Raw genomic sequence first — 144,179 nt, 5'->3', positions numbered from 1 at the left:
AATTAAAACAAAGGGCAGACTTAACTTAGTGTAAGAGATTTATTACTGAATAAATCTGTATATTCCGGCGTATAAGACGACCCGGCGTATAAGACGACCCCCCAACTTTTAAAGTTAAAATAAAGAGTTTGGCATATATTCGCTGTTTAAGACTACCCCTCTTCAGAACTTGCCTCCTCCATCCTCCTGGCCCACCCCTGTATACAGTTTTGCATAATACTAGGTGCCGCAGTCATCCAGGGGAGGGAAAAGAGATCAGGCTGTGATTCTTAAGAACTTGGTGTCAGGTGCGGGGTGTCAGTATTTGTGCCAGGCAGAGCTTACCATTTGAATCAGCCTTGGCGGAAAGGTCCGCTCGTGTCCTGGGTCCTTCTATGTCCTCCACTGTCCGCCTGCATCATTCATGTCCATGTCCCGTGTGTTTGAAAACTCAAAGCTGCAATACCATAGCGTCTTGCGAGCAGCAGCTCGCCTGGGTAACAGGGCAGCTTCCTTGTCCTGGGTCACCTGACTGGTGAGATGCGCTTCACAAATAAGTGTCTTCCTCCTCCTATGCACGTCACCAGTCAGGTGTCCCAGAACAAGGAAGCTGCCCTGTTACCCACGCGAGCGGCTGCTCGCAAGACGCTATGGTATTGCAGCTTTGATTTTTCAAACACACGGGACGTGGACATGAATGATGCTGGGGGACAGTGGAGGACATAGAAGGACCCAGAACACGAGCGGACCTTTCCGCCAAGGCTGCTGCAACTGGTAAGCTCTGCCTGGCACAATACTGACACCCTGCACCTGACACCCGGCGTATAAGACGACCCTCCACTTTGCAGAAGATTTTCAGGGTTCAAAAAGTCGTCTTATACGGCGGAATATACGGTAAGTGTTAGGGCTTTTTTCCACCGAGAGTGATTTGCTTCAAATCGCAGAACGCTAGTGATTTTTAAATTGCTAGGGTTGCTACTTTAACATGGGAATCGTGAAAAGTATTTTCCACTATCGCGATACGATTTTCTGCAAATCGTAATCTCTATTTGGAGCAATTTTACCTGCGATTGTGCTTTAATGTTAAATCGCAATTGCATAACAAAATTGATGGAAAATCGCAATCACTTGCATTTGTGATTTTCTTTTGCAAATGCTTAGTGGAAAAGGGCGCTTAAAGTAGATTTATTTATCCTGCAAGGCCAGAATTTTTTTTCTGGTTGCTTGAGACTTCTGGTTAACTGAGTTCTGGATAACCGGGGTTTTATAGTATATAGAACCCCCCTAGTTGCCTGCCTTGGCTAAAAATGTGAATGAAATAACTAAAAATATTGCTGATGAGAGACAGTCGTGGAAAGTATTCCATTGTTGCTGTTCATACGGTAGTAACCATTGACGCAGCACTGCTTTTCTCAATGCACATTGGATTTATGTAGAGAAAGATGGTGTGTTGCAACTAGAGACTGCTACACTTTATTATCTGTAGAGTCCATGAATGAAAATATGAAATATGTGGGGAAGACCAAGTGGGCATTGAAGGAACGTGTATTAGAACATTTTACTATTATTGCAGGAGAAAAAGGGCAGACTAATTTTGCTGAACATTATAGGGATTGGCATGCTAAAAGTTTAGTGAGAACTACTGTGCGATGTATGTATAGATTGAATATATCAAGTCGGAGGAGTGATTTTGATGAGGTGCTTCTTTGTAAAGAATCAATGAGGATATTTAAGTTAAACACTGTAAAACCCTATGGCGTCAATGCCAAATTGGATCTGTCCCCCTTTTTGAAGGTGTCAAAATATGGGTAATTTTGATTAGATATGCCAGTGTCTCTGTGTTGTTCTTTTAGCGGGGAGGTGTGAATGGATCCGCAGTGAATGCGCACTTGTAGAGCATCGTGCCTGCATTTCATAATTGCACTGTGTCTTTAAATGCTCTCTATGGATATGAAGTTGGATGGAAATTATGTTGGATATATTAGTTTTGTTCGCCCAGAATATACTTTAAACCCGAAGGACCTATCTGAGATATATATATGTTGGAACTGTTCTAAGCATTGCACAAGTATTGTGTGGTTTGAAGGATGGCCCTTTACTAGAGAAGAAGATTGGAGTGGTGTTCTTCTTGAATTGGGTACAAAAATGTTACGGATTTCTGACCTGTAATGAACTCTTTCAAGGATAACTGGCCTGCCTCCTTGAATGGTTTCCGCTGTTGTTATGGCTGGATGGGACTGGCCTATACACTTAGTGCTTCTCCCCTCCCTTGATTACATAGGAAATGAGGTAGTAGTGAGCACAGAGGGATGGGTGTGACATGGGAAGTGAAAAGGAGCAAACTTGCATCCCGAGGCCACACCATGAGGAAGAACCTGGACAGTTTGAAACGCATGTTTGGGCGGAGCCTCGGACCGCTATCAGCTCAGCAGCTTTGCCTACCATGTGCACTGGCGTGTTACTACGTCCCATATGAGCGGTCTGGTAGCTACCAACAAGCCATAGCCTTTACAGGAGGGAGAGAACAGGCTGAAAGGAGGCTATACTAAGTTAGACCTGGATGGGAAAAGCGGACTTGCAGCGCCTAAGTTTGGGTGAGATCTCTCCATATAATTTAGAAACCAGAAGGCAGTTATAATGTGCCCTGGCGGAATTTGTTACGGACAAACAGTGGATGCTGTGTCTTTGATCCTATGAAGGTTTACACCCTTTTTGGATGCTAATCTTACATAAGGGGGACCCAACCTTATATTGCTGCGAGTCACGGTGCACTTTGTGATATGAAAGCGCGGACGACTCTCTGGCCAGAGCAATTCTGCTCATATTCACTAAGCTGAGTATATATATGATGGACAGCTGGTTTATGAGGCAATCTGTCGGCCTTGTGTTTTTATTATGTATATGTATAGATTGGCACTATGTATGGTATGTATTTTTCATGAGAATTGATCATTAGTCATTAAACTAATAAATACATTGTGTCTTCCTTGTTGACATTAGCCCAAGCTTGATCCTTTCTTTATATGTTGGTTGGGGCGGTGTCACGCTCCATAATTTTTGTGAGCATACGGTACTTTTGAATTGATGAATTGACATTGATCTGTGCATACATCAAGCTATTTGTAATTATGTACGAGTCCATGAATGAGACCAAGAAACAGCAGAGAAACAGTGATGGTCTGTGTGAGGGAGGAATTGGATCTTGCAAGATTGCAGGAGATGGGGAGCTACCAAATGAGTGGGAGGGGGCAAATTCTCCTCCCCTCCCTAAAAATAAACAAAATAAAATAAAGGAAAAGAGATGGCAGGCAGTGTTAAACATTCAGGCCACTGGGGGTCTGGAGGTTATGGGAAAGAAGGAAGCTATCCCAGTAATCACTCCAGCACACACTTCCCCTGCTGAAACAAACCAAAGAGCTCCTTCTCAATCTGCTCAGTATTAACTCTGCAGTGGCCGCGTCAGCCTGTAATTGTATTGTCCATGCTGCTCACCTCCATTTGGCCTATGTGCTGCTGTTTGCAACCACACTTGTTTTATATCTGTCAGAATGTTGTCTGCTCCTGATCACGTTGCCTGAGCCCAATTACACCACACTCCTAGTCCTGCCCACTATGCCTGGGTCCACTTACATCTCTGTAATGGCATACCTCCCAACTTTTTGAGATGAGAAAGAGGGACACTTAAGCCACGCCCATGCCACACTCCTGATCACACCCCTAGTCACGCATACAAAAAAATTTCATGAGAAAAATATGTTGATTTATAATTCAAACCACACTGGTCCTTCCTATCCTGGTTCATTTCCCTTCATTTTAATATGTTAAAATTAGTAATATATCAATTTAAAGGATGGGAATAAAGTTTTGAGTCAATCAAACACACTTTTTAGTATATAAATATATATATTTACATAGAAAGAGGGACAAAGTCTTGAAAGAGCAACAAATGGGGAGGAAAGAGGGACAGAGGGACAGGGCTCCCAAAGAGGGACTGTCCCTCCGAAAAAGGGACAGTTGGGAGCTATGGTAATGGTTGTGTCTGCGTCTGACCTCTATGCCTGGGTCCTCTTACATCTCTGCAATGATTGCACCTGTTCCTGCCCACTGTGCCTGAGTCCGCTTACATCTCTGCAATGATTGTACCTGCTCCTGCCCACTATGCCTGGGTCCTCTTACATCTCTGCAATGATTGTACCTGCTTCTGCCCACTATGCCTGGGTCCTCTTACACCTCTGCAATGGTTGTACCTGCTTCTGCCAACTATGCCTGGGTCCTCTTACATTTCTGCAATGATTGTACCTGCTTCTGCCAACTATGCCTGGGTCCTCTTACTTCTCTGCAATGATTTTACCTTTTCCTGCCCACTATGCCTGGGTCCTCTTACATCTCTGCAATGATTTTACCTTTTCCTGCCCACTATGCCTGGGTCCTCTTACTTCTCTGCAATGATTTTACCTTTTCCTGCCCACTATGCCTGGGTCCTCTTACACCTCTGCAATGGTTGTGTCTGCTCCTGACCTCTATACCTGGGTCCTCTTATGCAGTGGTGTAGCAATAGGGGGTGCAGACGTTGCAACCGCACCAGGGCCCTTGGGCCAGTGGAGTACAGAGTCTAACACCAGTGGCATGTACGGAGAGTTGCCCAGAGGTTACGGACAACTCATTGAAGACTGACACAGGGCAGGTCATTTATAAATAATATATAATGTATGTATCATGCTGAAATTGGATGGGAATTGGCCTGCAGTAAATGGGCAGCTTCGAAGAACAGACAAATTTATTTCTAATCAGATATGATTAGAGATAAATTTCCTGCTCCTGACCACTATGCCTGGTTCCTCTTACACCTCTGTAATGTCAATGCCCGCTACTGACCTCTATGCCTGGGTCCTCTTACACTTCTGCAATGACAGTGCCTTTTCCTGACCTCTATGCCTGGGTCTTCTTACACATCTGCAATGACAGTGCCTGCTCCTGACCACTATGCCTGGGTCCTCTTACACCTCTGTAATGTCAATGCCCGCTACTGACCTCTATGCCTGGGTCCTCTTACACTTCTGCAATGACAGTGCCTGCTCCTAACCACTATGCCTGGGTCCTCTTACACCTCTGTAATGTCAATGCCCGCTACTGACCTCTATGCCTGGGTCCTCTTACACTTCTGCAATGACAGTGCCTTTTCCTGACCTCTATGCCTGGATTCTCTTACACCTCTGTAATGTCAATGCCCACTACTGACCTCTATGCCTGGGTCCTCTTACACCTCTGTAATGTCAATGCCCACTACTGACCTCTATGCCTGGGTCTTCTTACACTTCTGCAATGACAGTTACTGCTCCTGACCACTATGCCTGGGTTCTCTTACATCTCTGTAATGACAGTGCCTGCTCCTGACCTCTATGCCTGGGTCCTCTTACACCTCTGTAATGTCAATGCCCACTACTGACCTCTATGCCTGGGTCCTCTTACATCTCTGTAATGTCAATGCCCACTACTGACCTCTATGCCTGGGTCCTCTTACATCTCTGCAATGATTGTACCTGCTCTTGCCCACTATGCCTGGGTCCTCTTACTCCTCTGTAATGACAGTGCCTGCTGCTGACCACTAAGCTTGGGTTCTCTTATACCTCTATAATGATTGTGCCTATTACTGACCACTATGCCTGGGACCTCTTACCTCTGTAATGATTGTACCTGCTCCCAGGGCCGGATTTGTACTCTTTACCGCCCTAGGCCACTGTCACCAGCCGCCCCCCTTCAGTATAGGTAGCGAGATGACCCCTCCCCTTCCCTCTAGTATAGGTAGCCAGATGACTCCTCCCCCTTTCACTCCAGTATAGGTAGACAGCTGACTCTATTAATCCCTCCCCCCCTTTCAGTATGTACAGTATAGCCAGCTCGCCTTCACACCGCAGCAGCCATCAGTGTCACTCATTCCTCCGCTCGTCTCCAGTGCAGAAGCTTCCTCTTCCTTTCCATCTCCAATGCTGCCCAAGTCCAAAGCCAACAGCCACAATGCAAATGTGCACAGAGAGCAAGGTGGCTGCTGCACAGGCGGCTAGCAGTAGAGAACTGCAGTCAGGCGTTCGCCTGATCTCCCTGCATTGCAGTATTTACAAGCTGTTTAGCCTGCTGCTTTGGTAACCTTCATCCTGTGTTGCCCTAGGCCATGGCCTAGGCGGCCTTGTCCTAAATCCGGCCCTGCCTGCTCCTGACCTCTATGCCTGGGTCCTCTTACATCTCTGCAATGATTGTACCTGCCCCTGCCCACTATGCCTGGGTCCTCTTACATCTCTGCAATGACTGTGCCTGCTACTGACCACCATGCCTGGGTCTGCTTACACCTCTGTATTAATTGTGTCTGCTCATTAGGACTATGTCTGGCTCCTTTACACTTCTGTAATGATTGTGTCTGCTACTGACCACTATGTCTGGGTCATATTCCATCATTCATGATCATGATGTATCCTCCTCATCACTTTTTGTCTACACCTCAGCAATTTTTCGGAATTTTTTTTTCACTGCGAACAATATTTTTTGTTATATCAAGTAACATCGTTTAATGAAAATTTGTTAAACAATGTTTCAGGATGCAGGCCACCCACAGCGATCATTAGTTTTTTGGATCATGTCACAAAGGATTGTTCCGATCCCCATTAACTGGTTGTGGTAATTTGTAATGTAGTAATTTGCTGCGATCATATACATGATCGTTCGTTTCCGTGGTCGCCAATGACGCTTGCAGATTCAGCCAGATGGATTGGAGAATGATCCATAATTTATAATGTGTCTCTGGTATAGACAGATAGATGCTGTTGCTGGGATAATAAGCTTAGGTAGAAGCACCTGTAGAAATATTCAACAAAAATGTTTGTGGTGTAATATGTGATAAATCAAATATGCATTGAAAAGTTTTGTTTAATATTACAGCCCATGTTCCTGCGGAGTAGCTCTTTACATGTTCTACTGATGATGACACTGCTAGAAGTGGAAGTTACGGAAAGTTACGGAATTCCACTCTAATGTGTGTTACGTGCCAAGATGTATTTGGATGCCAGTGTTATATTTGTCCTTTGATATGAATGATATCTGCAGTCGATTACTGGCGGCTGGCCTAAGAAAATGTTGGATGACAAATGCTTTTGATATGTTAAGCTATGATTTTGAGTTTAATTTACTAGGTTTCTCTGAGTTGAAGATCACTGAAAAAACAAATGACGAATCAGTTAAATGTGCGTCAGTGAATTCTGGCACTCTAACTCTAAGTTTAAGAAAGACTGCGTCAGGGTCATCGGAAGCCTCATTTAGGTGTCGGTGTAGCTAAAGTGCTATTTTAGGACTTTTTGAATGTAGGGAACTTAATTTTGGCTCCAGCATTTTGGCTGTCCTGTGCCAGGACTTATTGGTTGTTGGGGTACTTAATTTTGCCGCTAGATTTAGACCAGTGGTCCTCAAACTAAGGCCCGCGGGCCGAATGTGGCCCCCTGAGGCTTTTTTACCGGCCCCCACACACATAGATGCGGTCAGCTACATCTTTAAATATTGGTGGTCCGCATATAGAATGGCGCCAGAAAGCAGTAATTCGCTGGTTTCCAATCAAATTCCACAGCAGGTGACACTGTTGTCCAATTGGACTGCAGGTTGTCACCTGGGTATGCTTCACTGTCTGGCCCGCAAAGACTTCTACATCAGATTATGTATACTCCAGCCCCCAGCAGTCTGAAATATGTTGACCCGGCCCTCGATCCAAAACGTTTGAGGACCCCTGATTTAGACTATTATATAGCCAAAACGTGTGCTGAATATGATGTAAGGTGTGTACTGGTTAGGGATGAAATAAAAGGGTTATGTTAGAGGAAATGGTAATGGATGGTTAGTTTATTGGTTAGGGCTATGTACTAAGAGAACTTCTAGCATATTTTTAAATGCTGTTAATGGTATCCTTACAGTACCCAAATGTATATTCGGCATTTGAATGGGAAAATAACTCACCCATTCACCAGAAAATGGGGATTATTGTTAGCTTGGTGCTGGCCACGGCAACACAGGCTTTGGGTTTGCGACGATGGGTTAATTATAATGGCTACTGAACTACTGTAAGAAAGTAATTACACACAGCCAGCGCACACTATATTATGTAAAAGAAACCTTATTGCAGCGTAGAACATTTTTTTGGTTTACTAAGTGAGAAAAAAACAAAACAAAATATGAACCTGCATTTTCCCACGAGTCGGTATGAGTAGTGGTGCCTTGCAAAGAAGAGTTGACATAGTACCCCCCTCCTCACAAAACACCATGCCCAGCACTCATGGGCAGAAAGGCTATATGGATCTAAAGGCCCACTGGCCCCAGGACTGCCAGGGACTGAGGTGTGGGAGTTTATTGTGCTTTTCAATTGCCCAATAATTGCAGCAATTAGGCAAGCATACTCAATCCTACAAATATGTATCAGAATAGAGTAAGAGCAGTTGTATAACTGCAGTCATGAGCCTCAAACCATAGCAAGAATGTAATAATGGATGTCCATTATTTTTTTAAGAAATGTTCTTTGTTTGCTTATACACTCACCTAAAGGATTATTAGGAACACCGTACTAATATGGTGTTTGACCCCCTTTCACTTTCAGAACTGCTTTAATTCTATGTGGCACTGATTCAACAAAGTGCTGAAAGCATTCTTTAGAAATGTTGGCCCATATTGATAGGATAGCATCTTGCAGTTGATGGGGATTTGTGGGATGCACATCCAGGGCATGAAGCTCCCCTTCCATCACATCCCAAAGATGCTCTATTGGGTTGAGATCTGGTGACTGTGGGGGCAATTTTAGTACAGTGAACTCATTGTCACATTCAAGAAACCAATTTGAAATGATCCCAGCTTTGTGACATGGTGCATTATCCTGCTGGAAGTAGCCATCAGAGGATGGGTACATGGTGGTCATGAAGGGATGGACATGGTCAAAAACAATGCTCAGGTAGCCCATGGCATTTAAACAATGACCAATTGGCATTGCAAAGTGTGCCAAAAAAACATCCCCCACACCATTACACCACCATCACCAGCCTGCAAAGTGGTAACAAGCCATGATGGATCTATTTTCTCATTCTGTTTACACCAAATTCTGACTCTATCGAGACTCATCAGACCAGGCAACATTTTTCCAGTCTTCAACTGTCCAATTTTGGTGAGCTTGTGCAAATTGTATCCTCTTTCTCCTATTTCTGTCAGTCAGTCTTCTGCTGTTGTAGCCCACCCGCCTCAAGGTTGTGCGTATTGTAACTTCATAAATGCTTTGCTGCATACCTCGGTTGTAACGAGTGGTTATTTCAGTCAACGTTGCTCTTCTATCAGCTTGAATCAGTCGGCCTATTCTCCTCTGACCTATAGCATCAACAAGCCATTTTCGCCCACAGGATTGCCGCATACTGGATGTTTTTCCCTTTTCACACCATTCTTTGTAAACCCTAGAAATGGTTGTGTGTGAAAATCCCAGTGACTGAGCAGATTGTGAAATACTCAGACCGGCCCATCTGGCACCAACAACCATGCCACACTCAAAATTGCTTAAATCACCTTTTTTCCCATTGTGACATTCAGTTTGGAGTTCAGGAGATTGTCTTGACCAGGACCACATCCCTAAATGCAATGAAGCAACTGCCATCTGATTGGTTGATTAGATAATTGTATTAATAAGAAATTGAACAGGTGTTCCTAAAAAGCCACACACACACACTCCGGTATATATTTAAAAAAAAAGGCAACACAAAAATAAGACATCCTAGATCTGAATGAATTAGTTATTCTTATTAAATGTTTAGTTCTTTACATAGTTGAATTTGCTAACAACAAAATCACACACAAATTATCACAAAGTTGGATCAGCCTGCAGTGTTTTTTTTTCCACTTTAATTCTGAGTGTGACTGTTATGACACTGGTTGCTGGTGCGGGGTAGTTGACCTTCCCACTAGGGAATGAGGTTTTACCCAGATGCGGATCTAAGTGACCACGGGTCTTCACCAACACCTTCCCTAATGGAGATGCTGGAACACCCCCGCCTGGCGGGGATGTCGGACTTAGCTGCCTAGTGCCCACCAGGTCGCAACTGGGATCGCCTCACTAGTGATTGGGAGAACTGACACCACAATGTAGAGATGAAGCTGGGTGTAGTAAACAAGCCGGAGTCAGGATAGGAGGTGCACAGAAGTATCCAGGTACAGACTGAGGTCAGTGCAGGCGGCAGGCAGAGAAGTATCCAGGAGCAGGCTGAGGTCAGGGCAGGCGGCAGGCAGAGAAGTATCCAGGAGCAGGCTGAGGTCAGGGCAGGCGGCAGGCAGAGTAGTATCCAGGAGAAGGCTAAGGTCAGGGCAGGCGGCAGACAGAGAAGTATCCAGGAGCAGGCTGAGGTCAGGGCAGGCGGCAGGCAGAGAAGTATCCAGGAACAGGCCAAGGTCAAAACCAGAGGAACGGAGATCAAGAGAGGTCAGGCAAGGCGGGTCGTCAACAGGAAAACAGATCAAGTAAGTTTCTTCCAGAGAGGCGTCCACACTAGCTGTCAGAACGAACAGCACAGAACACTGGCTGGGGGAGGCCTTTTATAGGAGAACTTGGCGCCAAAACTCCCACGCATGCGCGTACATGCTCGCGCCTGTGCGCGTCACTTCCGGTGCATACACGTACACGCCTGCGCCTGTACGCGTCACTTCCGGCGCATGCGCAAGGCCCTATGCACGTTGTGCACTGCGTTCCACGCACTGCGCAACCACGCACAGCCCCGCGCACACCATCACCCAGTGACAACATTCCAACACTGGCAGGGCGCGTGCGCACGGAGAGAACAGGATGCCGGGACCAAGCCAAAGCGTGAGTATTACAGTGACTCCCTATCCAGTCCTCCATGGGTTGATAAATTTGATTTCCACTAATAAATTGTGTGCGATTTTGTTGTCAGGACATTCAACTACAGTATGCATGTATGACTCTATATATATATATATATATATATATTTATATATATATATATATATATATATATATATATATATATATATATATATATATATATATATATATATATATAGTGTAATTGACTGGTTCACGTTCCACGGTTTTTACCCCTCAAGGTTCCTGCCATTTTTGACACTTAAGCTGTGTCATTTATATATAGCTGTAGCTTTTTAATTACTTATGCCATCTTAATGATGTATATCTTATTTTTTTCAGTACAATCTAGGCTTTCTTTAGATAATATTGTTCTCCCACATCTATTTTATTTCATATTTATTTTATGGTGAAAAATTAGGCATACATGCAGAAAATACCATTTTTCTTTTCATTTTTCACCCTTCCTAATTTTCACATGACATGTCCCACGGTAGCAAAACACATACAAATGAATTTTTTGGCCCTTCCTGATTAAAACAATACCCCATATGCTATATTTTACCTCTAACTGAGCATGTGGTGGACCGGTATCCCCAGCCTGTGTGTCTGTGGTGATCAAATGCGTTTGCTATGGCGACAGTTCAGGGGCCATAGAGCTGTACAGATGCATCGCTAGGCAACGGCAGAGCATTACATCTGTAGAGCATTGGGGCCTGAAACGTTCGCCCTAGTGATCACATTCGATCGCTACTGGCAGCAGTCATTAAAAGTTTATAAACAAGTATAGGTATTGCAGGGGTAAGTAATGGGTTAATAGGCTAAGCTGGGGTTAAAAATTAAAGGGGATTACACAAAAAAAAAAAAACTTTTTACTTTATTGAGACCATGACGCTTTAAATTTCTTTTTCAACTTTCACAACTTTTTTTTGCTAACTTTATTTCATGATCGTTGCTATTAGTTAGCAACAATCGTTCACAAGACGATCACGTGCATGTGCAGGAGAGCGTACATGCATGCGCGAGCACAGTCACATGTGCCAGCAGGCGGCAGTTTTTAATGCAGGACGTAGATTCTACATCATGGAATATACAGCAGCACTAACTAGGATGTAGAATCTACGTCCTGGAACAGCAACAGGTTAAAGTCGAAATTACAGCCGTAATTACGTATAATTCCGACTTGGAATCAGAATTGTAATTCATAATTTCGATTAGTGGGGGAAAGAAGTTCAGTTTTACTTACCTTGGGCTTCTTCCCGCCCCTCGTAGCCTTGCAGGTCCCTTGGTTTCCTCCTGTACCTCTGCGCTGTGCCCCTCCAAAAGTTCGCCAGCTAGACCAGTTGCAGGCTTCTGCAACTGCACATGCGTGGTCCCACCTGTGGGCATCAGGGAGCATTCTGTGCTCTCCCAGGGTGCGCTCCTGGCTACAGAAGCAAGATCGAGGAGATGCAGATGGGTCCACAAATGCGTAGTAGCCCAAGTCAGCAAGCTTTCATAGATGCACCGCAGAGATGAATGGGAGGAAACCGAGGGACCTGCAAGGCTACGATGGGATGTAGAAGCCCCAGGTAAGTAAAACTGAGCTTCCTCCCCCCACTCAAGGGTTACTTTAAGGTGTTTACAGATAGTACCGTAAGTTTGGAGCGATTGGAACACAGGACCCCGGGCCTGCCTGTCAAGAATGCTAACAGTTTTTTTGCCTTGCAGTCCTAAAGCATTCATAATTACTTTACACAGACAAGAGGTGAATGAGACATGCTGGGAGAGAGGTTTGTGGTGTGTGGACACCTCTCAGCACATATCTCCTTAGTTATGCAGACACAGCTTTAAGTCCCGTAAATGGGAAATAACATTTGAGGTTCCTGAACAAGCACAAAAAAGTCTTCATTCACCAAAAGCCAAAGTTCTGTTTTATGGAAAACTCTCAATGTATTTATAGGCATTCCACAAAGCTCTTGTGGCTTTATTGCAGCTCAGGCCTGCATAGTCATTCACAAGAGTTAATAGAGAGCAATGTGAGACATAATGTGGAGACTACAGTGCTGGGAAAGGGGGACTGTAGGACAGGGGATAGGAGGCTGTCATGTCATAGAGAAATGGGGCACTACATGACAGGAAATGGTGGGCTATTCTATCATAGAGAAATAAGGTACTACAGCACAGGGAATGGAAGGCTGTTCTGTCATAGAGAAATGGGGGACAGCAGGACAGGTAATTGGAGACTGTTCTTTAATAGAGGAATGGGGGACAGAATGGAGGGCTGTTCTGTCCTAGAGGAATATGGGAAAGGAACACTAGGGATGGAAGGCTGTTCTGTCATAGAGGAATAGGGAAGGGAGGGCAGGGAATGGAAGGCTGTTCGGTCATAGAGGAATGGGGGCAGGAGGGCAGGGAATTGGAAACTGTTCTGTGATAGAGGAATGGGGGACAGGAGGCTAGGAAATGGAAGGCTTTGCTGTCATACAGGAATATGGGAAAGCAACACTAGGGATGGAAGGTTGTTCTGTCATAGATGAATGGAATAGAAGGCTTTTTCGTCATAGAGGAATGGGGGCAGGAGGGCAGGGAATGGAAGGTTGTTAGGTCATAGAGGAATGGGGACAGGAGGACAGGGAATGGAAGGCTGCTCAGTGATAGGGGAATATGGGAAATGAGAATAGGGGGTGGAAGGCTGTTCTGTCATAGATGAATGGGGGAAGGGAGGACAGGGAATGGAAGGCTGTTCTGTCATAGAGGAATGGGGGAAGGGAGGACAGGGAATGGAAGGTTGTTCTGTCATAGTGGAATGGGGGAAGGAAGGACAGGGAATGGAAGGCTGTTCTGTCATAGAGGAATGGGGGAAGGGAGGACAGGGAATGGAAGGTTGTTCTGTCATAGTGGAATGGGGGAAGGAAGGACAGGGAATGGAAGGCTTTTCTGTCATAGAGGAATGGGGGGGGGCAGAAGGGCAGGGAATGGAAGGTTATCCTGTCATAGAGGAATATGAGAAAGGAACACTAGGGATGGAAGGGTGATCTGTCATAGAGGAATGGAATAGAAGGCTTTTTCTTCACAAAGGAATGGGGGGCAGGAGGGCAGGGAATGGAAGGCTGTTATGGCATAGAGGAATGGTGGACAGATGAACTAGAATGGAAGGATGTTCTGTCATAGAGGAATGGGGGGCAGAAGGGCAGGGAATGGAGGGCTGTTCTGTCATAAAGGAATATGGGAAAGGAACACTAGGGATGGAAGTCTGTTCTGTCATAGAGAAATAGAGGACAGAAGGACAGGTAAGGCTTTTCTGTCATAGTGGAATGGGGACAGGAGGAGAGGGAATGGAAGCCTGTTCTGTCATAGAGGAATGGAGGACAGGAAATGGAATGTTGTTAAGTTATAGAGGAATGGGATATGGGAGGACAGGGAATGGAAGGCTACTCTGTGATAGGGGAATATGGGAAAGGAGAACGAGGGTGGAAGGCTGTTCTGTCATAGAGGAATGGGGAGCATGGAATGGAAGGCAGTTCTGCCATAGAGGAACAGGGGAAGGGAGGACAGGGAATGGAATACTGTTCTGTCATAGAGGAATGAGGTACAGGAAGACATGGAATGGAATGTTGTTCTGTCATAGGGGAATGGGGTACCGGGGTACAGGGAATGGAATGCTGTTCTGTCATAGAGGAATGTGGGGCAGGAGGACAAGGAATGGAAGGCTGTTCTGTCATAAAGGAATGGAGTACAGGAGGACATGGAATGGAATACTGTTCTGTCATAGAGGAATGGGGGGCAGGAGGGCAGGGAATGGAAGGCTGTTCTGTCGTAGAGGAATGGGGAGCAGGAGGGCAGGGAATGGAAGGCTGTTCTGTCATAGAGGAATGTGGGGACAGGAGGGCAGGGAATGGAAGGCTGTTCTGTCATAGTGGAATGTGGGACAGGAGGACAGGGAATGGAAGGCTGTTCTGTCATAGAGGAATGTGGGGACAGGAGGGCAGGGAATGGAAGGCTGTTCTGTCGTAGAGGAATGGGGGGCAGGAGGGCAGGGAATGGAAGGCTGTTCTGTCATAGAGGAATGTGGGGACAGGAGGACGGGGAATGGAAGGCTGTTCTGTCATAGTGGAATGTGGGACAGGAGGACAGGGAATGGAAGGCTGTTCTGTCATAGAGGAATGTGGGGACAGGAGGGCAGGGAATGGAAGGCTGTTCTGTCGTAGAGGAATGGGGGGCAGGAGGGCAGGGAATGGAAGGCTGTTCTGTCGTAGAGGAATGGGGGACAGAAGGACAGGGAATGGAAGGTTGTATTGTCATAGTGGAATGTGGGACAGGAGGAACAGGAATGGAAGGCTGTTCTGTCGTAGAGGAATGGGGGACAGGAGGAACAGGAATGGAAGGCTGTGCTGTCATAGAGGACTTCCTCCCGCCCCATAAACACGTCTAAGTCCCACTCCGTCCTTCCGCGGTCTGCCGTTCACTGGCATCGACTGAGCCTAGTAACGGAGCTCACCACGGCTAAACGGCGAAGACATGTTTATGGGGCGGGAAGAAGCCCCGGGTAAGTATCAGAGCTGTAGTTTCTGTCATCTCTGAGTCTCTTTAAAGGGCATTTTATTGATAAGATGTGAAAATATCACTCAAGAGAAAACATGGAATTGAGAGATCATTTTTCATCTTCTCTTTAAAATAACTTTTCAACGCTTTCCAATTGAAAATATACCAAAAAGTAGGTGAAAAAGTACTGTCAAAATTATTTGGATTGTTTCTTGCTTGCTGGTGGTTTAAAATGCATTTTATTGACAAGGTGTAAAATTATCACTTAGCTTACTTAAAAAAAAAATCTGAGACAAAAAAAAAACCTGTAAAAACATATGCAGCATGGTTTGCCATAGTGCCTGACCCCCGGTGGCTGAAAACCACTGCTCCAATGGGGAAGTGCAAGACATGTAACTGGCCACTGCTGTATTGTAAAGAAATGGGGGGCAGTTTTGTTATAGGGGACTTAGATGAATGCAGGACAGGGAATGAGGGAACAACATTTATATGAGAATATAGGTGGATTGCTTTCTTGTGGTAGAATGGAAGTTGTCTCCATAGCAGTAGAACTGGATGACTGACACAACCATCACACCTTTTTGATACATCAATAGAGGGGCTGCTCATATAGGGCAGAATGGGAGACTGTGCTGTTATGGAAGAATGGATTGCTGTTATTTTTTATGTTGTATTGCTCTGTGTACAGAGGAAGGATGTCCGTTACACTTCTGAAATAGAGAACTGCTGTTAAAGATGCATGAAGACATAGCGTCAGATCAGACTGGGTGTCTGATCTGCTTTTGGTCACCCTATAAAGAAGACCTGCTCACCCCTCTCTATATTTATTTAATATACCCTGTCGCTTGGGATGGGGCACCCCCCATCTCTCTTTTTGAGGAATGTAGGACTCTCCAAGCCCTAACGGAAAGAGGACCCCTCACCCATCTCTTGCATGATGTTATCGGTATATTGAAGGCAGTGGCCCCCATCTCCCTGGCTGCCTCTGGTCTCATTAAGAGATGTTTATAAGCGAAGAGAGATATTTTTAGTTTGTGGCTCCCGGACGCTCGGGCAGATTCCTCTTAGGAACGCAGAGTAAGGGAGTAAGGGGAGGAGGGGTGCTGGGAAAAGGGGTTATATAAACTGTGGGAAATGTGTGCCTGATCTGAAGGGGGTAGGGCTGGGGTTAACCCTTTTAACCTAAATGGAGTGCTGTCAGGCCTAGATTTATGATCATTATAAACTAGGATTCATATTCAGCTGCTGGGATTTCTGTGCTCCAGCTGTATTGTGTTTCTGTCATTCATTTGCATGTCGCAGCAGAAAATGACCTAATGCTGGAAATTACTGTAGAAATGGCATAGCATGGTGATTTGTGGCATCACATCTCTATAGAAATACCACTCTAGCAAAAGTGTGCTTGTCGCCTCTGAATAGCTTACATATACAAAGGGAAGTAGTACAGCAAAGTCCCCAATATTCGACACCGGCAGGGATTGGCTGACGCTGGATAAGTGTGCTTTCTGGTTGCTTGAGACTGAATGTTAAAAATAGGCCTAATTAATACAGTACAATCCCTGACTCTGTATACGTATCATGAACTCTGTATTAAATATTAAAATACAGTAATTGAAAGTATAATAAACTTGTGAGGGCCATGGAATCCATTCTTTAACCTCTAGCCGACCACTCCACGCCAATTGGCATGAACGCGGCAGCTCCCCCAGGACCGCTCAACGCCAATTGGCGTGAAGTCCTGGGGGTGGAGATTGCTAACAGACTGTTAGAGGGCGAAACAGACGTCTATTTACATTGTACAGCGCTGCGATTTACAGGAGCGCTGTACTGGGGACAGCCGTGATGCCCGGGGGGTGGGGGTGGGGGTAATAAAATAAATAAAAATAATATGCATTTTTAGTTAAAAAAAAATAACAAATAAAAGTATTAAAAAAAAACAAAAAAATAGCCCGCAACAGCGATCAGAGCCCACCAACAACAAAACTCTGTTGGTGGGCAGGAAAAAGGGGGGGGGGGTTTCATTTGTGAGCTAAGTTGGATTGCTCTGGTGCGAGACATTAATGGCCCATACTCACGGGCTACAATTGTCACCGCAACACGCGGGGCGCGCGTGTTGTGGCGACAGGTCGCCCATGAGTATGCTCGTCGCTGCTGTCGCCAGGCGATTGGTGCAGTCAATTGCCTGGCGTCAGTTGCGGCCGCAACTTCGCCGCAACTGTCGCTAGTCCGCGTGAGTATGCGGACTAGCGACAGCAACCTCTACAGAGAACGCTCCCGTGTGCTAGCGACAGTGAAGAAAAGTTGCCCGTGAGTATGGGCCATAAGGCGCTAAAAGCTGCAGAGCATTATATTGTAAAAAATAGCCTGGTCACTAGCAGGGTGTAAGCCTACAGTCCTTAAGAGGTTAAGCACAGTAGAGCCCACAAACAGCCTAAGAAGTTGGCCCTCACCATTGTGATTACTGCCGAAGATTTGTGCTGGTTGGTTGAGACTGCTAGTTAGTTGAGTTCTGGATAACCGGGACTCTGCTGTACTGTTGTTACTGACTGAAAGAAATAATTATCTATTTGGATGGTCATCTTGCATTTTTAACTGTATGTGTAGTCTGTTACTTTTTTGATACGAAATAAAATTATATTTTATAATTGACTATATCAGTGGCTTGGCTTGTACTTCTCTACATTACCACTTTTTACTAATTAATTGAATAGATAAGGTGTGTACACATGCTACATTGAACTTGGCCAAGACCATTTGGGCTGCCTCATATGAGATTCGATCTAGTGTACCGGTGTTCGTTATGAGATTCGGAACCCCTAAGCACATTGTTTCCCTCATTAACCCTCACTTTAACCACTTGAGGACCACAGTGGTAAACCCCCCTAAAGACCAGGCTAATTTTTAATAAAATGGCAACTGCAGCTGGCCAAAATGGTCAAGCTGCAGGGCCACACAACACAGCACAGGAGTGATTTCCACCCCCCCCCCCCCCTTTTCAGGAGAGAGCTCTGTTGGTCTGTGTCACACGGCTGTCCCCAGTGCAGCGCTGCTGCAGATCGCAGCGCTGCACTATGTAAATAGACGGTGATCACACCGTCTAACAGTCTCCCGAGCGGCAATAGCCTGAAGAGGGGGCAGAGCTCGCCCCCGAGAAAGAGATGAGCGCACACCCTGCGCGCGATCTCCTTCAGTAGCCGGCTCCAGGATCTGACGCCAATTGGTCCTGGGGCTGCCGCCGCGGCCACGCCCATTGGCGTGGAGCGGTCTTAGAGTAGGTAAACAACAGAGACTCCTCAGAGAATAATTTTACTTCTTAACCCTCCAGCATGAAGCTGCTCCATAGTGCACTATGCCGGGATCTCTCTTCCCCTCCCTACAGCAAAAGAAACGTTGTATAGCAGAATGAGGTGTCTGTACAGCACTAAGGGCTGTTTCACACTAGAGCCCTTTTTCTGCGTTTTAAACGCAAAGTTGATCCTTTGCGTTAACCAAGGTAAAATGAAAGTCCATAGACTTTCATTTTACCTTTCACACCCGACGCTGCATTTCAATGTGTTGTGGTACGACGCACCCGGGAGCTTTTTATCACCGGGAGATTACAGTCGGGTTAATTAATTACTACCGCCACTGATTGCGTCGCACCGCAGATTCCTGACGACACGCCACAGGCTATTCAACGCGTGCAGGAAATGGCTCCTGCACCCGTTGTCTAATGTGAAAGAGGCCTGGGCTCTCAAACTGTTGTCTGAGGAAATGAGTTCGTTGGCCACTTGCCAAAGGATGAAACCTTATTATTAAGGTCTGAAGTCACACAGAGATCTCTTTTGCCAGCAAGTTTTGTCAGGGCACATCCTCTTTGTTTTCACCAGCAGTACTCCAAAAATACTTGTTTCCATGGATAAACATGAAAACATTTTGTACTGTTGCTGTTACTTTATTATGTAATGCTGAGTGTAATTTGCCTATTTAAAACAGAAGTTATTTGCGATAATTCAGCTTTATTCACTGATATAAGTACCAATAACATATACAGTAAAACTTTAGAACAACAAAGAACACTGTTGAAAAAAATAACTGAACCGGACAAGCCATATTTAGGGTATCAAGTCCCCCAACCCCCTCCCTCCACCGCACACAAGCAAAATAGCATCGTTCTGTAGAAATGTCCTCGTTCCAAAAAAACCCTAGGCAAAAGGACGTAACAATCATCAGTATCCGAGTATTCGGGATAGGAAGACCCAAAAGTTAGATCCAAGGATCATAGGGAACCTCCTTTTGAATAGTCTGATTAACCAATTAATGGACTGAGAGCCAAAAATTCTGGATTCTAGGACAATACCAAAAAATATGTTTCAGCGAACCTTTATGTCCACAGCCCCTCCAACACTGGTCAGATACCGATGGGAAAAAGCCATGAAGAAGCTCAGGGGTGCGGTACCACCTAAAGAGTACCATATATATATATATATATATATATATATATATATATATATATATATATATATTCTTTTACCACTATGCATATGGAAGTCCAACGGGCATTGTCCCAAATCTTCTGCCCTTTGGCCATATTCATAGACCCTGGAAGGACACTTTCCCACTTAACCATATATGAGTGAGGTTCAAACGATTCCACAGGAGTCAGAGTCAAAGCTTCATACAGTAGTGAGATCATTACCTTTTGTCTGTCTTGGGTTCTAGTTAAATGTTCAAAAAATGTTAGGGAAGGGAACGTTAAAGTACGGGAAAGAGTTAAAGCATAATGCCGAAATTGCAGGTAATCAAAAAGTTTATCTCCTGGGACCTTATAACGTTCTTGAAGTGCAGGAAATGATAAGAAATGATATAAGGGAGGAGGGCAAAAATCTATGAGATAATCTAGGCCTACGTTTTCCCAGAACCGTTGAGGTGCATTGGAGAGGAAACTGACAAAGGCTGGGGATCCTAACATAGGTGTAAGCAGAGAGGGTTTAGATAACCAATTTGAGTCAGACATGTTAGTCCGCCAGAGTTTAACAGTAAATTTTATAGACGATAGGGTAATTTGAGTGAGGGGATTTAGCACCGAAGGGTGCCTCCAAATAAGAGTTAAAAGAGATTGAGGATAGATCGCTGCTTTCTCCAGAAGTACCCACCTCGCATGTGAAGGCCGTTTAGCCTATTCCACCACTTGTCTATAATGGGAAGCCAAGTAATAGGCTTTTAAATCGGGAACCCCCAGCCCCCCCCCCTCTCCGCCATCATAACTTTACGAGATATCCTGGGTTTTTTAAGCCCCCAAATAAATCTAAGGAAATCAGCCTGTAGAGCACGGAGCATGTTTAAAGGGACCTGTACTGGTAGGGTCTGAAATAAGTAAAGTAATTTTGGAAGGGAGTTCTTTAAAGCGTAGATCCTTCCCATCCAAGAGATAGGGTAAGGAAGCCATTTAAGTAGGTCAGCTTTTATTTTCTTAAAAAGAGCGGTTATCATAGGTTGAGGCAATATATACTCCTAGGTATTTGATGCTCCAAGATTGCCATTTACATGGGACATTTGATTTAAGCAATGAAATCGACTCCTGCAGAATATTCACTGGTAAGGCCTCAGTTTTATCTGTATTCACTACCTGAAATCTCTTCAAATTGGCGTAAGACTTTCAAAAGGTTCGGCAGGGAGGTGCAAGGTTGGGACAAGGTAAGCAAGACATCATCTGCAAATAACGACAGTTTGTACTCTGAGTCTCCAACTCCGATTCCCCCGAATATCTGAGTTAGCACGTATGGCCTGGGCCAGGAGTTCAATACTCAGGGCAAATAATAACAGAGAGAGGGGACACCCTTGACGTGTCCCATTTCTAATTGTGAAAAAATGTGGGGGAGCAAACGGGAGCTTCAGAGCTGTCGAAGGGTTAGAGTACAAGGAATGTATCACTCAGCCATTCTAATGGCCTAATTTACTAGCTATACATTTGCAAATTTGGCTTAATCTGCTGGATCAATTCTGATTGCAGGACAGAAATAAATGAACAGTACAATTCTTTGGCTATACCTATCTGGTGTGATCAGTGCTAGTGCTACACATTATACTGTAGTAACCATACTGGCTGCTAATATTTTTGATATTTGTATGTACACTTGTGGCATTGCGGATGCACTCCATCCAGCTCATGCTGCTGAACAGCAATGCAGCCCATGCTGATCTCAGGGCCCTCTGCTTCCTCCTGCTATTGCTGCCACCTTTCAGTATCAGTACTTCATTGATTCAACTTGTATGTAGACTGCTGGGTGGCATTGTTGATGTCGTCTACCCAGCTCATGCTGCCAGCTACCGATGCTGTCCATTCCCTGTCTCAGGGCCCACTGCCTCTTTCAGCACTCCATTGACACAACTTGCATGTAGACTTCTGGGAGGCACTGTTAATGCAAACCACCCAGCTCACACTGCCAGCTAGACTCACGGCCTCCTTGGCAATAGCTGACCAGTGGCCAGACTGCAAATGCTCTTGCTGACTTACGCTCCATCTCAGGTCATCCATCCTTGGACTTTATGTCACAGCACTACATATAGACACCATTATGGATGATTCCATCCAGCTGGTGAAGTCAGATAGCAAAGCTAGTCTTCTCCTAGTGGGTTGAGTTGACTCGTATTGCCACCGTTTCTCAATCTCAGGTCCTGCCTCCATGGCCTAATGTCTATGCTGCCTTCTCTATGCTGTCCATTACCCAAAATTCCTATTTGCATGCTTTCACTTCAGCTGTGGTTTTCTGGAAAACCATGCACCAAGAGGGGTAATCTGCACTAGCTGCATGAGACAGTGTGCTAGGACCCACCTCAACATACAGTAACAATCCAATGCGCACACACACACACACACACACACACACACACACACACACACACACACACACACACACACACACACACACACACACACACACACACACACACACACACACACAAGAAAAGTCAAGGCAGCACCACTGAATATAAAAATGTAATGCTTTATTTCATTCCATTTATTTCATTCATTCATATAGCAAAGAAGGATTATTAAAAAAAACACTTGAAAAGCAAGTACCTGCCTGCATAATTGGTATTATTATTGAATTATAAAGTGCTAACATATTCTGTGGCGTTGTACAAAGTAAGAAACATGGGGTACAAAAGAATACAGACAATGGTATACTGCAATATAAGAAATACAGAGTTGGTACAAAATGCCGAATCCTTACAAAATACCCCAGGTATTGGAGGAGTGATGCTGGGGGAGACCATGGAGTAACTGTGTCTGCAGGATGCAGGGGTTGTATCTACCAGGTGTTTTGTCATGTGTCGCGGCATTCACCCTGTTTTCAGAGAGCCCATAGCCTAGGCAGGGTACCAATCAGGAACTGCTTGACTAATACAATTAGTTAATAAATTAATTAATAAAATAATCTATTGTTCTGTGGGATATTGGGTTCAATTTATTGTATGACTATTACATATACCAATTGCCAAGCAAGTTCACGGTGAACCAGAACTTCTCAGAGTGAGTAAGGGGCTAAAAAGGACCAAAAAGCCCAACCTGAATAAATCGCAAATACCATTTGTTTTAAGAAGGCAAATTTCTATTTTACAAATCATATCACTTACTGTCTCTCCTAGGGGCTCAACATTCAATATCCCTACACATTCTGGACCAGCTTTAGGGACGCTATTCAACCTAAACCCATACTAACACAAAGAGAGCATACAGATTTCTTGAAGATACTGTTCTGGCCAGGATTTGAATCAGGGGCCCTAGTGTTACTAGGTGGAGCCGTGTGCACAACAGAGTTGGCTGTCGCCTAGCCAAGCTGACCCGCTGGGCAGATCGCTTGCAGGGGCCGCTGTGCACATGCATGATTATGTGCATGTGTATGTACCTTTGAACATAAAGCAGCTGCAATTTGATCCAGTTCAGAATCAGAATCAGAATCTTTATTTCGCCAAACATGACAGGGTCATGCCTGGAATTGGGTTTGGCACATACAGAGCTCAGCAATTCCAAAGACAAAAACGATAATAGTGCAATATACAGGAGATATACATGGTAAAGCATTGACAAGATAATACAGGAGCATGTAGCAAGAAAGTAAGTTCAGATCGCGATATCAGACTATGAGAACTGTGCAGATGAGTGCAGCTAAGGCCGTTACAGTTCCAGGCAGACAGGATGTCTGTGACAGGGCCAGACTGTGAACCTAAAAAGGAGGTGGTGGAGGCGGAACATGAGATGAGTTCAGGAGGTTGACGGCAGAGGGAAAAAAGCAGTTCCGGTGCCTCGTAGTCCTGGTGGGGATGACCTGGAATCTCCGCCCTGAACGTAGGCGGCTGAAGTAGCCCTGGCCGGGATGGGAGGAGTCGTTGGCTATCTTCAGCGCTCTAGTGTGCAGTCTTGTGTTGTTAAGTAGATCAAGTGAAGGGAGGGGTTTCCCGATGATTCTCTCTGCTGATCTAATGACCCTCTGGAGTTTGTGCCTATCACTGGCAGAGGAACTAGCGTACCAGACCAGGATGGAAGAGCACAGTATAGACTCTGTGGTGGCAGAGTAGAATCTTGTGAGAATCTGGTGGGGCATTCCGAACTTTTTCAGCTGGCGGAGGAAGAAGAGTCTTTTCTGGGCTTTCGCCAGAGTTGAGCTGGTGTTAGCCCTCCATCTCAGGTCATTTGAGATGGTGGTGCCCAGGAGGCGAACACTGTTTACTCTTGCCACTTCAGTGCCGTCAATCTGGATTGGTAGTGGTAAGGGGGCATGCTTCCTGAAATCGATAATCATCTCCACGGTTTTTGCTGTGTTCAGGACCAGCCTATTCTGCCTGCACCAGTGACAGATTCTGTCTACCTGCTGAAGATAGGCCCTCTCGTCGTTATTGGTGACAAGGCCAACGATAGTGGTGTTGTCTGCAAATTTGATAACTTTGACCGAGTCTGCTGTGGATCTGCAATTGTTCGTGTAGAGGGAGAACAGCATCGGAGATAGGACGCAGCCTTGTGGAGTCCCCATATTAGTGGTCCGAGGTTGAGAGGAGATATCACCCAGTTTGACAGATTGTGATCTGTTGGATAGGAAGTCTGTGATCCAAAGGCATAGGGTGGAGTGGACCCCGAGTGCTGCTAGACCCTCATGAAGTGTGCGTGGGCAGATTGTACTGAAGGCCGAACTGAAGTCCAGGAGGAGTATTCTGGCATACGAGTCTGGCCTATCCAGGTGGTCACTGATGAGCTCCAGGCAGATATTGATGGCATCATCAGTGGACCTGTTTGCCCTGTACGCAAACTGGACAGGGTCAAGAAGGGCCATGGTGGAGGACTTCAGGAAGGACAGGACAACCCTTTTGAGGGTCTTCATGATAACCGATGTTAGTGCCACAGGCCTGAAGTTGTTGAGGTCAGTGACTCCCTGCTTTTTGGGGACAGGAATGATGGTGGACCCCTTTAGGCACACAGGGACTTTGCCCATCTGGAGTGACTTGTTGTAAACGGCGGTGAGGACGGGGACAAGTTGCTCTGAACAGGCCTTCAGGCAGGCAGGGGACACACTGTCAGTGCCCGAGGCTTTCCTGGGGTTCAGTGTTGACAGGTGGCGTCTGACAACGGATTCGCACACCTCCAGGGGGGGTGAATTTGGGCTCGAGGTGTGGACTGCTGGGGCCTGTGGGGTGACAGACGGTGACAGATGCCTCGCAGGTGAATCCTGGCACTCGAACCTGCAGTAGAAGCTACTGAGTTCCTCGGCAAGGTCGATGCTAGGGGTGGCATGTTGTGGGGGAGGCTTGTAATTGGTGGCAGCTTTAAGGCCTTTCCATACAGCACGTGTGTCATTTGAGCAGAGGTTTTGTTTCATACTTTCAGTGAACCCTCGTTTGGCCGCCCTCAGTTCGCGGTTAAGGTCGTTTCTCGCCCTTCTGTATTCCACAAGATTGCCCGACTTATGTGCAGCTTCCTTGCTCTTCCGTAGTTGCCGCAGCTTATTGGAGAACCATGGCTTATTGTTCGGGAAGACTTTGTAAGATTTGGTTGGTACACAGGAGTCCTGTGATGTACGAGGTAACGTTCTCTACCCACTCACCGAGGTTTGGTGCTTCTAGAGCTTTCCAGTCAGTACTGGAGGACATTTCCAGTCATCTGGTGGAATGTACACTCCGACAAGGACGTATGAGGAGAACTCCCTTGGTGAGTATACTGGCCTACAGTTGACAAGAAGGAGCTCAAGTTAACCTCCTTGTCGGTTATCCCGAGCTCAGCTCGGGGTAACCGGCGTAGGAGGATTTCTCAGGCCCCGCTAGGCCGATTTTCAAAATGTTTTTTCCCTACACGCAGCTAGCACTTTGCTAGCTGTATATGGTACGCGATCGCCGCCGCTACCCACCGATTCGCCGCAACCCGCCGCGCCGAACCGCCCCCCCAACTTCTGCGCAGCCTGGCCAATCAGTGCCAGGCAGCGCTGAGGGGTGGATCGGGATTCCCTCTGACGTCCCGACGTCCATGACGTCGGTGACGTCATCCTGCCCCATCGCCATGGCGACCGGGGAAGCCCAGCAGGAAATCCCGTTCTGTACGGGATTTCCTGCTTACTCTGATCGCCGGAGGCTGGGTGGGGCAATGCCGCTGCTCAGCGGCTATCATGTAGCGAGCCCTGGGCTTAATTTTTTTTTTTAAAAAGTGCTCTGCTGCCCCCTTGCTGTGGGAATTGGACCAGCAAGAGGGTTAAGATAGTTTGAATTGGAAGGCATTCAAATGTCTGTGAGTTATTATCAGCTTATACAGATATCCCTGGGCAATCTCAGGATGAAATATCATGCTACAGAATGGATTTTGCACAACTAATTATTATTATTTCCAGGCTTAGACTGGCAGTATCAGCAGAAAGTGTAACTGTGCGATTATGCTTCCTCTCCAGCTACCATTTGAACAATATTTTGTAGGTGTCACCTCATTTGCATTACAATGGTTCCCAGCAACCAAAAACAGACATGTTCTGTTGCATACTGGACATACTTGAAGTGGTTGTTAACTTAATTATTCTAGAATCTAGACACTGGATTAAGGATCTCTGGAATGGTGTTTGTAAATTTTGCACATATGCAGGGCCGGTTTAAGCAACAATGGGGCCCCAGGGCAAAATAAACCTGGGGGCCCCCCCAACATATACCCCGGAACAAAAATCGGCATTAGGGGACCTTTTTTGCAGCTGGTATAGTCAGGGTGTTAAGTCCCAATCGGTCGGAGCTCCACTTTCTGGCTATCCCAGCCTGCATGGGGGACAAGGGGTTAAAAAGTTTCAGGAGGGGGGACCCCACATAATTTTTTTTTTAAAAAATTCCCACACTCTAAACATAAAAAAAATGGGAAAATAGGAAAAAATGCCAGGGATATTCATACAGCCATATTGCGGCTGTATAGCGATCCCTGGCCAAAGCACTGCGGCTGCGTATGGACCCCCTGGAAACCCCGTCAGGAAATTTATTGTGCTTTCTTTTGATGCATGTAAAATTACACTACCGTTAGGTTTGCTACTAAAAGTGACATTCACTGCATTTAAAACTATACTTTTTTCCTTCTAAACTTTAAAATCGATCTTCTCAAAAACTATAAGGTCTTTTTGAAAAATTGTTTTTTCCTCTTATTCCTAATGATCTCCTTAACATATCCTGCAAATTTAGGGTTTCTAGCATTTAAGGTGGATTTGCTATTAACCATTAAAGTCAACAGGTTTTTAAATGTGTTTTTTTTTTCCTTTGAAACTTTAAAATCGATTTTCTCAAAAACTATAAGGCCGATTTGAAATTTTTTTTCCTCTTGTAGCCACTGGGGGCCCCTATAAGCTCCGGGGCCCTGGGGCAGCTGCCTCCTTTGCCTTAATGGTAGCGCCGACCCTGCACATATGCATCAATAAAATTTGCATTTGCACCTAATACCTTAAGCCCCCTTTTATACATGCAGGTTAAAACTGTGTTGCTTTACCCTATTTTGCCGCAAAAGCAATGAAAGGGCAACAGCGCTTTACCGCAAGCACAGTGCTTAATGCATGGTGCATGGAACAATTTAAGTCTATGGGCGACCCACGTAGCGTACACAATGATACACGGTGCATCGCAGTGAGCATGCACGGACCAACGGTAATCTCAGTGACGTACTTCCCGCCCAGCAGGGAGTATGTCACTGAGCAGGGGGCGGCACTATTCAAATGACCCTGTTGGTGCACTCTGCTGCAGGGTCATATGTTTGTCATTGTAATATGTCATTTTAATAAGTGTAAAAGATGTCCAATTTTTTTAAGTTTAAGGGTCCGTTTCCACTAGCGTGGAAAACGGGCCAAATGCGCAGAGTGTTCCCGCAGGCAAATTGCGTGGGGAAACTCTGCCATAGGGAAAAATTGTGCCGTCGGCCGAATCGCTTGCCAATCGATTCGGCCGACATTGCTATCAGTTTTTGTGCGAGTGGCAGCAAATCCCATAGCTATGCATGGCACAGTTTCCGGGCCGCGCACTCACAGAAGAGGAAGTGCCACTGCACGTCCTACAAGAAAGGCTAGTGGAAACCCAGCATTAGTCTGTTTCTAGAGGCTGAATGGAGTAATGGTTAAGGGCTCTGCCTCTGACACAGGAGACCAGAGTTGGAATCTCGGCTTTGCCTGTTCAGTAAGCCAGCACCTATTCAGTAGGAGACCTTGGGCAAGTCTCCCTAACACTGCTACTGCCTATAGAGCGCGCCCTAGTGGCTGCAGCTCTGGCGCTTTGAGTCCGCCAGGAGAAAAACGCGATATAAGTGTTCTGTGTTTGTTTGTTTGTTGTTTGTTTCGAGTATTGTGACTACCAAGGTACTACCTTGCTTCAGAAATTCAAGCATTTATTGATCAAACCAATGTCTGTATTGTCATGTATACCAACGTCCGCATATTATGTACTCTTGTTTGTTTCTTCCATTGTACAGGAAGATGATGGCACAATATAAATTATTATTAATAATAAAAAGACACATAGAGATGTTCACATTACCCCCAGGCCCGTCCATCCACCCACCAGCAGCACAGTTGATATTAACATTTATCTTGGGATTGAAACATTATAATTCTTGTATAGATAGGTCTGTATAAGTAGTGTTAATTAATTAAAAGCATAAAGGAAAGTTTGAAAAGTATTTATACACAAATATGGAGTACTTCCAGCAAACAATGTACTGTATGTGTGGGGTATTTGAGATGATATAATTCTGAATAGGTGGTACTCAGAAAATGCCATCCTTCATAACCGGGTGTGTGCTGTAATAGTGTTGAGAAACACTGCTTTATTCTATACTTTGTGTAATCCCCCAGCCCCACTACACCATTCAAGTTAAGTCTTCTTGTGTCTCCTGGCAGACTTTCAATAGAGCAACAAGAGCCTGGTGGTTAGACATGGTGGGGGGCTGTGAGGTAATTAGGCCAGCCATGTTATTTGATTAACTCCACAATGGAGTGCTGAGACACGTGCTGTCTCTGCTGACCACTAACAAATGTCCTTTTAGCTGCTGTAATTGTCTGGGTAGAGTAGATCTTTTATATGGTCCTGGTAGGGTGCCTGTGACCTGTGACTGGGAGATGGATGGGATTCATTGCCTGAATAAGAGGAGAAAGGGAGCAGAACAAGGCCAGATTTTTTTTCAGTGTCACCATGTGGAAATCATTAATGGGATCTGTCAATGACAGAACATTATTCAACTACTCTCTTTATTTAAGGAAAAAGTTAATAAGGACCATTGAGGATTACACCCAAAGATAACAGTCATGCTGGGCATACACGGTTAGATAGTTCTTATCAATCGAGCCGCTGATAGCTCAATTGATAAGATCCAACCTGTCCTATCATCGCGGCGGACCTATACCGCGCTCGAACCCCGCTGGCGGACAATAGAAAAAAACGAAGCGCCGCGGGGACGAGCGGGAATCGATCCGCGCGGACGAGCGGTGATGCGCCGGCATCGAGCCTGGGGCTCGGTTTTTTTTCTATTGTCCGCCCGCGGGGTTCGGCGCATAAACGCACTGTGTATGCCCTGCATAATGCTGGGAATACACCATACAATTTTCTGTTAGATTTACCTGCCAGATAGATAAAGTTCAACATGTTGGATATGTAACTATCTTACCATCTATCTGCCGAGCAATTAGGCATTGTTCTACTCAGCAGGAGATCAACAGAAGACAAGGCACCAGAGATAATGACCATTCTCTACAGAAAATAATCTAATTATGCTGCCTAACAGAAAATCTAACAGAAAAATCTAACAGAAGAATCTAACAGAAAATTGTATGGTGTATTCCCAGCATAATGGTGGGCATACACGGGTCGATAATTCTTATCAATCGAGCCTCGAGACACGCGGAGACGCAACGGGAGTCGATCCGGTGGCTAATTGAGCTGCCGGATCTAACCATGTATTCCCAGCATAAGGGCTATTTTCCAATGAGTGCGTGAATTTTGCAATTCGATTGCCATCAGATCTCAAAACACTAGGTAAACTTTAAAGTAATGGAAACCATACGGGGATGTTTTCATTAGTGTGTTGCCTTTGCGATGCCACCATACCCACGGTGTGAAACAGCCCTATGAACTCTTTTACACTGCAAATCGCAAAACTCAGTGTGAATTTGATGTGATTTTACAATGCGATTTTGCTGCAATTTTCCCTGGATTCTAGGAATGTAAGGAGAAAATGCAGAAAAAATGCAGCATGCAGGACTTTTGTGATCAGGCAAAATTGAATTACAATCCTATCTCAGTAGTATAGAAGGGTTCCTGTGATTTTCATTATTTTGCTGATTTCCTTGCGATTTGCATGTAATAGGAAAACGCAGCAAAATCCCGTGTAATATAAAACAGCGCAGAGGTCTGTGCTTACTAAGGTGCGGAATTGCGTATAAGCCCCAGTTTCTGAACACATGGAACGTGTACTCTAGGCTACTTTAATTGGTCTCAGAGGGCCTGTAACTTGTCATAGTCAATCCAGTATACAGTAGTGAGTTTTTTTTTTTTTAAATAACAGAACATAAGCAAATCGGAATATGTACTTGTAATTAATTAAAAGGATCAAGCAATGTTTGTAAAGTGTTCATACAAAATTATGGAGTACATAGAGTAAAAAATATAAAAATGTTGAGAAATACCTTTGTAGAGAGAGTACCTATGAATCACAGCGGTCTACTATCCACTAAAAGAATGGTAAAATTTACATGCGTAGGTGGCGCAGGTATATTTTACTGGCTGCTAAATAAACTATGTAGTAACACGTTAGCTTGTGTAAGTAGCATGCAGCAGAAAGCTAATACAGCGGTTGTGCTTTCATACTGCTGCACCAATGGCCAATTACCCACCCAACATTTATATTGCGCTTTTCTCCTGTCGGACTCAAAGTGCTTGAGAACTGCAGCCACTAAAGGCATGCTCACAGGCAGTAGCAGTGTTAGGGAGTCTTGCCCAAGGACTCCTCACTGAACTGGTTTACTGAATAGGGAGAGCCAAGATTCGAACACTGGTCTCCTATGTCAGAGCCAGTGTTCTTACCCAGTACACTAAAAGATATATATCGAATCTCGGCTCATCCTGGTCAGTAAACCAGCACCTATTCAGTAAGGAGTCCTTGGGCTAGGCTTCCTAACACACTACCACTGCCTACTGAGCCCGCCCTTGTGGCTGCAGCATAAGCTCTTTAAGTGCGCCAGCAGGAAAGCGCATTATAAATGTAATTTGTCTTGTCTATACTTACCAATAAGTTATATAGGCTATATTGACACCTCCAGGGTCCTTACTGTGTTCAGCCTCCTCATTTGGAACTCTGCTGAGCACATGCACAGTCCATCTGCGTGCAATTCATTCTGAACTACATATGCCCAGGATGTTCTGTTGCTGTTGTGGTTGCTGTGCACAGCCGTGTGGAAGTATGATACATGAGGGCGAGTGGAGTGGACTGTGCATGATCACATTTGGAGCTCCAAACGGGGGCTACAGTGCCTAGACTGATGGGAGACCAAACACAGTACGGCCCCTTTCACACTAAGACATTTTCATTGCATTGTGTTACCCTTTTTTACCACAGGGTAACACTACAGCAATGAAAACCTGTGAGCCACTTCATACCTGCCATGGTGCGATGCGCCGAAACTTTCGATTTGACGCTCCGACAACAGCGCATTATCGGTGACCACTCGTGGCGATGTGCGGCGTCTGGAAGTCATGTAAATCTATATTTTAAACAGGTTCACATTCCCGTCGTATTTTGTCTATACACTTCAGTGCACTTCGTATTTCCGCCACAGGAAGTGAGCGCTAGAAAGCCTCACTTCTTGCTTGGCTTAGAGGCAGAAGTGAGATTACCGTACATTGCCACGGTAATCTTCGAAGGCTGTTATTGGCGTTGCAATGCGAACGCATGATCACACAGCAACAAAACCGCTGGTTTCTGGTGTGAAGTCGGCCTAAGAAGCCTGGAGGTTGCAGGAGAGACATTACATTGTGCATAAGTATGTTTTAATCTTTGTTTCCCCTAAGACGCACAGTGTTTTTGTCAAACAGTATGAAATGTGCTGAAGCTGTATTAATGTACTATAATAATAAAAGTGTTTGACTATGGTGGGGAGTCGGGACATTAGAAATGTATGTTCCTCTGGTGGAGCAGAAAGCACTGTGAATGGTTCAGTTGAAAGGTCATACAAAGTACAAAGAGAAGACAGAAACAAACCTAACCACAGCTGCTGCTGTACCTCATCTCCTTATAATGGCAGTGCTGAACAGGAGGAAAATCCAAACGCTTGTGATCTATTTTAGTCCTTTGACTGCAAGTGAAGTGAGTGTGTGTGTGTCTCTGTGTACCACTGCTTCCCTCATACTCAGCATCTGGCTCGAAGACTTGGCATACAATGAAAGACGTTCTGATGTGCTCCTCCATTTGCCAAACTTCACAGAAGATTTTCCCTCATCTGCTTATTTAGTAGATTCTTTACAGAAGGAAAACAGTGACCCAAGCTTGGAGCTGCCTGGGTATAGCTGATCGTCTTTGCTGGAATTCTGCAAAGAACTTTGCCAAGACTGGCACTGATGCTTGATAGTCTGCTTCTCATGTACTGCATCTATGTCCAGCTCTTCCATAGGAGCAAACAGGGCAATTGGACAGGGTCCCTGAGCTGGCTAACAGCCCCCGAAGTGTATAGTGATCCCCAGGGCCCCTGCAGAGTAGTTAGCACAGTAGCAAACTCACCTGTCTGGCCGGCACACTCCTCCATCAGTCTGCATGCTCCCCATCTTTATCCCTGCTAGCCATATCTTCTGAGTGATGGGACAGCATGTTACGTGAGTCACATACGCCTGGTCACTAAGATAAGGCAGCGGCATGGATGAAGACATATGCACACAGACTGATGAAAGAGTGCGCTGGTGCTTCAACGAATTAACCTACATCATCGAGCTAACCTACTTATCATAGACTTTACTATCTCCTCCCCTTACCTTACCCTTAACCCTCCTGCTATGCGTTTGTCACTGGATGTAGGAAGATTCGACTGGTAGGTTATTTCTTTGGGGCACCGGCCAGACAGGTGAGTTCGCTACGCTGCTGAATACACCGCAGGGGATCCCAGCGACCACTATACACTGGGGGGGGGGGGGGAGACCAGGGGGTTCCGCAGGGGAACAATCTGACAGGGGGTTGTAAGGAACACATGAGCCTGATGCCAGTTACAGGAAGCGGTGTCAGAAAGAAAGGGGCCTAATTCTGCTTGGTGGGTCATGGGCCCAGAGCCCCATTATGCTTACAACCGGCCCTGACTTTATTGCACCAAGGCTGTCCTGTCCCAAGGCTTACCCATGCTCTTCTCATTCACTGCACAGATGTCTGCTTATATTGCTCAAAACTGCACTGAGGTCTGCCAGGTCTCATCTCAAAAACTGAGGCCAAATAATCCCCTTACCATATAATGCACCTAGATCTGACAATCAGCTTGGTGTTTGCTTTTTCTGTGGAGAAGAATTGGTAATTTTCCAAAATAGACAGGTAAGTATTATTTTGACTAAGTAATTCACAAGCAAATGTTCTACCCATTAGTACCAACAGGACTGGGGTGTTTCACTATTGCCAAGTAAATACCTCAACATTAAAAACTGGTGATCATGAAATCATTAAACAATAAACAGCTGCATTCCATATATTGGTTGAAGACTGTTTTAAAGATTAAAAAGTGGTTCCCAGTCATTGCTAAACTACTGTCTGTAAAACATCCTTGCTTTTTAACATTTGTTTTTTTTTTTCTGAAAAGAACCGCAGGGGTCCCCAACCACCGGGCCACGGCCCACTGCCGGTCCGTGGGCCGTTTCCTGCCGTGGGCCTCTCGCTCCCCCTCCCCCTGCGGCCTCCGCTAATGATACCTTAGCTGGCGGCCACTTCCTCTTTCATATTGCTCTGTCCGCCCCTCTCCTCCATGCCCGTCTTTTTATTAACAGCAGCTTGTCCCCCGGCTGCTGTGAACAAGCAGGAAGCAGGACAATGGTTCCCCTGGTAACGGCGATATACATTACCGCTACAGGAAGCCACTTCCTGCTTGTTCACAGCTGCTGTGAATGAAAAGAGGAAGCAGCCGCCAGCTAAGGTATCACAAGCGGCGGCCGCGGGGGGTAACTACCTATACTGGGGTTACTATACTCTCTATACTGGGGCAACTATACTCGATTAACTATACTCCCTATACTGGGGTAACTATACTACCTATACTGGGGCAACTATACTAACTATATTGGGGTAACTATACTAGCTATACTGGGGTAACTATACTACCTATACTGGGGCAACTATATTCCCTATACTCCAGCGCTGCGTAATATGTTGGCGCTTTATAAATACAATAAATAATAATAATAATACTGGGGCAACTATACGTAGATACCTTATACCTGTACCTGGCTACCTTTGCCGCACCCGACCAAAGCCCCCCCCCCCCATGAAACCCGCCACGCCCATAACCCCGGTAACCCAGTCTTCATGGAAAAGTTTGGTATGGATAGATGTCCCCGGGCCGAAAAAGTTTGGGGACTCCTGCTGTACAGAGTAAGAAACAAACATTGTTACATAGAAATGCACACATTGATATACATAAAAATACAGACATTGATACATAATACAGAGATGGTAGACTAGACAACACAATAAATTAATAAAAATGTACCGCAATTTATAGGACCCAAAAAAGAAAGAACCCTGCCCTTGTGAGTTTATAATCTAATGGATTAGGCAGGAAAGAAGAGGGGTAATACCTAAGCTGTGTATCCATAGGTGGTGCATTTGTAAATAAGTACTACGTAGTAATCAGAGGCGCCAGAAGGATAAAACCAAACCAAAGGGTTAAGAATGCTTGGAAGGCAGTGGTGGACTTACCTCCTATAAGCAGACACTAGAAACTGTCAATTTAAATAGACATCAATTTTATTGGCATACTCCAATAATTTTACTTGGCATACTCGTGGAGTATGCCAATAAAATGTATGTCTATTTAAATTGACAGTTTCTGGTGTCTGCTTATAGGAGGTAAGTCCACCACTGCCTCCCAAGCATGCTTAACCCTTTTAAAGTTTGGTTTTATCCTACTGGCACCTATTTACTACGTAGTTCTTATATCCACCCCTGGTGGAGGGGGATACCCCCTTTTTTCCTATCTACAGAGAGCGACTTCTTAATCCTGAGTGGGAATGGGACAATCTCCTCACCTGCTTATACAGTGGTTGCCTTGGAGGTAATCCTGGTTTGTGAGTATATATATTTTTTTACTCTTCTACATTCTCCAATTCTCGGTACATATTACACTATTTGGGCTCTTGGTGTCACTTTTTCTGCATTTTTATATAAGGTTCAAAAAGATGCACAGCTTGGCCAATAACTGAAAGGAAATGTCCTAGGTTAGATTATATGCTTGTCTGTGTGCGCATAAAGTAACCCCCCATATCCTGGCCTCCACCAATCCAGTGCTGGAACCTCTAAGCAAATCTGTCAAGAACTCTCACGGCCGCACTGCTGAGGTCCTGTTACGCCTGTGCAGTGGCACAGAGCCAATCATGCATGGCTTTATTCTCTGCGCACAAGTGGCTCCATGCTGCTGCACCAGCGCAGACAGGACTTGCACAGGTGCAGTGCAGCCATGTTTATATAAGGAAGATGCAAAATGGAAGAGGGTCCCAGCAAGCTTCGTTAGGGCCCAAGGGTCCAAGACAACATGGGAAGCCTCTGGATCATTCAAAGGCTTCCTTCTACCTTGGTAAGGTTTCAAGTGCTGGAGAGTTTTTGGAAGGGAATTCTAGACAGGGCTGCCAACCTAATTTCTAATTTTTCATGGACAAAAGTCCCAAAAAATCTGCACAGCCCAAATTTTGGATGGACGGGGAATGAAGTCAGAAGCACGTTTTTGGGGTGTTATGAGTGGAGCTAAATTTTGGCCGTGGTCACACATTTTTAAGTTTTTTAGGCTACATCGGGTTTCTTCACATGCCTCTATTAGCAGCAACCCAAGAAGCCTCAAATGCAAAATGGAAACGTTATTGTTATTCTTATTTTTTTTTAAATAAACAACCTATTTCAACAAGATGTGAGACAGACAAACTATTTCACAATCTCATCAAAAACCCTCACCCACTGCTATATATAGGCAATCATGCACATAAAGCAAACCTCTGAACATTGCACAACAGGCAGGTATTTCAGGGGGAGACTTCAGGGCACTTATAAGGAAAATGCTAATTACATACACAGCCTACACTACAGAGAGTAGTCTAAGATCTGTAGTCTGTGAACATACAAAACACAACAATGCAGTGAGAAATTCCTACTTTCAGGATGTATTGTATGGGCATCATGCAAGAGCAGCTGCTTTGTGCAGCTCTACTGATTTTTACTGTGCTCAGTGTGCTGCTTGCTTGTCTGCTGCACTTAATTACCTGGCTGCCTGGCAGAGCTGAAAGAGTTCTTTACGTATAAGGAATATCCAGAAACACCTGAAAGCACGCTAATCACGATCGCTCCAAAACCGCCGCAATGTCCAGTGATTTTTCCGCGTTAGTCGCGGAAAAATCACTCCCGCAAAATGTCGGCGGAAATCGCCGGTGTATTGCGATTCTAGGTGTGAACGGGCCCTCAAGCATTGCTTACGAGGTTCATCCTTTACACGTTCACAGCATCTGCAGTACGGGGCAGGCTAGTGTGACTCACGTTGTGACTGAGCTGTCACTGTCTTCAGGGCCGGTTTAAGCAACAATGGGGCCCCAGGGCAAAATAAACCTGGGGGCCCCCCCAACATATACCACGGAACAAAAATCGGCATTAGGGGACCTTTTTTGCAGCTGGTATAGTCAGGGTGTGTAGAGTCCCAATCGGTCGGAGCTCCACATTCTGGCTATCCCAGCTTGCATGGGGGACAAGGGGTTAAAAAGTTTTAGATCCCCTGGAAACCCCGTCAGGAAATTTATTGCGCTTTCGTTTGATGCATGTAAAATTACACTACCGTTAGGTTAGGTACTAAAAGTGACATTTACCGCATTTAAAAGTATACTTTTTTCTTTCGAAACTTTAAAATCGATTTTCTCAAAAACTATAAGGCCGATTTGAAAAAAATTGTTTTCCTCTTGTAGCCACTGGGGGCCCCTACAAGCTCTGGGGCCCTGGGGCAGCTGCCTCCCATGCCTCTATGGTAGCGCCGGCCCTGACTGTCTTCCATGTGTTCCTGTATTGCCACCGCCTGCCGCGTGTGTTGTGGGTGCCAACGCTCTCTCCTCCCTGGGTGCCAGCTGTTGACCTGGATGGGGTCGTAGGTTTGGGACTTGGCTGACTCTCTTATTTTCATTGGCTGGAGGGTGGCACCCGCCATTAACAGAGGTGTACTGACTGAAAGAAGCCTGATGTATTTTCCATGGCCGTCCAGAACCTAACCACGGTTCGTGCCTGTGCACTAAAGAACAAGGTGTAATCATGTCTTTATGACTCCTGTCTTAAAGAGACTGGTGTCACGAACACCTCAAATTTGCTGTTAGTAGTGTCCTGAGTGAGAAAGTGCCAGATATGGGATATGTTTTTGTGTAGGAGATAGCAGGTGGTGGTTTGAGAGTGAATGAGTGGAAGTGAGAGAACGGAATCAAATATTATCCCAAAGCAATGTGCCTGGGAAACTGAAGTTATAGGGATCTAATTGACATTTATTGTTACATAAGATAATTGGATAGAAAAGGTGGAATAATTATCAGTTCTGTTTTACTCCTGTTGGGTTTAGGAAGCGAGAGGTGAGGTCATGAAACAAGATACAGCAGACAGGAAATCAGGAACGTGTGATAGAAGGGAATTACAGTCTGGAGCTAAGAGCTATGGTTCTATGTCATCTGCATATTATTATTGCTTTTATTATTAATTATATAGCGCCAACACATCTTCTGCAGAGCTGCCTGTGCAGAGTATATTGTCTTGTTACTTATTAACTGTCCCACAGAGGGGCTCACAATCTAATCCCTACCAGAGTGATATGTACGTTTCGTGTAGTGTATGTATCGCAGTCTAGGGTCAATTTAGAGGGGAACCAATTAAATCATCTGTATGTTTTTGGGATGTGGGAGGAGACCGGAGTGCTTGAAACCATTATAAGTGGTATTTTATACGGCAGAAGGTAATGGCAGCGCTTCCAAACAGACGCTCCACCTGATTAACTTCCTGAATAAATGTGCAGAGCTCGAATAACGGGCAGATTACACACCTTGCATTCAAAACAGGTACAGTAAAAAGGATGTTAGCTTCAGCATAATATGAGCACAAATGATTTCCTACTAGACTCTCCCACGACGATGACGTGACCCCAACCTAACCACTAATCTAACAGTGAAGCATAATTCAATTACTAATCTAACAGTTAAAAGGATCCTGAGCAGTGGATTAAAATAAAATTGGTACTTACCTGGGGCTTCCTCTAGCCCAGAGTAGGCCGCGAGGTCCCCCAGCATCCTCCTGGCTCGTCTCCGGGTCCCACTGGCGGCTCCTTTACCGGCGACTTTCTGCCGGAGTGTCGGCCCAACACTACCTGGACCAGGACGCTCCGCTCCTCATGCACAGGACTGTCACGCTGGCCGCTGTGATGACGTGTAGCAGCCGGTGTGACAGTCCTGCACATCTTCAGTTCAGAGTTAGAAAATCGTGCATTCGCATGACTTTTACATCCACCGCAACAACGCGTAGTGACCAGCGTGATGACGCGGAGCGTCCCAGTCCAAGAAGTGTTGGGCCGACACTCTGGCGGAAAGTCACCAGTAAAGGAGCCACCAGCAAGACACGGAGAGGAGCCAGGAGGACGCCGGGGTACCTCGCGGCCTACGGTGGGCTGAAGGATGCCCCAGGTAAGTACCAATATAATTTTAATGCACTGCTCAGGGTCCCTTTAATAACATAATTCTTACCTGGGGCTGCTAGGCATAAATGGTATACACATTTGTTCAAAAGACAGCAAACGACTGGCAGCGCTCACAGGCTGCAAATGAAATGAAACCTACAGATATGTGCAGATTCCTCCTGAGGCTAAATACACATCTTGAATACAAATTATGCACTAATCACTATTCTAAGAATTTGAATGCAAACTGAAGCACAGGGATGTAGCTAGCCTGAAGTATACTTATGTTTTTTTATACGGCAGAAGGTAATGGCAGTGCTTCCATGGCTGGATTTCTAGCAAGGCCACATAGGCCATGGCCTAGGGCACCAGATAAACAAAGGGCTGCCTGCAGACAGTGGGCATTATTTGCAAGTGTCCAAACAAATTAAAGGGGTCAGGATAACTGCACTATTAGTAACAGCTGGCATCTGCCTGTGTTATGCTACAGGCAGCTGCAACCAAACGTTTGTGAACAGTGTGTGACTAGCAAAAAGCCAGACATTGGCTATCATTCATAAAAGTGAGTTCGGTAACAAAAATCTGTGCAGGAAAATACCGCTTTCGGCATTTTAGACTTCTGGGTGCTCATTCATAAAAATGTTGCCAGTTGCGATAGCAGTGCGGTGATTTCTCGAACTAGGCTGTCGGTAGGCTGGCGTAACAGGAGAAGCTGCTTGAGTCCTTACATGCACTGCTCTCACTGCTGCTGCTTGGGAGGTCTGGCTCCATTAACTTAAATGTATTCCGCATGCTTATCGCTACTTCCAAGGGAGCGGTATTCCCCGTCCGCATACCGCTTGCTCTAATCTTTATGAATTGACATTTTGTTACATTTGTTAAGATAATCACCGCATAAGGCGGTAATTTATTGCTCTGCTCAGGAATGTCAGCTTTTCATGCGGAAACAGCCTTTATGAATACACATTTTACTATGTGCTCGGTAAAGTAAGCTGTTTTCAGCATTTCCGCATGCGGGAATGCTTTATGAATGATTTCCCTTGTCCAATGACATAGCAGCAGCAGGCAGTTACAGAAGGCCGAGTTTCACGCACTTGGTGTGGGGGATGAAAGGACCAGGGGCAGCACCAGCAAATAGTACAGAATACAGAAGGCAGCCTCTCACAGTACCCATTTCTTAATTATTGATTGGCCAGCACTGTTACCCTGGAGACAGCAGTGGGTACAGGACTCACTTTTACGTGTTGCTGACCCCACCCAATGTCCAATTATCCTATGTGTGTGTGGTGGACGGCTCCCACCACACCATCATCTGTAGATCGCTTGATTGACCAGTTCCCCCGTGTGATGTGATTGATTCACTTCACGTTGCCATGGAGACCTCGGCACTAGCCGCAATAGTGGACACCAGCGGCCCAAAAATTTTTGAGTAGGTGTGTGTGTGGAAAGAGAGGTGGTATGATACGGTTTCGGTTGGGGCGGCTGGTAATAGTCGGCCTTGGGCGGTAAGAAGTACAAATCCGGCCCTGAGTGCTTCCAAACATATGCTGCACCTGATTGACTACCTGCATAAATGTGCAGAGCTCGAATAACGGTGTAAGTGGTATTGCTAACCAATTTAATTATTTTGCAGAGATTGTGCATATAAATGAGGTCACATTCACAGTGCCACATTGCGGAGCTGCGTTTTGCGGAGCTGCATTATAAAGTCTTATAACGCAGCTTACTGCACTGCAATGCTAATCCTATGGGCTGTTCACAGTGCGACGTTAACGTCACGTTGAAAAATGTAGCGTTGTGGTAACTCACTGCTTGCAGTGCATTACCTCTAAATGCAGATGCGTTGAGACTTTAACGTCGCATTAAAACACAACGTCCCACTGTGAATATGCCCTGAAAAAAAGAAGACCGAACCAGGGACCCAGGGCTGTAAGGCAAGAGTGCTGCAAATGGGGAGCAAAACATAAAAAGGGAAGCTAATGTCCAAGGGAGCTGTTCATAAAAGAAAAGAGTTGCAGTATATGGATGTTACACATGGAAGTGGGGGCTGCTCAAGGAAGGGGATTCCCAACACACTAATGGCCTAGGGGCAGAAAAATATGAATCTGGCCTTGTATATAAACTACTTTAGGTGCCTATATGTACCCTATTTTTTTTTTTACCAAGTCTGTGTGCCTTTGCTGAACTGGGCCTAATTGTGCAGTGCCAACAGGCTTTTGGGACTTTTTTTTTTAACTTAATAATAATCCTAACATTTGTATAGCGCTTTTCTCCTGTTGGACTCAAAGCACTCAAGAGCTGCAAGATGCTCAAGGGGCCATCCTGCAATGTGAGGAAGGCTTGCCCAATGACTTCTTACTAAATACCCCTAGCTTCAGTACCAAGCTTATTTCAAAATTCAAATAACAAAAACATCACATTTCAGATACGATCTCCTCATTGGGGTTCTCAGGGTTTTCTTTATTTTCAAAAGCACTTAGTGAATGGCAGTTGTTCCATCCAACTGCCAAAAAAGTGTACTGTGAACAGGCAGGCTGGTCAGCACCTTTGTATAAATATTTTTCAGGAAGTGTCTTTATAGAGAACTAGCGGACCTATGGCTGTTTAAAAACGGGCTCTAGGTCTTTTTTCTACTGCCGCCGCCCACAACTGCCACGTGCGCACGCGCGCTGCCCGCCTCGCCCGCCCACCCACCTCGCTCCCTGGTCCCGTCCAGCACAAAAACAGGGACAGCTGCTGGACGCAGCGACAGTAGGGTTTTATTATAGAGAATAAAGGCCATGCTGAGGATCCCCTATGGAGAGATGGACTAGCCCAAAACCCATCGGTAATGTCAGATTTCTGGCTCATTTTACTTTGGAAGCAAGAAGTTTTGAATCAGGGTGATACCATTTATTGGCTACCTTAGTACTCTGGAAAAAAGGTACTTCTTATATGTATGTGTTTACATATATTTTAAATTTTAAGATTTTCGTGACAGTAGTCTTTTAACAGTGACATGGGTTTAAAAAAGAAAAACAAAAAAAAAAAAAAAGAAAGAAAGAAAAGGGCAGAAGTGATGTCATTTTTGGCATCACAGAGATACAGTAAAAATGGAAACCAGTAGAAATATCAGTTGCTTGGATGACCTGTTGATCCACAGCACAGCCTCCAATACATTTAACCATATACTCTGAAAGAGCATGCAGATTAGTTGATGCTGACACAAATCTGACATGATTAGCTGCATACTTGTTTTAGGTATGTGATTCAGACACTTGATGACAAAGAGATCAGCAGGAGCATACATGCAAAATAGGCGCTGGGAAATTTGGGCGCAGGGCAAAGTATGTTGGGGCATGGTGCGCCCAAATTTCCTCCGCCGTTTTGCACTGTCTTGCAGAAACTGGTATGATTTAAATATGGCAGCCTCTATATTTCTTCCACTTCAAGTTCCCTTTAGGCTACTTACACACTAAGACGTTACAGGCGCACGTTAGTGCAGCCTGTAACTCTCCCCCCAACGCACAGCAATGTAACACAAGTGGGCTGTTCCCACAGCCCATGTTGCGTTACATGTAACGCTGCACGTTCTGCCGAAAGTGCAGCATGCTACGGCGTTACAGCGGCTTAAGCCGCGTTAGACTGTTTGCACATGCGCAGTCATGTTGGGGAGGAGCGGAGAGCGGCCAGGCACATGACATCGACATATAGGCGTCTCCAGTATATGATAGTATAGGTGCTCCTCATCCCTCGATCCCTAGCACTTTTACTTACTCTGCCTCACTCCAGCGATCGCAGAACTCCACCGCACAGCTCCGGTCTTCACCGTGCTAATGATCGGGACCTGGCGGGTGAGTCATGACTTCTCCAACGCCACGACGTCACCAGCCGTGTTCCGATCATCCACAGGAGAAGATCCAAACTGTGCGGCGGGGTTCTGCGATTAAGACACGGTAAGTAAAAGTGCTGGGGCTCGGGGGGGGGGGGGGGGGGATCTGGGGTGGGGGGCACCTATGATCCCCTACACTGGGGAACACCTAAATCTGGCTACCTATACTGGCCACACATGTACCTGGCTTCCTATACTGGCCACACCTGTACCTGGCTACCTATACTGGGGAACACCTAAACCCAATAATCCAGTCGGTTTAAAGTGAACTAAGCAGCTCCTGGCTTCAAATAGCTGCAGGGGCTGCCTTTGTTCAGAAGCTCAACCCCCGCTGTTTTACAACTAGCATTGTCCAGGCTAGGTGTGAAATTCTTCAACTGTAACTGATGTTTTCTGTTTGAAGTACAATGGGGGTTTGTATGTGGTAGTTAAGTCTAATGAGGTGATTTCTTATCTGTGTTCCACAATCTCCTGCTCAGGGACTGCAGGTCCATTGCGGACAGACAAAGTGGCTATTTTAACCCTTAGATGTAAAAAAATTAGGTAAATTGAAAGTTTTTTTTAATAATAAACCACATTTTTATAATGCATTTTTAATTTGCTATATAGCTGCCCTGGGTGTTAAAAATGATGCTCGGTTCACTTTAAACTCACCATTGGTGTGCTGATCCCTTGTCTTGTAATTCTGATAGTGACATGTTCCCCGGCGATCAGTGTTGATCAGAGCCGGGACAAGGTCCTCCAGCACCCAAGGCTGAGACACCAAAGTGCGCCCCTCCATCCCTCCCACCCCAGCTGTCACACACTGATTGCTATTAGGGCTCTTTCACATTAGGGCAGATTTTCTGCGTTTCAACGCAAAGGGTAAAGTTTGCGTTACCCAAGGTGAAATGAAAGTCCATAGACTTTCATTTTAGCTTTCACATGTAACGCAGCCTTTTAGTGCGTTGCGTTACACTGCACCCAGGCGCAGTTTTTCGGCCGACGCTAGCTTTATGCGTTACAATGTTGGTCAATGTAAAACGCACACTATGCGCGTTTTTAATCCGTTAACGCAGGCAATCAGTCCCAGAATGCAACAGAGGAACAATGTAGAAAGTTGAAAACTAAAAGAAAAAAAAATTACCTGCGTTTTTCTATGTGCAGTAACGCATTGAAAACGGATTAAAAACGACGCACACTCACTGCAGTGCAACGCATATCAAAACGCATTAAAACACATACAACAAAACGTATGCTTTGTGCTTTCTCCAACGCAAGCTCTGATGTGAAAGAGCCCTTAGACTAGAGGGCCACAGGGCCCACAACCTCCCAAACACCATAATATCTAGTTATCTGGCTTGCAGTCACTGCTATGTATCCCCTTTTCTTATTTATTTCTGCTTCAAACACAATTAGGATTGACAGCTGAATGAATTATGCACCCCCTCCTACACTGCGCCCTGAGGCTGGAGCCTCTCCAGCCTATGCCTCGGCCCGGCCCTGGTGTTGATGACACCAGGGTCACGCGGCAAACTATTTTATTTTTTTTTGCATTGAATTCAATAAAAGAACCTGCAGGGGATTCTGAAGACGGATGGGCACAGCATGGTGAGCCACACAGGACAGGTAATATATAAATGCACACAAGGGCGGTACATTTATACACTGGGGGGCAGCTGCGAGGCGGCAGGCTCTGCCGATCCCCAAGAGATTTCATGCTGAAATCAATCGGGAATCGGCCTGCAGTGTATGGGCAGCTGATAGATCTCGGAATGTTTATTCAGACTAGTGAAGAAACGGACCATTCTGCCAGCAAAATCCACTTTGGTGATAGGGGTCTGGGGTGGGGGGAAACGGAACGGAACGGAAGCCGCATAACGGCAATACAATGAAAACGGATCAGATTGACTGGTAATCAGATCCATTTGCACGGACTGGTTTGCCACTTAATTGCCAGTGTAAACGAGTCCTTAGTCCCCTATGCTTTCCTAGTGGTTCTAGGTCACCATGAGCTGCTTGGGTGGGTGTTCTACTACCGATATACAGTACTAAAAATGAAAGGAATGCTTTAGAATGTATACGTTTGACACTGTATGGTAGGGTAGTTGTCATACAAATTCCATCTGTTCAGGGAGTGATGTGTCTATGAGCTGTACAAGGAATATTATAAAATATTATATACAATATAATGAACATAGCATATGTTGTACGACTGGTAGGTATAGTGTATATGGTACATAAAGTATACAGTGTAGGGGGTAACACACTTCAGTATGTAGTGAATACCGTCCATGAATACACATTAGTGTCGAGAAGTAGATAGTTCATACAGTTTAGTTTATACTGTGGCATGGGCATGGCATGAACAATATGAAGCTCCGACTGCGTCAGCGCCGTTACTCCATTCCCATTGGCGGCTGTCAGTAATAGCCCGCCAGCGCTCATCTGCAATTGGCGGCTGTCATTGTTGACCTCGCCCCCATCTTGCTTCTCGGAGCTGATCAAGCTCACAGTAACAATAGCGGGTCGGGCGGGCGCTGCGCTTACATCCAGCCATGAAGGCGGCTCTGGACATCAAACCGACCCTGACCATTATCAAGACGGAGAAAGTGGAGTATGAATCCTATTCATGTTCCGGTAAGTGCTAGGAGTACCGAGTGAGGGCTGCAACACGACCACTGTACTAGGGCTGCGCTGTCTCACTGCATCTGTATGTCTTATCACACGTCTGTCTTCCTGCAGCACTCCATCAGCATCTTCCAGAACCCTACGGTCTCTATCGCACAACTGAATCTCCCAGCACGCTCCCGTCTCCCTACAGCACCACATCTGTATCTTACAGGCCAGCACCCACAAGTGCCCCTACAGCACCACATCTGTATCTTACAGGCCAGCACCCACAAGTGTCCCTACAGCACCACATCTGTATCTTCCAGGCCAGCACCCACACGTGTCCCTAAAGCAGCACATCAGTATCTTCCAGGTCAGCACCCACAAGTGTCCCTAAAGCAGCACATCAGCATCTTCCAGCACCCACAAGTGTCCCTAAAGCAGCACATCAGTATCTTCCAGCTCCCACAAGTGGACTACAGCAACACATCTGTATCTTCCAGTACCCTTCTGTTTGCCTACAGCAGCATATTCTGTCTCCTTGCAACACATCTGTATCTTCTAGCACCCACAAGTCTCCCTACAGCAGCACATCAGTATCTTCCAATACCTTTCTGTTTGCCTACAGCAGTACATTCTGTCTCTTTGCACCACATCTGCATCTTCCAGCACCCACAAGTGTCCCTACAGCAGCAAGTCAGTATCTTCCAATACCTTTCTGTTTGCCTACAGCAGTACATTCTGTCTCTTTGCACCACATCTGTATCTTCCAGCACCCACAAGTATCCCTACAGCAGCAAGTCGGTATCTCCCTGCACCCTTTTGTTTGCCTACAGCAGCACAGCCTGTTTCCTTGCACCACATCTGTATCTTCCAGCATCCACAAGTGTCCCTACAAAAGCACATAAATAAGTATCTTCCAACATCTTTCCAGCACCACATTATCATTTTCCTGGACCCTTCTATCTACAACACAACTATATTTTCTAGCACCCTCCTGTCTCCCTACTGCATATTGTTGTGTTCTAGCACCTTTCTGTCTTAGCACATCTGTTTATTCTAGCACCATCCCTTCCTCCTACAGCAGTACATCTGTATCTTCCAGCACTTTCAAATTCCATACACCAGTGCATCTGTATCCTCCAGCACACTACTGTCTCCCTGCAGCAGCAAATAGGGCTGTGGAGTCGGCACAAAAATCTTCTGACTTCTCAGTTTATGAAACCACGATTCCAACTCCGGGTACCCAAAACGGTTCTGATTCCGACTCCTCGACTCTGACTCCTTAGTCTAATACTTAACAGGGCTGTGGATTTTGTACAAAAATACTCCGACTCCTCAGTTTATGAAATCAATGACTCCGACTCCTGGTGCCCAAAATTGCTCCGACTCCTCGACTCCGACTCAACAGCCCTGGCAGCAAATCTGTATTTTCTAGCTAGCACCCTCTAGTTTACCTATAGCAATACATGTGTATCTTCTAGCACCCTTCCTGCAGCACAACATCTATATCTATCTCCCCTACTGTATCTGTATCTTCCAGAACCCTTCTCTCACCCTGCATCACATCTGTATCTTCCAGCACCCTTTAGTCTCCCTACTCCTGCACATCTGTATTGTCTAGCACTCTCTGGTTCCTTACAACAGCACATCTGTATCTTCCAGCACCCTTCTGTCTCCCTACTGCACCACATCAGTATCTTCCAGCACCCTCTTGTCCCCTACTGCTCCACATCTGTATCTTCCAGCACCTTTCTATATCTCTACTGCACCACATCTGTATCTTACAGCACCCTTTAATCTTCCTATAGCAGTACTTAAGTATCTTTCAGCACTCTGTATCTCACTGCAGTACATCTTTTTCTTCCAGCACCATTGTGTTTGTCTACCACATATGTATCTTACAGCACCCTCATGTTTCAATGCAGAAATGTTGTGCATTCTAGCACCCTTCTGTCTACCTGTACAATTCATTTCCATGTCAAAACTGCACCTTCCAGCAGCCTTCTGTCTCAGTGTAGAACCGTAGCTGTAGCTTCCAGAACCCCTTAGTCTCTCAAGCACCACATCTGTATCTTGTAGTACCCTTCATCTTCATAGCACCACTTCATCTCCCTGCAAGACCACACGTACATCTTCCAGCACTTTATGTCCCTCTGTCTAGTAACTCTAGTCTCATGTTTAGCACCCTCCAGTCATGCTTTAGCAACCCTCTATACTTTCCAGCAACATCTCTGGCTGCCCAACGTCATTCCAGTACACCTCTACACCCTGCAGCAGCCCACTCAGCATTTCAGCGCCCATCAATCCCCTTGGCAATTATTACATCTGTACCTTTAGGCTCTACGTTTCCTGAAGTACATCTCTATGTTGTCCAGCGTCCATTTTCACCCTGCAGTACTTCTACCCTGTAAAGTACCCCTTCTCCAGCGCCTCTGTTCACTTACAGCTCCTTTATGTGTCTTCCAGCACACATCCATCCATCCCGTCAGCATTATGATGAGTTTTCCAGCATGCTTTAGTTTTTTGGCCTCACCAGCACGTCCCCACAAGACCTTACTCTGCCTCTATATTTTATTCTGCACCCCCACCCCACTGCTTTACCAGCACCCATCTGCTTCCCTTCAACTCCCATCTGTTTCAGCAGCACCCCTCTGTCCCATTTAGGCCTGCAGTACCCCTTCCAGGCTGCTCTCCCTTTGATCTCTTGCATAAGCTGAGTAGAGATAAGAGGTGATTTATGGCTGTCAGTGTCACATCTGGGCATCAGGCAGGGGGTGTCTGCAGATTCTTATCTAGTTGGAGCACCCTACATGCCTGGCTGTACCCAGAGAGCCCTTATTAGTGAACTGGATCTCAGTTTTTCTCCTGAATTGGTGTACAAGACTGCGAGTGTGCTTGGTGGCTTCAGCATTTCACAGTTGTTGCTGGATAGAGCCTGGAGCAAGCCGCACCTTTGAAGGCCATTGTTCCTTGTCACTTTGTTCATTGTCTTTAATTGCACTGGATAGAGGGACTGACCCTCTGGCTATGGGGAACAGAGCTGGAAGTTTGCACAATTTTCCCCATATATGTAATTCTATGGGGAGGGCTGGAGAGTTGTGATTGTATCATAGCAGACAGGGTGTAAGTAATGTGCTTCCCAGCTGCTGTGTGATCTTGGCATGTCAGTGGATGCTGCCTTTAAGGGAGGGGGTGGAAGGCTGCCCTCCAGTGTCATGAATCACAGGCTGGAGATAAAGAGATTACTGTAATCTGATTAGTATCCTTCTAATAGCCTGAAATCCTTTATCTGATGGCTGGGTCTGTAATCAGAGTGGACCAGGGCAGCCTGGACCAGTGCTCTCTGCTGCAGGGGGATTGCTGTATCACAGTGCAGCTGCTGCAGTGCTTCTTGGGAGCAAAGTTCTGGGCCTGACTTCAAGAAGTACAGAAGAAGGCTCAGTTGGCCGCCTTTATTCTCGCACGTGAAACTTTCTGGAAAAATCACCATACAAATCCTGAGAGCCTGTTTACCTCTGTACACTGATAGATAAGATAGGCGCATACCAACATATTACAAAAAGTCAGTGGAAAAAATTAGACATCATCCCTTTACTGATAAAGTTTGGAGTAAGTCAGCAGCTATTAATAGCCCCCCTCCCCAGAAACTGTTAGTGCTTGTTGCAGCAGTTTACTGTGGTGTTGTTCATTGTGCACCCCATTGTAAATGCCATTGTTTTCCAAATAGCTATTGACATAGTTGATTTTACATAAGTATCTGTAAAGGCTTGTTCACACAAGGGCATTTTTGCTATTTTTTAAGTGTAGGCAATTTTGAAAATCGCCTTAAAAGCGCTTGTGCAATGAATCCTTATGGGAATGTTCATATCTTCGCGTTTCATAAGCTTTCCGATGACCAAAGCACTGCCTGCACCATTTTTTGGGCAATTTAGCTACAATAGAAGGTATAGGGAAAAACGCAAACCGGTCACAAAATCGCTTTTGTGGCTATTGCGTTCATGCTTTTAAGAATAAATACATTGTATTTATTCTTTTCCGGGTCAAAAAGTTCACTTCCTGACTTGTGTCAGGAAGTGAAAAAAGAAATTGCTCCGCAAAAGCACTTTACCCAAAATCGTAGAGTGCAGGTAAGCGCTGGGAGGGGGAAAAAATCACTCTCAAAATCGCAAAACGCAGCCGTCAGCGATTTCGATTTTAGATGTGAACAAAGCCTTAGCATATATTTAGCTGTTGACAGTACCTGCTGGTTGTGTGCTACTGATTTTTATTCTATATTTTTACAATAGCTAAGACTCAGGTGTGTTTAATATTTTACAAGGGTTATGATGAATGTACGTTCACAAGTAGAAGCAACCCTTAATGCAAAATAAGTAACCCTTGAGCTATGAGAAAAATTGATGAACCTTTACCTGACACAAAAGTCACACACACTTTTTCAACTACAATCGACCAAATAAACTTTAGTGATACAGAGGAGGGGCACCAAGAGCCAAATATAGTGTAGTATGTATTGGTAGTTGAAATGAAGTATGATAGAGTAATAGGCTATACTCACAAAGCAGGGTTACCTCAAAGGCAACCACTGTATAGGCAGGTGGGGAGATTAGACCTGACCCCTCTCAGGATTAAGAAGTTGATCTCCGTAGATGAGGAAAAAAGGGGGTAACACCCCTCCACCAGGGGTGAACTTAATATAGCATAGTATGGATACAGAGGCGCCAAAAGGATAAAAGAATCTAAAAAGTTTAAAACTTGAGGCAGTGGTGGACTTACCTCCTCCAAGCAGACTTGTGTGTTTGTAAAATACAAGTCCAGGGGACATTGCAACATGTTTAGCAGGTTTGATCCTGCTTCATCAGGCAATATCAACGGAGCAATAGCATATGGCAGTGATCCTCAAACTAAAGCCCATGGGCCGAATGCGGCCCCCCGAGGCTTTTTCACTGGCTCACAAAACCAAAATGTATAACTTATAGACATGGCTGTAGAGTTGGTCCAAAAATCCACCGACTCCGACTCCTCAGTTTAGGGTTCCACCGACTCCTCGACTCCGACTCCTCTAATTTGCATATTACAATTTTGTTGATTAAAAGTATGTAACATGAAATTTGTCTCTTAACTGCCAACGCTTAGGAATTTTACAAGACAACTGAAGTGAGAAGGATATGTAGACTACTATATTTATTCCCTTTAGACTAAAACTAGTCCTTGGTAAGAGTACTTGTAAAAGGTACAAACCGGAACAAAGAACATCTATCAGGCCCTAGGCAATGTAAGTGTGGGTACATGTAAGAATGATGTGCAGGTACTCTGCTGGGGAATGAGGAGATTCTTCCTCTATTACACATTCTTCATGCACAATCTGAACAAGGTTTATGGGTGACAGACAACACCTCTGTGTTCAATGTGCACAGCATTTTCAGTGGATTCCCTGCAGCTCTGTGGGGAGTGCATATGTAGAGTATAGTACTACTGTGTAGCAAAGTAAACCTGAGACAGATGAAATTAAAGTTTTATACATACCTGGGGCTTCCTCCAGGCGCCTTCAGGATAATCAGTCCCTCGTTGTCCTCCTCCACCACCTGGATCTTCTGCTTTGAGTCCAGGTACTTGAGCCAGTCGGGCGTAGTGCGCATGCACACACTCCGCCGCGAGGAGCATACTACACCTGTGCAGCACTATTGCGCAGGTGCAGAATGTTCCTGGCTGTGGGAGCGGCATGCGGCCGGACAGCGCTGACTGGCTGAATTACCAGGACTCATAGCAGAAGATCCGGGTGGTGGAGGACAGCGAGGGACTGATTAGCCTGAAGGGGGTTGGAGGAAGCCCCAGGTATGTATAAAACTTTACTTTTCATCCGTCTCAGGTACCCTTTAATTTGTAGTCACCAAACCAAATTTTAACAACAGATCAATTTATTTGATTTCATCAGCAAAGGGAGTGCATACATTTGCATAAATCAGCATCAATGCAGAATTATTTCCATCTCATTGACCATCTCTATTAGTGACACAGCTACACATCAGGCTTTATACTTACAGCATAGATGTTATTTCGTATACATAAGAGATTCCTGTGTACACATCATATATACAGCCACAATCAGATGTGTATATCTGACTTTAAAAATACGGGGACTGCTTTATTGAAGCAGCACAAGTAACTAATTTTGATTGGTTTATTTCATTTTTGTGGACTAAGCACAGCTATTACTGTATATATACATTATTTTTAATGACTATTATCTGAGAAATAGAACATTTTATCATATTTTCTATTTTAATTACAGTTACAAATTCATTAGGAGTCGGAGTCGGTGCATTTTTTCCCGACTCCGACTCCAGGCACCCAAAATTGCACGACTCCGACTCCCCGACTCCACAGCCCTGCTTATAGATGTGGCCCACTGCACCCTTAAATATCAGCAGCCCGCATATAGAATAGCAGTGCTGGCACTGCCCATCCACATACTGTAGAAGCCAGCGAGCCGTCATTCGCTGGCTTCCAATTCTGCATCAGGTGACAATGCTGTCCAACTGGACGGCAGGTTGTCCCCTGGGTATGCTTCACTGGTGCACAAAGACGTTCTTTGGGGCGCCTCATGACGGAATGGCTGCTGCTAGGAGCTCTCCTCTGGGCATGACTGGGGGAATCAATACCTAGATTCAATGTAATGTTTTTAAACATCATTTTATGTATGTTCCGGCCCCCAGGCAGTCTAAAGTATGTTGACCCGGCCCTTGACCAAAAAAATTTGGGGACCTCTGGCATATCTGGTCAGTAGAAGAGCCAAGCACACAAACTGCTGCAGCTCTGGTTCTGTCTGGAGAAGATGGGGTGTGCATACAGATTTGGGGGGGGGGGGAGACCTCGAAGCCGGTAAGTAATGCCTGTCACCTGTCCCAACAGCTCACACTTTGTGAAATAGGTGCTTAGATTCCTTTAAAGCAGGAAGTTTTGAATCAGGTTGATTCAATTCAGTGGCTGACTTTCAAAGTAAGCTTTTAGCCAATAGGGCTTCTTTAGACTCAATGGGCCGTATCCTATTCACTTTTCCACTGAGTATTCTCCAAGTAGACAATTTTTCATCTTAGCTAAAAACTAATTTTTCAGTTCTAAAGAGTAGCTAAAAAGGTAATATCAAACTCATTTTGAGTAATTTCTGCTTGGTGGGGCCTTTAAAAGTATTCTATTGATGAGGTTTGAAAATATCTACTTGGAGAAAACGTGAAGAAAAGTTAAAGACCACCTCCAGCCAAAAAAAGGTCTGAATGGCAATACATATATGTAGTCTATGCACTGTGTACAGTTAGATTAACATATAAAGTTTAAATCTGGTAGATCGTAGTGAATAGAACAGACTCACATTTCTATCTGTAGCAGCACTTCCTTATTTCTAAAGTACACCCTCAGCATGGTGTCCTCCCTTCCAGCCAGGTTCCCTCCTCTGCTCCCCTCCCTCCCCTGCTCTCTGCCTGCCTGGATCAAATCACTTCTCTTTTCACGGTGTGTAGGAGAGAGGAGAGACAGGAGAACTGCTGTAGCCTGTCTTATTCTGTCTGTTTGCTATACTTCTTATTTCAGATGTCTGCCTGCCTGCCTAGATTAGATCACATAGACATGAGGGGTGGAGTTATGACATCAATCCCCCAGTATCCTTTGCATCTATGGTTTGGAAAGAAAAAAAAATGCCAGGGCCCAAATTTCACACTGGGGGCAGGGATTTCAAGACCATATGTGGAATACGGACCGTGGGGGTGAGAAAATCACACTTTATTATGTGTGATTGTATATATCTTGGCAACTTATTAGGTTTAAATAATACATCCAGGCTAATAAAAAAAAATCAAAATCCACTTACCTGGGGCTTCCTCCAGCCCCTGGCAGCTGTCCTGTGCCCTCGTCGCAGCTCCGCTCACTACCGGTGTCCTCCACTGCAGAAGCCGACCTGGTGAGGTTGGCTTCGGCAGCGGAGGACACAGACAGTGAGCGGAGCTGCGGCGAGGGCACAGGACAGCTGCCAGGGGCTGGAGGAAGCCCCAGGTAAGTGGATTTTGATTTTTCTTTTAGCTTGGACCTCTTCTTTAAAGCAAACGGTCATTTATAATGTAGGTACTCTTTAATACGCTATGGCCCAGTTTATCTACCTGAAAAAAAAACATTTTTTTAAATTAGCCAATAAACAGTGAATTCTCTGTTTTGTACCAACTCTATATTTCATATATTGCTGTATACCATTGTCTGTATTATTTTGTACCCCTTGTTTGTTTCTCACTTTGTTCAGCCCCACGGAATATGCTGACGTTTTATAAATCATTAATAGTAATTAAGTGTGAGTCACAAGTGTGACACAATGGCGTAATGGCTAGCGCTTGTGTCTGGCAGACTCTACACTCTCCTTTTTGATTTCTGACCCAGACATTGTCTGTGAAGAGTTTATATGCTCTTCCTGTGTTTGATACTAGACTATGTCAGGAGTGGGACACACATGCCTATGGTAGCTTGCTGAGCGTGCTCCAAATGGGCTGTTGCTCCCATGCTTCATGTGCTTTTAGCCCAATGGCGGAAACACGTTTCAGAATTGTTAGTTTATTCATGTTTTCTTGCCTCTTGGAGACATGGCTTGATTCACAAAAGAGTGCTAACACTTAGCACGCCCGTGCAAAGCAGCTTAGCACGGGCATGCTAAGCATACACTCTAATAGGTTAGCACGCAAAGCGGCGTAGTTTTCACGTGCAAAGCAGACTTAGCGTTACGCCGTACACGTGGTAAAAGTTAACACACGAGCGCTAAAACTTTGCACGCGCGCAAACTGGCTTGCACGCACGTTTGTAGGAGCAAAGCTTTTAGGCATGATAACTCAGTTATCACTATTTTGTGAATCAAGCCCCTTGACACTCATGGTGAGAAGTGTACTAATCAACTGCCTTAGCAGAGACAGATTCTAATGGAAGTAATTAGCTATGGAATTACAGTAGATAGCTTTAATTATTATTAATTATCAGGATCCTTCCTGCCTGACAGGAGCTGAAAACTGAAAAACAATACAATTTAGACATAGGACTAATAATGCTGGGGATACACGGATCGACCCCAGCCGCGTCCCCGCTCGTGCGAGCGGATCGATTACCGCTTGCCCCCGCCGGCGCTTCCTTATCAGCGCTCGATTCCCTGCCATTGTCCACTGGCGGGAAGTGAGCGGGCAGGGGTTGAGCAGCTTGATCGGGCCAGCTGAATATTATCAGCTGGCCGGATCAGCTGGTCGATACACGGTACAGAAACGTACCGTGTATCCCCAGCATAAACGCAGATTCAAGCTGGTAAAACATCCCTGTTCGGGTTCTTAATGAAGATTTGCATTATAAATTCATAGGTGTGACTGGTTCTCTTTAGTAGAACCAAACCCTGCAGCCTTAAGGACACAGAAGTTGCTCCTCCAGATGTGATTTATGGAATGCTGGATATATTTGTGAGGTCAGATAGATAAAACAAAAGTTCCCATAAAACTGGCTTGCCCTGTCCTGCAGCTGGAATAACACAAGACTTCGACGTATATGCAAGCCGGAAGAATACGGCTACATCTTCACCTAATATCTTGCACATTTTAGCCTGCATGTTTGGATGCGCATGTACACATTCACATGCACTTGTTGGCAGTGACAGTAAAGATGTATATTAATGAAATAACTAGAAGCAGTGTGCGGGACAAAGCAATATGCAGCTATTTTTTTTTCCCACAACCTATTGATTAACCAGCCGGGCGGTATGGACAAGCTCAGCTCGCCCATCACCGCCGGAGGCTGCCGCTCAGGCCCTGCTGGGCCGATTTTCATCAAATAAAGAGCAGCACACGCAGCCGGCACTTTGCCAGCCGCGTGTGCTGCCCGATTGCCGCCGCTCGGCGAAAGAGGGTCCCCCCAGCCGCCTGAGCCCAGCGTAGCCGGTACAAAAAGTTCCGGCCAGCGCTAAGGGCTGGATCGGAGGCGGCTGACGTCAGGACGTCGGCTGACGTCCATGACGTCACTCCGCTCGTCGCTATGGCGACGATGTAAGCAAAACAAGGAAGGCCGCTCATTGCGGCCTTCCTTGTTTATTCTGGGCGCCGGAGGCGATCGGAAGAACGCCTCCGGAGCGCCCTCTAGTGGGCTTTCATGCAGCCAACTTTCAGTTGGCTGCATGAAATAGTTTTTTTTTTATTTAAAAAAAAACCTCCCGCAGCCGCCCTGGCGATCTTAATAGAACGCCAGGGTGGTTAACATGGGCTGTAAGTGACGAGCAGACAAATGCCTGAAAAAAATATGTCTTTTGGAAATAAGTCCTAAATATGCTTACCCATATCAAGATTTATGACTGTTATAGTCGACCAACCGCAACACTCATTTGTTTTCAAAGACCGTCTTGACGGATCACATCAGAAACAATCACACAAATGAAACAATGTTTTCTCTAAAGCCAATTAGGGCTGGTTCAGACGGACCTCCGTCTGGCTTCCAGCAGCATCTCGTTCAGCGGCGTTTGGATTTCCGGCGGCTTTCCATCACGGTCTGTGTTTTTGACCCCATAGGGAGACACTGGATGCGGCGGTTAATCGACTCTGAATTACTATAGCGTCCAGGGTCGCCTCAAATGATGGGAAAAATCGGGATTGGAAGATCGTGTTAGCGCAAACGCCGGTAAACGCCCAGTACAAATGCTCCCATTCACTTGAATGAGAGCGTTTAACGCCGAGTTCCGGACGCCAGCGGTAAATGCCTGCCAAGTGTCCGTGTGAACAAGCCCTTAGGTTGGCTAAGGAGAACAATGCACTTGGCCAGCTTATCAATGTCCTAAGCATTGGTGGGCACTGTACTCGGGCTAGATCCTCATAAGAGGTGGATGTTATTGGTCGAGTTTCATGTGGCATGTGTACAATGTCAGCCCTTTTAATGGTTAGTGCTGTTTCACAACGGGAGTGATCCTGACGCATTTGCGCTGTGATTGCCAACCGCCGGCAATTAGTAAATCGCTAGTGCAGTGACGCCCACCTATAGGAGCATTCACACTGCAGTATTTGGGATAGCAAATGTGCTGCATGTTCACAGAGCGGTCGCAGAAAATTGGAAAACAGTCCTTACTTGATATTAGGAGGCCTATAGGAATTATTAGAAAGAATGGAATTACCAATATTTGCTGAAATTTTCAGATGTTGCAGCTTTCAGTCAAACATACCAAATCCGTGATAGATGGCAAAACAAAACAAAAATTGCAGGGCAGAAGTTTGTAACGTATAAATCAGTTCTCTCACTTGGAAGACGGGTGCGGCATTGTGCTTTTTAGACTCATGCAGGAGGGCCTCAGTGTGTTCAAAGACCACATCTACAAGCTGCATTCTTGGCTTGGTTTCTGTGTTATCATGATCAGTTGGAATATGGGCTTAATGTGCAGAAACATGTGCACAAAGGGAAGCATGCACAGGGCCAAAATACACATAGCTGTACCCTGAATAAGACTAACAGAGCAGTAGAGCCAAGTCATCTCCGCAGATATGATATGAGTAAGCTGTGGTGCACAGCCATACTGACTTGACTGTGTGAGTGCTGCTACAGAAAGGCCCGTGTGTGTCTGTGTGTGGGTGTTGGAGCCGAGAGGTAGGCCTGGGTCTGAACCTCAGAGCAGTACTGTCCCTCTCCTGCACGCACTGTGGTCAGGCTGCGTGAGCAGCAGCTGAGTTCATATCAGTAACAGTTTTCACACCTCTATCTAGCCTAGGCTAGTGTACCAATATATCACAGGCTGCATTCCCCTTCAATTCCACCATTATCCCCCGCATTACCTGTACTGGCATCTCTGAGCAGACACTGGCATGCTTTCTTTGTGCACAATATTTACAGTAGCAGTTTGATCATACTGTGCAAACAAAAAACCATAACTTATAGGACATACCAACAGTGCAGTTGGCCTAAGCCCCGTACACACTGTAGATTAAAGTTAGCTGAGTAGATATAAATATAAGAAATCTTAGAGAGTACCTGAGCTGAAGCTTGGGTACAAAATTAGATACCTAAAGAGAGGGAAGCCTCAGGATCCTATTGAGGCTTTCCTCCCTGCTCTGATGTCCTCCATTGCTGAGCGCGGCCCCCCAGAAGACTAGGGATAATGCATTGTCGCTAATCATATCATGGCCGCGCAGCTCTTCTTCCTGCAGCGTGGCCGCACAATAGCTGACCCAGCCCGTCCGCGCATGCACAGTAAGCTGGAGCCACAAGGCTCCTTGGTACTGCGCATGCGCGGCTATTGGGCAACCACACTTCTGGAGGAAGAGCTGCGTGGCCTTGATGTGGAGAGGGCCATGCTCAGCAACGGGGGGCTTGAGATCAGAGAGAGAAGCCTCAATAGGATCCTGAGGCTTCTCTCTCGTAAGGGGCCCATACACCTAACGATTTTCCCACCGATATACAGCAGATTCGATCACTGAGATCGAATCTGCTGTGAAATTGTTGCGCAACCGTTGACCGAACGATCGATTTCCGACCGAAATTGATTGTTCCCGTCGATTCCTATCGTTCTTGTCCGTGCTGAAGATTTCGGTCGATCGCCGGCGGGTCGGGAGTGCGTCGATAGCGGCATTTGAATGTTCGACGACCGACGCAATACAGCGGCAATACATTACCTGTTCCGCCGGCGCGTGTTACCGCTGCTCCTTCTCCGCTGGGCTCAGAGTCTGACAAGCTTCACTTCTTCCTGTCTCGGCAGGAAGTTTAAACAGTAGAGCACCCCGGACAGGAAGTGAAGCTGGAGCCCTGGAGCCGAGCGCGAAGAAGAAGACAGCGGAGACCAGGGGACTCACGCCAGCCGGATCAGGTAATGTATGCCGGGGGGGGGGGGGGGGGCGGCGGCTGCTGCAGCGGCAGATTCACAGATGGTGATCGGTTTCATGCTGAAATCGATTCACAATCTGTTTGCAATAAAGGCAGCCATACGATCCCTCTCTGATCAGATTCGATCAGAGAGGGATCTATCTGTTGGTCGATCTGATGGCAAATCAACCAGTGTATGGCCACCTTTAAGGTAACTATCTGGTTTTGATCTCAAGCTTTGGCTCAGGATCATTTTAAGAAATTAAATATAGGAAATCTTGTCAACTTCCGATCGCACTGTGCTAGTTTTCTGCTGCCCGGTGTACAACATACAAAGCAGTGGAAACTTTGGTCTCCCTAATCTGATTATGTTATCTGAGGACCTTCATGAAGTCTAAAGGCTCGTACACACACCTGATCTCTTCCAACGACGGGTTGTCAGATCCGCCCGCGGGGCGGCTGTTCTGCCCACAGTTTCCCCGTGTGTACAGTCTGTCGGCAGGCTGATAAGGCTGGTTTTGACTGATCGGTCTGCCGACAGACTGTACACACGGGGAAACTGTCGGCAGAACGGCCGCCCCGCGGGCGGGTCTGACGACTCGTCGTTGGAACAGATCAGGCGTGTGTACGCGCCATTAGTCCGACAGATTGAGGGACAGTACATGTTCCTGAACTGTGCCACACCTCCCATTCACAACCCAGTTTAGGTATAAAGGGATGGTAAGCTGGCTGTGGAGTAGCAATAGGGGATGCAGAGGTTGCACCGGGGCCCTTGGACCAGAGGGACCCACTAGGGACCCTCCCTCAACCGCAGTATTAGCCCTTCAATGGTGTTATGCTGGTAATGATCACGTGTGTATATATATATATGTTTTGAATAGTGGTTAACATACTATTATTTTTTAGTATTTATATAGCACTGACATCTTCCGCAGCGCTTTACAGAGTATATATAGTCATGTCACTTCACTGTCCCTCAGAGGGGCATGCAGTCCAATCCCTACCATAATCTATTGTAGTCTAGGGCCAATCAATTTATATGTATGTTTTTGGGGATTTGGGAGGAAACTGGAGCGTCTGAAGGAAACCCACACTGACATGGGGAGAACATACTCCTTGCAGATGTTGCTGAGTCTAGGATTTGAACCAGGGACCCAGTGCTGCAAAGCAAGAGTGCATTATAAATTGAAGACACTGGCCTCAATTCACTAAGATTTATCAAACACTTTATCAAACGTTTGATAATTTACCTCATGCGTAAAATCTAATTTTGAATTCACTAAAGTGTTAAATATTTATCAAATATTTTATTGATAAAATGTTCAATAAATATATAACATAATATATCACCTTAGTGAATTCAAAATTAGTTTTTACCCATGAGGTAAATTATCAAACGTTTGATAAAGTGTTTGATAAAGCTTAGTGAATTGAGGCCAATGTCCTCAATTCACGGAGCATTATCAAACGTTTATCAAACACTTTATCAAACGTTTGATAATTTACCTCATGGGTAAAATCTCATTTTGAATTCACTAAGGTATTATATATTTGTTGAACGTTTTATCGGTAAAACATTCGATAAATATATAACACCTTAGTGAATTTAAAATTAAGATTTTACCCATGAGGTAATTATCAAATGTTTGATAAAGTGTTTGATAAACGTTTGATAATGCTCCGTGAATTGAGGCCTATGCCACTATGCTGCCCAAACTGTTTCCCTCCTCTGCTTTCATCTCTTTTCTCGTTTCCACTGCAGGATGCGATCGCATCCCATCCAGCCGCATCTAGCTGCTGGTGACTTCCGGTGGTCTTACGGAAGTCTGGATGCGGCTGTCTGTTTCTGTAAGGGGAATCGGATGTGTGCCGTGGATATCTGCAGCATGCCATCCATAATTTCCCCTGGTCACATCGCATTGCAAATGAAAATTGTCATGCAATGGAAACTACTCCATTGACATGCATTGGCTCCAGGTTCGATGCAATGCCAATTCACTTGGAAATGGGCCCTTAGGCTAGGTCCACACTAGACCCGGTTGCAGGACGGACACTGCAGTCCGGATCAGGGGAAGTACCCACCGTACTGCAAACTGATGAAAGTGCATCAGTATTGCATCAGTTTCCGTTCAGGTTTTTCCCTGACAGAAAACGTCTCCATCATTAGGAAGGAGTGGGAGGATTTTTTTGGGCCAATCATAAAGCTCAGGCTATCCGTTTTAACATCCGTTTTTTGCCTGTGGAGCTGGAGATGCGTTTTCTCATTACTTTCACTACCCCTGCGTGTATCCGTGGTCCTGATCCGTTGCGTGAAAATGCAGCAGATCCGGACCTTCCGTTCAGGTTTTGAAAACGGATCCCCGCAAACGCAGACGGATCCGTTTTTTACTTGGGTGAGGCTGGCTGCTATTTTTAACATTAGCATCCGGGACTCCGTTTTTCATCAGGTTTGAAAAACGCAGCCACGGATAAGTTTCCGGACCTAGTGTGGACTAACTGTGGATGTTTTTGGCTGGTTTTGTAGCACCGTATGAACTGCTAAGTATAGAATGCTTACGGGGAGCCAATCTATATGCACTGGGTCCCAAAGTTCCTTAGCTACGCCACTATAGGCTGGGTTGGATTTTCACCATCCAATCAAACTGCATTCCCTTGATACAGCGCTGTAGAAGGTTTTCTGATCTTTGCCCTCCTTCATAAGAAGTTGCATGGATGACTGGACTACAGTGTTGCCAACTCATCCCTTAAATTACTGACACATCTAAGTTATACAGGTTCTGGGGCTAATCAGTGCCTTAACTGCATCTTCCTAGCCACAAAACCTGTATAATTCATATGTGTCAGTAATTAAAGGGATGAGTTGGCAACACTGCTGGACTAGTGTCCTTGTGTCAAAAATCAGATGGTAGTAGGGTTATACTGCCGAATATCTGTAGCTGGCAATTGCCTGAAAGTAGTAGCCTAATCTTTGGGTCAGATATATCAGTGGGCGTTTAGCAGAGGTGCTCAACTTCTTACCAACGTACAGATAGATATCCACTACAGGGAAATCCACACTTAGCATAGCAGCATGTAACAATGTGAGGATTCCTATATTACCCTCACACAATATACTGGTATACTTTTCTTACAGTTACAGAGTCTTCTGCTGTCCTGGCATCCTGTGGGTGTATCTTTCACTTTATCCATTGAAAGAGAGACAGTCATGTCACATTCAGAATTTGGATTGATATTTCACCTTGCATATAATTCCAGCTGTGACTGTTGATCACCATGTGTATTGCATGAGTCATTCTAGCTGATGTCAGACACTGACATGTGCACTGCTAACAGATTACTAATGCTGGTTTATCCCTTTCCAGTACTAAGGTGGGCGGGAAAGGGACAGTAAATAGATGATACTGCTGGACAGGGCCAGTCTCATATGGCCATGTGACATCTGTTTACTATTATTTATTATATCACATTTTTTTTTTGTGATACACATGTTCGGTAGTCTCTAGTCCATTATATATATATATATATATATATATATATATATATATATATATATATATATATATATATATTACTAATATTATAAATGCAAAAGTTTGTATGTTTGGATGTTTGTTACTCAATCACGCAAGTTACGCAACAATGGTTGAACGGATTTGAATGAAATTTGGCATACAAATTTCGCTGGGATGTAAACTGCAGCCATTCTTACACTGTTAATGGCAGGGTTCTCAAACTTTGTACAGTTGGTGACTGGGATTCATATTCAGAAAAGTGGGTGGGGCTTACAAAAGCCAATCAATATTCACCTATTGATTTTCAAAGGGAATATTTAATTGCTGTCATTCTTGCACTGTTAAAGGCACAAGCCACAAACCTGGTACAGTTGGTCATTGGGTGACTGGGGTTCAAATTCAGAAAAGGGGGTGGAGCCACAAACAGCCAATCAGATTTGTTTCATTTCAATGCAAATTATTGATGCTAAAGACCACAAAGCTCACAAACTTGGTCATTGAGTAATTGTGTGTTAGGGTTAGAAAAAGAGAGTGGAGCCAACACCAGCCAAATACATACCGGGCAAGCAGCGTGTGTGTGTGTGGGTGTGTGTGTGTGTGTGTGTGTGTGTGTGTGTGTGTGTGTGTGTGTGTGTGTGTGTGTGTGTGTGTGTGTGTGTGTAGCAAGGATAAAAGTGTGTGGATTTGGATCGGTTGTGTATTATTGTGGTAAGGGATATGGACACCTCTGTGCCTACATATGGTAAGGGTAAAGTGTGTGCTTATTGCTGAAAGTATTTTGGACTCTGATGAAGGGTAAGGCCATTCTGTGCCCTGTAATATTAGGATAAAGCATGTGGTTGGTTTTGGAAGTGTCCTTATGTTTGTATGGGCACCCTCTTCCTTGTGTAGTAAGGTTAAAGTGTATGGTTCTGGAGGTGTCATGGAATATAGTGCTAGGGCTCCCTGTGCCTCATATAGTAAGGTGTGTGCTTAGTCCTGAAAATTTCATAAATTCTGATGATGAATGGTGTGGCCGTTTTGTGCCCTGTAATATAGCACGTGTTTGTTTCTGAAGTGTCATGGCTGCTGCAAGTGGACAATATGGGTATCCTGTGTTCTGTATTGTAAGAATAAAATATGGCTGCTGAAGATGGGCTTGGGCATGTGTGCTGTGTTGTAAAAATACTATGTGGTTCTGGAATGTAGTGTAGTCCTGGAAGTGTCATGGTTGCTGTTGGTTAAGGTGATGTGTGTCTTGTGTTTCCCACATGCCAGGCTGATGGGATGTTATGAGAGCAGAGCCCTCCTCCATAATATGGGCGTGAAGTGGGTCATCAAGTAGTTCTGTGAGAAGAAGGCTTCCCTGAGGGAGAAACACTGCGGGGCTGTGAGAAGACATTCCTGGAAAGGGCTGAATTACTTCCATATGAAAAGGGGCACTGCTGGGGGTGTGAGAAATGTGTCCCTTGCAGGGGAATTGGTGGCTGCTGCCTTTAAAGCCACATGTATGAGAGAGGGTTGGAGAGAAGACCCCTTAACCCTTTCACAGCTGCAGCCCTGCTTGCACAATCTGGTTCCCACATGATGTGCGTGAGGCGGTGTGGGAAGATTGGGAAGCCGTGACTGAGCTCCCATGCAGGCTGTGACGCTGAACTGGTGGTCTCACATTTCACTGGGATGACTCAGGCAGAAAAGGAGGAGAACGAAACAGCCCGTTAACCCTGCCACATCTGGGCAGCAGCGTCTATAGGTTTTATGTGCCGCCCAAAGCCTTTACAGGCCATTTGATAGTTCCAAGCGAAATAAACGCCTTAAACAAGACAGACAGCCCCCACCCTGGGCACATTCAAGTGTCTTTCTTCTAAGTTTTCCCTCTATTTCCATAAGACATTCCACTGTAATTTGCGGCTTTACTAAAAACTTAATAAATTGTTTATTTAAAAACGTTTTATTTTCCATCTGCAATCAAGAGTGGGACCTTACTTATGAGATTTGGGCCCCAGATCTCCATCATGGATGCCTTACTCCGCCTCACTTCAGTCTGTGGCCTATAGCAGGCCTAAACCTGCAAGCGTGTTCTTTTTACTAGCTACATGCATCTTCCCCTAAACCCCTTAAAAAGATGACCAGACACACTACTTGTCTTTTATGCAGTGCATCGCACAATTTAATAGATCTTTGGCATCTGAAGTTGTGCACGTTTACAATTTCAGTTCCATTTAAATGTTTTAATTTTTGTTAGCTACCAATTTTTTTTGTATAGTTTAATGTTGAAAGGACATTGCTAGCCTGTTATATGATGAATGGAATGATGCAGACATAGTACTGAAAGTGTTAATTATTTTCATTCAGAAAAGCCATGGAATCATTGACAGTCAAAGTGGCCCATAAATGGTTGGTCGATTATTATTTCATCCATATAATCAATTCAGCAAATTCAATGTGTGCAATTGTTTGTGTGTTGACGCTGGTTTGTAAATGGCTATACAACTCTAATACTTCCAAAATGCTTTTTAAAAGTCCTGAGCTAAAGGTATACTGTATACCCAGCAGCTGTAGCTTCTTTTATGTAAGTGCCCCTCTTAATTAGAACACTGCCTGGACATACTGTAGCTTTGGACATTGAGGATAATGATTTAAAATGACTGAATTTAACATTAGTCTGCCTAACCTTCTAGGCTGGTGTGAGTGTGGTCAGCCTTTGTATGAGCCATGGTCTCTGGTGTATGTAGAATATGGATTTTTTTTTTTGAAAGGCCTGGCATGCTGTGTGGAGTGTGGCCTGCTGTATGTGAAGGGAGTTAACCTTTGTAGCTGGAGTGTGTGATGTGTGGTCTGTTTTCCTGTGAGTCCTGAGCTGCAGTGGGTAGAGTGTGGACTGCCTTTGTGTGATTCCTGTGATGCAGTGTGCAGCAAGTGGCTGGCCTTTTGTAAGTCCTAGTATGGTGTATGGGGAGTGTTTCTGGCCTTTCTTTCCTAGGCTGCTGTGAGTTGAGTGGGATCTGCTTTTGCTAGTTCAAGGCTGTTGCATGTGTAGACTAGTCAGCCTTCATGTGAGTTTTCTGCTGCTATGTTAAGGCCTGGAACCCACTACAAATCGCAATCGCTAGCGTTTTTAATGAGCGTTTTGGAAGCAATTTCATGAGCGTTTTCCAGTGCTTTTGAGAGCGATTTTAAAAAGTGTACGTTTTTTGCCAGCAATTGTGTAGCGATTTGCGATTAGCAATTTTAATTCTGATTGGTCCTTTCAATGTATCATAATTTTCTTTACAGTCATTTAAAATTGCTCTCAAATCACTATGTGTAGCGATTCATGAGCGATTACGCCAGCGTTTCTATAGTTTACATTGCAGAAACGCAAATGCTAACGCCACCAAAATTCTGCATGTCCTGCGTCAGCGTTTTTGCTAATTGCAATCACTCCAGTGTAATTTATCCCTTCCATTAACATTAGCTGAGCGTTTAGGGAAACTGCTAGCGTTTTGAATCGCTCCCTAAACTCTCAAAAGAAAATTGCTCTAGTGGGTTCCAGCCCTCAGAGTGTGGCCAGTCTTTCACTGCTGAGTATGGAGAGCAGTCAGCATTTATTTGAGTGCTAAGCTGCTGTGTGATGAGAGTAGCAGGCTTTTGTCGAGTCCCAAGCACTGAGTATGTAGTATGATTGAACCTTGTGCATGTTCCAGAAACTTGCGTGCACCTAAGCTGATACATGGCAAGGCAAGATACACATAGGTTCATATAGTACTTGTCCTAATAATTTGTCTGAGGTCCCTTGTCTTGGGCTCCTGGACTGTCCCCCCAGTGGGATCAAGCCCCAACCCCTTTGGGGGGCAAGCATTGTGTTTGTCAGAGACATTGGGCATGATTCACAAAGCTTTTTCACCTGTTTTCTGGCTGTCTTCACTTTATCTATGTTACTTTTTTAAGCTCCCAAAGAGAAAAAATATAATATAATTAAGGTAAGAAAAGTAATATTGAAATGAAGTTAATCAGGAACAACTTACTTTGAGTGATTATTTTACTTGTAAATGTGTTGAAAGGTATTTTTATCAAATAAATGATAAATAAGTCATTTATGAGAAGTTTTGTGAATAGAGCCCGCCGGGCGGATCGCTCAGAAACAGCCGTATCAGTCTGCAGACAGACTACACACGCCGGACTGTCGCTGGAACGCCTCCAGTCCGGCGTGTGTACGGACCTTAAAGAGACACTGAAGTGAAATAAAAAATGATGATATTATGATTTGTATGTGTAGCACAGCTAAGAAATAAAACATTAAGATCAGATACATCAGTGTAATTGTTTCCAGTACAGGAAGAGTTAAGGCAGCCATACACTGGTCGATGTGCCATCAGATCGACCAGCTGACAGATCCCTATCTGATCGAATCTGATCAGATAGGGATCGTATGGCTGCCTTTACTGCAAACAGATTGTGAATCGATTTCAGCCTGAAACCGATCACAATCTGTTCAGCTGCTCCTGCCGCCTGTCCCCCCCCCCCCCGTATACATTACCTGATGCGGGCTCCCGGGCGTCTTCTCTGCATCTTCTCAGCGCTGCACCCGCTCCATCCCGGCGCTTCCTGTGTCACTCCGTGACCAGGAAGTTCAAATAGAGCGCCCTCTATTTGAACTTCCTGGTCACTGCAGTGACCCAGGAAGCGCCGGGATGGAGCGGGTGCAGCGCTGAGAAGATGCAGAGAAGACGCCCGGGAGCCCGCATCAGGTAATGTATTTTTCATCGGATCGGCCGCCGCTAGCGACGCGCACTTAACCGCGGGCGATCGAGGGTAATTTCCCGCACGGCGCTCCCGAAATCGGATCGTCGGCGGCGTTTACCGCGAACGATTGGCAGCAGATTCGATCCCAGGATCGAATCTGCTGTCGAAACGGCCGGGAATCGGGCCAGTGTATGGCCACCTTTAAGAAACTCCAGTTGTTATCTCTATGCAAACAAGCCATTAAGCTCTCCGACTAAGTTAGTCGTGGAGAGGGCTGTTATCTGACTTTTATTATCTCAACTGTTCCTGGACTATTTACTTTTCCTCTGCTAGAGGAGAGGTCATTACTTCACAGACTGCTCTGAAAGACTCATTTTGAATGCTGAGTGTTGTGTAATGTGCACATATAGAATGATGCAATGTTAGAAAAAACACTATATACCTGAAAATAAAAGTATGAGAATATTTTCTTTGCTGCTAATCTTCTAGTAATTATTCATAGTACACAACCAATTCACTATATCATATTTTTTTTTTCGCTTCAGTGTCTCTTTAACCCTCCTGGCGGTTTGCAAAAAAATCGCCAGGGGGCAGCAAATCTTTTTTTTTAATTTTTTTTTTTTTTCATGTAGCGAGACAAAGTCTCGCTACATGATAGCCGCTGCTCAGCGGCATCCCCCCAGCCCCTCCGATCGCCGCCGGCGATCGGAGATCCGGAGATCCCGTTCAAAGAACGGGATCTCCTGGAGGGCTTCCCCCGTCGCCATGGCGACGGGCGGGATGACGTCACCGACGTCGTGACGTCAGAGGGGACTCCGATCTGCCCCATAGCGCTGCCTGGCACTGATTGGCCAGGCAGCGCACGGGGTCTGGGGGGGGGGGGCGGCCGCGGCGAGAGGAATTGCGGCGGATCGGCGGGTAGCGGCGGCGATCGGGCACTGCACGCAGCTAGCAAAGTGCTAGCTGCGTGCAGCAAAAAAAAAATTATGCAAATCGGCCCAGCGGGGCCTGAGCGGTGCCTTCCGGCAGCATAGCCCGAACTCAGTTCGGGCTTACCGCCAGGAAGGTTAAGTGTCCTCAGGTCCTCTCCAGCATTGTGTAGGGTTAGGATAAGTGTCCTCAGGTCCTCTCCAGCACTGTTAAGACTTAGGATCAGCACCTTCAGTTCCTCTCCAGCACAAAACACAGTCGGGATCAGTGTCCTCGGGTCTTCTTCAACACTGTACAGTCAATATCAGTGTCCTCAGAACTCCTCCAGCACTTAGCAGAGTCAGGATTCGTGTCCTCAGGTCCTCTCCAGCACTGTGTAGAGTGGGGATTAGTGTCATCAGATCTCTTCCAGCATTGCACAGATCAGTGTTGTCATGCACTGTCAGAATTAGTGCTCCCAGGTCCTCACTAGCACTGTGCAGCATTAGGATCAGTGTCCTCAGATCCCTTCCAGCACTGCACAGTCAGAATTAGTGTCCTCAGATCCCCTCCAGCACTATGCAGAATGAGGATGACTGTGATCACATCCACTCTAGCAATGCACAGTCAGGATCAGTGTTTTCAGATCTCCATCACTGCACACTCGGGATCGGTGTCCTCAGGTCCTCTCCAGCACTTAGCAGAGTCAATGTCCTTAGGTCCACTTAAGCATCGTGTTCAGACTGGTTTAGAATAGAACACTATTCCAAGTAGTGATTGCTGGTAAATTTTGCACATGTAGTCTGGAATCTGGAGCCTTCAGAGAGGAGTGAGTCATAACTCCCAATGTTGAGCTTGCTCTGGCCTTCTCCATTGAGTATGCAATGTATTGCCCAAACCTTGGCTGCTCTCCAAGGTTTTAAATGGAAACATTGATGTTTGTGTTTTTGCATGTTTGCATTTTTTTTGTTATGTTTACTTGACAAATAACCATTTTATGCAAGGTGCAAATCATAGTTGGTTTTCTAAGAAAGCCCAGTACTGGTGGCATGCTCAGTTGTACTCTCTATTTGAGTTACACAAACTTTTAATATTAACTTCTCTTCTCTATCCCAGTGCTTTGATTGGCCCAGTAGGCTACCGGTCAAGTGACAAGCAGCCTATTGGGCCAATCAAATTGCGGGGATCACGTCCTTTAAAGTGACTGGACCAGTCGGGGCTCAGGGTCGGTCCAGTGGAGTGCTCATTATTTGCAGGAAGCTGGCGTAAGGTAATAGCGCTCGCTTTGCTTCACTACCCACAGTACAGCGTGCGGCGAGTGCCCGTTCCCCTGACTAAGCCTGATTACGCATGCTACCACTAGCGCACGTAGCATGCAAGCAAGCAATGACAATTAATGTGCACTGATTAAATAGCGCGAGTAACAGGAGGCTACTCGCAACCCCTATATGTGTAAAGTAGTCAGTGCACCGCTTGCATAAAAGTGTAAATTTACTGCGCCTCAACTCACAGCCGTTAATGTCTAAACCACTGGGAACAAAAATGAGCAGGGCTGTGGAATTGGAGTCGGAGTAATTTTGGGTACCTGGAGTCAGGGCTGTGGAGTCGGAGTCGGGAGAAAATGCCCCAACTCCGACTCCTAATTCATTTAAACTGTAATACAAATAGAAAATATGATAAAATGTTCTATTTCTCAGATAATAGTCATCATAAATAATTTATATAAACAGTAATAGCTGTGCTTAGTCCACAAAAATGAAATAAACCAATCAAAAAATAGTTACTTGTGCTGCTTCAATAAAGCAGTCCCCGTATTTTTAAAGTCAGATATACATATTTGATTGTGACTGTACAGTATATATGATGTGTACACAGGAATCTCTTATACAGTATATACTAAATAACATCTATGCTGTAAAAATAAAGCCTGATGTGTAGCTGTGTCACTAATAGAGATAGTCCATGAGATGAAAATAATTCTGCGTTGATGCTGGTTTATGCAAATATATGCGCTCCCTTTGCTCATGAAATCAAATAATTTAATATGTTGTTAAAATTTGGTTTTGTGACGACGAAATAAAGGGTATCTGAGTTTTATACGTACCTGGGACTTTCTCCAGCCCGCTTCAGGCTAATCCAGTTGCTGTCCTCCTCCGTCACCTGGATCTTCTGCTATGAGTTCCGGTAATTCAGCCAGTCACCGCAGTCCGGCCACGTGCCGTTCCCACAGCCAGGAACATTTTGCACCTGCGCAATAATGCTGCTCAGGTGTTGTACGTGGCAGAGTGTTTGCATCCGACTGGCTCAAGTACCTGGACCCATAGCAGAAGATCCAGGTGGCGGAGGAGGACAGTGAGGGACTGATTAGCCTGAAGCGGGCTGGAGGAAGCCCCAGGTATGTATAAAACTTTCATTTCATCTGTCTCAGGTTTACTTTGTTACACAGTAGTACTATACTCTACATATGCACTCCCCACAGAGCTGCAGGGAATCCACTGAGAATGCTTTTTTTCACATTGCCTAGGGCCTGATCCATGTTCAGATTGTGCATGAAGAATGTGTATTAGAGGAAGAATCCCCTCATTCCCCTGCAGAGTACCGGCATATCACTTTTACATGGACCCACAGTCACATTGCCTAGGGCCTGATAGGTGTTCTTTGTTACGGTCTTCTACAAGTACTCTTACCAAGGACTAGTTTTAGTCTATTACAAAGTATTAGAGGCAGAAGATCATTCGGCTACCCAGGTAACTGGTATTGTTTAAAAGGGAATAAATATGGCAGCCTCCATATCCCTCTCACTTCACTTGTCTTTTAAAATTCCTAAGCATTGGCAGTTAAGAGATGCATTTCATGTTACATACTTTTTAATAAACAAAATTGTAATATGCAAATTAGAGGAGTCGGAGTCAGAGGAATCCTAACCTGAGGAGTCGGAGTGCGATAGTGATTTTCACGGCTTGGGGCCACACATGCGCAGTAGTCGGCAACTGGCGGGGGTCGTCGCTGCTGCTGGCTGGAGGGACTCGGAAGCATGTTGTAGGCACAGGATGACTCCAGGGGGCTGCAAGAAGCCCCATATAAGTTAAACAGTTTTTTTCTTTTTTGACTTAAAGGGAACCTTAACTGAACGGGGGGTAAAAAGTTTCAATTACCTGGGGCTATTACCAGCCACCTGCAGCAGTCCTGTGCCCTCGGAGCCGCTCTGGAATCCTCCGGTCCCCTGCTGTCACTTACTTTCGTTTTTGACGACTCACCAGTCGGCCGGCCGCCATGCGTATTATTGGACTCATTCCCCACTGCAATTAGCGCTGTTGCGGACCGCTAACTGCAGTAGGGAATGCGTCCAATAATACACATGGCGGCCGGCCGACTGGTGAGTTGTCAAAAACGAAACTAAGTGACAGCGGGGGACCGGAGGATTCCAGAGCGGCTCCGAGGGCACAGGACTGCTGCAGGTGGCTGGTAATAGCCCCAGGTAATTGAAACTTTTTACCCCCCGTTCAGTTAAGGTTCCCTTTAAATCTCCCTTTAACACACCTGCTCCCCAGTCACACCTAATAACTTGTTACACTAACTGGGCAAAATTTTAACATTCTTCATTTAGGGTGTACTCACATTTGTTGCCAGTGGTTTAGACATTAATGTTCTCCCCAGGCTCTTTAAGCCGGGTGGTCCACCCAACTAGTTTTTTTGAGCACCCGGCTGTCATCGGCTCACTTCCTCCTATGCTGCAAGTAGAATTGTGCAGAGAAGCACTGGCCCTCCATTCTCTCATCTCGCCCCACCCGGCTACTTTTTTGTGCCACCCGGCTGGAAAAAAATTCTGGGGAGAACTCTGGCCTTAGTATCGAGTTATTTTGATGGGACAGCAAATCTACGCTGTTATAGAAGCTGTACACTGACTACTTTACATTGTATCAAAGTGTCATATCTTCAGTGTTGTCCCATGAAAATATATACCGGTAATAATATATTTACAAAAATGTGAGGTTTACTCACTTTTGTAAGATCCTTTTGCTGGTGACTAATATTTTGTACATATCAGAATAAAGGTTGCCCGTATTATTATTATTATTATGGATTCATAAAGTGCCAACATATTCTGTGGTGCTGTGCAAAGTAAGAAACAAACATGGTTTACAAAATATTACAGAAAATAGTATACATCAATATACAAAATACAGAGTTGGTAGAAAATACAGAATCGGAAAAAAGTACCGAATTGGTAATAACAGTGTCAAAATTAATATGAATAAATGTGTAACGGAAACCAGCACACAAAAGGGTGAGAGAGCCCTGTCCTTGTAAGCTTACATTCTTAACAATAATTACTCGATAGGGTAATATTTTGTAGCGATAAACGTACAGACACTCTGTTCAGCTATAGCCAAGCAGCATGTATTGCTCAATGGAAAAGGTAGGAGGATTGTTCTCCAGTGTGTTCTCTGGCAGGGGGGAAGATTTATGCACGGATTTATGCACTCATTCATCACTATCGTTTAGTGATCAGCCATGACAGATCTGTAAATGACATTGTGGGACTGCTGTACATTCTCAGCAGAGAGCCTTTCATGCCTACCTTTATGGAGCTTACAGTAAATTTGCTATGCAGTAACTACTAGTAAGTCAGACAATGGTTAGACAATATGAAGCTGGGAGGAGCAGAAGCTCTTTCAGCAGGACATTGTGCAGGAATACTGCAGAGCTCCACATGTCTTTCTGCTTGATTGAGTGCCAGAGACGCTCCTGAGTACTTGGCACAGTGCAGCAGAGGATGTCAGGATGCACGGCTTCAGATATAGCACACACAGACGCCTCAGGAATTGGCAAACATTCTTGGAGGTAAATCTGGTTCCGTTGTAAATAATTTGGCAGAGTGAGCCGTCGGCGTGACACAGCAACTCTGTTCTTGGAAAGAGGCTCCCCCTGCATTCTGTTAGTAGTGTTACTCTGCCGGTTTCATATAGTCATCTCATCACTTTATTGAATTCCCTGAAGAGTTATTTGTACAGATCACATCTCATTCATTGAAACATATCTCCACATTCCCAAAGAGAAAAACAGACATCTTTATGCTATATAGTTTAGATTTTTTTTGTTTTTAACAAACTCACAGACAAGTCTCTGATTGCTTCGGTGTTGTTAAATGGACCCGAACAGTATTTTTTTTTCTTTTTAAATAACGAACATCCGCATACAGGAGGTTCGTAATGGTGTGCGCCATTACTTACCTCTGGGGTGCTGCTTCTCTGAGGCAGCAAGTCACCTGCTTGCAATATAATTCCTACAAAAAGTACAGACATGCACTGAACAAAAACATGTGTTGGTAATTATTGCAAATTTAGGCTACATATAATGGCTTGCTACCTAAAGTTGCATACAGGTGTTAAAGGACTAAAGTATAGAAGAAATTTTAAGTCATATTTACGAAGAAATATTGAAAATCCAAAAGTGTTCACAGGCGTTTAAGCACCACTGCACAAACACAAGTACACATATCCACTCAAGAGATTTAATCTTATTTACCGTCAGAGCTTTTGAAGTGTATACAGTATGTTGTCACAAAATGAAAGCACCTAGGCTTTATAATCATTCTTTTATTTTCCACAGATATGGAGTGTGCCGATGTGCCACTACTGACACCCAGCAGTAAGGAGATGGTGTCGCAGGCTCTCCGTGCCACCTTCAGCGGCTTCACCAAGGAGCAACAACGACTGGGAATTCCAATCGGTGAGTTGACAGAAACAGATATTTGCTATACATTTGCTAATTGTTTCAGAGGACACCTGTCAAGAAGTGGTATGCCAGCATCAGAAGACTTAGGCCTCCATAACCCGGGTAGCTACAGGTGGTGCATCTACTGCATGACAGCTACTCCTATGCAGGCGTCCTTCCCATGGATGCACACCTGAGCATGGTGGCATTTCCTTTCAGACCCGATACAAGGCAATTCTCTGCTGCTGTGAAACCCCACATGTGGTTACAAAGTCTTCTATGCAGCTGCATTAAAGGGAAGGTTCAGGGACTAGCTAAAAAAAATAAAAATCCATTTCCACTTACCTGGGGCTTCCTCCAGCCCGTGGCAGGCCGGAGGTGCCCTCAGCGCCGCTCCGCAGGCTCCCGGTGGTCTCCGGTGGCCGACCCGACCAGGCCGGCGGCCAGGTCGGGCCTCTTCTGCGCTCCATGGTGCGTTCCACACCGGCGCGCTGACGTCATCGGACGTCCTCCGGGCTGTACTGCGCAGGCTCAGTAGTTCTGAGCCTGCGCAGTACAACCCGGAGGACGTCCGATGACGTCAGCGCGCCGGCGTGGAACGCACCATGGAGCGCAGAAGAGGCCCGACCTGGCCGCCGGCCTGGCCAGGTCGGGTCGGCCACCGGAGACCGCCGGGAGCCTGCGGAGCGGCGCCGAGGGCACCTCCTGCCTGCCACGGGCTGGAGGAAGCCCCAGGTAAGTGGAAATGGATTTTTATTTTTTTTAGCTAGTCCCTGAACCTTCCCTTTAAAGAAAATTTTTGGTGGGCGGCAGGTTGGAGACCAAACTGTGTGTCAAGTGAAGGCGAATAAAAATAAAAAATACTTACCTATGAAGAGGCTTCTCAAGTTTTTCTGGCCCCCACTGTTGCTGAGCACAGACCCCGGAAACATATCCGACAAGAGCTTGTTGATTCCAGATAATACAAAGACCAGTGGTAACTATGAGTTAACAATTCCCACAAAGGAGGGGTCGGGGCTTTTTATCTCCTCCGCCAGGGCCCCCCTCCTGTGCCTGCCAGGCTGTTTCTTGTAAGACCCACAGATCAGCGTGGCAGCAGTGTCGGGGCTTAAAGGGGAACTGAAGAGAGAGCTATATGGAGGCTGTCATGTTTATTTCCTTTTAATCAATACCAGTTGCCTGTCAGCCCTGCTGGTCTATTTCTCTGCAGTAGTATCTGAATAAAACCAGAAACAAGCATGCAGCTAGTCTTGTCAGATCTGACTTTAAAGTCTGAACAACTGAAACACCTGATCTGCTGAATGCTTGTTCAGGGGCTATGGTTAATAGTATTAGAGGCAGAGGATCAGCAGGGCAGCCAGGCAACTGGTATTCCTTAAAAGGAAATAAACATGACAGCCTCCATATACCTTTATCTTCAGTTCCCCTTTAACTCTTCCATTGTCTCTCCGGCGCTTCTGCTGCAGCCACTAGGTGTCCTCTGGCCGTCTTCAGCATGTGCAGAGAAACTGAGACGGAAGAAGGCAGAGGACAACTAGTGGATGTAGAGGGAGTGCTAGAGAGATGGTGGAAGGGGTAAGCCCTGACTTTCACTTCTGCTGCATTGATCTGTGAGTCTGACCAACACAGCCAGGGAAGCATGGGAGGGGTTCATAGTGAAAGCGGGAGAAGTTCGCTGGGGCACGAGGTTGGGGGGGGGGGGGTCTGAATGTAGGAAGGGGGTCCCTTGAGATATGCACTGCTCAAAAAATAAAGGGAACACAAAAAATAAAACATCCTAGATCTGCATGAATGAAATATTCTTATTAAATACTTTGTTCTTTACATAGTTGAATGTGCTAACAACAAACTCACACAAAAATTATCAATGGAAATCAAATTTATCAACCCATGGAGGTCTGGATTTGGAGTCAAACTCAAAATTACAGTTGAAAAAAAAACACAGGCTGATCCAACTTTGATTTAAAGGGCAACTGCAGTGAGAAGACTATGGAGGCTGCCATTTTTATTTCCTTTTAAATAATACCAGTTGCCTGGCAGCCCTGCTGGTCTGTTTGGCTACAGGAGTGTCTGAATAACACCAGAAACAAGCATGCAGCTAATCTATCATATCTGACAATAATGTCAGAAACACCTGATCTGCTGCATGCTTGTTCAGGGTCTATGGCTGAAAGTATTAGAGGCAGAGGGTCAGCAGGGCTGCCAGGCAACTGGTATTGCTTAAAAGGAAATAAACATGGCAGCCTCCATATACCTCTCTCTTCAGTTGTCCTTTAATATCCTTAAAACAGGACAAAATGAGGCTAAGTAGTGTGTGTGGCCTCATAGTGCCTGTATGACTCCCTACAATGCCTGGGCATGGTACTGATGAGGTTGCAGATGGTCTCCTGAGGGATCTCCTCCCAGACCTGGACTAAAGCATTCACCAACTCCTGGACAGTTTGTGGTGCAATGTGGCGTTGGTGAATGTAGCGAGACATGATGTCCCAGATGTGCTCAGTTGGATTCAGGTCTGGGGAACTTGCGGGTCAGTCCATAGCATTAATGCCTCTGTCGTGCAGGAAGGGCTGACACACTCCAGCCACATGAGGACTAGCATTGTCTTACATTAGGAGGAACCCAGGGCCAACCGCACCAGCATATGGTGTCACAAGGGGTCTGAGGATCTCATCTCGGTACCTAATGGCAGGCTACCTCTGGTGAGCACATGGAGGGCTTTGCGGCCCCCAAAGAAATGCCACCCCACACCATTACTGATCCACTGCCAAACCGATCATGCTGGAGGATGTAGCAGGGAGCATGTCACATGTGCTCAGTGTGAACCTGTTTTTATCCGTGAAGAGCATATTGTGCCAGTGGCGAATTTGCCAATCTTGGTGTTCTATGGCAAATGCCAAACGTCCTGCACAGTGTTGGGCTGTAAGCACAACTACCACCTGTGGACGGGCCCTTATACCACCCTCATGGAGTCTGTTTCTAACCGTTTGAGCAGACACCTGCACATTTGTGGCCCGCCGGTCATTTTGCAGGGCTCTGGCAGTGCTCCTCCTGTTCCTCCTTGCACAAAGGCAGAGGTAGCGGTCCTGCTGCTGGGTTGTTGCCCTCCTACTGCCTTCTCCAAGTCTCCTGATATACTGGCCTGTCTTCTGGCAGTGCCTCCATGCTCTGGACACTACGCTGACAGACACAGCAAAACTTCTTGCCACAGCTCGCAATGATGTGCTATCCTGGATGAGCTGCACTACCTGAGCCACTTCTGTGGGTTGTAGACTCCATCTCATGCTACCACTAGAGTGAAAGCACTCCCAGCATTCAAAAGTAACCAAAACATCAGCCAGAACCACTCCTTTATTGGGGATGTCTTGCTAATTGCCTATAATTTCCACTTGTTGTCTATTCCATTTGCACAACAGCATGTGAAATTGATTGTCAATCAGTGAACAGTTTGATTTCACAGAAGTTTGATTGACTTGGAGTTACATTGTGTTAGTTTAACCTCCTTGCCGGTCTAATTCCCCCGGCAAGGAGGCAGCACCGCACTTTTTTTTATTTTTATTTTTTTAAATCATGTAGCGAGCCCAGGCCTCGCTTCCGGCGATCGGAGTAAGCAGGAAATCCCGTTCAGACGTCGGGACGTCATAGGGAATCCCGATTCACCCCTTAGCGCTGCCTGGCCCTGATTGGCCAGGCTGCGCAGGGGGGTGGGGGAGGCGGCTCGGCGCGGCAGATTGCGGTGGATCGGCGGCGGCGATCGGAAGTTACAAGCAGCTAGCAAAGTGCTAGCTGCTTGTAACAAAAAAAAAATTATGCAAATTGGCCCAGCGGGGCCGGAGAAATCCTCCTGCGCAGGTTACCCCGAGCTGAGCTCGGGATAACCGGCAAGGAGGTTAAGTGTTCCCCTAGTTTTTTTTTTTTGTAGTAATGGCCCAGACAAAGACAAAATTTTAAATGTTAAAACTAAAAAATTTTATAATTTTATGAAAATATATGCTCATTTTTTATTTGATATCAGCAACTCGATTCAAAATAGTTGAGCAAGGTGCATGTGTGTTTTGTAAGTGAAACGTTGTCCTATCCTATTCCTGCCTGATGTAGGATTTCAGGTGTTTACATTATTGTGGCTTCTCCTTTATCATATTAGTGAGTACAGCACTAGCTTTTGAACTGTGTGTTGATTAAAAGACAGATGTTTCTTCTCCTCTTAAACCCAGAGTATGCAGCATTCATGATTTCCAAATCAAATTTTATATTTTGATTTGCCAGACCACTTGACAGTTTTTCCATTACAACTCAACCCATCAATAAATTACCTCAGGTTTAGAGAAGCAATCTTTCTAAATCCTGTTTATACATTTTTTTTTTCTGTAAACGGTTTTAACTTGCATTTGTGAATGTAGTAAAAAACTGTTCACAGACAGTGGTTTTTAAAGGAGCGTACACACGCAATACTTTCGCCAACGTCGCGTCCGCAAGACCCTCCCGCTGGGCGGACTTTCAGCCGACAGTAGCACGTGTGTACGCATTATCGGCAGACTGATAAGGCTGGTTCCGAACGATCCGCTCGTTGGCGAAAGTATGCCGTGTGTACGCGCCTTAAAAGTGTTTCTCAGCCTGTGCAGTGATTTCCACTACACAATCTTATCTATTTTCAATATAGCGTCCCAAGAGGGGCTGAAGATTATGGCCATCCAATACTGTCTTTCAGCCTTGTCCCTTGATACCATACTGTGCATGATAAAATCCCCAAATTCTTTGCAGTTTTAGGTTGAGGAACGTTTTGTTTACAGTACTCTATCCTTAATTCTGGAGTAATCAGCTCTTCCTTTCTAACCAATCATGTTACTGAGCTGATTCCATTTCACCTAAGGGCCCGTTTCCACTAGGAGCGGTGCAATGCGGCTACATAGCCGCATCACACCGCAGGTGTCCTGAAACACATGCACAGCAATGGAAGAGTTTCCACTGCGTGCATGTTGGGCGGAGCGATTCGCCCGCAGCCGCTTCCCATCTCCTCCATTGACTTCCGCATCGGGAGATGCGGCAGTGATACGGCCGGCGGCGGAAGCGATGCGGCTAAGTAGCCGCATTCGCATCATTTTGTAGTGGAAACGGGCCCTAATTAGTTAAAGTGGATCCGAGATAAACTTTTACTCATTGCAGAATTGTGTTCCTTTCATATAGTTTATAGGGCATTCCTCAAGCCAAATACTTTGTTTTGTTTTAATACTCTAATTCTCTATAAACTAAACAAGCCTCGCCCACAGCTTTTCACAGAGCCTTGGCACTGTAGCAAGGGATTATGGGAGCTCAGTCTGGGCAGGAGGAAGAAGAGGTTACTAGCCATTGATTTCAGAGGCAGAGGGGAGGAGGAGAGGGGACTGAATTTACACACAGGCAAGCTGATAGCATCTCCAGCACTCAGCCTGTGACAATGTGACAAACAGAACAAGGCTGCCCTTATTGTATTTGCTTGTATAGCGGGTGTGGTGGATCACACATAAGAGGACATTCTTTTTTGCTCTTTTGATTGTAAAAAGGGTTTTCCCAACTACTTATTACCTGCCCTCATTGTATCACAGGAATAATACATCATAAACTTTTGAAGCTGTTTGCAGCTAGATATGCTGTGTAAACTATGTAAACTTTAGATAAGATATATACACAAGTTACTTGTTATAGTTAGTTTTTCATCTCGGATCCGCTTTAAGATACTCTTTTGAGTTTTTTTTCTCACAACTTTTCCAGTCTTTTGTTGACCCATCCCAATTTTCCTAAATGTGTTGCTGGTATCGAATCCAAAATGAGCATTTTTTTAAATAAAACAACACAAAGCAAAGTTCTAAGTACAATATTGTATCATTGTCAGTTGAATACAGTATTTAATTGGTTTTAAGATCATTTCTGTTTTGTTTTTTTTTGTTTTTTTTTACATAGCATCCTAGCTGTTTTGAAAATGGGGGTTGTGCAATTGAGGTGCCTCAATTCCTTTGCTGGTTATATGAACACTAATCAGCTACATTTAGGCTAGTTACACACCGGGACGTTGCGTTATAGTGGACGTTATGGTCGCATAACGTCCCCTAACGCAACGCCTGCCGCTGTTGGTAGAGGACGTTGAGTGAGCCGCGTTAAGCAGCTCTATCCGCATTAGGGCAGTGAGAGTGGCGCTGATTGGCCGGCGGGACCACGTGATGCGGAGTGAAGTGCAGTGCATATTGAGTAGCCATGTGCGCGGCTACGTAGCGGCCTCTCCCCGCCTCCTCTCCGCCCCAACACTGAGCATGCGCAAACAGTCTAACGCGGCTTAAGCTGCTGGAACTCCATAGTATGCTGCACGTTCTGAAGAACGTGCAGCATTACATGTAACGCAACGTGGGCAGTGTGAACAGCCCCATTGACTTTGTATTGCTGTGAGTTGGGGAGCGTTACAGGCTGCACTAACGTGCGCCTGTAACGTCCCTGTGTGGAAGCAGCCTTAAACCACTGACAATTGAACACAGTTAAAATAAATAACATTGTTTTTATCATTAGAATGGCACATACAGTATTATTGGACTGGATGTATTAGGAATGGAACATTCAGTTACTAAAGGATACCAGATATAAAAAGAAAAAACAAAAAAACAGAATATGCAGTGGGTAGGGGAGTAAGATCTAAAGGTGCGTACACACGCACTACTAAATGCAATGACGGGTCTGCCGGACCCTCCCGCTGGGCGGTCTTTAGCCGACAGTAGTGCGTGTGTACGCACTGTTGGCGGACTGATAAGGCTGTTTCTGAACGATCCGCTCAGCGGGCCGGACCCGTCGTTGCCGGTGGTAGTGCGTGTGTACGCACCTTAATACTTACCGCTCCTTCCGTTCCACTGAGTCAGCTGCTGTGATCCTGTAATCCTTACCAGCCACGGGGAAGCAGAGAGGACATACTGCGCATGTGTTTGCGCAGTTTGTCCGGAATTAAAGTCAGTAGAGTCGTCTGACTTGCGGAGAAGACCGGGAAGGATTACAGGAGAACGGCGACTGACTGAACGGAAGGAGCGGTAAGTATTAGCTCTTACTCCCCTATGCACTGCATATTAGGTTTTTCGACAACTGGTATTTTTTAATCCTAATAATCCTAACATTTGTATAGCGCTTTTCTCTTGTCTGACTCAAAGCGCTCAAGAAGTCGTACCTAAGGACTTTTTGCTGAATAGGTACTGACCCTGTGTTGCGCTGATCCACCTTTTGCGCAATTTTCAGGTACTGACCCTAGCCAGGATTCAAAGCCTGTTCTCCCATGTCAAAGACAGAGCCCTTAACCAGTACACTGGTTATTGATGGTGATAAGTTAGAAGCAGGAAAACTGGACAAGCATAAGGTTATTGGTGACTTTGACAAGCGCCAAACTGGAATAGCTAGTCTGGGTTATTGCAAGTCTTGTGGGGTGTTCCTAGAATGCAACCACCAAAACTAGTTCAAGGAAGAACAACCAGTGAACCAGCAACAGGGTTATATGCATTATATGTGCCTCATTGATGTTTATGGGGTGTTATGGCTTGCCCAAAAAGCTAATGCAGCACAAAATCTATTTAAAAATAAGAATATGTTAATCAATGTTGGCTGTTTAACCTCTTGAGGACCACAGGCTTACACTTAGAATTCAGTGCTATGCAGCTTTAACAGCTCGTTGCAGAGACATACAACTTAGCACACACATTCATTTTTCCTCCTTTTGTTCCCACCAACAGAGATTTCTGTTGGTGGCATCTGATTCCTGCTGCGAGTACATTTTTTTAAATGAATTAATTAAATGTTTTTTTTTTTTCATTTCCCTCCCTCCGTTGGAGATCCAGCTTAAAGGGAACCTAAACTGAAAAGGATATGGATTTGTCCTTTTTAAATAATACCAGTTGCCTGACTCGCCTGCTGATGCTGTGTCTCTAATACTTTTAGCAACAACCCCTCAACAAGCATGGGGATCAGGTGCTTTGACTGAAGTCAGACTGGATTCGCTGCATGCTTGTTTCAGGTGTGTGAATCAGCCACCACTGCAACCAAAGAGTTCAGCAGGACTGCCAGGCAACTGGTATTGTTTAACAGGAAACATCCATATCCCTCTCAGTGTAGGTTCCCTTTAAGGATCACCTCTCATAGCCATCAGCCTATGAGAGGGCTCTGATTCTGAGCCACTCCAGGAGACAGCCAAGTGACAGAGCATTCCCCAATACAGCGCTGTGGTCCAAATCGATTGCGGGCTGGCAGGCTCATCACGGATCCCCACAATATTTGTTTACGGGAGCTCGTGCTAGAGTGGGCGCAAGCTCCCTGCAAATCTCGTGCATTGCGAGAAGAGGCACATATGCGTCCTGGAGGAACAAGAGAGCCACTCTGCAGCCGCCATCCTGCCTGCATTAGGCGGTCGCAGAGTGGTTAATTGATTCAAATGTTCCTTTGTTTCCGTTTAGAGTACAGAGGGGGGGAAGGGGGCACTTGAGTGGTACAATCGAGGTTCCAATACTGTTGTTGTACTGCACCGCTGAATAGTAATAAACTGGTTGCACCAGTGGCATGATCAATATTTCTGGTAAAATCTAATCCTGAGTGATGTAAGGATATGATCAATATTTTTTGGTTGAATTTCTGTTAGTTAAATATTAATCATACCTAAAGGTTGGAATGCATTAGTAGATATTTAAATCAATAAAAAAATTGAATGTAGTGATAATAAGCCCCTTGGCCAACGTGGAATAGTGTTGATGCTTGACCATTGATGGTTGGCTGGGAATCGGCAGGAGGGGGTTTAGAGTGGTATGAGAACAAAGCTGCATTAGCTTTTCACTGCATCAAGCACTACAGGGCTAGTTGCTGCAGCCATCCAAGGAGGAATATTAGATCAGATAATATATATATATATATATATATATATATATATATATATATATATACATATACATACATATATATATATATATATATATATATATATATATATATATATATATATAGGTCTCTCCTAAGATCTGATCTAATAAAGAGTGGGACAAGATAGCAAGGTGGAAGATGGTTCATATCCGGCAGCCATCCATCGTTTATGACAGGGCTGTCCAATAGGTGGATCGTGATCTACCAGTTGATCGCGACCGCCTGCTGAGTAGATCGTGGCTGCGTCCTGTCAAATTCTGTTGCCCTGCAGCCACAGCTATCAGATTTCTGTCAGAAGCCTGTCAGATCGAATCTTACAGAAATCTATCTGATATTTGCCCCACACTAGGAACAGAATTCCAAAAGATTTCATTGAAAATAGATGGAAATGCATTATTGCATTATTTAGTCCAATGCAATTTACGAGCCATCGATCTGCTGCCAGCAGCCGATCGGCCTAGACTTTACATCCGGACCGATCAAGCAAATCGATCAAAATCGGCCGGAAATCAATCGCTTGAGCTATCGATCATGCTTCCTGCTGCATCGATTTCTAACCAATTCGATCATAGTGGTCGAATCGGCCATTGATCGTTGGTTGAAATCGAACAGTGTATGAGCCCCTTAAATACATACTTATAGCTGGGAATACACGGTTCGTTTTTGAGGTGATTAAATGGTTTGATAATTTCCGACATGTCCGATCTCCCTTTCGATTCTTTCGCCGCTCAATTTCTGATAGAAATGAATGGAAAAAGATAATAAAAACGAGCGAAAGATAAGAGAATTGACTGCAGAATCGAGCAGCAAAACCGATTTGAGAGGAGAATCGAGAGCCAGAAAGGAACCATGTATTCCCAGCATCACATATTCCTTCCAGCCTTACCACTTTCAAGCACCTATTTTTTCCTCCAATAGACAATGCAGATGATAGGATCAGGTCATGTGGGGAGGAGACAGATCTATAATCTCCTAAATCCTTATCTACCTTGGAAATTAGAGACTTGCTAGAGCTCAATGGGAGATTGTTACTAGGAATAAGCACAGTGGGAGAAAGAACCTTTGATACCACTTATCTGCATTGCCATTTTTTTATATTTTCCTTCGCGATTTAAAGCCCTCTCTACACCATGCAATGTCACGTGCGATCAATCATATTCGATTGGATCAAATTCGATTAGATCCATTAAATCCGACATGTCTGATCGGGATTCGATCGATCATGTGATCGATTTTGCATTGAAAACTAACCAAAGTTGATCACACAATCGATCGAATCCCGAACGGACATGTCGGATTTAATCAAGCTAATCTAATTCGATCCCATTGAATTAGATCAATTGCACGTGAAATTGCATGGTGTAGAGGGGGCTTTACACAAGTTCACACCTTCATCTATGTATGTCAAATAGCACTTGCATTTATGAGTTTCAAGGTTCTGTTGATTACAATAACTGAACATAAAGACTATTTTTCTCACATTCCGTGTACTTGTCATGCAATATGCAATGGTTTAGACCTTATGCTGGGAATACACCATGAGATTTTTTGGCAGATAGATGGTTTGATAGATAATTTCTGACATGTCCGATCTGATTTTCGATCGATTACTCATAGAAGTGAATGCAAATCGATTTGAAAAATGATCGGAAAATCGATCAGAAAAACAATCGGAAATTTGATCAGAAAAACAATTGGAAAATCGATCTGACAGTAAATCTGCAATCTCATAGTGTATTCCCATCTAATAGATAATGTCCAATTGGATTGCTTTAGATTTTGCAAAAGATTTTAGGTACTCATCAAAGCAAAATCTATTGCAAAATGTATCTGAAACAATTTGACGTCTACACATGATGCAATTTCTTATTAGATCTATCAGATAGATGGGTCGATAAATCATTCCCGACAGATCCAATCGGATTTCCGATCGTGTTTCTGATTGATTTTCTGATCACTTTTATGCAAATCGAACAGAAAAATTATCGGAAATCAGATCGGACATGTCGGAAATTATCTATTCGACCCGTCTATCTGACAGGAAATTGCATGGTGTGTACCAGGCTTAAAACTAATGGTGCCTAGAGAAAAGTTAGCAATTTTACCTTAGAAAAAACATAAACATTGGTGACATTTCAGCTTAAGAAGCTAAGTGGATTAGGGGTGAAATGTCTTCTAGAAAACCTAGCAGTAGAGTATTGTATCGTGTTAGCCATCAGTAAAAGCAGGAAGTTTTGAATCAGAATGATACCATTTATTGGCCAACTTAAAAGAAAAAGATTAAGCTTTTGGCTATAAGCCTTATGCTGGGAATATCGCGAAGAATCGTTCCGATAGGTGCCTTTGATGATAAAAGTTCGACATGTCCGATTCTCCGCTAGATTCTGTTCCGCTCGATTTCTCATAGAAGTGAATGGAAAAAAGATAAGAAAAATGAAGCCAAGATAAGAGAATTGAGCAGAGAATCAAATGGCTAATAGATCGCGTGGAAAATTGAACGCGAAAAACGTAATGTGTATTCCCAGCATTAGTCAGACTTTATTCCTGTAGAGTCTACGTGAATAGCGTCTGAAGAATGCTTATTAGCTGGTTGGCCAATAAAGGGTATTGTTCTTCCTACTTACAGAAAAGGACTTGATGTCTTTCTACTAGATATAAAACTCTGCATAAACGAAAACCTTAAGAGTTGTCTAGTTCACTTTCAGACCCTCTGACTTTGATTTCTTCCTTCACAAAGATACCAGCAACTCTCAGAGATAAAGGATTCTGGTATGATGGTGACCTGGTGGGACATTATATTACCAACAAAGACTTTTTTCCCACTAGATCTGTATGTAGCAATACCATGTTCTTACTCTACAGTATATTTAGCATCCTGAACAGTTGCCATGCTTCTCTTTCACAGACCCACGGGAATGGACGGACTCTCATGTCAGGGACTGGGTGTCATGGGCGGTGAATGAGTTCTCCCTAAAGGGTGTAGAACTACCGAAGTTCTGCATGAGTGGTGCGGCACTCTGTGCTCTGGGGAAGGAGTGCTTCCTGGAACTGGCACCGGACTTTGTTGGAGATATCTTATGGGAACACCTGGATATTTTACAGAAAGGTAAGGCAGAAGGTCATTAATATCTGATTATACAGCTTGCTTTGTGATCTAACTCCCATGCAGGATTGCCTCTTGCAAACATTTAGATGATCTGTAAATATGTGTTTCCTGTGGCTCTTCTACTTTTACATAGCATGAAATTCCAGTAGACCCTATAGATGCAGGTTCACACAACACATGAAGAGCCACAGTATGCTAAAGGCGATCTACACTATAAGTTGTCTGAACTAGATCATGTAGCTTCATCCTGGAAGATGTTACCGTAATATCAGTACAGACATTGTGTGATTATTATATCAAGATGTGCACAGAAAAAGTCAATAAAAGTGCATTAGTTTTAACTGTTCTGTGAATCAAGGCATCTGATTGCAGGATGGGGGAGGAGGCGCCCATAGTATATATGTGTTATATTATGGAGTACGATAAGGCAAAACAAATAAAAAATAAAATAAAAAAGTCATGAAGAATAATAGATGGTCCTACCTTAAAAAAGTAGTCCATCCACTAGGTTATATAAGAAAAAAATACTTTATTAGTCACTTTTTAACAGACAACGTGTTTCGCGGAACAACCACTTCCTCAGGTCGAATGCTGTGCCATAAAAAACACACACAGGGCACTTAGGATAATACAAGATCTCTACTTCATATCAGTACTAAAATATAATAAGCAGGACAATGGCAATAAAATATAAAACAAAATTAAAAAAAAAACATTTCAATCAGTGAAGCATACATATATTGAAGCATATAAGTTAGTTGCGAGCAAGGCTCATACTAAATAGATGAGTCTTTTAGGTAGGTATGGGGGGCGTCAATGGAGCTCAGTGCTATGCGGGACTGAGAGACTAAAATAGCTATATTATATATAAAACAACCGGGGATGCAAGTGGGGACAGGGTCACCCGTACTCAGGTGGTCTCTAAGAGCGTAGTTATTACCAGTGAGGAAGGAAGTACATGTAGAGTGGTTGTTGAAAATTTGGATATATATATACATTTTCCCGACCTACGGTAACTATTGTCAAACAGCCAAGCTCGCTTTTACTTCAACAACCAATCAGTGTTGAAGGGGGGAATGCAGCAGATTTGCTTTTGGCAGCTGACTTGTATTTACCAAACTCCCACATAGAATCCTCATTAAAATACTGGTGTATAGAATAGCCAGGCACTAGTACAGTCATGCTAGGAGGGAAACATTCCGTTATCTGTGGATGAGAGCAGCTTGTTAACTGACAATGATATGTCTGTGTTTCTCAGTGAACTTCAGTATAGTAAATGCCTCGTGACAATGGCGGTATTCACATGCAGCCTCTTTAAAAGGGGCCGAATTACAAAATAAATGCCACAGATGGATACACTTTATTCCTTCTCCATGTCCATTCAACCAGCAATCGAATATGTTGCATGGCCAGATACCGAGACATTATCAATGCTCAGATTAACCTTTCCATTTTTAAAACTTGACAAAATGAAAAATTATACACAAAGGGCCTGATTTATGAAGGTCCTATAATGCCGCTGGGATTATTAGAGAAAAGTACATGATTCTGTAAATTTCTTTTCTTTTTAATGTATATTTTGTGGATTATATCATCATTGTTTATATCAGCATTGCACTGTGAATAAACCCTTTTTGCATTGTTAACTATTGTTAACTATTTTATTATCTGGTTTGTTGGGTTTGTAGTGCTGACTTCCTATGTCAATGGCAGATACTGCTTGGCTGGACTGAAGAGCAGTCTATGTTCTGTCCAAACTCCTCCCTCTGTCCAATCAACAAGAACATCATGTAGACAAGGAGGAGTTGGGAGGGACAGCAATCTGTCTTTCCCTTTGTGCTGCTGCTTAGAGAATTACTTTTTACTGTCCTGTTGTTCCCTACTGCGTGTAATACAATATTTACCAATTTCACACTCTCCCCATTTTCTTTACGAAAATGTAAAATAAGAGCAGTAAGAAATGTTTTTTTTTTTTGTATTGCAGGCAGGTAAATGTAGCATTTATAAACACAAACTTTATTACACAAGTAGCAGTCTAGATTCTTCAGAACTGTAGCTGCAATTCTGGCCACAGAGAGTTTTTTTTAAACAGGAGGGGGGGGGGGGAGGATGTGGATGTGTTCAGCAGATGGCTCTGCTGAGTGCTGAGGTAGTAACTCCCATTCTGTTGACAGCCCCATAGTGTGTGCATAGATCTCTGGGTCACACAAGTGACTTTTCCAGTGGGAATGCAACTGGAATAGCTGCATATCCTGGTTGGAGTAAGCATATAAGGTGTCCCACAGTGCATCACTGCTGAATTTTCAAATATTCCCTTTATTGTCACTGAAAGCTAAGCACACCTCCATAACCGCTGGAATGCAAAAAAGTGTCAGCTTGTTAATTAGTACAGTACAGTTAGTATAGACTGTTTTAAACAGATTGGTTCTCAGTGCAAGAAATGGATTAATATGGCTTGTTGGTCTTTTTTAGTCCCTTACACACTCCTAGGAGTTCTGGTTCACCAGGAGTACAGTGTAGTGTCCACTCTGATGTTTCGCCGTGGACTGGCTGGAGACCGGGGAGGATGTGCTGCCCGGGTTTATCACAGACTGCACAGTAGTGTGCCCCGCTTACTGCATCGGATCCCACGGAACCGATGCAGCTTGACAAGTGTGAACGTCTCCTATTTATAAAATAGGTGTTCACTTGATGAGCGGAGAACGGACAAAAAATGTCCACTCTCCGCTCTAGTGGGAACAGAGCCTAATAAAGTTAACATTCATCCTACAACTGACAGTGTCTAATCTTTTATCATGTCTGTGTTCACAGATTCAAAGCTCTATCAGACAAGTGACCTCACACCAGGATATTCTGAGGCCAGATACACTTCTGACTACTTCATTAGTGAGTATTATTATTATTATTATTATTATTATTTTTTATTTATATAGCGCCAACATATTCCGCAGCGCTTTACAAAGCACAATAAGACGACAAGGGGAACATAGATACAACTAACAAATATACAGCAGAGTTCCAAGCAGCACAAATATTGTTACAAAAACAGTAAACATTAGGAGGATGACCCTGCCCTTGCGAGCTTACAATCTAATGGGTAGTTGGGGACACACTAGGTAAGGGGGTGGAGGATGGATGAGGCAGTGATTCTTTGCCTCTGATTACATTGTGACAAATAAGTAAATAAAGGGCTATAGAATGTTATAAGCTTGTCTGAAAAGGTGTGTTTTAAGAGTGCATTTGAAGATGTCCAGGTTTGGAGCATGACGTATAGGCTGTGGAAGAGAGTTCCAGATAAGGGCTGATGCTCGTGTAAAGTCCTGGATGCGAGCATGAGAGGAGGTGATCAGCTTAGAGGCCAGGAGAATTTCTTGGGAGGAGCGAAGGTTGCGGGAGGGACAATATCTTGAGATTAGTGAGGAGATGTATGGAGGAGACAACTCATGGAGGGCTTTGTATGTTAGAGTCAGGAGTTTGAACTGGATCCTCTGAGTAATGGGTAACCAGTGGAGAGAATGGCACAGTGGGGCTGCATCGGAAGAGCGTGTGGAAAGGTGAATGAGGCGGGCCGCTGCATTTAGAAGGGATTGGAGAGGAGCTAGCCTGTTTTTTGGTAGGCCACAGAGCAGGGTGTTGCAGTAGTCTAGGCGGGAGATGATTAAGGCATGAACAAGCATTTTGGTGGCCTCTTGTGTGAGGAAGGGACGGATACGGAATATATTTTTGAGCTGGAAATAGCAGGTGGTGGTTAATGAGGCAATGTGAGGTTTAAAGGAGAGCTCTGAGTCAAGTATAACCCCCAAGCAGCGGGCCTTAGTGGTTGAGGTTATTGGGGTGTTGTCTACCGTTATGGTTGCAATTGGTGGGGGTGTAGATAGCAATGGTGGAAAAATCACAATTTCCGTTTTAGTCATGTTGAGTTTGAGGAAGCGGGAGGACATGAATGCAGAAATGGCACGTAGACAGTCGGGGACTCTGGATAGTAATGAGGACAGGTCAGGAGCTGAGAGATAGATTTGGGTGTCATCCGCATAGAGGTGATACTGGAAGCCAAAAGAGTTAATTAGTTGTCCCAGGCCACGGGTGTAGATTGAGAAAAGAAGTGGCCCAAGAACAGAGCCTTGAGGTACACCAACAGACAGGGGGTGTGGAGAGGACTTGGTGTTAGAGAAGGAGACAGTGTAAGAGCGTCCAGAGAGATAAGAGGAGATCCAGGAATGTGCTTGTCCCTTGATTCCTAAAGATGACAGTGTGTGCAGAAGCAGAGCATGATCAACTGTGTCAAAGGCAGAGGAAAGGTCAAGGAGTATTAGAATGGAGAACTGGCCTTTGGATTTAGCTACCAGTAGGTCATTAGCAACTTTCGTGAGGGCAGTTTCAGTGGAATGGTGTGTGCGGAATCCAGATTGAAAGGGGTCAAGTAAGGAGTTGGTAGAGAGAAAGGCAGACAATTCTGAATGGATGTGACGTTCCAGCAGTTTAGAAGCAAAGGGGAGGAGCGAGACAGGACGGTAGTTGGATAGAGAAGTTGGATCAAGAGAGGGTTTTTTGATAAGTGGTGTGATGATAGCTTGTTTGAATAAGGAAGGAAAAGTGCCAGTGGAGATAGAAAGGTTGAATAGAGTTGTTAGAGCGGGATTAAAGGAGGAGGAAAGCTGGGGGATTAGATGAGAGGGAATGGGGTCCAGGGCACAGGTAGTGAGATGCGTATCAACAGGCAAATAATTGGTGCAGCTATGCTATCAACCTCATTGAATGTAATCAGCTAAACAGTTGTTTTGTGTGGGCCTTTGCCAGTCATAAAACAATTCAGTCTTGTTTATGACATCTTTACTGTGCAAGAATAGTCCCTATACAATCCTTCTTGGTGGAGTGTGCAGAATACATCAGTGTTTCTCATCCACCCTCCACTGTAAAGGCCATACTAGTCCAACTCTTTACGGTAGACTTTGTGTTACTAAATTATCTGCGTATTTTGCACAAAACAAGCAAAATCTCCCAACTAATTCCCTGCCTTAAACCACTACTGAAGTGAGAGGAATGTGTAAGCTGTCATATTTATTTTCTTTGAAACAATGTAAATTGCCTGGCTGTACTCCATATAAATCTCAGTTCAGGGGTACTTTAAGTTGCTGGTTAATTAACCAGCTGCTAGACAATTGATTAACAAATACACAATTTTATTGGCTGAGTTTCTATAGGTACCTGGGTCAGTGGAATTTTTTTTTTGTTGCTCCTCACTACTTCCCATGGACATTGTGTTGATAAAGTTATGCGCTACAATGGTCAGCTCTAGACTGTGTTATAATTAGTGATGGTCAAGTAGATGCAAATAACTTTGAGTTGATACAAATGTATGCAAATTTATGCAGCTTGAAAATGAACCAATCAAAATTTACCTCAGCAGGATTTGATTGGTTCATTTTCAAGCAGCATAAATTGGCATATACATTTGCATCAATACCAAGTTATTTGCATCTACTTGACCATGCAAGTGTCTGTGTAAGGCCCTATATCTAAGCCTGAATCCGGGCTGAATCTGCAGAATTTCCCTGCAAGCGAGAGGGGCAGGGAAACGCTGCCTATCGTTACTATGGGCTTGCCATCCAGATCGCACCACAGCGTGAATTTAGATGGCATGCTGCAGATTTCTGCTGAACACAGCCGAATAAGTAGAGCTATGCATGTCACAGCTTAGCGATTTGGGCTGTGGTTGTGCAGCAGAATGGAAGCTGCAGCCGAATCGGAAATGGCCATGGCTCCTAGTGGGAACCAGCTCTAAGTACTGCTCTGTACTCTGTATCACGGTCAGATAGACTGTATAAATCAAAAATAATAATAATGATACTTCTGGTAGTTATTATGGTAGCAGCCACAGCAGACTTTGTACGTGTGTGCATGACCTCAGCCTTTCTTCTATTGCAGGTTATGGAACAGAACATGCACAGTGTGTCCCACCTTCTGAATTCTCAGAACCCAGCTTCATAACAGAATCCTACCAGACTCTCCACCCCATCAGCTCAGAGGAGCTCCTGTCATTGAAATATGAAACAGAATACCCGTCACCAGTTCTCAGAGACCCTCTACAGCCTGACTCTCTTCAGGGAGATTACTTCACCATCAAACATGAAATTGTTTCACAAGACAACATGTGCGTGGGGAGGATCAGCCGAGGTAAGTAGTGATCTCTAACTGCGCTGTCCAATAGTGATGACTTTGCCACCATGCCGCACCTTTGATATTAGCAAGTTTGAGTTTGACATCCACTCATACAACTCAGATCAAACGCCTAAAGTCTGATAAAAAGGTTAATAAATATACAGTATATGAATACACTCTGGAGAATTAGATTGGCTGCCATGAGACAATAAAGACAGCTTTTATTTCAGAGCTCATAACCAAAACTTCATTCATTTTTTTTTAACCATAATCTGCAAAATTCCAATTTGTGACAGTGTTAGGTCAGGTCAGTCATATGAGCAGCAGCTGAACTTTGGATAGTAAGAGAAGACACTTCCATTCATTTGGTATCTTCAGTTGTGACATCTGAGCTGCAGTAACTTGGCATCCATGTTAAAATGGGTGAAATCGGCCATTCAATTTGCGCAAGGATCTAATATGTTGCCCAAAGCGTTTCCATGCTGTTGTCTTAATGCAGACCTACAGTATAGATACAAATCAAACTTTACACAAATCATTTGAGCTCATGGCCAGTGGGGAGAGAAAACATCTTTGTTTAGGTGTCTTCATTTAGCATCTGAATCTAAAGCTACGTACCCACTGAAAGAAAGATTGTGTGAATCACCCGACGAAACAATCATTTCACAATCTATCTTTCATGATGTCTACGCGGCTTTATGTGAATGTGTCCGATATGGTAAATTATCTGATTGTTAAACGATGTGGGACAAGAACGGTAGACTTTGCAGACACATTGTTTAATTCATAGCTCTATACACACTGCCGATTTGATCCGTCAAGACAGTCATTCGAAACGTACAAGGGTCACTGTAGAACATTCAGCGAAACATGTAGTTTGCTTCATTTTTTTGTCCTGCTGATATCTGAACAACCGTCGTTAGTTTTGTACAATTTTTTTTTATATTGCTGGTACGAGCCACAAGCTATAGTAACCAACCCCCTACCCTTAACTGTTCTACCGCCAACTAGTTCAGAATTAGCCCATAACCAATAAATGGCTCAGTTTATCACTTTCCTACATCTAGAAATGATATCTGTGGAAGCCTATTAAGGTGGCCATACAGTACATCGATTGACCATCCGATTCGGTTATTATAACTGAATTGGATGAAAATCGGTGCCACCAAGTGCATGCCTGACCGACAATGCGACCAATTTCGGGACAAAAATTGGTTGCATTCTTGATCGCGCATGCTGCAAGTTGTTGGGCAGACTTGCTTGATCGGGTGCGCGGCAGGAACGGCGTGCAATTTTCTGACGAATCCTAATGTAAGTGTGCCCCGTGTAAAGTATACATTACCTGTCCACGGACCCTGATTGTCCCTCAGCTGCTCCAGGTGCATTCTCTCCTTAAACGCACGCCCAACGTGGTTTCCTAGTAAGGGCGCGTGTGAGGTCAAACCACGTGGGGTACTAGGAAACCACGTGGGGCACGCGTGTATGCAGTGGAGGTGTCCCAGAAGGCAGTGGGGGACAAGCAGAGGCCGCGGACAGGTAATGTATATTTACACGGGGCATGGGGGACTTTCACATTACGGAGGCATAGCTGCAGATGTAGCGCACAAGGCCCATTCCGGATCCATTTCAGCATGAAATTGATCTGAAATCGGCCTGCAGTGTATGGACAGCTGACAGATCTCTCTCTTATTGAATCTTTTAAGAGAGATTTGTCTCTTGGTCGAATCTGCCCATACATCGCTAGATTTATGGCTACCTTTACAGTAACAAAGGCCTAATAACAGCCTTGGTTATACTGTAACTGACAAGTAATGAAAACTTATTGTCCCGGATTCAATTAACTCAATTAAAGACATTTTTACACCAGTGGGTTGGTTCACACAAACTTGTCTAATGAATTATTTCTGTTTAACTTCAATACTACTGTACTCTTTTTGCCTCTTTTTCATACTTTGTTGTTTGTTGGGGGCTTAAAAGTTTTCCTTAATAAGGTGAAACAGATAGATAAGAGAAAAAATGCATCAGATGAGACAGATAAGGAGAAATAATTCATCCTCTAGCAGTCACCAACAAGAAAAAAAGAATACTTAAACTAGGCTGTACCTAATTCACTTAAAGAGGAACTTTAACCTAAGATTTAAGTTCATCCCAATCAGTAGTTTATAACCCCATTGCCATAGGAAATATTTACTTTTTCTCAAATAGATCATCAGGGGTCCCCTTTATGGCTGATTTTATAGTGAAACCCCTCCCTCAGTGTTATGTCATGACTATGGTCCTGACAGTTTGCTGGGAACCATGTTGCATTGTGGAAATGTATGGCTTTTTCCAACTGCCAAGCAAGCAATATCTCCAGTGGCGTAGCTAAGAAGCTGTAGGCCCCGATGCAAGTTTTACAATGGGGCCTCGCAAGCACTCTATACATAACAATTGATACAGCGCACCAAAACCTGCCAATGGCAACTACAGTGTCTGAGGTGCAAGAAGGGGATGGGGAGCAGTTTGTTAATGATTACCACTATTCAAAGTAGCTATAGAAGTGATTATTATGAGCACAGGACCAATAGAGATCTAATACTGCAGTTGAGGGAGGGCCCTTCAGGGCCCCTCTGGCCCAAGGGCCCCGATACGGTCGCAACCTCTGCAACCCCTATTGCTACGCCCCTGAATATCTCCCTCTGTGCATAGAACTCTCTGTAAATGAAGAATTTGTACAGATCACCTGGCAGAACTAAAGATGTCACCACCAGTGATAAATTCCAGAATGTAAATCTGGGAGAGGAAAGATTTTACAATGGGCAAACTCTGACTAAATAATCTATAAATGCAAGTTGTAGAAAATAAGCAATTGTATTCATTATGTAATTTTCACTATAGTTCCTCTTTAAAGTGTACCAGAGAGGACTATAATGTGGGTATTTATACTTACCTGGGGCTTCCTCCAGACCCATAAGGTGCGTGGGCTCCCTCGCCGTCCTCTCCGGCTGCTGTTTTCACTTGTAATCTCTCCTGTTAATCTGGCCAGTCGCGGCCAGTTGTGTGCTTCTGCGCATGCGTGGCCAGCCAGATTACCGGAAAGATTACAAGACAATGGAGAGGCCGGAGAGGATAGTGAGGGAGCCCACGCACCTCATGGGGCTGGAGGAGGCCCCAGGTAAGAATAAATACCCATAATGGTTGTCTCTGGTTTGATATTACATTTCTTAACTACTTTATATTTTTTCACTTGCAAGGTGCTAAAATGTTTTCTGGGGATAGGATGAGACAATATCTCCTGTGAGAAAATGCAGAAGAAATGTTAATTGATTCATGGCCTTTGTGATGCACTTTAATGCTAGGTACACACCATACATTTTTTGCGTTCGATAAATTACATCATGTCCAATATTTCTTCCGATCGTTTTTCTGGTTGATTTCTCATAGAAGTGAATGGAAAACAATAAGAACAATGGGCGGAAGATAAGAGAATCGAGCGGAAAATCGCCCGGAAAAAAACGATCGGATGGAAAATCGAGCGGAAAAAATGTATCGTGTGTACCTAGCATAAGACAATGCTGTCATTCTTTTACTGCTTACAATAATGCACATTTGAAGCTCTTAAGGGCCGCATAAAATGGCAAGGAGGGCCACATTTGGCCTGCGGGCCTTGAGTTGGACACATATGCTCTAGAGATATTGATTAATTCATTAATCAGCAGCTACTGAGTTTGACTAAATTCATGTCAGTGGAAATTCACATACTTAATACTAGTCAGCACTAGTCCTGTGTTGGGGGGTAGGGGGCTTTTTGGGCTTTAATTAAAGAACAAAGAAAACTGTTCTTTTCCATCAGATAAGGTGTTACTGATTACTGACTTAGACAAAAAACAGAATTTAATTAAGATAAGAGTTAGGTGACAGCTGAGAAGATAGCTGTCTCTTGTAGTCCATGATTATCCACACTGACTGTCCTGTCCATTCACATATAGTGCTAGTTACCACTGTCACAGAAATCAGATGGTAAAAGGACATGCATAGTACAGTTTGACTGCCATCTGTTTCCCCACTGATCGATCTTCGGATCTTCGGCACAGTGGAGATTGGAAAATGCATGTGTTTCCTATGGAGAGTGGCAGCAGGAGAGGAACAGCAGGTTTCCTGTCGCAGGAGAATACAACTGGAACTAATCACTATTAGATCTCTATCCTTCACATTAGGGTTCACATTCCTGTACAGACATATGATTGTAACCTGGTCTAAACATAGATGATATCATCTAATGTCTCTATGGAGAATTTAAACGCAATACATCAGAATTAAGGTACCCATACATCTAACTATTTTGATGACTGATCGACCAGGAGACATATTTCTCTCTGATTGAATCTGATCGGAGAGAGATCTGATGGCCACCATAAACCTCGGGCAATTTCCCAATCAATTCAGCATGAATGTTTGCGAGAATCTGCCTTGTGATGCCGTCTCACTGCCCCTGCCCGCTCTACTCCTAATGTTTTATGTCCCCCATGCAGTTTTACTTTACCTGCTGCCATTCTTGTACTTCTAGATTTGCACCCCCATATTGGCCCAAAATTGGTCACATTGTCGATCGGGCATGCTCTTGGCGACACAAATTTTCATCTGATTTGATTATAATTTTGAAATCGATCGGCCGACGAGTTAAGTAATCTATGGGCACCTTAACCCGTAAAGTTGCCACACACACACACACACACACACACACACACACACACACACACACACACACACACACACACACACACACAATCCCAATACCATTTTTGTTTTATAATTAAATAGTTATCTGAGTTGAAAAAAACAACACGTACCCATCAAGTTCAATCTCTTGTACCTTAATCCAGAAGAAAGAAAAGCCACAAACCCTTGATTTCAATGACTGGCTCAGGGTATCACCTTCCTACACCTAGAAATCATATCTGTGGAAGCCCATCAAAGTAATGAAAGCCTAATGTTAGCTTTGGATATACAGTACTGTAGCTGGCAATGAATGAAAACTTATTGACCTTGATTCAATTAACGTTTCTCCCAGAGATGTATTCACACAAACTTATCTATTTAATTATTTCTCCTTAACTTCAATACTTCTGTACTCTTTTTGCCTTTTTTATACTCAGTTGCTTGTTGGGTGCTTAAAAGGTTTAATCAATAAGATGAAACAGATAAAGAGACAAAATGCATGATATGAGACAGCTAAGGAGAGATAATTCATGAAATAAGTGTTGTGAATCAACCCTTCTGGCAATAAAATACATTTTCAGTTACAAAAAAAGAAAAAGTACCGTATTTTTCGGACTATAAGACGCACCCAAGTTTAGAGCATAAATATCATGGAAAAAAAAATTATACTAAACCTGGTGCGTCCATGGTCCAGGAGCATCTTGTATATGTTCTGCCCCAATTATTGTCCCCCTTGTGCCTTCCTTGTACATCTTGTGTCCTTATTTCCTCCTGTATCCCCCATGTCCTCCTCTGTCCCCCTGTCCCTGCATACTCTGTCCTCCAGTGGCTTCTCTGATAAAATCACAGAAACTGCAAACTATTGCCATTAACTAATTAGCTCCTTTAGCAGCTCTTCAGCTGAGTCACGTCTATAGCAGCAGATCGCAAAGAAATCAGCCTCTCAGCTGGCTGGCCACTAGGATGATCGCATCCTAATATGGAGAGGGAAGACAGTGCTACCAGGAGGGTGCCTTGCTGGAGAGATGCTGCTTTTCATTACCAATGCCAGCAGGTGGCTTCCAGCATTCTGTGTCCCTTCCACCTGTCTTTGGCCCCCTCGGGTATCGCTGTCCCCCTGCCCATCATCCACTTTGGTGTACACTGTCCCCCCCAACCCCCCCTCTGGTGTCTGCTGTCCCCTGCCCATCATCCCCTCTGGTGTCTGCTGTCCCCCCCTCTGGTGTCTGCTGTCCCTGCCCATCATCCCCTCTGGGGTACACTGTTCCCCCTCTGGTGTCTGCTGCCCCCCTCTGGTGTCTGCTGTCCCCTGCCCATCATTCCCTCTGGGATACACTATCCCCCCTCTGGTGTCTGCTGTCCCCTGCCCATCATCCCCTCTGGTGTACACTGTCCCCCTACCCCCCCCCCCCTTTGGTATCCCTGTCCCCTGCCCATCATCCCCTCTGGTGTACACTGTCCCCCACCCCCCTCTCTGGTATCGCTGTCCCCCATCCCCGTGACCCCTCTGGTGTCTGTCATCCCCTCCGGTGTACACTGTCCCCCCCTCTGGTATCGATGTCCCCATCCTCGTGACCCCTCTGCTGTCCTCTGTCCCTTTAAAATAGAGAACGAGAGCGCTGCAGATTACTAGCAAGTACCGGTATATACACACCGAGGGAAGGGGCCACACATCTTCACATATCCCTCCTCCACTTCGGTGTCCTTTGCCCCTCCGACGGAAAACTCTGAAGGTTACCGGCATGTTTTTTCAGAACACGGGGAGGAGCCACACAGCTTCAGAACGCAATGCCCGATCAGGCAGGGGGCGCTGCGCGAGCCGGCCAATCACAGACTTCCCGATAGTCTCGAGGGCGGGACAAGGGCTCTATCAGCCGGGCTGGTGATTGGGAGGAAGCAGTGAGAAGAGAGTGCTGTGATTGGCCGTCTTGCGCAGCGCCCCCGGCCTGATTGGGTATTGCGTTCCGATGCTGTGTGGGTCCTTCCCGTGTTCTGAAAAAACTTGCCGATAACCTGCAGCGTTCTCTATCGGGGGGGGGGGGGGGGGGGGGCAAAGGACACCGGCGTGGAGGAGGGATATGTGAAGATGTGTGGCCCCTTCCCTCGGTGTGTATATACCGGTACTTGCTAGTAATCTGCGGCGCTCACAGTATCTATGTTAAAGGGACAGAGGACATCAAAGGGGTCACGGGGATGGGGACAGCGATACCAGAGGGGGGGGGGGGGGCAGTGTACACCAGAGGGGATGACAGCAGACACCAGAGGGATCAAGGGGAAGGACAGTGGCAGTCACAAAATTTAGTATTCGGACTATAAGACACACCAACTTTTCCCCCACCACCTTTGGGGGAGAAAAAGTGCGTCTTATAGTCCGAAAAATACGGTACTTGAAGTAGGCTGTCCCAAATTCACTTAAGTTTGATATTACTGGTATTTTACATTTTTTACACTTGAAAAATGCTAAAATGTTTTCTGTGGATAAGGTGAGACAATATCTCCTGTCACAAAATACAGGAGAAACATTAATTGATTCATGGCCTTTGTAATGTACTTTAATCAGCTGTCACTGTAGTAATGGGATGGTGTTTGTGGACAGGCAAACTTGGCGGACAGGAGTCCTTTGAAAGTATCGAAAGTCACGACAGCTGTGACCGCCTCACCCAGTCGTGGAGCAGCCAGTCATCATATAACAGTCTGCAACGTGTGCCTTCATATGACAGCTTTGATTCAGAGGATTATCCACCCACTCTGCCCAGCCACAGCCATAAACCTAAAGGAACGTTCAAGGATTATGTGAGGGACAGAGCTGAGCTGAATAAAGACAAGCCGGTCATCCCGGCTGCCGCCCTCGCTGGATACACAGGTAGGCTGGCATTGTGATGGAGGGTCCTTGTTGTGGTGCAGTACAGATTACGGTGGCTGAATGTGTCTCTTTCACGTGATGTGAATTAGTGAGCTACTCCATTGGTTAGCAGGTAACACTCCACAACAAGCTGGAATCTGCATTTTCCTTGAGCAGATACCCAGGCTCCTGCCTCGGGAAAAGCCTGTAGGTGACTTGGTGTATGCATCTGATCAGCCCCGTTTGTATGGGTGTGCAAATAGTGCAATCACCCAGGGCGCCGGATTGAGTGGCAGGAGGGGGGAAGCAGCAGTGGGGGAGAGCGGGCATAGCTAGTTACAACTCACCTACCACGATACCTGCACACAGCCTCTATCTTCTTCCTCTACCATCGTCCATCGCGTTGGTAACAGCGCCCCCTGTGATCCCCCGTGACGGCATGTCATCACAGGGGGTGTTCTTACCAATGCGACGGATTCCTGGGACAGGAAGGAGATAGAAGCTGCGGGGGATCGCAGAAGGAAGGTGAGTTGTAACTAGCTATGCCTGCTCCTCCCCGCTGCTGTGCCTATACTCAGGGCACCTACCTATCTAACCTATACTGGGGGAACCTACCTATCTAACCTAAACTGGGGGCAACTATACTGACCACCTATATTGGAAGCACCTACCTATCTAACCTATACTGGGGGAACATACCTATCTAACCTATAATGGTGGCAACTATATGGGTACCTATACTGGGAGCAACTATGCCTGGCTACCTATACTGGGGGGGGGGGGGGGGGACCTATAGCTGGCTAACTATACTGCAGGCATCTATACCTGGGGGGGGGGGGGGGGGTTTACACTCTCGCCCTGGGTGCAATTTAGCCTAGAAACTGCCCTGCATCTGATGTACTATATGCAATCACTATTATTATTATCTCCTGTATTTATATAATTTCAGAATATTGCACTGCACCTTACAAAGTAAACTATTTACATTTGTCCCAACGAGGTCCATAGTCCTATATACAAACTTATACTGTAGGGCCAGTTTGATCAGTTTGGTTCTTATATCAATATGCTTTTGCATTGTGGGAGGGAATTTGGAGAGGAACCCCTGTACACATAAGGAGACAATGTTAACACGATTGTCTCATTGGTGTGTTTAAGACTTTAGAACCACAAGGCAAAAGTGCTAACCACTTTTTTGTTCTTTCATTCTGGAAAAGACGCTGTGACTGGCAACTTCCCTTAATAATTGGGGCACAATCCTTAGCTATGTTTGGAGCATAGTGTGGCTGGGAGTAACAGAGCTTGCTTCAATTTTTTGCTTGTGGTTAAAGCACTTACCTGGCTAGGTAAAAATGCAACTCTTTTTACCTGGCCTTTAAAATGACAGTTTTATGTTGACTGGTTGCTGAGACAGAAAATATTCCTTTTAAAAGGTACCTGAAGGAACATATATGAGATAAATGTGTACATTTCCATTCTTAATAAAACTAGTTTGTTTTCTTTATTTGTTTTTCCTCACTGCTGCTCTCCCAGGCTGTAAATATTATCCTGGGTAAACACGGTAGGATTTTCCGCGCAATCAATGCATCCGATTGATAAAATCCCTCATGTCCGATATTACGATCGATTCTGCGCTTGATTTCTATAGAAATGAATGGAAAAAGATAAGAAAAACGAGCTAAGATAAGAGAATCGAGGGCAGAATCGAGCAGAAAAAACGATCGGGTCGGGAAAATCGCATGAAAAATCGTACCGTGTGTACCCAGCATAAGTTCCTTTGGTGTCTGACTGCAGAATTCTCATAGATTACTCTAAAGGCTCGTACACACGTCGGATTTTCGCTCTGATCGCTGAAGTCCAGTCTTATCAGCTGAACGACAGACTGTACACACACCTGATTTGACGTCCAAACGATGGATCGTTTGCGAAAATCCGACGTGTGTATGTACCTTAACTCTACTCTCACTGATAAGTCAATACAGATAATTGAATCCTGTGTGGCTAAAGCTACGTACACACGTCTGACTTTTACAAACTACCGGTCGTCAGACCCGCCCGCGGGGTGGTCGTTCTGACGACAGTTTGCCGGTGTGTACAGTCTGTCATCAGGCTGATATGGCTGGTTTTAACGGATCCACTCGGCGGATCAGTCAAAACTAACCTTATCAGCCTGGTGACAGACTGTACACACCGGCAAACTGTCGTCAGAACAATCGCCCCGCGTGCGGTTCTGACGACCTGTAGTTTGTAAAAGTCAGACATGTGTACGAACCTTAAGAACTTATGAGAGCAGAAAATAGGCATAAGTTCAGTATTTCAAGATTTGTCTGTATGGGAGCTGAACAAACATTGATATTCATCTGAGGAAATTAAGAATTTAAAGCAAGCCTGCGAGCATGAAAAAAGTTTGTTTCAAAAAAAGTTTTTATTTTTCGCTTCATAAAATGCTCCTGACCATAAGACACACCTAGGTTTAGAGGGGAAAAACCAGGAAAAAAGTATTCCAAACCAGGGGCATATTCTGGAGCAGTGTTTCTCAACATTTTATTGTTATGTACCCCTTTTAAAAACACTGTACTCACCAAGTACCCCCTAGCATAGTAAATATTATCACAAGTACCCCTTGACAAATATATATTTAATTGTAGTACATGATAATTGGCTCTAAACAAAGTCCAATCATTGACTATTGCTTTTAATTAGCTAAAAAACTAATTTGGTGTGGTTTAAATAAGATTTATCATTTTCTAAACTCTAAATTTGTTATTCTTGGTTAAATATATCAAGCCCGAGTACCCCCTGGAACCATCAGGAGTACCCCCTGGGGTACGCGTACCACACGTTGAGAACCTAGGTTCTGGAGCATATGGACTGGCATCAGGTCTCCCTTCAGGCTTTCACAGGTCCCCCTCCAACCTGTCTCATGTCCAGGGATGTCACTTCTCCCCTTTTCCCAAGGTTGACAACATTGTTGTGTCCCCTCCCCCCCTAAGTTAACAGTGATCCCTCCGCAGGCTTTGCAAATGATGGCGGCTGCAGAGTGTAAACTCTGCTACTGCGCCACACTCTGCAGTTACCACAATACTATTAAATTGGTGGAGGATTGGAATACAGCTTGGGTAGGGGGGACCTGGCACCGGCCCTACTCTATATTCAGTCCATAAGAGGCACAGACATTTCCTCTCCATTTTTCTTTTGTTTTTTTCTTTGGTGGGGAGGGGGGTCAGAAATGTGTCTTATGGAGCCCCCCAAAAAATAGAAAAATAGTAGATACAACTGCCGAGCGAAGCTCCAGAGGCTTCCCTGATCCTCCGCAACCCCTCTGCTGCCAACCAATGACCCTCTTCTTCTTCATGGCTAAACTCCCCTCCCCATGTTGGAGAATGGGTACACTGTGCAGGCGCCAGTAGTAATTGGGCCTGTGCACAAATAAAAAGCCGTGCATGAGTAGCTCTGTGCTATTGCACAGAAGCAGGCTGTTCTTTTGGCCTGCACAATGGGCCCATGCTTGCACACGGAAGCAACATTCGCCATTAATTAAGGCTCGCAGCTCAGGAACGGAAGGTTGTAGGAAGATTTGTGATGCCTCCAGAAACTTCCAACTTTTTTTTCCGCTTCAGGTACACTTTAAACTAGGGGGATACTTACCTCAGGAGAGGAATGCCTCTTGATCCTCAGGAGGCTTCCCCCGTCGTCCTGAGCCTCGGCAATCCAGAGCTGGAAGCCCCCCGAACAGATTTTTTACCTACTGCGATTCAGCACAGGCCAGTAGCAGCTTTCTTATGGGGCTCAAGCAGAAATAGTTGAGCCCAATCAGGTCCACGTGACTGTGCCTGCACTGAAGTCAGGGAAGGTTAATATTGCAGGCGCTACTGTGCTACTTGGCTGTGGTTTTGGGGGGCCAGCACTGGATTCCTGAGGCTCAGGAGGATGGGGGAAGCCTCACGAGGATGCAGAGGCTTCCTACTCCCGAGGTAAGTACCCTCAGAGGGTTTTTTTCTTACAGTCTCTTTAATTCAAAATAACATGAAGAGATTCTAGGAAATTCATATTTGGAATTATGACTATAGATACAATTATTTATCTAATCAGTTCCTTTTCACTTTAGGGTTTGCTTTAGGAAATCAGGCCCCTTAGCGAGCTTATAGAACATCCAGAGGATCAGTTAAAGCCCCGGGGCCTAACAGAATGCTTGCAGGGGCACTTTCAAATTTGAGGAATCACCTGTGCTAAGTTAATTAATGCAGTTTGTTGTATTCCCACTGCATGCAGCATTTTCAGAGTAATTGTCTTTGAAGGAATACACAGATGACATTTCTTCAAAATGCTTCAGAAATCACTTTGAAATTTGTGTCGCAAGCGCAGGCGATTCACGGTTTGTAGTGGGTCCCAGCCCTAACGGCCTGTGCACAGCGAAAATTGCCAAGCACAATTGCAAATGCAGTGTGATTCAATTACATATTTTAATCAAAATTTTACTTGTGATTTTTGTGCGTTTGCGATGAGATTGTGATTTTGCTGAGGCTATCTTTTCCTTGTTTCCTTATTGTTTACCTAAAAAACGCAATCACATGCATTGTGGTTTTTTCATGTCATTTTAAGCACAGCAGTCACTGTGATCGCGTTTTTCAAAAAACACATTGTACCACTGTGTACAGGTCATCACGATTTTCATCATTTTTTAAAAAACCTTGCAATCTAAAAACGCATGCAATTTTTAAAATGTAGCAGCTCACCATAGCCAGTGTGTACAGGCCCTTAAGGTAGCCATATATCAGCTGACTTGGCGGCTGATCGACCATCCAATTCGACTATTATAATCAAACTGGATGAAAATCGATGCCGCCAAGTGCATGCCCGACCAACAAAGCAACCAATTTCGGGACAGAAATTGGTCGCAGTTTCGTTAATGAATGCTGCAAGATGTCGGGCCGAAGTTGGTTGGTCGTGTGTGCGGTGGGAACGGCGTGCAATTTCCCCCCTACTGATGAAACCATCCGCCGCCTCGCCACTGTGCCCCCCTAATGTCAATGTCCCCCGATGCCCGTGTAAAGTATACATTACCTGTCCGCGGCCTTTGCTTGTCCCTCCGCTGCTCCGGGCGCATTATCCTCTTCCGCATACAGGCCCCATGTGGTTTCCTGGTAAGGGCGTGCGTGTGACGTGACACACGCTCCCTTATTAGGAACCACGTGGGGCGTGCATGTATGCAGAAGAAGAATCCCGGAAGCCTGCAGGGGACAAGCGGAGGCCGAGGAGATCTAATGTATACGTTTACTGGCATGGGGGACATTACATTAGAGGGGCATGGCAGCTGGCACAGGGGACATTACATTAGGGGGGAACAGCAGCAAGGGCCGATTCCGGATCGATTTAAGCATGAAATTGATTGGGAATCGGCCTGTACTGTATGGGCAGCTGACAGATCTCTCTTATCAGATTCAATAAGAGAAGGATTTGTTTCTTGGTCGAATCTGCCCATGTATGGCTACCTTAACAGTTCAGTGAGAACATATCATGCCATTAAACTTTGCAAATACTGTTAGTAGAGAGTACCACTCAGAAGTAATCTGAAATCATACAATCTGGTGTCTTCTGATTGCCTACCCCACTGTTTGTGGTTGAATTGATGAAAAAAGAGGTTAAGCACCATTTTTTTATTTATTTTTTATTTTTTGCGATGGCAGTAGTTTTTAAAGGATTAGCTTTTGGGAGTGATTCTGTTTGACAGATCCTGAACATTCACACTCTTAGTTTACAAATCCTGGAAGTTAATCCTTCAGTAAACTACTGTTGGCAGCTAAAAGGAGTATCACATACAGTACTCAACCTCTTTTGTTGATGCAAGTTTTGCTCAGGAGATTAGCAATGTGTGAGGCTGAATTGTGTTTGCAGTTGTATTCCCCATGCCTGAAATAGTGCAGCCCCTCTCCTTCCACCTCCATATAAATGGGTACACATGGTGGGCCCAGCCAAGATGCATGTTCATGTATTGATTTTTGAAGAGGATTGTACTTAAAAAGAAATAAACGTGAGAAGGCGCCTATGTATCCACCCACATAGCATCTTGCAGAATTATCATCTGCTCTGCAGCTTCTTGAATTGGGTCACGGTTTTCACTTTTGATAAGCTTGATCACAGCGATAGGCAGCTACAGGTTTCCACCACAAGTCAACTTTCACACCTTTTGTGACTAAGCTGATATGATCAGAGCCATGGAGTGTCACTCGCTGCAGAGCTCACACTCTGTGCACCTAGAACCACCAGGCAGTCAGAGAACTGTGCAAGGGAAGTGTGAAATGGCAGTAAGAACAGAGTAGATAATGTGTTTGCTGTGTTGTTAATCTGTCATGACAGATGTTAAATATCAAAAGCCAAGGCTTTCATCCAGTACTCGATGCAGTAGAAAAGGCATCTTATAGATGTATGTGCTGCAGGCCACACTGTTGCCAGATTTCCCAGACAAAATCTGTGAGGGAAGGGGGTAGTCGGGGTGGGGGGATTGGCTATTTATCAAGAGTGTCTGAAACAAAGTATTGGCAGGCTTTTAGAAATCTGTGTAGAAATGTCTCAGACATATTAAAAATGACCAAATAGTGAAGTTTCCTTCTTAAACTGTCTTTAAATAGCAGGAGTTAGGAAGGTTTCTTAGACAGTGCAGTGTGTGAAGGAAATTGCTGTTGCTGAGGTAACCAATACATCTGCGGTATTGCATCAATTAAGCACAGAACAGCTTCACAGGACACCTGGCAGCAGGGGGAAGAGCACTTTACTAATCATGTCTAGCCTGCATTTCTGCACAGTCTGTAGAACTGCTATTAAGCATGTCTTACTCTGCGACAGTTTAGGGATGGATTTGCATTTTTCTTAACTGTAGTGCAGTTCTAGAAATTCACGCTAAACTGCTGCTATTAAGTAGGATTTTAGAATCTTATTATTATCACGCAGAACAGTTCCCCTGCTGGTTAGAACTGTTTAAGAAGAAAAAAACTGCCGGTATTTCTTTGATAAATCTGGCCCACGGTTTGTTAGTTACTGAGGTTAAAGCCTCCTACACACGCCTGACTTAAGTCAGCTGAGGCAGCCAATAATGACCACCTCAGCAGACAATCAGAGGTGTGTACGTCAGCCGACAATCCCCAACCCTTGAGCGATCCGCTGGGCAGATCTACTCAATCCCATCCATGCCGATCCCATTGTTTGCACTGCTCCCCTGCCCGCCACGTGACGTCAGCTACACAGCTGACGCGTATGTGCAGCCCAGCGATGTCGGGGGATCGGGTCCAGATGGGGAATATTCAAAGGTTTGTGCACACGTTTACACAATTTTTGTTGGGGGGGGGGGATAACTAGATGGAGAAGGTGCAATCTTGTTACATTGTTCAAAAGCAACCAGTAAAACATATTAGAGACCTGTAAAGCAGAGGTAGAATTTGTTTCGCCAAGTACAAAGTGAGTTGTACCCGGAATTGATTTTGACACAAACAGGGTTGGTGATGGTACAGTAACAGAATAGTACATTGAGCATACAGTAGGTACATTAAATATACAGTAGATACATACAGTGTCTGCCGATACATACAGTAAATACCTACGGTAGGTACAAAGCTTATATAGGTATAGATTATAAATAAGATACAGGAAATGCTCCAGTGGGGCTAAGGCCAGTATGTTCACTTAAAGGGTGACTCCAATTGCAAAAATGAATACAACATATGTCATCACTACACAAGCCATGTTGTGATTGTAATTAAATATTACTTTGCTGGAAACCATGGCAATAGCATACAGTTTGGTGTAATTAGCTTCCCAGAATACTCTACTCTGCCTGTGCCATTGGTTCAAATGTAGGGATGGTCAATGAAATTGTAATAATTCCAAGGTAGTGCAAATGTATTCAGCTTGGGAATGGACCAATCAAATGCAGCAGCATGCAATGGATGACTGATCAAATTGCAAGCTGGACAGGTTTTCATAAAATTTGCATGAACTCTGAATTATTAGCATCTCATCAACCTTGTCTGTTCAGAAGTCTGCACGAAATAGGGAGTAAAATTCCATAAATGTTTTCAAATTTTGGGGGGAAAAACTGTAAGAAGCAACCATCCATCTCAACAACATTCTCTTGAACACTTACGTTACCCCCAACACACTGGAAGAGTTGTCACATTCTACATGGATCAACTCACTTTTTTTCCACTAGCAACTGAATAGCATTGGGGATGTGAATTGTTGAGTAATCTTCAATTTATTTTGTTGTTCACATGTAGCAGCTTCATCTTTAACTCCAAGTTCACCACTGCATGGGGAGAGTTGAGCTAGGAGTGTTGCCAAAATTACTCTTTTATAATTACTTATTCACATGACTGAATGTATACACAATTGTATATAATTTCCAGCTACAAAAGGAAGTAACGTATAAACTTATACTGCTATACATTATACTGGTGGATGACATTTCTTTCCAGCAATATATGGACACAGATGGATCCAGCCCTTAGCAACAGAACTTTTTCCTAAACAATGAAGATGTACACAGGCTGTGCCTCTACGTAGTCCCAAAGCCACAAATATGTGCATAAGTAAGATGGAGGCTTCATTCTTTCTTTATGGATGTGGGGAGAGAATGTAGAACAAGCTATTAATACAGTTGTTGAAGGTTGACTGGACACAGACATCCCTGCAGATGGCGAGAACATATGGATGTTGGGATTGTATAGTTATATGGGCCTTGGTGCACTAAACTTATCTCACCATCTCATTTTTCCTTGCCTAGATAATGTCTTTTCAGCATCCATCAACCACAAAAGTAATGAAATAAGATGAGAAAAGTAATGTCAAAGTGTAAAATTGAGGACAACTTCTTTCAATTTTTTTATGCAGTCCACACAAACATTACTTAGCTGGTGGCCATCTCTTTGGATATCACCCAATTGTATGTGCATGCAATTCCGATTTTTAATCGTTACTGCATACTGCATTTTTTCTTCCGTTTTTCTGTTGATTGCATTCAGGGAAAATCGGAATTGCAAATCGGAATCGCAAAACGGATTTGCAGTGTGCAGGGAGCCTAAAACATAAAGGAGACTCCACTCTAGTCCATGATACCAGTTGATGTTGCAAATTGAAATACGTGGACTGTGGGGTAATTAGAAGCCAATAAATCAGACGGCTCTTTTATGAATTAATAATGGTAGTTACTTATTCTGTGTGAAATGATAATGTACCGTATGTTGTTGGTATGTTCGGTGAGCTCTCATTTGCATGATTAAAGCCTTGTACAGATATAGGAGGCATGTCGCTGGGTGGGGATTGAAACTTGATCCCTTGGGCAGCATTGCAGGGTCATACAGACGCATTGTTTGCCTGCAAGCTAGTGATGTGTTCTGTTGCTATGCGAGGGTGGCGGGTGCAGGGTTAATGGCATCACGGAGTGGGCGAGGTATGCGGGGAGAATAATGCTCTAAGCTTGCACTCAGTGAAGGCGGCCCTCCAGGCTGACCACTGGCCAAGTCGTTATTGTCTGCCTTGGCCAAGTTTTTTCTAGTGTGTGTAAATGGTGACAGCATTCGGCAGGATGGGGGGGGAGGGGGGTCTGTTGGGGTGGCTTGGGACTCCTCCTGTACTGCTTACCTCTGTTTGAAATTTAGCGTGTGTATACAGCTTAAAGGTAATGGCAAAGAAAATGTTATTTGATTTATAAGGTTATCATAAGGTAAAGATCATTGTATTTTCCCATACACTATTCTACACCAGCCCACATACAACTATTAATATGGTCTTTAATACAAATTTAAACTAAAAATCATCTTATATACACAACTCAATTGATACAGTTTCACTACATCAGTTAACCAATTCTGTTTGCAGCAAATATCTAGGAAATAAGCTGATTTTTTTTAGCCATTTGTATTATGGGCTACAACCCAATTTCCAAAATGTTGGGCTGTGATGTAAAATTAATGCGATAATTACAAATCATTTAAGTCCTACATTTGATTGAAACCAGTACAAATATAGCATATCAAATGTGAAACCTGCTAAATGTTATTGTTTTATAAGAAATATACACTCATTTTAAATTTCATATCAGCAACACATTTTTAATAAAAGTTGGGACTGGAAAGGTTGTGCAGGAATTAAAGAAGCTTAGCTTATTGCTGAGAATTTGGGGATTCCATTATCTCGAAAATATTGCCTAGGTTCACTTGGTAGGCGAACCTCTGGGGGTACTTTTTTTGGGAGTTCCGAGGGTACTTCAACTTGCCATAGTCTATCACATTTGGGGATTAAAAATGATCAGTTGTAAATAAATAAGCCTGAATAAGTCTTTGTAGATCGTCAGAAGCATAAATGAATCTTTGCAAAGCATTGAAACCCAATTATGAAGTACAACTACATGTGTGTCAAGGGGTACTTGAGATTTGATTTAGAATAAGGGGTTCTCAGCAAACACCATTTTTCATAAATGAGTGCATGCTGTAATAATTTAAAGAAACAATGATATAGCCGCACAGTGGTGTAGTGGTTAGCGCTCTGGCCTTGCAGCGCTGGGTCCCCGGTTCAAATCCCAGCCAGGTCAACATCAGCAAGGAGTTTGTATGTTCTCCCCGTGTCTGTGTGGGTGTCCTCCGGGCACTCTGGGTTCCTCCCACATCCCAAAAACATCCCAAAAACATACAGATAAGTTAAATGACTTCCCCCTAAATTGGCCCTAGACTATGATACATACACTACACGATACATACATAGACATATGACTATGGTAGGGAGTAGATTGTGAGCTCCTCTGAGGGACAGTTAGTGACAAGACAGTATACTCTGTACAGCGCTGCATAATATGTTGGTGCTATATAAATATTTAAACAAATAAAATAAATATAGCATACATCATTTAAAAATAAAAAAAACTGAGAATCTGGAGAAATGTCTGTATAGAAATAGGGGAGTCATTTGAAACCATGGGGTCCCCAGAAAATCACTGTTGGAGCCCCGCTTCATTTACACCCCTTTCCATCACCCTTTTGGTACCCCCCACTGCAAGGGGTCATATAACAAGTGTGGCCACAGTCACCCACCCCCATAACAGTGCAGCCACCATGACTCCTCCCATCAAAATACGTGTGTTCACAGCAATACTCTTGCAGAGTGTTGTTAAAGGTGATTAGACTCGACGGCAAACATGTTAATGTCCCAACATTTTTGAAACATCAAATATGAAAAGAGTGTTGATATACTTTTTGAAAAGAGTAACATTTCTCAGTTTCAGCATTTGCTATGCAGCCCTTGTACTATTTTTGGTTAACATACTGTAGGGTTTACAATTATTTGCAGAGCATCGCATTCTGCTTTCGATTTGATATATCACAACTAAAAAAAAAAAAAAAAAAAAGGTTGTACTTTAAATGTCTGAGTGTTTTGCACTACCATTGTAGGCCTTCACACTTGTTTCGTTGTATGTTGCAAAATAAGGCTACAGGTTTAGCTCCAAATATTTTTTGTCTCCTGGGCATATCTTGTTAGTGTGGTTTTTGGAATCAAAGCACACAGGCTGGCTTATACAGAATACTTGTTGGTATGGCAGTATTACACAGAACAAAGCCTACCTACCAGCTCTACAAGATGCGATGGAACCAGAACTCCCAGTATTTCATGCTAGGTTCTGTATAGCAGGACACGCAGGCCAGGTGGATCTATCTGCCCCTGCAATATTAGAGTTCCTGGTCCTGCCAGATGGGCTCCTGGCTAAAATCCTTTCAGAGGCAGCTGGAGATGAGCCGTGTTGAAGACACATGAACAGATTATAGAGAGGATTGTGTTTTGCTGATGTGCAGCATGCTGTTTGTATATAACTGTTACTATATACAAAGCTTGAACTCAGAGAATAGGGTAAGAGGCGCCTCATCAGAGGGTCAATGCCGCATTTCAGGCCACTTGATATCTGCAGAAATATTTTTTTGTTTAAATAAAAAATGCTCTTGTGAGCCTGGGAATTTTCCATTCTCCGAGGACCCCTGAGACGAGCGGTCACTGCTCATAGCAGCTGCGTCCAAAAAAATAGAGCCAAACGTGTGTACAGGTCAGCATGCCTTCCAGTCACTCTTTAGTGAAATAGTGGTTATTAAAGGGTCAGTTCAACCAAAAATATGGTTTCTTCTGAAAATTGCCAATTATGTTTGATATCTCTTCTGTGGGGCGATCTCAAAGTCAAGGTTCTTGGCTGTGTGCCTGTATATCTTAAACATGTCAGCCTCCTCGTCCTCTTTGAGGGGTTCCCAATCCTCCTGTTCTGTTCTTTATTGCAAATTCCAAAACAGAGTGAGGGACTTCTCATTTCTCATGTCATCTGTTATTTTGTAGACCTGGCAAATCATGTATGGAATTCTCACCACTGAAGTCCTCTTACTTTCCTCTCCCCCTCCCAAAAAAGAAAAAAAAATAGAACCTAACAGTATAAAGTAAAGCAAAATAACAGAAAGTCTGCAGTGGTGAATAGCATGCTCTTAACTAATATGTGTTTGTCTGGGGACTCTTCAGAGCATTGCCCCACTCATGATTCCAGCCGCTCAGTTGCTTATGTGGCTCTCCACATAGCTGCAGCACAGCAAGTTGTCATCAAATCACAGTCTGCCATTCAGAGGCGTTCCTGACATGCTCTGGGTTGAACATTTTGAATTTTAGTTGGTATTCTATGTTGCCATGTATAAAATTGAAAGCATGTCGTATTTGGAGCAGCCATAAAATAGCCTTTGTTTAGTTGCAGACCAGACACTGATTTCAGTTGTGAACAGAATGGGAGTTCTGTCTTCCATGGACATTATTTTTAGAATCAGGGTTCCCCAGCAAACGAACAGTAGACATGTTTTCCCAATGAGGCAAGAGCATTCCTATCATGTGACAGACATAATCACACTGTTTCTGTGGCCGCCATGATGAACTACGGTCACACACAGCCTTCATTGTGTACAGGAATAGCATGTGAATCCCATTGACTGGCATGAGTCTTTGAACCCAGTTCAGGTTATGGGTCATCGGATTGCAGTGGAGGACAGAAGCGTGCTGTTAGCAACCAATTTGTGGCAGCTCTGGGACTTTCCAGAGCACTGCCACACTCAGGAATCCAGCTGGTCACATGGCTTAGTAATAAATACAGAGAGGCTGCCCAGACCTGTGTAGACACATTGTTCCAACCAAAATGGCTGGAGGGGATATAAAAGTGATGTCACCAATAGGGGAATAATATAGAACTGTGGCATCTCTGTGCAAAATATCTTCCATAGAAGAAGAAAAATAGGCACCACTCCTGATATACTCACACATTCATGTTTTGAGGATAAAGCAAAACATTAAAGCAGTGGTCCTCAAACTAAGGCCCGCGGGCCGGATGCGGCCCCCTAAGGCTTTTTCAGCGACCCCCCACTCTCAAAATGTATTACTTATAGATGCTGTCCACTGCATCTTTAAATATTGTCAGCCTGCATATAGAATAGCAGTGCTGGCACCACCCATCCACACAGCAAGAGCAGATAGTATGCCCTGCAACGCAGCCAGTGCAGATAGTATGTCCCCCAACACAGCATGTGCAGATAGTATGCTTCAACAGTCAATAGAACATAGAAGAAGTCTGGCACTATAGTGTTTATTGGTCAAAAAATCTGACACATTAGGTAGATTGAAGTGCATCAGCAAGGCATATGTGCATTCATTGATCATACAGTAAAAACATACCAACAAGGTGTCTTCATTCTCAACTGGGTACGAGTGGGAGGCAGTGGTGGTGGGTGCCGCAGGGTGCACGGCCTAACGACCGTTTCGCATGGCTTGCGCCAAGCTTTGTCAAAGGTGAAATGTGCAGATAGTATGCCCCCCAACACAGCATGTGCATGTAGTGTGCCCCCCAACACAGCAAGTGCAGGTAGTGTGCCCCCCAACACAGCATCTGCATGTAGTGTGCCCCCCAACACAGCAAGTGCAGATAGTATGCTCTATTGATGAGCAAAAATGCCAATATTCTTTCTGTGAAAATAATGTTAAAATGTGATTTTTTTTTTTTGTGTTTGAAAATTCCAGCAAAAATGTGTAGTTATTTTTGGCGCTTTTCGTAAAATTCCGCAGCAAAAAGATCTAATTTTTGCAGTAAAAAATTTTTTTTCTGCGTTGAAGTACAAATATCTTTTTTTGCGGTAAAAATATGGATTTTCCACATTTTTCGTGAAAATATCTTGAAATTACACATAGCAAGTTAGATGCGGAAATAACTGACTAAAATTCGCAAGCAACACTGTTAATGGGTGATAGTTTATACTGCCTAGGTTCAATGTAATATTTTCTACTTTTCATGTATACTCTGGCCCCCCAGCAGTCTGAAGTATATTGACCCGACCCTTGACCGAAAAAGTTTTGGGACCCCTGCAAAGAGTAATTTCACCCAAAACTATTTCAGTGTGTGATGGAAAGAGGACCGAACTAACACTTTCCTATTTTTGGAGACATCAGTGACCAGACGTCTGCACTGAGGTTCTCCCCCTCACCATGTTGGCTTGTCTGTTTATTTTATATCACGCAAAAGACAGCAACAGGAGGGAAAAGTGCAAATTGGGTGGAAAAACAACCAGGAAGCATTGTGGGGAGATCTCACTGATGAAATCCCCTAAAAGATAAAAGAAGTGACGTATAACTGCTCTTGTAGGGTTGTATCTAAACTTTTGTGGAAAAAAATATTCCTTCCTTCCCTAAGTTAGCTGACCAGAATGCAGACAGACCAGATGTGTCTTCCAAAGAACTCCATGGTGTCTCTAATGGGAGCTATGAGTGTGTTGTTCACCACACAGTGTGGCATATTTATCAAAACCAGGGTAAGGAAAATTGGAACTAAGAATGCAATAGTTGTTCATTGCAACCAGTCAATACCTACTCATACTCTATTTTTTCTTGCTCTGGTTTTCATAAGTCTGCCCCACAGTTTGCTGGCCTACATCTTCAAGGTCTGGTAATGCATGCCTGGCTTTAGGGTGATAATGACGATTTATACATAATAATAAAAATGGAGATTTTAAGTTGATGCAGATATTATGGTAACTCAAAACTATGCTGTTTGAAAATGGGTTTATCAAATGCAGCAGCTGTATTTGGTCCATTTTCAAGCCGCATATTTTACACAGATATTCCATAGACACTGCTTCAGCTTGGGAGTTATTTACACCTCTTTCACCATCCTTAATTACAAAATAGCTTGTGTAGCACTGCCATTTATTATACCAAATTTTCAGTGAAAGCTTGGCTTTTGTTTAAGAACCTGAAGCATTTGGTGATTGTTTTCTGTTTCAGCCTAATAGACCATTCGTTATGAGCTTATAATGGAAGCATTATACTGTAGTTACAGCTATGACTGAGAAAGTGGAAATGTAAAACGCTCGCATTATTGACTCTAATGTAGCTAAATTTTACTTTTCTAGTAAAACAGTATGACTAGTAAGAGACGTAGTCTTTACTGGCCAATCATAAATCACCAGTTAACAGGCTTTTCACTGAAGTTGGTACACATTGCTGCTTCTTACTGATGGTAGTTAATTGCTGAATGAATCTTCGTACAGCTGCGGTGGCACAGCCGTGAGAGATATGTACAATGAAATTTGTTATAATTTCCCTTATCTCTTACAGGTAGTGGACCAATCCAGCTCTGGCAGTTCCTTCTGGAGCTTCTGACAGACAAATCATGCCAATCTTTCATCAGCTGGACAGGGGATGGCTGGGAGTTCAAACTGTCCGATCCAGATGAGGTGAGCAGAGCCTGTCCCTACTATCTTGTGCCTTTTAATTGTACACAAGTATGGCGCTTACTACTGATTCCAAAATTTGAAAGCTGAAAATGTAAAACATTTTTGTAAATGCCACCTACAAAGACATAACCAACAAGACTCGCGCAAAAATGTGTGTGTTTAGTGTGATTATATGTGCCAAAAAGACTAGTGCTAAGCACTATATGCATGGGCAGATGGCCCCACACACATTGCAGACAAATGTGATAGCTCTGCCGTATTTCAATAAAACAAAACTTGCTTGACAGTTTGAGGATGTGGTGATGAATAAAGAAAACACCATCTAATGCTGGGAACTGTGGCCATAGATAGGTGATGTTTCCCCAAAGCCTTTTCACAATAATTCTGTCTAGATAGATCACTTTTTCCATTAGAGCATTCATTATGTAGGTGTCACAAACCATCAGCCGAAAGGGCCAGTGGATGGCTAGTCTAGGCATCCTAATTATATCTGAGGGTGCTTTATAACCTGTTTTTTTACATAAAATGAATAGTGCCATATATTAAAAATAGTCAATGGCTCATACAATGTTTATTAGGATGGGATTTCTCTAGCCCATTTTTTTTTGTTTTGTTTGCTAAAGTCAGGGCAGTCTGATCCACATTATGATGCAGTACCTCAAAACCTCTGATCAAAAACTACGTAAATACAAGGACTGTTGCCCAGCTGGAATCAGGGCAACAGTCCTTGTATTTGTGTAGTTTTTGATCAGAGCCATTTCAGGGCAGAGGCTGTTCAGGGCAGAGGCTGTAAAGATATGTCCCTAGTCTTCAAATTATGTGGGGGAAGAGAGAGGAGGACCAACGGTGTGGGGTTAGAAGGAGAGCAATGCCCTTGGCGTACACCAGGCAGATTGACTGCTGACACATGGAGAAGGCTGGGGCCACTGTACATTTGCTAGATTATAGTCAGAGGCGGCCCAGACTGGACGTTTTTGCCCAACAACTGTCTAGCGCAGGCATTGGAAAACTCGGCCCTCCAGCTGTTACAGAACTACAAGTCCCACAATGCATTTGCCTTTATAAGTCATGACTGTGGCTGTCAGACTCCTGTTATGCATTGCGGGACTTGTAGTTCCTTAACAGCTTGAGGGCCAAGTTTGCCCATGCCTAGTCTAGCAGTACAAGACTTTATGGTTCTGGATTTTGCCCAGTTGCCCTAGTGGAAAAAGGGCCAGTGATCAATGTCTTTATAGATACAAAATAAGGTAGTTAATACACTTGATGTGTTTGCTTTACTCAAAGGAATTCTGTAACCTGAAATAATTTAGGCTGCTATCAGCACATAACCAATACATGAAATATGACGCCTGCCTTGTATTTCAGGTTGCTCGGCGTTGGGGTAAGAGGAAAAACAAGCCTAAGATGAACTATGAGAAGTTGAGTCGTGGCCTGAGATATTATTATGATAAGAACATCATTCATAAAACTGCTGGGAAGCGCTACGTATATCGTTTTGTATGTGATTTGCAAAGTCTTCTGGGATATGTGCCAGAAGAGCTTCATGCTATGCTGGACGTCAAACCAGACCATGATGAATAGGAACACTGTTGATACTGTTGGAACAAAGACCAAAGTCCCTTTCTCCAGGAATGTGCAAGATGGACACAGAGGATTCTGGGAAAAGGGCTTCTGCCATACGTGGGCAGGATAAGACCAAAAGACATGGTTACTTAGGATGTCAGCGGGATTTTTCTTGCTGTAACGCTGGACAGGACCAAGAGAAGAGTGGTTTGATGCCTCTTTTCAGTAACCAGAATCATTCCCAATGTTGTGCCAGTATTTTACAATTTTCTTTTCTTGAAAGTCAGTTCCCTGATGTCCATGTGTTGTGCCTTTGTGTATGGATGAAAACTAATTATACAACAGTTTTCATAGTGGGAGCGCAGATAAAAAGCACAGAATAGCAGCTGTAAGAGCACATCCCTAACGGCAAGTCGTGTTTTATAAATGCCATAGGGCAATGGAGGAAAGGTACTTCCATTCTTGCAGCTATATTTAAGCTTTGTATACATTTTGTACTTGATGCAACCATGCAGCTCCAGTGTTAAATTTTTTTCTCAGGACACAAGTACAAATGTAGCAACTAAATGGCAGCCGGTCCTTGCCTGTACCATTTTCATCATGAAAGCTTACCAAGGCCACCAGTCTGCTGATGTAAGCTTGTCAATGAGCCACCAACAAGATGGTGACTTGGATGTCCTGCTCTCCATCTTAAGTACTGCCAGATTGTATTTTTTATAGAGATGAAAATTATATGTGTATATATTTTATAAGAAAGTTCTTTCTTCCCCTTACGAGGTAGTTGTACAGATATAAAAGTGCTTTTTTTAAAGTGTGCCAAAGAGGGTTTCATATTGACTGCAGTTAGCTGTGACAATCCTGTGCGATGTAAAGGGGGGACATTGCTTTTGGAGGGTTAATACACTGATGTAGTTTACGGTTCTGTCTTACGGTAGACTGCTGTATAAACTCACAGCATGGCCTATCACAAAGCACTGAGTCTCGTCAGTTAGTATGGCTAATGAAACTGCCAACCAATCAGCTTTTTCCTTAAAGATAAGAATAAGAGATAAGGAGTTCCTTTTATTGATTTGTTCTTCTGGCATAAGCCTCAGGGCTGGCATCCTTACCTACTTAGTGAGTCACTGACTTGGGATAAAAACGCAACTTACAATATGATAGCACTCAATGGCTGTACAGTTGCTTCAGGTCTGAGTGTAAGTGTTATAGCAAATATAAAGACTATGCCCAAAAGCTTGCACCTTAAAAACAAATCAACAACGGCATCTCCAGTATATCTTTCTTAAGTTCTTTTTGAGATAATAATACACTTTAAAACATTGTTTCAATATGTGTACAGAGTTTCCAATAGAACCTGACTTAAAGGGATACTGTAGGGGGGTCGGGGGAAAATGAGCTGAACTTACCCGGGGCTTCTAATGGTCCCCCGCAGACATCCTGTGTTGGCGCAGCCACTCCCCAATGCTCCGGCCCCGCCTCAGGTTCACTTCTGGAATTTCTGACTTTAAAGTCAGAAAACCACTGCGCCTGCGTTGCCGTGTCCTCGCTCCCGCTGATGTCACCAGGAGTGTACTGGGCAGACACAGACCATACTGGGCCTGCGCTGTGCGCTCTTGATGACATCAGCGGGATCGAGGACACGGCAACGCAGGCGCAGTGGTTTTCTGACTTTAAAGTCTGAAATTCCAGAAGTGAACCGGAGACGGGGCCGGAGCATCGGTGAGTGGCTGCGCGGGCACAGGATGTCTGCGGGGGACCATTAGAAGCCCCGGGTAAGTTCAGCTCATTTTCCCCCGACCCCCCTACAGTATCCCTTTAAGGGGCCCATACACTCAGCCGATTTTCTGGCCGACCGATTGATCGATTGCAAATCGGTTGGTCGATCGACCGATCGATGGCCGATTTCGATGGATTTCCATCGAACTGGCAGGGTGGAAAATTTAGGTCGATCTGATGAGATTGCTTATCAGTTTGCATTGGCCTTAATGGAAATCTGATGGCAAAAAAATGCCATCAGATCGAATTTCAATAGATTTCAAACTGAAATCTATTGGAATTTTATCCTGGTAAAAAAAATGTTCTAAAAACGCAACAGATAGATCATCAGATGCATTTCTTATCTATCTGCTGCCAATCTGACGAGTGTATGGGCACCTTTATAGGAGTGTCAAATATTGCTGCCTGTGAGTAAAGAAGTTCAATGGTTGATAACGAGTAAATGGTTCCTTATCTCTGCAACTAATTACTCATGTAGTATGGTGGGAGTTTCTAGGCAGTCTGCACTTTAAATAGAATACTGTTGCCTTGGTTTCAAAGAAGTGCAGTTTGAGACCACTTTCAGCATTGAATATTTTAGTTGGCTTCACCCTACACAAATGTCATAGATCCACAGTACACAGTATACCATGCAGCAAAGAAAAGGACAGATTTGGGCTCCTCTTCACCACTTCCTGCCTGCTTTCTAAACCTTTCCTGAATATTATACAAACACTTCACACTAATGCTCTTTAACATTGCCCAGCACTCTCAAATTAACAGACATCACTTTTTCATAAATCCAGAAATCTGGCAGGTGAGTCTCCCATCGGCTGGCCACCAAGCGCCTTCCGGCTGCAGTTTAGTGCAGCCCATTGGCACCATTTGTAACCCCACGTGTTACATGCAAACAGCCATGTCCTATTAACTTTTCTCCTGAGTTTCTCCAAGTAGATATTTTTAAACCTTATCAATAAAATACTTTTAAAGCTCTAACTAAGCAAGAAATTACTCAAAATAAGTTTGATACTACCTTTTTACTTACCTTTTCAATTGCTGAAAAATGATTTTTAGAGAAGACGACAAATTATATGCTTGAATAAAACTCAGGGGAAAAGGTAACAGGACATACAGCAAAAAAGTGCATCATGTTGGGTTTGAGTGTGACCACCCTCAGGCAAGACTGGCAAGTGAGGTGAAAGCCTCTTCACAGCTTCTGCCGAGTGCTACTGATTGCCCAGACAGTGCAGAGGAGCAGCTGACAGGCAATGGATTCACCGCCTTTAGCCTCCCCATAAAAGAGGCCTTTTTGTGGCCGAATCAGTGCGAGGTTACCATTCCGCTTGCCAGTCTTATCTAATGTGTTTGTAAGCAATCATTCCTCCCTGCTAAACTTATACAATGTTAACACACATCCTTAATGTTGTAGCATAAGATGATAGCTTGCTGGAAACTTCAGACAGGCATACTTTAAAGCCTAGGGTCCCTTTTACACAAGCAAGTTCCAGATGGAGGGTTACAGGCGACCTCCAATGGTGCTTGTTCCAGGGACATTCCTGAGTGCAGGAGGAGGAATAGTCTCCATTCATGATAGATGTCTGGGTGCTCCCAGGAGAGCAGCCTGCTGTCACATGCCTGCAGGGTGATTTAAGGCTCTCAGAGTGCTTAGCATATCATCATTCCCATCTGGGGACAGGAGTACATGGCAGGACTGCTAAGGACATTCCACACATCCTCTATTCTAACCCTTTAGAGGCTGAGCAAAAATACAGCATTTAGCAGGAACATTTAAGATGATTTAAAACACCCTATTCCTCAGATGAACTCAAATGCGTGGTTAGTATAGCCTAAGATATATTTCCATCTCATATTTTAGTAGTTTCTTTTCTGTGAATTTGGCATACTCCTCAGGATACAGTTTGTCAGTATATGGAATGACTGTTAAATGGTGCTTTACAGTGATCCTGTCAGGGCTTACGTTTGTAAATTGAAAATGCTGCTATAATGCACTGGAAGAGCAATCCACATTTTTTTTCTATGCAGTCTGGAGTCCTCTCCCAATCATAACTGCACCCAGTGTCTGTATTGATGAGTTTCGCTCCACACCACTCTTTCCTGCCCATAATCCAATAAGAATGCTGTTGTTACCAGCTGAGGTGAACATCCGATATTTTCTCGACAGGAAAAAACAACATGGCTCCAAGTCAGAAAGATATCTAAAGCAATACAGGCAACTTGGTACCTGCTCTTAAAGCCCAATGCCATCTTTTAAGAGGGGGGGGGGGGGGGGGGGGGGGATTATTGCTTTCAGTGTTCTCACTGAAGAGATTAACCCTCACGTCCTGATCATGGAGCTTTGTGGTATTCACAGGAAATCCAGTAATTCCATGGTGAGAAAGCTAGGCACTGGAATGAAAACTTGAATTTCTATATTTCCACTCAAAAAAATGTCACACTTTGAGAGACTTCCCTACTTTATGTAATGACAGGAAGTGATGGAATTTGTCATAGATGGTAACAGTCCAGTAGTAAACACCCACAAGAAAAAAAAATACTACTATAACATTTTTTTTCATCAAGCTGGGTTTTAAAAACCATTCTCAGTTTTAAAATGCTGTAAACCTGAACAGGATCCATTGAAACTGTGCAAGACAGACACATGAATTAAGACCCAGGGGCAATAAAAGATGTGACACATCACATACAATTTCCCATCCAATAGACACAACGCAGACCCTTTCCACTCTCCAGTCTGTGTCCTTCTCTGATGATCAAAGAGAAGCAGCAGCATGATGCTCCAGGTTACAGAGCAGCTAAGCAACAGCCATTTCCCTGTGAAATGAGCTGTCCCTTTCCAGCATATTTACTGCTAACAATTCACAGCAGAGAAGAAGCAGTGTCTGTAAGTGGCTACAGGTGCTGAACATGGCTCTGTCTTATGACAGTGCTATAAAACTAGACGTATAGTCACCATAATCCATGGCGTAAAAACACCAGTAATCACAGCCTTCTCTATACTGAATAACGTGTTCTCCATTAATCTGTAACCTTAAAATTAAATCCAGGGTTCGGTATCAAGCGGAGTTTTAAAGGGAACCTAAACTGAGAAGGATATGGATTTTTCCTTTTAAAATAATACCAGTTGCCCGGCTCTCCTGCTGATCCTCTGTCTCTAATGCTGGGCATACACGGCTTGTTTTTTATTATCAATCGAGCCGCTGATAGCTCGATTGATAATATCCGACGTATCCGATCACCGCATCGGATCGATACCGCGCTCGATCCCCGCGGGCGGACAATGGAAGAAACAAAGCGAAGATAAGGAAGTGCCCGCGGGGACGAGCAAGGATCGATCCATGCGGACGAGCGGGGACGTGCCGGCATCGAGCCAGCGGCTCGATTCCGGCGCACAAACGAGCCATCTATGCCCAGCATAATACTTTAAGCCACGGCCCCTGAACAAGCATGCAGATTCAGGTGCTCTGACTGAAGTCAGACTGGATTAGCTGCATGCTTGTTTCAGGTGTGTTATTCAGGCAATACTGCAGGTAATGAGATCAGCAGGGCTGCCAGGCAACTGGTATTGTTTACAAGGAAAAAATTCACATCCCTCTCAGTTTTGGTTCCCTTTAAAGGCCATCCTAAATATTTTCTGTGTGCAAATAATTAATGTAACACAAATAAAACAGGAAGCCATTGCATGGCATGTTCAATTGTTAGTGATAAGTTACTACGGTATGTTAATGCTAAACTCAGTCCTAGTGACTGAAACAGTGAACAGGTTAATAAAGTAAAGTGCAGAGAGGAGGAGAGGGTTGCAGTCCAACAACAGGGAAATAACTTGTGTTAGAAGGGAGCCTGAATCAGGGCTAAAATCCTACACAAGCTGTATCGGAATTAACAAAGGCTTTTATTTTATCCTAAAGTAGTCTTTAAGTTTTTATTATTCAGCAAGTGCTGTATCATAGAACGCTGAATAGATTTTTCATATGGGGATTGCTGATTGGCTAGCAATATCTGTACATCTTTTAATTAGAAATAATAACTCTGCAGAAATTCACCTGATGTTCCCTTTAGTGGGTCATACAGAAGCCATGCTCTAGCCTGGTCTGCAATCTATTTGTCCGCGTACAGAGGCCGAAGCCAGGAGTGTTCACGAGCATGCACACTTTAAAAGTGCTGCTTGTAGTACATTTGGGCAATTTCAGGCATCCTGTAACCAGAATCATATGTGAGAAATAATCACATGAATCTGAGCCAGCAGCCCAAACTAGAAGCTCAAATGTAATTTCTGGTAAATAAATCTTTACTTGCAATTTTAAGTTGAATGATAAACCTTAAACTACAGTCATCTTTTACGACAGACCTGCTTAAAGCGGACCTGAAGATTTCTTTAAAAAAAAAAAGCGAGAGAGAAAGATTCACTTACCTGGGGCTTCTCCCGTCCTGTCCCGCGCAAGTACTTAAAGATCCTCTGGGCCCCCGCCGCAGCTCCACTTCTTCACCAGTGACTTACAAGTTGATGGCCACTGCGCCTGCACAGCCCTGGCCGCGCGCATCCTCATTCATGCTCCTGTGGACTGGTGCGTCTTGTGCAGGCGCAGTATGAGAAAATCTCTACTGTGCCTGCCCAGGAAGCTCCCAGAGACGGGAGCGTGAACGACGACGTGCGCAGGTGCAGAGGAGGCGACCAGCGAAAGAGAAAGTCAGCCGGGACGGGGGACTGGAGGATTGTTCCAGGTATGCATCGGCACAGGGTGGCTGCAGGGGGCTGGCAGAGGCCCCAGATAAGTGAAACTACTTTTTTAAGCAATCTTCAGGATATGTGAAGTTGCAGTTTGTGTTTGTGGCCGTTTGTTACATATTTTGCAGAGTTTAGTTGTCTCAGAAATGTTTACACAAAAAGGCAGAAGCCTCCAAATAAAAGTCACTTGCTGCAGGAAATGGAAATCCCTCATAATGGTATAGCTGCTGATGATAGCAGGCCAAAGGTGTGAGGTGTACAATGCTTCACTCTCCTCAGGATAGTGTGATGTGCCTTTCTTGCTTTGTTTAGTGCAAGCTACAGAGGTTTATTTTATTCCATGTGCCTTATGCTGAAAGTCTGTTATACATTATATGTATGGCTGACACTAAGAAGAAAACGCACAGAAAAGTGACCAGTGTGAACCATTTTTTCTTAGCAGCTGAATCCATCCCATTGTGTTATGTGGCCTGCAGGGAAGGGTGTGTTTCAATGTAGCAAAGACAGAGAAACCTAAGAATCCATAATTGTGTCAGGCCCTGAAGAATGTTGCTGTCCAGTTTGGAGAACACATCAGTCCTGCTCTGTATTATGTCGCTATGAAGAATGAAAACAGATCGCAGTGACACCAGACAGTCACTACCACCAGCTGTACCTCAGAATAGCCAACTAAGGGGGTCCTAACATGAGACTACTTCACATCAGCATATGTGTGTCTTTATTCCCCTAATTAGCAATGCACGTCTTTACTGTACACGTTATCCTGACTGCAGAATGCAGCTTACAATGTGAAGCATGAATAGAGGTTGGTGGGAATAGGTGTGGCTAGTGGGAGATTGACAAAACCCATACATAATATCTACAAACAAGCTTCTGAAAAATAACACCATACCAAATGAGTAACTGCATTGCACTGTACAATGTACTTGGTTGCACTACAGAAGAAGCGTTGTACTACACTCTGCAAACTTCTCTAGCCTTATCTCGGAGAATAATATGGATATTTCGGGAAGCTATACAGTGTCTTGGATGATAAGGTCTTTCTCCAAGGTCAGTTTGCCTGGGGATAGTTTGAATAGATCAGGAGCGTCTCATTCATGTCTGGTTGGAGTCAAAATATTTTAACGCTCCGCTCCAGGCAAATGATTCTGTAGATTTGGATAGTAAGGAATGGAGACTATATAGTGAGGAGTGATAATAGATGATTAGCCATCAGTAACGCAGCAGTTAAACTGAAGTTGAAGCACTTTTTTCTTCACATGCAGTTAACAGAACCTTGTTTTATTCAAGTTATGCATAAAATGCATTACAATTGTTGCTAAATAAAAACAGAAGACACCTGCACTAATTGATAGCTTCTAGGTTCCTCTATCACCAGGAGGTCAGACTGCTCATTCCCGCCCCTTTCAGTCTGAAGCCATGAGAAGCTATGAGTCATCAGGGAGGCATGCTTTCGTCTGACATTGCCATTGCTCTTCTCCTTCCCCCGTATGCCCATATGACTACAAGGGGAGTGTTTCAGGTTGACTGAGTATGAATAGGCATCTGTCAGCTACTAAGGATCTATAAATAATAGTTTATATTGAAGTTAGTTTCCTTAGAATGTTTTTAGGAAATTGTTTTAAGTGTAACTTTGTTACAATAATGTTATGCATATAAAAATTGCACCTGACCTGGGGTTTTAAACCTCCAGAATGCATTTTGTAGGCCACATGATTAGGAACCCTACCAAAGGTTTTTAGCTTTGGCACCATGAAAAGTTAGGAATTCGACTGACCTAATGATATACCTGTATGCAAAGTGCAATTCCTAGGTATATGGTTTCTGTACCAAATTATTTTGTGGTTTGTAGAGCAGGGAAGAGCTGGAAGCTCTATTAGGAATGTTCCTAAGAAAAAATGTATCAGCTGCTACCAACAACCAACATACAAACCTGGGAATTATATACCTTTTCTATAGAGAAGTCCCTTCTGCAGTCCTGCAAGAGCTTAGGTGGGTTCTGCAATCCTGTAGTAGTTCCATCCTTATCTAAATCAAGATGTAAAGTGGAAAAGTCCCACAGGAAGTAGAGTTTAGACCTTAAAAAATATAACAGCCATAAGTCCAAAATAGGTGGAGCCTGCAGTTTCGGGGGTGGATATAACAAACCATGAGCAAAGATAATTGGCGCAACGTTGGAGCAAATACCTGGAGCAAGCAGCTGCCGCCCTTGTTTTCCCTGACTGGAATCTCTGGACAACTGTTTTGCTTTTGCGCTAGTTTTTTTTATGAATCTCCCTCCCTGTGTCTCTGTGCGATTTCTTCTGCAGGCACTGTGTAATATTGTTTCCCCTATTTATTAGCACTACGTAATATGTTAGTGCTTTATAAATAAAGTTTAATAATAATATTCAGAGTCAGCTGTATCTTCAATTAGGTCAGTATAAAATTTGGTGCAGCTTAAGTTCACAGTTTCCCAACCCTGTCCTCAAGGCCCACCAACAGTACATGTTTTGCAGAAAACCACAAACATGCACAGGTGGGGTAATTAGTGTCTCAGCAGAGCTGATTAACTATCTCTGTGGGTTTCCACAAAACATGCACTGTTGGTGGGCCTTGAGGACAGGGTTGGGGTACACTGAAAACCATTCTTTTTTTCCACTATCAGTTACCTCTTCTACACTTTACCCTCAAAGGGCTCCTACAAAAAGGTCTGTCTGCCTATGCCGTCTATGCATCAGTTGAGCTGGTATGTCTTTCATTGCCCGCACATCTTATTTTATTTTTTGCTTAATTTATAAGAGCTCCGACCTACCCCCACATGGAAACAGTAGTTGACTTGTGTAGCATTTCATAAAGTCTTGTTTGTCGTTTATTGAAAATATTTGTGCTCGGTAGGGCCCCGGGGCCAGAGCTGACCCGGAATCTGGAAGATGTTTTGTTTTATTGCCCTGTAGTTTATACTGATGCAGGACCATCATTTCTGATAAATATTTTTATACATATGTATATGTGAATATATATTCCGTTTCATGTCTTACTGTGTTTAAAATGAACTTTGGAAATTAAATGAAGCATTTATACAAAACATCTGGTGTTTATCGTATTCGTTATCACAGCTCGGGGAATGGACCATGTCTAAAGGGGGCCTTATGCCTGCATGGGAAAAATCCACTCCCTGTGTAAAAAAAAAAAAAGCCCCTCTGACCTGATGCACTACACTTTCTCATGAGATTCACGCCTCACCTTTTTCCCAACTTAAGTGCACATTACCTTCCTCAGAGCGTTCCAACAATGAGGTACCGAATGAAGTTAAAATGTACAGGGTGGGCCATTTATATGGATACACCTTAATAAAATAGGAATGGTTGGTGATATTAACTTTCTGTTTATGGCACATTAGTATATGTGAGAGGGGAAACTTTTCAAGATGGGTGGTGACCATGTGGCGGCCAATTTGAATCTAACTTTTGTTTTTTCAATAGGAAGAGGGTCATGTGACGCATTAAACTTATTGGGAATTTCAAAAGAAAAACAATGGTGTGCTTGGCTTTAATGTAACTTTATTCTTTCATGAGTTATTTACAAGTTTCTCTTTGTTTACAGCCATTGACATGTCGCCGAGATTAACACGTGAGGAGCAAATAGAAATTGTGTTGATGTCTGGTGAACGCAGTAACCGGGTCATTGCAGTTGATTTCAATGCAAGACACCCTACGAGACATCCCATCTCCCATGCTACAGTTAGCAAACTGCTTGCTAAGTTTCGTGTTGGATTTGCCAAAATGTGGACGCATGAAATCTGTCACTAATGAAGAAACATCAGTGGCTGTCCTAGCTTCATTCAGCAAGAGCCCACAGCGTAGCTCCGCTCCGCCTACCAACAGGAGATGCTCGTGCAGCCTGCGTGTGATCTCCTGCACTGCGAGCCCCAAGGACCTTACGCCGGTCGGCGTTAGGCGGTCCTGAGGCTGCCACCGCGGCCACGCCCATCGGTGTGACGCGGTCGCAAGCAGGTAAAGTGTACCCAAAGTGACGTGACTTAGCATACAGATAACTAGGCTGTGCTCCTTTTCTTCTTTTTTTGCCTAAATGCTTTAACCTTTAAGGTATGCAAGTGACAGTGTCTTTCCAGTCAGACTATAGCAGTGATGGCTAACCTTGGCAATCCAGCTGTGACAAAACTACAAATCCCATCATGCCTCTGCCTCCCCGAGTAAAAAAAAAATATTTTAGCTCTGGGACAGTGAGACTGTGCGAAAAGCTGTATCATTGAGACAATACAACTAGAGACGGGAATCCAATTTACGAACAATTTCCGAGTTTCCGATTGGGGTTCCAAATTCTGCAGCAAAAATTGGTACCACGGTGTCTCAAATCGGAAATGCGCATTATGTATAAAAGCGTACATTCACAAAAAATAGCGGAATCTTCAGAAATTTTTTTTGAGGGTTTTGTTTAACAATTAAATGTATTGATAAAAATAACATTATGCGAAAATCGGAAATTCCGTTGTAATCGAAAAATTGGTATTTTGACCATCTCTAGACACAATGTCAAACCTACTTTTTTCGTTTTTAAACAGTAGAAACTGTGGGATTAAAAAAAACATAATTTTCACAAGTGGGATAGATTAATGATCTCATCAGTTTATTTTCACCTCGGATTTCCTTTAATAGACACAGGGCCTGATTCACAAAGCGGTGCAAAGTGTTTGCACGCCTGTGAAGAGCCCTTTATCACGCCTAAACTCAGTTTAGGCGTGATAAAATGAACCTCGCACGATGCAGTGCACGCGATGCGCCCATTAAACCCTATTTGCGCGCGATAACCAGCACAAAGCGGTGCTAACTCAGTGGTGCAAAGGTTATCACGCCTAAAGTCTTTTAGGCGTGATAACTGAGTTATCACCACTTTGTGAATCTTTGTGAACTACGGTAGCATAGCAGAGGTGATAGCAATCCGAAGCTGTACACAATGGCTGACCCTTAATGGTGCATAAAAAGATGGTTTATATTTAATATCACAAATACAGTAACAGTCACCTTCTACCGCTGCACAAAACTGGATTCAGCAAAAAAGCTTGTTACATGGGGTGTATTCACAAAAAGTTGGTAAAGCTAACGTGCACAAAGAGCACGTGTAAATTTTACCAGGTATGTTAAGCAAGCTATATAACTCAGCAGACCTCTTGGGACAGCTGTTCACAGGCTGGATCCTCAGCCAAGGCGGCTGATTTTGGCTCAGTCCAACATAATGGCTTCATTCTGTGTGTGCAAAAAAAGAGGAGAAAGCTGTACATGTGCCTTCCAAGGGGCATTTTTAAAGGCCTGTGTGCGCGCTCAACCAAACTGCCTGATTTGGTCTGTTGGACGCCGGGCCGAGGCAGAGGCGAGAGAGGCTCCAGCCTCAGGGCGCTGTGTAGGAAGGGGCGCACTCAGCTCAGCTATCATTTCTATATTGTGTTTGAAGCAGAGAGAAATAAGAGAAGTGGATACATGACAGTGACTGCAAGCCAGATAACTAGAGATTAAGGTGTTGGGGGCCCTGGGGCGCCTCTTAGTCTAATAGCAATCAGTGTGTGATGGCTGGGATGGGAGGGTTGGGGGGGGCGCAGTTTTGTCTCTCAGCCTTGGGTGCTGGTGGACCTTGTCCCGGCTCTGGTTGGACGACAATCATCTGCATGCATGGCAACTAGATGAGCAGTGAGGGCTGTGATTGGTGGTCTAGGGCAGCGCCCCCCGCCTGATTGGTGGTTTGCTCTGAAAGCTTTCGTCATTACATCGGACGCAAGCACGCGGCTGCTGGATGCGTATGGCTTTGGGAAAGAAATGGCAAAGAAAGGGGGCACAGACTGGAGGGACGTGGATACGGGAGGATTGAAGACACAGTGGGATGCATAAGAGGTGAGCACCCGGCTGCTAGGCATGTATGCGCATCGGATGGCATAGAAAGGGGGACACGGACAGTAGCGACGAGGACACGGGAGAACTGAAGACATGCGCATCGGTAAAGAGATGGCATACAAAAGGGCCACAGGACACAACACATGGGACTGAAGATACAGGGAGGCAGACATGGAGGGCACAGGGACAGAGACGGGCATAGAAAGGGGGACACGGACAATCAGAGGAATGGAGGAATGACTGAAGACCCTGAGGAAGTGAGGCAGACAAGGAGGAGCACACAGGGACAGGCACTGATGGACGACACGGGAACAGACACAGGACATTCGGACTATAAAACGCACTGACTTTTTCTCCCAAATTTTACAGGAGAAAAAGTGCGTCTTATAGTCCGAAAAATACGGTAATAAGTACATCAGGGCCTTATGTTAAGTTATTTTATTGGCATTTAGGTATACATACAATAACACTTCAAGGATTGGTTCCCATCTACAGCTGGATCATGTGCGGCTAGCGTCAGCTGACAGTATAGTGTCCGCTCTGATGGTCCACTACCACAGTGGACCATCAGAGTGGACTGCTTGGAGCCCGGAGAAGATGCTTTACCACCATAGGCTATATGGGGAACGCATCCGCCTGTCCGGGATTATAGACTGCACAGAAGTGTGGTCTGCTTACCGCAACGGCTCCATTGCAGACTGACAAGTGTGAACAGCTTCTATATGTAAAATAGGAGCCGTTAACTGTCAGTCTTACTATGCAGTAAAATGGACAAAAAAACACCTGGTTTACTCTCCAGTGGGAACACAGCCTAAAACAGCTGACAAATGTACCCATATTTTCAGATATCACGAAAATTACTACAAAAAAGTCAATATAAACAGTTTTCCCCAAAAAAACCTTATATTAAATTAGACATAAAACCGTGTAGCCATGTTTTGAGACCACATTTGGTCTCTTTATCAAGGCAAAAAAAAAAAAAAAAAGCTCTAATGGCACTGTATGCCACAGTTTCAGAAGCATGTGGAGCCAAAAAAAAGGCCAGGGTGAAAATCCCCTCTGTGGTGAGACTTACCTGTATGTATACATACTAATTGCGAATGCGAGACATACTTCTCCATTATTGAGCCACTCTGAACAATCATGCTTAAAGGGACACTTAAGCCAAACAAAAAAAATTAGTTTTGCTCACCTAGGGCTTCCAATAGCCCCCTGCAGCTGTCCGGTGCCCTCGCCGTCTCCCTCCGATCCTCCTGGCCCCGCCGGCAGCCACTTCCTGTTTCGGTGACAGGAGCTGACAGGCTGGGGACGCGAGTGATTCTTCGCGTTCCCAGACACATTAGCACCCTCTATGCTGCTATATGGTATATGATATATGCTATAGCAGCATAGATGGCGCTATTGTGGCCAGGAACGCGAAGAATCACTCGCATCCCCAGCCTGTCAGCTCCTGTCACCGAAACAGGAAGTGGCTGCCGGCGGGGCCAGAAGGATCGGAGGGAGACGGCGAGGGCACCGGACAGCTGCAGGGGGCTATTGGAAGCCCCAGGTGAGTAAAACTAATTTTTTTTTTGACTTAGGTGTCCCTAAGTCAAATTCTGATTGGATTGGTTGTAAATAATCTCCATTGGTGGACACAATCGATTATGAACAAGTGAAAAAAATGTCGCCCGAATGAATGTTCGTCGAACGAAAATTTGGATTTTCTTGGTGGTCGTGATAGATAGGAAGCAATGATCGGTTAGTTGATGGTGTAGTGAACGATTTTTCGTCCGATCAGAATTTCTGATCGCTCAAACGATTTTTCGCTAGAAATTGGACCGTTAGTGGCCAGCTGTCGAAACGCTTGAATGCTACAGTTATTAGCGTCCAGTTTTTAGGTGCATGGAACTTAGTAACCAAACTCGTTTTTGAACCAGCCCTTAGTTTTACTATACAGAGGTAATCTTTTATAGGTGGTAATTGTAAAGGATCCACATCTAAAATAAAAGCACCTATATATTAGTAAGGCAGGAATGCCACATACACACGGTATGCTATGCGTAGATAATATCACTGTGTAGTGTGTGTTTCCTGTAAACAAAACACATCAGCCTCAGATCTATGTATGGTCATGCTATGCAGTAGGTGGCAATGAATCTGCTAAGTGCTAAATTAACAGTAAACTGTTTTTTTATCACTATAGAAACCAATAAACATCAAAGTTCTCATCAGTGCTGAGCTCTGAGGATGGTTTATACACAGTAAAGAGCAGAAAGACCCTTACCACTAAAGACATCAGATGTTCTGTCTATGTACACCTAAAATATTCACCAGCAGATAAAATAATCTCTAGGGGCCACAGTGCTGCAAAACACTCTTAAAATGATACAAATATAACATACCTGCATGACAGTTATATAGCAACCCATACAAATACACAACATTAGTTTCATAGTAATCTTGTGGAACACAACCTTATATTTTTTTATTATTTTATATCTGTCCACAGAACACTACAATTTTCCAACAACGGGGAATGATCATTACTCGGTGTAATTGCGCACTATACATTCAATGCAATATCCCTAACATGACCAACCACTAGATACAATCATAAAATAATTCTAATACACTCTGTACTTAGAATACTGTTGAACTGATTCACGAAGTGTATCCCATAAAACACGTTGTCTTGTCTGTTTTCACCTTATCTATTTTGAGCACCCAATAAGCAAGAAAGTACTAAAAACAAGACATGATAAGTCATTCTGGAGTTAGGTTAATCGAACAAACAATTTAGATTTTTATTGTTTGGAAGATTTATAAAAGTTATTTTATAGCTGAGGTTAAAAATAAGGTTTGCGAAATAACTCCCATCTTTCCAACATGTTACATCCACTTGCCATTTTTAGTTTACCACTTTCTGCTATCTTGATAGATATATCCGTCCAGATTGATATCAGTTTAGATGCGGTGAGTGCAGACGCGCACTTCCGCGGCTAGTTCACGGCGGGTTTTACATTTGCGTGATTGGTGAAGGGGAACATATGTTCCCCGAGCCAATCAAAATATCTGTGAATAGTGACAGATAAGTGGAACCTATTTACATGGTATAGCTCTAGCTGACACAAGCTGCTACAAAAGTTTTATAAACAAATAATTGTTTTCACGCAGACTGTGATCAGAGCCTTCTGAAAAGCTTTCTATTTTTGCTGGCTATAAGCTCTATAGGTATTTGGGGTTTACAGAAGGACAGTTTCTTTGATAGTTCCTCTTTAAAGAGAATCTGTATTGTTAAAATCGCACAAAAGTAAACATACCAGTGTGTTAGGGGACATCTCCTATTACCCTCTGTCACAATTTCACCGCTCCCCGCCGCATTAAAAGTAGTCAAAAACAGTTTTAAAAAGTTTGTTTATAAACAAACAAAATGGCCACCAAAACAAGAAGTAGGTTGATGTACAGCATGTCCACACATAGAAAATACATCCATACACAAGCAGGCTGTATACAGCCTTACTTCTGAATCTTAAAGAGGAACTCCAGTGAAAATAATGTAATAAAAAAAGTGCTTCATTTTTACAATAATTATGTATACATGATTTAGTCAGTGTTTGCTCATTGTAAAATCTTTCCTCTCCCAGATTCACATTCTGACTTGTATTACATGGTGACATTGTTACTGTGGGCAGATTATGGAGCTGTTTCTAGCTGGTCTGGCTTTAACAGACAGCTATTTCCTGTCTGAACATTGTTACATTGTGACAGTTTGCCCAGAGTACCGTACGGTACCAGAGCCTCTTGTGGGAGGGGTTTCAGCACAAAATCAGTCATACAGCGCCCCCTGATGGTCTGTTTGTGAAAATCATTATTTTTCTCATGTAAAAGTGGGTATCAGCTACTGATTGGGATAAAGTTCAATTCTTGGTCGGAGTTTCTCTTTTTAAGAGATCACTTGTGTGTGTTTACCTTCTGTCCCCAGATTCTCTCATGCACTGAACATTACAGGCTTCCTGCAGACAGCTCTGCCTATGTCGTTAATTCCTCAGTATGTGACAGACCAGCTCCTTTCACAGCCTCCAGAGGAGGATTTTTATCCAGCTCTCTTCTATCACTGATAAGATAGCAGAGAAGCTGCTGGCTTATGTAAATAAAACACACACTGGAGTGTGCATAGAGGAACAGTTCAACACTGAAGAACTTGGCAGCCTTCCAGACACAGGCCGACAAGTCTGACAGGGGAAAGATACATTGATTTATTACAGAGATGGTTATAGTAGAAAGAGCTGCAGAGAGCCAGAACACATTAGAATAGGTTTAGGAACTTGTAGGATGGTAGAAAAAACGTTGTAATTTTTGTTACAGAGTCACTTTAAGCTGAAAACAACCTGTGGGCTGAAGTGGTTAATAAGTATTTAAATAGTGCTGGCATTTTCCACAGCACTTAACCCAGTATATAGTCTTGTCGTTAACTGTCCCTGACAATATAATTAATACGGTAGTCATATGTCTCTATCATAGTCTAAAGTTGCCCGTACATCTAGCGATGTGATAACGATAATCTTCAGTGTTTACCACACATCCACTGAAACAGTTACAAATGATGACAGTATGACTCATATGCACTTTTTCTGCTGAGTTTTCTCCTTGGAGATAATGTTTCATCTTCTATTTAGTATAACTTTTCAGCCAGGCTTGGATTTACCTCACAGGAGCCTATAGGCACAGATCTCCTGGCACTTTAGAGTTCGCCCTCCATGAACCTACAATCCCCCACCAAAGTGAACCGCAAATGTACTGTCAGTCCCAGCATTCACTTCTCCCTTACTTCCCTTGCCTGTCATAGGTAGCTACAGGCATCCTCTATTAGGTAGCCAGAGGTACACTCGGTATTAAGTTTCCTCTGACTGATGGGAGCTCTCAGCAAAGGAATGCCAAAAACCGCTTGAGTAACCTCTCATTGACACACTGCTCAGGACTCTGCATAGGGAAGAAGGCGCTCGGAGAGGGGATTGGGCCACCCTTCCAACAGGCGCCTGTAGGCACGTGCCTACAATGCCTTATGGTAAATCCGGCCCTGTTTTTAGCACTTTACAATTGAAAAAGTAGCAAAAAGTACGTGGAAAAGTACTATCAAAACTACCGGTATGTTAAGAATTTTCTTGCTTGCTGGTAATTTAATAGGCATTTTATTGTCAAGTTTGAAAATATTACTTATTAGAAAACTCAGGAGAAAACGTTACCATATTTTCGGAATATGAGACGCTCTGGCATATAAGACACACCTAGGTTTAGAGGCCAAAAATCAGGAAAACAAAAAACCTAAGTGTGTCTATGGTGCAGGGACATCTTATGGACCTCCCCCCCCCCAAAAAAAAAAAATGTTTCTAAGCTACACTGTCCAGCTACGCTATACCCTTGCTACACCACACTTCATTAACCCCTGCTAACTCCACCAACTACACTAAACTAACCTCTATGCCCACCATCTATACCACACTAACACCTGCTGCTATGCTACACTGCACTACACTTCACTTACCCCTTCTACCCCCACCAATTACACTACTCTAGCCCCTTACGCCCACCAACTACAGACACTACACTAAACCGCTGTGTAACATCTCACCTGATCCTGCTGGCACGATCCTCTCCTCCTCTGTCTAGTCCCAGTCATCTGCAGGTGAGCCATTTGCCTGCTGCTATCCTGGCACTCCTGATATTACAGCGCCAGCAGCCTGCCTGGCATTGTGCGCTGCAGGTCACTCAGTTTACTGTTACCAGGAAGTGCCAGTACGCTGTAACCAGGGAGGACGGCGGCACGTGGACAAAGGAAGGAGGTGCAGCGACTGTGGTAAAGAGGAGTGGATGGAGTCCTGAAGGACTGCAGATGACCGAAGCTAGACAGAGGAGGAGAGGATCGTGCCAGCAGGATCTGGTAAGTCCTTTCCTGCGCACTCTGCCACACTTTTCCCCCCAGATTTGGGGTAGAAAAACTGTGTCTTATATTCCGGAAAATACGCTAATTGCATATGGGCCTATGAGTTTACTAATCCACTTGTGTATGTACCAGTTACAAATGCAAAAAAGAGTGCTATCCAGTAAACCGCTGTGCCACATATGATTATAAAGCGGCCCAGAAAACAACAGCCTGACATGCCTATTCTTTACATATTATTTTGTATCTACCTTATCCCCTTAGTACAAAATGTACCCTTTTCCCTCCTACTCACTCCCTGACCCCTCCATTACCGAGCCATCTCCCTCCCCATCTTGCTCTCCCCCATCACTACCACCACATGCTCCACCTTCTTCTACACCTTGTCCCCTTCTGTTTCCTCGCACCCTCTTTTCATCTGTCCTTAGACACCCATTCGGCCCTCAACCCCCATGCACCTCCCACCCCTCCTCCCCACACTCTACCCGCACACACAGATCCCCCCCTCCCCCCCGCATAACCTCATTCCAATCCGTCCTACTCCCTATCTCCTGTGGCCTCTGGAATGCCAGGTCTACCCACAATAAGCTCACATCCATTCATGAGCTTTTCATATCCAACTCCCTCAACTTCCTCGCCCTCACAGAGACCATGGCTCACACCATCTGACTGTACTGCTGCTGCAACCCTCTCCTATGGGGGCTTACACCTCAGTCACACCCCCCAGACCTGACAACAGGACTGGAGGAGGGGTAGGCTTGCTCCTCTCCCAATCATGCACCTTCCGGGTCCTTTCACCTCCCCCCTCTCTGCACTTCTCATAGTTTGAGGCCCATGCAATCCGCTTCTACCATCCCCTTCCAACCATCATTGCAGTCCTATACTGCCCCCCTATCTATCTCCACATCTCTCTTCCTTGACAACCTGGCCTCCTGGCTACCCCATATTCTGTCATTGGACCTCCCTACCATCATCCCCGGGACTTCAATATTTCTATAGATGCGCCAAACACACCTAACACCACTCAGCTACCTTCCCTTGCTAATTACCCTGGCCTCTCCCAGCATGTAAACTTCCCCAACCTCTCTGCTGGTCATACCTTCAAACTCATCTTCTCCAAACCTGCCACCCCCACCAACCTGGACATTGCACCATTCCCTCTCACCTAGTCACCTTCACCCTTTCCCCATCATACATCTCTGCCCTCCCTACCCAGCCTGGCTGATGGAAAAGGGATCTGCGCAATCTAAACCCAACCATCCTAGCAGGCCCCCTCCTCTCCCTCTCCTCCACCCTCCCCACCCTGTCATGCCCCAATCAAGCAGCAGCACAATATAATATGGCCCTCTCATCAGCCTTAGATGAAGCTGTCCCCCTAACCTTTCGCCCCAACAACCCACCCAATCCCCAACCCTGGCACACCACCCACCCACCCACGCAACCTCAGGAAAGGGACACGAGCCGCTGAGCAGAAATGGAGGAAATCATGTCTCAATCCTGATTTCCTGGATTATAAAGCTAAGCTGCTACTTTTCCACACTGCACTATCAGAAGCTAAACAAAAATATTTTGCAGCCCTGATTGGAACACAAGTCTCCAACCCTTGACATCTCTTCGCCACCTCCCTACTTAATCCCACTCCTCCCCCCCTAGCTCCACCATCTCTGCCAATGACTTTGCCACTAACTTGCCATTTCCCTGTGAGAATCCGCTCAGCTGCCTGCGCAGGCAGGCAGCCTTTTGACCATTGTTTAGGTTTGCATGCTGCAGGACTCTGGAACAGAGACCTGTCTTTCCATTGCAAGTTCTGGTCTGTTCGCTTGCTGGGGAATTTGCATACATTCGTTATGCAAATCCCCTACCTGCCTTCTTTGATGACTGGCACTATAAGAGCTTTATGTTTCCCAGAAGGCTTTGCTGGTCATTTCCCTTCCATGGTCTGTTCCTGATGGACACTGCTGGAGTGTCAGCCATTGCTATCTAGTATAGTTAATTCCTGGGGGTTGCTTTAGGCTCCCCTTCTAGCCCAGTCAGGTTGTATTATCTGTTTGTTTGTTCTGTTGCCATTGTCCTGTCCCAACGGTGGTCGACAGGAAATGGTTCTGATCTCTGTTCTTGGAGTATAGCTGGTGCAGCGGTTGCTACCAGCTATCTCTTCTGTTCTGTCTCCTGGGATCGCGCTAGCCACTTTTCGCTAGCGCTGGGGATCCTATCTCTCGCTTGTCCCTGTTTTCGTGTGTCTGTCTTGTCTGCTACGCTTGCTGGAGGCTCGGTGAGGTAACCGTTAAGCAAGCGCTCGCGTCCTCTGTTTCATGTTTGTCTGTTAAAGGTTAGTTAGGCGTGCTTGTCTCTATTGTGCTTATCACGTGGAGACCACGCATAACCGCGTGCACTGTTGCGAATGAGTGCGGTGTTCGCGATTAGCTAACGTTTGTTATTTTCCGTATCTCCTTATTGTATTATTTGCTGTGCCTTTGCTACCCTCGTGCCCTGTTTTTCTCAGTCTTGTGTCTCTGTCGGCAATCGCCATTCTTGCGATTGCATTCCCACTTCGTTTCCGCCGTTGTGTGTTCACCGTCGCTGGGTGGCGACTAGTTTGGTGGACACACATTGGTTCTGTCCCTTTGCTCTGTTTCTTGTGGGCTATCCAGCCCTGCCTGATCGTACCTTGTCCTGGATCTGTACAATTCCCGTCTGGCATCTGTGGCTGTGCAGCGACTGTGTTCGCCTGCACTCCACAGCGCCATCTGCCGGAGGGAATTGCCCTCTGCGGGTGCATAGCACCTATCCTGGGTGTCCTCAAATATACGCTTGTGTTGTGGAGGAAATCCGCCGCGTCAGCGCACGTCTGGTGCGCTGACCGCGAATACGATTCCACAATCGTTACAGAATGACCAGCCCAACCAAAATTCCCAGGGCAGAGGGAACCTTTGATTTGCTTCAGATGTCATTGCCTGAGACAAAAGCGTATGTGGATCCTATTATAGGTAGGATCGCACACTATATTAAAGCAGTTAAAAAAAAAATCTGCTCTTGTTCCTGATCCCCACCCATATGGAGATTATCTAGATACCGGGTTGTTTGAACCACCATTCGCCTCATGGGAAATCGGGGCCTTGGTGGAAGAATTTGATTTTGATTGGAAAACCTTTTGCGATTTTTATATCGCAAAAAGCGCGGATGTCCTGAACGATTGTCTTGACTCTATGTGCCTTTTGATTGATTCTGATGAATGTGACGAGTGTGTTGTGGATCTGGTGATGTATGTGTGGCAGATCATTTTGGATGAGTTGCACACACACCAATCAATTGACCCCAATAAAGAGGTAAAAGATTCCCGTTCTGTTCCTGCTCCAGTTCCATCTGTAGACTGTGCGCACTATGATTGTTCATCCTTTGTTAAGTGTGCATGGGAGCCCCCGTTTGAGAAATGGGAGATCGAGCTCCTGGTCTATGAATTGGAATGTGATTGGAGATCGTTTTGCAATCATTACCTTTCTAAAAACGAAGCAGTTTTGTATGCTTGCATTGAGTCTGCGTGCACTTTAATCAAGACTGGTGAATGTATCTCTGACTTTGTGACTCCGCTGTTTGACGTGTGGAGAATGATTTTGGATGAACTACATGCGCTTCAATCTGCTAAAAACAAATTGTCAGCGGACGATTGTTCCAATCCTCTGGATTTAAAGAAAGTGAGTTTTGAATGCATTCCCTTTCCCAAAGCAACTCAGTGTTTGAAGTCTGAGTGCAAGTCGTTCAGAGCAGTTGCTTGTGTGGAAGTTGAACCAGTGCGGTCTGATGTCGCCACCGCACGTATGGCTGCGAAAGGTCTGTGTGGTCCTGTGTCTAAGGAAGACAGATTTTTTCCCTCAGGTTCTCTAAGATCGTCCGTTTGTGAGCCTGCCATGGGGAAAATTCCTAAGTTATGCAACTTTAAGAAAATTATTGACGTGTCTAATAAAGTTTCTCCTGTTGTTGTCGCCACTTCTTTTGCAAATGAATCTATGTCTTATTCTGTTCGCACCTGTGCAGGCCTGTTGCCTGATGACAGTTGCTCCAGTGTTTCTGTCCTAGATGCCTTGCAGTCTGCTCCGCAGATCGCGGAGGTTTGCGCTATGGAAGCGTCAGTTTCGCAACCTAAAGCGATATTGGATACGCAAATTTTGCGTTCTGACTCCTCGGATTCGACATTCTTAGCCGAATCTAAGAGTGAGACAGCGCTTCGGTTTTGCGAATCTGATGCTGAAGCTTCTTTGCCTTGTCCAGGGAAGCTTTCTCTGAACCTGCCCTGTACCATGAATGAAGGCATGATGTCCACTCGCATTGACATTTGCGAGTCTGATTCTGAAGTAAGTACTGACTCTCCACCCAGTACTCTGGATGAGTCAATATTACCTTGTTTAAAATCTCCTGCAGTGTCCCTAGAGGCTCGTCTAGGTATTGCAACCATTGTTACCTGTTTTTCTGCTATTTTGGAATTGCAGTCTGGTTTGACTGCTATGGAGGAATTTCCCTGCAGTGAAACGAAACTCAGAAGGCCAGAGTTAGTTTCACTAGATATTTCTGTGTATCCCTATCCTGATGATAAAATTCAGTCTCAGTTTATGGTGGAACCTTCCCTGGGACATCTGCCCTGCACACAAAATAAAGTTCAAGTTTTGCCCTGTAACTTGGATAGTTCAGAATCCTTCTTAGAAAACTTGGGAAATGGTGTTCCTGAGGTCTTGTCTGATGTCCTGGAGATCTCAGAGTTCCTCCCAAAGGGTGCAGAACTTGTAGGAGAAGTCTCCTGCCCCCCAGGTCCTTCTGAGGTGTTGCCCACTTCAGTAGGCATTGCTGCCTTGCTGACTACTTTTGCAGCTCTTGTGGAGCTTCATTCATGTGTAGTCAATGATGATATTACAGTTACAGAAAATTCTGAAATTTGAGTCCGAGTCTTCTTTTGAAAGACCAGTACCTGTGACCTTTACTCGTGATGATTTTCTGCCCGGTACTGGTTTTGGTCTTGTCGTGTCGGACTCTGAGGTTGGCAGTTCCCCGACATGTCCTGAGGTTTCTCCTGTACTAGTGTACCCCGATGTGCTCTGTGACCCAGAAAGCCCAAGTGTGCCTCGGTTTCCAGCGTACTCAGATGCTTCCTCAGTGGAGACATGTTCCGATATAGCCTGCCTGCTTGCATGCCCAGAAGTGGTCCCTGAAAGTCCTGATCTTGATGGGTGTCGTGCTAATTTTGAGTCTGGAATTATCATAGGTTCCATAGGGGTTCTTGGTGGTTCTCCATGTGAGCCTGGTGAGCGTTCTGGCTTCCTGGGATCTCTGCGGAGCTTCAAGGCATTCTGGGAGATTCCAGGAAAGGTTTTGCTTGGTGCCCTGAATACGATCAGCAATGGCTTTGGTGTTGTAAGGGACACTTCGAACAGGTATTGCGGCAGGTTTGGTATTCTTGGACGCTCCTTGGAAGGTAAAACAAAAAGAAAATCGAGAGCCCCAATAGTGCGTACTGTGATATAATCGAAAGAAATTCAAAAGAAATAATACTCACAAAAATGGGTTGCCGAGCATAGGCAACCACTAAAAGCGTTTGCGGGGATATTAGGCCTGTCCCCTCTCAGGCTAAGAAGTCGCTCTCCGTAGAAGAATTAGGTGATCACACCCATCCACCAGGTGGATACAAATTGTGCATATATGTAACAGAGGCGCCAATTAGAATAAAATAAGTTAAAATCATAAAATGGGGGGTCCTGGATGATTCACCGCCCCAGAAATCAGACACTAAATTTGATATAAATAATCATTCAAAATTTATTGATTAATTTGACTCCCACAATTTGCAACGCGTTTCACGGGTCTGTCGCCCGCTTCCTCAGGCAGTATAAAACAGGAGCACTAAAAAACATAAAAAATATATACACACATATCACATGTCTATAATATTGCTGGAAGTGTGCAATATTATAGACATATGATATGTGTCATATTTTATGGAGAAAATGTAAATTATGCTGGAAGTGTGCAATATTATAGACATGTGATATGTGTGTATATATTTTTTATGTTTTTTAGTGCTCCTGTTTTATACTGCCTGAGGAAGCGGGCGACAGACCCGTGAAACGCGTTGCAAATTGTGGGAGTCAAATTAATCAATAAATTTTGAATGATTATTTATATCAAATTTAGTGTCTGATTTCTGGGGCGGTGAATCATCCAGGACCCCCCATTTTATGATTTTAACTTATTTTATTCTAATTGGCGCCTCTGTTACATATATGCTCCTTGGAAGGTGGTGGGTATTGTCTGGAGGGTGTTGATGGCTTCTTCTATGGTGTCCACAGTCCTGATGGGTGTTACGCTGAGACTTGTAGTGCTGATGGGCATGTTTCGGTGGCTTCTGCTTCCGATGAGGTCGGTTTCGGATGGACTGACTCTGGAATTGGGCCTGGTCGGGCTGTCCCGACCTTCATGAGTCTTCAGTTAGAGTTTTGTGATGATACCAGTTTTGAGGGATGTCTGGAATCCATCCCTAGAGGGGGGGGGGGGGGGGGGTACTGTGAGAATCCGCTCAGCTGCCTGCAGGTTTGCATGCTGCAGGACTCTGGAACAGAGACCTGTCTTTCCATTGCAAGTTCTGGTCTGTTCGCTTGCTGGGGAATTTGCATACATTCGTTATGCAAATCCCCTACCTGCCTTTTTGATGACTGCCACTATAAGAGCTTTATGTTTCCCAGAAGGCTTTGCTGGTCATTTCCCTTCCATGGTCTGTTCCTGATGGACACTGCTGGAGTGTCAGCCATTGCTATCTAGTATAGTTAATTCCTGGGGGTTGCTTTAGGCTCCCCTTCTAGCCCAGTCAGGTTGTATTATGTGTTTGTTTGTTCTGTTGCCATTGTCCTGTCCCAACGGTGGTCGACAGGAAATGGTTCTGATCTCTGTTCTTGGAGTATAGCTGGTGCAGCGGATGCTACCAGCTATCTCTTCTGTTCTGTTTCCTGGGATCGCGCTAGCCACTTTTCGCTAGCGCTGGGGATCCTTCTGTTCTGTCTCCTGGGATCGCGCTAGCTACTTTTCGCTAGCGCTGGGGATCCTTTTGTTCTGTCTTCTGGGATCGAGCTAGCCACTTTTCGCGAGCGCTGGGGATCCTTCTGTTCTGCTACTCTGTACCTGGATCGCGCTAGCCACTTTTCGCTAGTGCTGTGGATCCTATCTCTCGCTTGTCCCTGTTTTCGTGTGTCTGTCTTGTCTGCTACGCTTGCTGGAGGCTCGGTGAGGTAACCGTTAAGCAAGCGCTCGCGTCCTCTGTTTCATGTTTGTCTGTTAATGGTTAGTTAGACGTGCTTGTCTCTATTGTGCTTATCACGTGGAGACCGCGCATAACCGCGTGCACTGTTGCGAATGAGTGCGGTGTTCGCGGTTAGCTAGTGTTTGTTATTTTCCGTATCTCCTTATTGTATTATTTGCTGTGCCTTTGCTACCCTCGTGCCCTGTTTTGCTCAGTCTTGTGTCTCTGTCGGCAATCGCCATTCTTGCGATTGCATTCCCACTTCGTTTCCGCCGTTGTGTGTTCACCGTCGCTGGGTGGCGACTAGTTTGGTGGACACACATTGGTTCTGTCCCTTTGCTCTGTTTCTTGTGGGCTATCCAGCCCTGCCTGATCGTACCTTGTCCTGGATCTGTACAATTCCCGTCTGGCATCTGTGGCTGTGCAGCGACTGTGTTCGCCTGCACTCCACAGCGCCATCTGCCGGAGGGAATTGCCCTCTGCGGGTGCATAGCACCTATCCTGGGTGTCCTCAAATATACGCTTGTGGAGGAAATCCGCCGTGTCAGCGCACGTCTGGTGCGCTGACCGCGAATACGATTCCACAATCGTTACATTCCCCTGCCACCTTCTCCCCACTCAACCCCATCCCCTCTGACACTCTCCGCCCCCACTTCCCTGACCTCACACCGGTCCTCACCTCCTTGTTCAACCTCTCCTTCTCCACCAGCACCTTCCCCTCAGCTTTTAAAGAGGCCACTGCACTTCCCCTGCTGAAAAAAACCTCACTTGACCCCTCCATAGCCTCCCACTACCGCCCAAACTTTTTCCTCCATTTTGCCTCAAAACTCCTCAAGCGCCTGGTCTACAGACGCATCACACACTACCTCAGCACCTACTCAACCCCCTACAATCTGGATTCCGTCTTGCCCAATCAACAGAAACAGCTCTCGTCAGGGTAGTAAATGACCTTACCCTTGCCAAAGCTGAAGGAGACTACTCCATCCTGCTACCAGTTGACCTTTCCTCAGCGTTTGATACAGTTGACCATTCTCTCCTCCTCCAATCCCTACAGTCCATAGGGATTTGTTACAGTGCCCTGGATCTTCTCATACCTCTCTAACCACCTCTTTCAATGGTTCCTCCTCAACTCCCACCCCCTTTCTCAGTCGGAGTCTCCCAGGGCTCTGTTCTGGACCCCCTACTGTTCTCAATTTACACCTTCTCTATCGTCAAAGTCATCTCCTCCCTGGGCTTCAAATACCACCTATATGCTGATGATACCTAAATCTATCTCCACACTCCCGATCTCTCCCCCTCCACCATGAACAAGGTCTGCTCTTGCCTCTCAACCATCTCCTCCTGCATGTCAGCTAGGTTCCTGAAGCTTAAAGAGATACTGAAGCGAGAATAATTTGCGCTTCAGAGCTCATAGTTAGCAGGGGCACGCGTGCCCCTGCTAAAATTCCGCTATCCCGCGGCTAAACGGGGGTCCCTTCACCCCCAACCCCCCCGCAAAATCAACGACCGAATTGGTCGTACATTTTGCTGCTCCTAGAGGCAGGGCTAACGGCTGCAGCCCTGCCTCTAGTCGCGTCTATCAGCGGTGCATTGCCGCCTCTCCCCCGCCCCTCTCAGTGAAGGAAGACTGAGAGGGGAGGGGGAGAGGCGGAGATACGCGCTGACAGATGCACGTGGGGCAGGGCCGCCGCAGCCCTGCCTCAATCCGGAAGAGATCCCCGGCTGCTCGGAGGGGATTTGTGAGGTAAGGGACCCCCGTTTAGCGGCGCGATAGTGGCAGTTTAGCAGGGGCACACGTGCCCCTGCTAACTATGAGCTCTGAAGCGAGATTTATTCTCGCTTCAGAGTCTCTTTAACTTGGATAAAACTGAGCTCCTAATTTTCCCTGGCCCACGCTGTACCACCACTCCCAGATATTCACGTCACTATCCAACAGCACTACCATCCGCCCTACTTCCCAGGCCCGATGCCTGGGCGTCACTCTAGACTCTGCCCTCCCCTTCAGCCCCCACATCCAAAATGTTACCAGAGCCTACAATTTTACCCCTTTGCAGCATCTCGAAAATCTGCCCCTTTCTGACCCCAGACACTACCAAGCTTCTCATCCATGCCCTCTTCATCTCCCGTCTTGACTACTGCAATTCCCTACTGTCTGGCCTCCCCTTGAAATGCATTGCACCCCTTCAATCAGCCATGAATGCAGCAACTAGACTCATCCATTTTCCCACCACTCTGCTTCCACTTCTCCCCTTTGCAAAGCCCTACACTAAGCTCCCTACCTGCTTCAGGATCAGTTTCAAGATTCTGTGCCTTACCTACAAATCTGTGCACAAGACCTCCCCAACCTTAATTTCTGAGCTTGTCAACAGTTATATACCTGCCCGCCCCCTCCGGTCCTCCAATGATCTCCGCCTGACCTCCCTACGTATTTCTCACTCCCATGCACGGCTATGAGACTTCTCAAGAGCTGCCCCCACCCTATGAAACTCCATTCCACTCCCCCTCAGACTCGCTCCTTCTTTCAACACCTTCATGCAAGCCCTCAAAACACATTTCTTTAAAATGGCCTACCCCCATCTACCTCACTTCAACTCTCTCAGTCAAGCACCTTTTTCACAGCTACCTCATGTACCCTTTAG

At 44.7% G+C, this 144,179-nt stretch overlaps 1 protein-coding gene across 5 annotated transcripts; it reads left to right on the top strand.

Moving 5' to 3' along the window:
- The first annotated feature begins 41,915 nt into the window (after nt 1-41,915).
- Nucleotides 41,916-117,321, top strand: ETS1 (ETS proto-oncogene 1, transcription factor). Of its 5 annotated transcripts, none has more exons than XM_068240342.1 (8): nt 41,916-42,003; nt 72,805-72,924; nt 84,719-84,919; nt 87,731-87,805; nt 90,845-91,093; nt 98,373-98,639; nt 114,279-114,397; nt 115,763-117,321. In XM_068240342.1, exons 1-8 carry the CDS (start codon nt 41,979-41,981, stop codon nt 115,976-115,978), a joined length of 1,272 nt encoding a protein of 423 aa, XP_068096443.1. In that variant the 5' UTR covers nt 41,916-41,978; the 3' UTR covers nt 115,979-117,321. The 5 variants fall into 5 exon arrangements, with proteins under 5 accessions (XP_068096443.1, XP_068096444.1, XP_068096442.1 ...); XM_068240343.1 differs by lacking the exon at nt 41,916-42,003 and adding an exon at nt 44,580-44,636; XM_068240341.1 differs by lacking the exon at nt 41,916-42,003 and adding an exon at nt 45,125-45,253.
- The last annotated feature ends 26,858 nt before the right edge of the window (nt 117,322-144,179 follow it).

The sequence above is a fragment of the Hyperolius riggenbachi genome, chromosome 6, assembly GCF_040937935.1.
Source record: "Hyperolius riggenbachi isolate aHypRig1 chromosome 6, aHypRig1.pri, whole genome shotgun sequence".
NCBI classification, from domain to species: domain Eukaryota; kingdom Metazoa; phylum Chordata; class Amphibia; order Anura; family Hyperoliidae; genus Hyperolius; species Hyperolius riggenbachi.
Note: the sequence above shows the minus strand (reverse complement) of the source record. Positions and strands in the feature narration are given on the sequence as shown.

What these genes read in the sequence shown, in the direction of transcription:
- ETS1 (XM_068240341.1), top strand. Translation starts at nt 45,172, where the DNA reads ATGAAGGCGGCTCTGGACATCAAACCGACCCTGACCATTATCAAGACG. An exon ending in ACGACTGGGAATTCCAATCG is followed by an intron (nt 72,925 to 84,718) that starts GTGAGTTGACAG and finishes TCTCTTTCACAG; the next exon opens with ACCCACGGGAATGGACGGAC. An exon ending in CGCCCTCGCTGGATACACAG is followed by an intron (nt 98,640 to 114,278) that starts GTAGGCTGGCAT and finishes TATCTCTTACAG; the next exon opens with GTAGTGGACCAATCCAGCTC.